At 44.2% G+C, this 144,179-nt stretch overlaps 9 protein-coding genes across 9 annotated transcripts; 2 read left to right on the top strand and 7 right to left on the bottom strand.

The window, feature by feature from the left end:
• Nucleotides 1-12,122: 12,122 nt before the first annotated feature.
• On the bottom strand, nt 12,123-14,072 carry LOC133906159 (UPF0481 protein At3g47200-like). Its single transcript, XM_062347963.1, has 2 exons — nt 13,212-14,072; nt 12,123-12,918 (listed from the first exon to the last, which is right to left on the bottom strand). The coding sequence occupies exons 1-2, from the start codon at nt 13,992-13,994 to the stop codon at nt 12,196-12,198; spliced, it is 1,506 nt and encodes a 501-aa protein (XP_062203947.1). The 5' UTR covers nt 13,995-14,072; the 3' UTR covers nt 12,123-12,195.
• Nucleotides 14,073-14,177: 105 nt separating this feature from the next.
• Nucleotides 14,178-24,693, bottom strand: LOC133906158 (DEAD-box ATP-dependent RNA helicase 28-like). The gene is made up of 19 exons (XM_062347962.1): nt 24,123-24,693; nt 23,758-23,931; nt 22,342-22,410; nt 22,149-22,255; nt 21,491-21,569; nt 20,679-20,852; nt 20,352-20,500; nt 20,072-20,167; nt 19,276-19,378; nt 18,520-18,582; nt 18,376-18,437; nt 17,815-17,911; nt 17,268-17,386; nt 17,153-17,195; nt 16,892-16,993; nt 16,115-16,210; nt 15,943-16,029; nt 14,681-14,961; nt 14,178-14,497 (listed from the first exon to the last, which is right to left on the bottom strand). Exons 1-19 carry the CDS (start codon nt 24,582-24,584, stop codon nt 14,479-14,481), a joined length of 2,382 nt encoding a protein of 793 aa, XP_062203946.1. The 5' UTR covers nt 24,585-24,693; the 3' UTR covers nt 14,178-14,478.
• A 1,165-nt stretch (nt 24,694-25,858) lies between these two features.
• LOC133906500 (uncharacterized) lies at nt 25,859-29,434 on the top strand. The gene is made up of 2 exons (XM_062348423.1): nt 25,859-26,130; nt 29,006-29,434. Exons 1-2 carry the CDS (start codon nt 26,078-26,080, stop codon nt 29,256-29,258), a joined length of 306 nt encoding a protein of 101 aa, XP_062204407.1. The 5' UTR covers nt 25,859-26,077; the 3' UTR covers nt 29,259-29,434.
• Nucleotides 29,435-47,986: 18,552 nt separating this feature from the next.
• Nucleotides 47,987-50,861, bottom strand: LOC133906010 (probable beta-D-xylosidase 2). Its single transcript, XM_062347817.1, has 4 exons — nt 50,328-50,861; nt 49,170-50,127; nt 48,701-49,045; nt 47,987-48,609 (listed from the first exon to the last, which is right to left on the bottom strand). Exons 1-4 carry the CDS (start codon nt 50,859-50,861, stop codon nt 47,987-47,989), a joined length of 2,460 nt encoding a protein of 819 aa, XP_062203801.1.
• A 6,113-nt stretch (nt 50,862-56,974) lies between these two features.
• LOC133906781 (myosin-binding protein 2-like) lies at nt 56,975-59,498 on the bottom strand. Its single transcript, XM_062348791.1, has 2 exons — nt 58,896-59,498; nt 56,975-58,006 (listed from the first exon to the last, which is right to left on the bottom strand). The coding sequence occupies exons 1-2, from the start codon at nt 59,248-59,250 to the stop codon at nt 57,198-57,200; spliced, it is 1,164 nt and encodes a 387-aa protein (XP_062204775.1). The 5' UTR covers nt 59,251-59,498; the 3' UTR covers nt 56,975-57,197.
• Nucleotides 59,499-77,787: 18,289 nt separating this feature from the next.
• On the top strand, nt 77,788-79,561 carry LOC133906377 (protein LIKE COV 1-like). The gene is made up of 6 exons (XM_062348259.1): nt 77,788-77,972; nt 78,315-78,367; nt 78,474-78,583; nt 78,694-78,861; nt 79,031-79,261; nt 79,364-79,561. Exons 1-6 carry the CDS (start codon nt 77,811-77,813, stop codon nt 79,462-79,464), a joined length of 825 nt encoding a protein of 274 aa, XP_062204243.1. The 5' UTR covers nt 77,788-77,810; the 3' UTR covers nt 79,465-79,561.
• Nucleotides 79,562-79,951: 390 nt separating this feature from the next.
• On the bottom strand, nt 79,952-87,815 carry LOC133906245 (L-galactose dehydrogenase-like). Its single transcript, XM_062348091.1, has 5 exons — nt 87,404-87,815; nt 87,074-87,302; nt 86,661-86,960; nt 81,069-81,197; nt 79,952-80,459 (listed from the first exon to the last, which is right to left on the bottom strand). The coding sequence occupies exons 1-5, from the start codon at nt 87,562-87,564 to the stop codon at nt 80,328-80,330; spliced, it is 951 nt and encodes a 316-aa protein (XP_062204075.1). The 5' UTR covers nt 87,565-87,815; the 3' UTR covers nt 79,952-80,327.
• Nucleotides 87,816-92,782: 4,967 nt separating this feature from the next.
• On the bottom strand, nt 92,783-93,260 carry LOC133905727 (uncharacterized). Its single transcript, XM_062347490.1, has one exon. The coding sequence runs from the start codon at nt 93,258-93,260 to the stop codon at nt 92,928-92,930; it is 333 nt and encodes a 110-aa protein (XP_062203474.1). The 3' UTR covers nt 92,783-92,927.
• LOC133905729 (protein NUCLEAR FUSION DEFECTIVE 4-like) lies at nt 92,783-94,745 on the bottom strand. Its single transcript, XM_062347491.1, has one exon. It carries the CDS (start codon nt 94,743-94,745, stop codon nt 93,642-93,644), a length of 1,104 nt encoding a protein of 367 aa, XP_062203475.1. The 3' UTR covers nt 92,783-93,641.
• Nucleotides 94,746-144,179: the final 49,434 nt, after the last annotated feature.

Raw genomic sequence — 144,179 nt, forward strand, 5'->3', positions numbered from 1 at the left:
ATGTTTCGCTTGATGTGAAACAAATATTGGGGCATGCCATGGAAACATGGGCTGAGAACTTGAACTGAAGGCTCATAATTCCATATGAGCCTGCAAAGTGCTGGATCGCGCAGCAGAAATATTGGCTTCATTTCGGCCCATTAGGATCACCAAGTATTTTTTTTAGACACACGTTAAGATGGCATCTTAGTTACCGTACTCCTAAAATAGCTCATGAATTTGGCCCGTATCTATGTGGAGTTATTGATAGCAAGCAAGCAAATGAACTGGACCTATTTAAGGTTGATTTTACAAATCTTCTTCTGAAACACTTAGCTCTACACAATTCCGGAAGATCTATTTCTAAAGCATTCTATTTTCACCTGGTGAGTCTGGTTGTCATGTCATTAACTAAAAATATTACAGCCTTTGTTCTTTTTCTTACTACAACTGTTTTCCGGAATACGCATATCTTTACATTAAAAGATATGGCTGTAATTTTCAGAATTGATAGATGAGTTCAGTGCGAATCGTGTATCAGGCATGATTATTCATGCCAGCAACAAGTTTTACTGGCAAATACATTGAACATTTAAAGTTTTACCGATTCACACTGTTAGCCGAGCATATCCATGCACGATCAGGTGCATGGCCTGGACGCCCAACCCAATGATCACGACATCTGAAGGATCATGTCATTAATAAAAATATTACAGTCTTTGTTCTTTTTCTTACTACAACTGTTTCCTGAAATCCGAATGAGAATTGCGTATCTTTACATTAAAAGATATATTTTCTTTCTACAGATGTAATTTTCAGAATTGACACATGGATTCAGTGCAAATCGTGTATCAGGCATGATTATTAATGCTAGCAACAAGTTTTACTGGCAAATACATTGAACACTTAAAGTTTTACGGATTCACACGCATTCCCCTCTGTATAAGTAGTGCTCGTCTCGTAGCATTTGACCATCACATATCCATTGGCTGCAAGCAAAAACCGCAGAAAAATTGTGCACCGAGAAACAAAAATGAAGAGCTACCTCTGCCATCTTCTGATCTTGTTCTTTGTACTATTTTTATTTGCCTCCCCAGGACATGCTATACGCCAAGGAACCTTCAAATCAGGTACTTTTTTTCTGAGAAATTCAGAGCATCATCTTTAGCTTTTTACAAAATTCTAGTTTCTGCAATAAGGATTTCTGAAATTTGTCACAGACAACTACAAGAACACTGCAACCAGTTCGCAGCCGTCTCCGCCCCATGGTAGACTCTCTGTTCAGATAAATGAATGGTAGCGTTCTTCGATTTCTTAATAAATTTGTGGAATAAATGTTCTTCTACTTTGTATTTTTCTTCCATTTAGGTGGTTATACAAATCGATTCCAACAGCTGATCTCAGCTGACTATGAGCCGGGTAGGACATCCCCACCCCAAATCCATCTTTCGCCACCACCGGAGGACACGGATTCGTAACGCAAATCACTAGAAAGAAACATGCATGGAGTGAATTCTGAAATCCTGTAAGGGTTACCTGGTTTCGATATAAATCGCAGCCAGCCACTGTTATATGTCTTGAGTGGTACGCCAGATATTCTGTAATCAAATATGTTTGCGTCATAAAAACGAATTAAAATGGAAATAAAAGGTTGGAATCCTTTTTTTATTGAATTTTTAAGAACGATATTGGTGACTAGAGAGGGGTAAATAGACACCTCAATAAATTCTTTGCGAAATCGATGACCTTTTTTCTATTTAGATCACCAACGCACCTCAAAACTCAAGCGAAACCAAAAATAGAGAGAAACTTTAACAAGAGAAAATCAATACAATACGACTCCATAGATGATATATGAACCATATGTTTCATTTAAGATTAATTTATATATCTTAGCACTTAAAAGATCACAACTTACAAAAAAAAATAAGAAAAGATAAACACCGAGTAACGAAACTCTCTAAGTTGATTGTATAGAGACAAGGGAATTCAAGACTCCATCACATAAACGTGTGTTGCGAGTTTATGCTTTTAGCAACAAGAAAAATGACCTCACAAGGTGCTGAAATTTCAGCCCAAAAACCAAAACAAAAATCAAATCCGAAAAGCGAAAAACTTACACAATTACCAGGAAACCAATAGAGGAAAATTAGAAGAAGGGGAATTCAAGCATATGCAAAAATATAAACTTCATTACTCAAAGTGATCAACCCTATTTTAGATGGATTACAAAGATTTATCTATCAAAACTCTCACCTATTTCATATGCTTAGCACTTATCATTCTCTTCTCTAAAACCTTAGCTCTAAGTTCTTAAATAGGTGACACAAGCAGTCTCAAGTGGCTGGTTCAAACTCTCTTATAGTCATCTCCTCTATTTATAGATATAGAAAACTTGATCCCTAAATTTTCTAGCTTTTTTCAAAATATCCCTATCTTATAGTACACTCCTACTTATCACCAAAGTTATTTTAATCTATTTTCTTCTACATTCATCACACACCTGCGATGCCTTCACAATTTAGTTTTGTCTCGATGCAAGATTCGCAATGGTTTCGATATAAATCGCAGCCAGCCACTGTTATATGTCTTGAGTGGTACGCCAGATATTCTGTAATCAAATATGTTTGCATCATAAAACGAATTAAAATGGAAAGAAAAGCATGGAGAAAAATTTGCAAATCCTGAAAAAGTTGGAATCCTTGCTTTGATTGAATTTTGTTGTCTATGGAATATATGGTTTCATCAGTGATTCCATCCAGCTATTGTTCTATTGTTGGAGTATTACAACGACTATTCCATAATCAAATTTCCGGCTTACTATATGTACCAACAAGATGGTTTCACACAACGGTTTATTTGAAGAAAGCCATTTATTTGACGTTCTCCACGAGTCCCGGTAATACTGCTCGAAACCCGTCGTGCCGTCGAGGAGCTCGTCGCCGGTGGCCCCTTAGACGCGTCGTCCATGTCGACTCGACGCTTTTCCGGCGCGGCTAGCTGTTCCACAGCTTCGTTCTCGGTGCAACCTCTGCCGAGCACGGACTGGCGCCCCGTAGGTGTCCGTGCCTCCGCGAGACCGCCGGCCGGGCGTCAAGAGCAGTACGTACGTAGCATGCAGCACAAGTGGCGTTAATGGCGATCCTAATTAGCTCGCTGGCAAGCTTGCTAAGCTGGTGGGTAGGTTCGTAGACGCGTTTGTGAAACGGTGGCGGTCTACAGCCTATGTTGGAGCAAGTAATTCTGACGTATCAAACACCGAACATGTAATTTTGGACCGAAGGCTCCGATCGGAGGTACCGGCGATAACTACCTAGCAAGCTGCACGCATGAAACCTTGGTCGTGGTGCTACGTCCTCTGATCTTCGTTGTCACCACATTCGGGAAGGATCCTGTCAAAATATAGATGGCCGACGATTTATTCTTGATCGATGAGATCAAGAATGAGTAGTAAGAAGAATAAAAAGAAAGAACGGGACTATACGAACTAGGTAAAAAGATGTAGACGATATTATTTTTGTTCGATTGATTGATCCTCTCAATATTTATACGGCGACAGATATTATATAACACCTTAATTTTTAATTTTTTAAAACTAATAATAATTTACCTTTTTTTTAGAATTAGAGTGTTGTTTTTCTTCTCAAAATTCTAAGTGGAAAACTTTTTTTTAATTAAATAATTAATGTAGGCTATATAAAAATTTGATGCTTTCATGCTAGAGTAGATGTATTAGAGTTTTTATGGAGTGAAAAATGAATTTCGAAAATCTCGAGGTGTACTGTTTGAATTTTAAAAAGATTAGAAAGTGTTTTTATAAAAGAAAAACATTTTTCTTTCCTTTAGGCCGAATTTCCTTTCCCCCTATTTTTCTTCCTTTTTGCTTTTGGCTCGTTTCCTTTCCTTTCCTAGGTCGAGCACATGCTCCCCCCTCCCTTCCACCCTGCCTCCCGCTTGAGCCAACTGAAGGCTAGGCCCCTTTCGGTCTCCACCTCGCCTCCCTTCTCCCTCTGACGTGAAAGTCCTGCACCGTCTTCCTCCTCATGCCCAAGCTGAACTCCGCATCACCCATTTCGGATACGAATGCCGCCATTTTTCCGAGTCAAATCCCAACAACCCCCGGCCTTATCCGAACTCCCACGCGTGATTCCCCGTCTATATAAGTCTGGACCCTCCCTCCTTTTGATCCATTTTCGCCAAACCCTAGCCCACTACCGCCTATCTCCATACCCGCTCGATTGAGCTCTCCGCCAGTTGAATCTGCCGCCTTGTGTCATTGTCGACTCACGTGCAAGCTTCACCGCTGAACTCACCTTCGCGTCTCGGTCACCGGAGCTCCTTCCCTAACTCGTCCCGTGCGATGCCGCCTCCTCCATTGCCACCGACCAACTTCCCGAGCCGCACCACCCAAGGTATGCCTTCAAACGAGTTCGCCGTGCCCCCTCCTTCCTTTTTTGCCGCTCGTCGTCGATTATAGCCCACCGTTACGCCATCTCGGCGAAGAACTGATGAGTCCGCCGCCTATTTTCCTCTCCCGCCGCCGTGCTCGAGCTTCCCTGCAGTCTCGATCTCCGCCGCTGGCCGGCTAATGCCCTCCCTCATCTCTCAGTCGTCCGATCCACATAGAACAAGCGAGATTAGATTGGTTTGGTACCCCTTCATCAGCCAATCACATGTTGACACGTGTCACCCTCATAATCCAAGTCAGCTTTGCCACGTCATCGCGCCACATCGTCGTCCATATCAGAAAATTTGCCTACGTGTCACGCCACGTCATCAGAAGCTTTACCTAGTCATATTTCTATTTGTTTTAATTTGGAAAAATAGCAATTTTCACTTTAGCCCTGAACTTATTTGAAATTACCCAAGAGCCCTTGTCTTTTCCATCTTAGTCCCTAAACTCTCATATTTATAAATAGGTCCCTCTCTTTTTACAAAAAGGTCTATATCCCTTCAGTTTTATTCAAAATAAGTCCTTTTCTTTTTCAGATTTAACCCTAAACTTGTTTTTAGCATAACTTTCTCATTTTAGCTCTGATTTAGACGATTTTCACGCTCTCGTGTTTGTAGCAGCGTGTACTATCTTTTAGTATTTTTTTCATAGATGTTAACTATTGTTTGGTATACTGTTCTTAGTTAGTTTTATTGTGTGCTTTTCTGGTGTGTTCTGAGAGCAGATGAGGAGCTGTTCGAGAATCTCCATGACCAAATATTTTAAGAGTCTGAGCAGCAAGTTAGAAGAGACAAATGTCCTTGAATATTTTGATCCTAATTTTTCAAATACGTTATTTATTTCAAACATGCATACTGTTAATTCTGAATCCTATTTACTTATAGAACCATAATCCAAACTCAAAAGAGTATGTTTGATACATTTAAATTTGCCAAATAAAATTACAATATTTCATTTCAATATGTAATAAATACACTAAAACCTTCTTGATCCACACCTAGTTATCTACTGATACAACCTTAACTGCAAAATAAACAGTAGTTATGAATTGCAAGTAGAAAGGTGTGAGATCACATTTTGCTGATATGATGGAACTTGCCTGAACCCTTGGATTCTGGAAATTATCCATAGCATTTGCTAACGCACATAGCACCTTCTGGGCCCAAATCCGTAGACAGCTGACCGATGGTATTGATTGCAGCCCACCGCACACGAGGATGGGGATGTTGGAATCCATTCAATATCATCGAAACAACTTGCTCCAAATTTTAAGTGGTGGCTGACCGATGACCTTCCACCCCAGCTATAGTGACGGCGATGCATCTGCAGCGGCCTGCAGCGCCTCCTCCTTGGCCACGCCGTAGAGAAATGTCGTGTGGCCACCAGGTACTGCCAGGGATGGGTAGAGGCGACGCGCCAGCGGGGGAGCTCTAAGCAATGGCGGTGGTCACACACGAAGGAGAAGGTGACGGTGGTCGCAGGAGAGACGGTGGTGGAGGTGGGGAATCGAGAGAAAGATAGGGACCGAGCTCTAGAAGGAGCTGAGCAAGGAGGCAGTGAGTTGCAGATCGAGCAGCTGTCATCTGCTCGTGCTCGGATCCGACGGTGCGAACACCACATGCCGACGTGGATGCCCTAGCTGTGTGTAAATATGACGGCATTTAGATTAGTAAGATGGCTTTGCGGTGCACGCTCGTCGCCTCGCTCGCCTCCTCCTCCTGCTCCAGACCCTTCATGGTGCTCGGCGACGCTCTCGCGGATGCACGTCCAGGGCCAACGGCCGCGCACCGCAAGCTTGCGCCGAGACGTGAGCTCTCGACAAAGAACGCAGCGGGGAGCGTCGACGGTGATGGGCACGGCGCTGACACGAACACGTTCAGGGGGACATGGTCGTCCTCCCTGCATCGGAAAGCTACGGCGAGACTTAAGCTCTCGGCAATGGCGCTGGAGAGCGCGGCAGACTTTAGTGTCGACGGGTACGGGGCCGCCGGTGACAGCCAGAGCGATGATATCATGATGCCAAGGCGTTGCAGAAGGCGTGAGCGAAAGCCAGCTCCTCGGCGCAGCCCGCCGTTCTGGTCTTTTCCACCGGAGATCATGTTGTCTGGTCCGTGCAAGTCCTGGGTCACGTTCAAGCTTCAGGGCACAATAGTTGGCTTCCCTAGACAAGTCGGATTGTAGCAAGGCCTTTCCACGTTGGATAAGGTTAATCAATCTTGATAGCCTTAAGTAATTAGCAAAGGCACCTTGGATGCGAATAGCAAGGTCTGGTGGAAGAACTCGTGCAGGACAGACAAGAAACTCTGACATTCTCTTCATGCACCCATCTCAAGGTGGGGAATATGATATTGTTGAACAGACTGCAGATCCATTTGTGGGTAAAAAATTATCATGACATGACGTTGTCTCGCCTCACCATGATCACATCTGGCAATAGTATAATACTCCACTATGTGTTGCGCACATATGACTTAACTCGTTTATCTATTCCTCTCTCTGATATTTATCCATGTGTTAATTCTCTCATCTATCTTATGATTTTTTTCACCTACCCCTCTAACACAAATCTCAACGCAAATAAATGATCCTGATAATCATTACGTCTACATGCCCTTATGATATTTTCCCTTCCAATAGTCTAAAAAACCAATGGTATCGATATTTCTTGAAGTGAAGATGTAAGGTCACTCCCAATACTTTATGTCTTAGCTTATATCTAAAGAGAAGAGAGAGACTAAAACATTGATGTTAAGAAATAAGCTTGCAATGCATAGTGTATATGGGTTGTTTCTTAGGTGACATTTAGTAATTAATTGTTGTATGTAATATGATCCTAACTTTCATTTAGTTCATATGACCACTTGTGTTGCTTTTTTATTGTAGAAGTAAAAACTAGATAACGGATACAGTAGAAGCGAGTTGATTTTTTATTGTTCCATACCAGTGCATCTCTTTCAATTAAAACTACACATTGACAAAATATATGATAATCAAAGAAATATTAATGTTTAACGTTCATAAAAATGAGATATATTGCATAAAGGAATAGACAGCATCAAAATGGTATAGTAATCAAAGATATAAGTTAAGAAGTAGCATCATTCAAAGTAATGTAATATTTTAATTTTGCCCAAAAGTTTGCCAAATATGCTCAACCAAATCCTTGAATATGAGTTGGACGATCTCGAATATTGGAATGTTTCTGTAGTACTTTCGTAAATGCAAGGATATCTTCATAAGATATTTCTAGATATTGAACGACCAATGTGCTCGGAGTCTCATTCAAGTTCAAGTCACGAGTATTGGCCACCTTTCCTTTCTCATCTTCGACAATGAATCACAATGAGGAAGTGCATTAGTGGTTTTCAATTCAGAGAAGTTGAATACATCTTGTTCTTGCAAGATGTATAACTGTACGGGTATGTGTCTTGCTATCAATTTCATTAGTATAAATTTTTTCGAGAAGGTGAAATGCACTTATTTCATTAAAACAAAAATATTAGAATTTGCCTGACTAGATTCAGAAAGCCTCTACCTCACAAAATGACAGCAAGCTGTGACTATTTCATCAGTATAATATATCAAACGTTGATTGTTTTTCTATAAATCATTGTCACTACTCTCCATCACAAATCAATAATGAATCTATCTCTATTAACATCAGACATGTTCTTGTTTTCCTATCATCAGCAAAAAAATGTGTTACCGCAAATCACTGGAAAATCTATCTCCATCACAAAAAATCTAATTCATAATTTAGTAAAGCTACACAAATGCGTTCCTACAATCTCAACAACAGTACAAGATTACACTAGAATACCAATCATCACTGAAAAATTTGGGGAAAAAGAAATAAATTGAACATAGTTACCATTGATTTGGGGATTGGCTGTTGTGGTAGAAATCTGAAGTGCTAGGTCTGTTGCTGGACACGGCAGCCCACGAATTAGTGGCGGGGGCTTAGCTAGAAGTACTCTGAGGTTGCGGCAGTGGTGGTAGCCGAGCAGGTAGCGGATGAGATGCTTCCTCGTGGTCTCGACGTTTCTTCTCCCGACCAGCCACGTGAATCAGAGAAGGACTACAAAGGCGGTGGATCTTCTCCCATCGATAGTGGCGGATCTTCTCCTAGCACTAGCAGCGGAGTTTCTCCTGGCACTGGCGGTGGATCTTCTCCTAGCGCCGGTGATAGATCTTCTTCTGGCTCTACAACAGGGGGCTCGACTCCTGTCCAAGGATGGAAGATGACATGGGAGATGATCAACATGGCTGGATGGAGCAGCGGATCAATGGGTGGGAGAGAACGGTGAAGACGAAACCGTAGCGCCCCAATGCGGCCCTGTGCGATGTCTCGGTCTTTGATTTCACAAATCGCTTGTTTCTTCAGGACGACATCAACTGGTTCTCTCTCCTCTTTAATTTGGTTGCCACATCAGGTTTTTTCCTACATGAACCCCTCTTAAATGCCTAAGACACTGGTCAGGGTGGAGCATTGGGAGAGGGCCTAAGCATCCTAAAGGCAATAATCAAGACCGCTAACCACTGCATATCGATTGAGATAGCCAATAAAAAAATGTATGCCTCCACTATCAAGTGTGGTCTGGGCCATGGCACTAGACCATCTTCAACCATATTTCCTTCATTTGGTTCCCTTTTTGATTCCTCTTCTCGTTCCTATACCTTTTATTTTCCCTCATCTCCAACAGCTTCTCTTCGAAGGAATTCGTGAAGGGAAAGGAGAGAGAATCCCAAAGTAGAGGGAATGTGAGAGAGAATCTATTCATGAAGGGAAACGTGAAGGAAAGCCGTTAAAGCGCTGAAGGGAACGAGAATCCATTTGCAAATGGAACGGGACTCATAAAGGGAACCTATTAGAGATGATCTAGCATTGACGAGGCCTTGAGGACAACAATTCTGAGGCGCATGTGTTGGACATTAGCATTGACGGGGCCCACTTGTCCAGTGCAATGTTCGATGCATGAATCAAGAGCCGACAAGGTGGGCAGGGGTATGCCAAAGACATAGAATTCCTGAACATGGTCATGGACAATGAAGAACCCAATTATCATTGGCTAGAACTATTGCATGATGGTTGACTCTTCCAAGCCAAAGCTGTGCGAGCAGCAGAAATTTGCTGTGCAATTCAGCGACATAGTTCAAGAACATCGGAGGCACCATCACCACCAAAAATACACAATCAAGTTGCATTGACATCTGAAAGATCAATGATCCTAGTATAAGGTTAGTATATTTTGATGATTAATGTCAACATGATCAATGAAACTAATAAGATTTGTTATTATGCAAAGGTTTAGTCTCATGGATGTAAAAGATAGACTTCGGGTTACAAACACCTCAAAAGAGTCAGCGTCAAGATCAAAGAAGAGCTACATGAAGATATAAGGACCTATTATTTATACAAGTGATCAGAGTGTTGAAAGTATCATGTGTCTAGATATGTTTGCTTTCTTTTGCCATACTATTAAGACGGGTTTGGGTTGAGTAGCTTGATCTAATATTTTTAGGTCAGTTACCTAGTAGTGATGCACACTAAGCTTTGCTAGTCTTAATAGACCATTTGAAGACCTAAGACATCAACGAAGAAGAAGCCATCAAAATTGGGACAAAGTTTAGGCTGAATTGGATAAGTTCATGTTGAAATGTACTTATCAGATAATCCGATGTGAACATTGGAAGCTTCACCAGATTATTCGATAAACATCGGAAGGTTACACCAAAACAAGTTTCCAGAAAGAGTCCAAGTGAAGAATTCTAGGCACAATACTCACTGGAAGCTTCACCAGATGATCTGATGATCACCGGAAGAAATTTACAGAGAAGGTTTGCTCGGCTTGGAGTTGACGAGATAGACTCATCGGATGTTCCGGTGACATGGCAGTAGGTTCCAATTGCTAGTTTCTATTGCACTCATGAATGTTCTAATGCTAAAGAAAATGTGCTCACCAGATCATCTGGTGTTCACAATTTTCTGGGTCCAAGAGGCAATGGCTAGTTTTGGGAGTTGGGGCTATAAATAGACCCCCTCCCCTCACTCAGCCATTTGTGGTAGCTAGAGCTCAAGGAGCATGTACATACACTTAAGAGGAGTTCTTGCCATAAAGTTGGTAATATTAAAGATCAAGGCATGTAGCACAAGATTAAAAACTTGATTAGTGATAGTTTAGGCTTAGTGTACATCTAGTTAGGTGATTAACCTAGAGTTAGATCAAGTGAGTGATATACACTTGTTACTCTTGGTGTTTGCAGGTATCTAGATGGCTTGTCGGCATTTGTGTCTTGTGAGACCGTCCGAGAAGGTTGTGGAGCAGTCGCAAGCTTTGTGAGCGGTTGGAGTGCACCGTGTCGAAGTGGCAAAGCGCCACCATAGTGGAGACGGTGGTTGAGCATCCGGGAGATGCCTAGTAAGAGATCCACCTACATGTGAGAAGCTCTAGCAGCTATCCGTGGAGTTAACCAACCGAGGAGCTTGGTCCTCGTAAGGGGCTCCAACGTAGACTAAGGGTGAGCAACAACTCACTGATACCACAGAGAAAAGTCGTCATGTCGATTTTATGTTCTTCCTACCCTTTACATTCCACACTTACTTCTTACACTTACTATTCTGTGTTTACCTTTTCTAGAATTGCTATATATAGTTTGTAGGATTGGTTTCTAGTGTGGAAAATTTTATTACACTAGATTAGAAACACTAGATAACCTAGAGCATATTCAAATAGAAATTAAAATAGATCTATCTTATGGTTTTAATTTTAAGTATTCTAATTCACCCCACTCTTATGGTATGATTGATCCTTACACCAGAAAGGCTTTCCCATGCTGCACCATCGTCCTCCAGGACATTAATCTTAAGATGAAGGAAGGAGGCAAGAAGAGTGGTGCGATGAGCACCTGCGAGAACATCGAGTTGATCAAAAGGAGCAACGTTTCTCCAGCACCATGCAAGGCTGCAGTCACCAAATATGACTGGGTTGCCCAAGAGTAAGGATGAAAACGAACAGGAATGATCGAAAAAACCTTCTAACTATTTTCATTTTCACATTTTTTTTCAAAAACGGGAAAGTCGAAAATAGGTATGAACTTGGAAATATCAGGATATCGAAAACGAACCAATTCAAACGGAAACACACTGGTATCGATCGGGAACCAATAATTCAAATCGGGAACACCGACCCGTAGAACCAAGAGTTCAAGCATTGACGTGACATATAATTAATTCACACCAACAAAAGTAATATATACCATACATAAATAGACAATGTGATAATATAAGTCTCAACTGAAAAACAATCATTATATCATAACTCAAGTACTCGATACAACACATAATCACATAAAGATTAAGATTGGAAGCGGCGTAGGCGCAAGAGCTTAGATGTCATCGACTGGTCGGCATCTGACTGAGACTGGACCATTAAGGTTTGGGTGAAGTTTGGAATAAAGATGATGTTTGGACTGGCCGGCTAGGCTTGGCCTGTGGGTCAAGAGTAGAGATTAGTTTTGAATAAACTTGTCTTTGCTTCGTTCGTATGTATAATCCGTTGTAAAAATGAAATTGTCATTCCTCTAAAAATTGTCTGGTGACGCATTTGTTTACTGTAATCTTGTTATTGCCAATCAAATGTAAGATAGAATGTACAAGCTGTATTGCAAATTGAAGGCACTAATGGATAGATCAAATAGAAATTCATGGATCTGAGAACTAGAGATGCATAACTCATATAACAAGAGCTGGAGTGTTAGACAGGCTAGCTATTGTCGCCGTAGTACTGAAGGACGGTGTAGACGGTCTGCATGACGGTCATGGCGAGGAGGAAGACGGCAGCGGCGACAGAGAGGAACGACCAAGGGCTCCGGAAGTATGTGTTCACCAGGTTGGCGCGCCACCGGTTCCAGCGCTTCCGGCAGTAGGCGTTCACCTCCCGGTGCACGTCGTCCAGCGCGCTCTGCTGGTCCAGCACCACGTCCCTCGACAGCCCATTGAACAGCTTCGCCACCGCCTTGTCGCTGCCCACCGTGTTCTGCACGATCCTCCGGAACGTCAGCAGCGCCACGTCCCGCGCCGAGTCCACCATGTTGTCCATGAAGAAGACGTAGGCCGTGACGTCGTTGCCCGCGCCGGCGTGCAGCCTCTCGAACGCCATCAGGTTGAGGAGCATGTACTCGGTGGTGTCGTCGACGGCGATGGGCGGGAGGTAGAGCGTGCCGTTGCGGAAGCGGATGTCCAAGAGGTTGCTCGTCTGGCTGCGCTTGAACCGAACGCCCGCCTCGTAGAGCTCCTCCGCCGACCGGATGTTGTCGTCCGGCGGGGCCGACGACTCCGGCGGTGTCCGCGGGCCTGGCGTCGGGCCGTAGAGGAGGCTGCGACGGAGGACGTCCAGCGGGTGGAGCGCCAGCCCGACACCGGTCGCCAGCGGCCACGCCGTCGGGGACAGGAACCTCAGCACCATCCGGTTGATCAACTCCTCGTTCTGCGCGACAACAATGTGATTAGTGCACTTGCTTTGAATGCTTTCACTTTTGGCACATGCATGACAAAACTAAATCACAAAATAGAATAGAGGCAAAGAGCAAAAGATCCCAAAGGTCCTTAAGGCTTAAAGCATGCATGCATGTATAAAGAACCATTTGACTGCACTTTGGAGGTTCGTACGGATCTTCAACCTAGCTAATCGAAAGTTTCTAGAACAAATCTGGCCAGGCTTGTCGATCATGAATGCATGAACGGTGAATCAAGATTGTTATGCACTCGCTGCGTACGTACCCCGTCCTTGCCGCTCTCGACGGCGACGAGGCGGTCGAGGACGAGCAGCGGCAGCTGGTTCTCGAGCATGAGCATGTCGCGTCGGATGTAGGGCACCGTGTACAGCAGGCCGTGGGCGCTGAAGACGGGGTCGTCGGGCGTGTAGTCATTCACCTCCCACCCGGACGCCGTCCGCATCACCTCCAGCAGGAAGCACCCGTCCGTCACCATCATCTCCAGGAACCTCTCCCCGCCGCGCCACTCGCCGCCGAGCCCCTGGTAAGCGCCCTCCAGCCGCTCGGCCACGTCCGTGTCCCCGACCGCGGCCGCGAACTCCGCCAGCGGCCTGCGCGCGCGGCGGAGGAAGTGCACGAGCGACCGTCGCTTGTGCGCGTCCATGGGACGCAGGTGGGGCTCACCGTGGTGGAACGGGCCCAGGGACACCACCTGCGGCTGGTACGCCTTCCGGTTCAGGTCCTTGACGCATGCTGGCACGCGGTAGATGGAGTGGCGACGCCACCGCGCGGACTCCTCCGCCGACGCACCGCCGTCCGCCACCGCCTTCTCGACGTCCGCCACCCACGCGCTCTCCTCGATGCTCCGGTGGGATGCCATTCGAGAGTTCATTTGTTCTGCATGAGCTGCACTGTGACGATGTATATGTAGAACAACAGCATTTGTTCTCATGGTTGCACTGCTTGGCGATGATGGTGGCAAATGGCAGTTGGCTGCAGGCAAAGTGAGTAATTGCAGGCTTGCAGCTGACGCAATGCAGCAAATGAAGTGACGCAGATGGGGATGCATGCAGGTTTTGGCAAAGGAGAGGAGATCCCGGGAGCAGCAAAAGATACGCAGAGACGAATAAAGCAAAAGGCGCGTATAGGACCGTACACCACGAGGAAAGCTGGAATGGTGAATTTGCCTTCTAGCCAAGGAACCTCCAGCTGCATGCACACTGGAAAAGCTTGCAATGCAACAGGCGACAGCGACTGCAAAGTTGCAATACTACACGTAGGAGCAGGAACATACAGAAGAAGCTGAATAGTTGATAGACTATTACAAGAGGAAATCACACCCCAACAGAGTCGGGCAAGTCGGATCTAAGTAAGAGATTGTTGACAGTCCATGATAAGTGTGGAAAATTTTCGGAGGTCACTAAATATTTGAAATGTGATCATGTGTCAATACATGATATGAGAATAATTTTACAGCTAACAAACGCAGGGTAAAAGGCACGACAGCTGGTAATGTAATATGTCGTCACTGTTGGCAAAAGATGGCGTGTCTACTACTTTCGGCGCTTGTACCTGCCAAAAGAAAAATAGAGCCCTCATTTAGAAATGCAGGATCGCCTAGTAGTTTGCATCACTGGAGAAAGAAAAAAAAGCTACGCTGCTTTATATAATCGGAAGCGCTAAATCAGGTAATTTTATACCATTTTCTTTTTCAATTCAATGGCAATGCAAGTCAACTAAAACATCATTACATACCTTGATTTGCTCTTAAAAGCATTCTTTGATTTCTTGCGTGCAAAACTGTTATTTTTCTTCAAGGGCTGCCCCTGTTTCGATTCACTCATATCATTCTGGAACAGTTCGTGCATCTCCTCCTGCCTAGTCGGGGCCTTTTCAGAATGTTGTCTCACCTTCTTATCAATCTTCCCTTTGCCCGCACCAGAACCCCTTTTACTGGCCTTCATTGATTTTGCCCTACGGTAAGCCACATCTACTAGAGACTGACCTGTCTTTGCTTTCTTCCCTTCTTCATTCTTCTGTAGGAGAATCTCCAAGTTAGTACTGAATACGGCTCAGTTACTACTATGTTACATATGTAGGAAGTCAACCATAAGTACCAGCACAAAAAAATTCGCATGAATCTAGAGCATATAAAATGAAGCCCTCTAAGAAATCTAATTTCAAGTTCTGAGATAACCAAGATGTGCTTCCTGGTGATAAATCTACCTCTACAATGTGCCTACCAAAGTAAAGTTTCTGAACAGAATTTCCATTCTGATTAAGATACCTATTTCTTATAGAACCAACTTTTGTACACAGATGACACTACAAGACCTCAGTCTTCTGATTATCGATAATGTAGTATTAGGTTTATGCAAAAGCACAAATTGAACAGAAATGCCAATCCATATTCACATTATATCATTCAAATCCATGCAACTCAAAAAAGGATTTTAATATTCTTATTTTAAATTATAGTTCAAGACATTCACATTATACCATTGAAATCGTTGCAACTCAAAAAAGGTTATGAGTTCCCTTAAGTTCAAATCAAACGCAATCCAACAGAAATATTTGAGTTACCAAAAGGCAAATGAAAGGTCATTACTTTAATCAATCAGGACAAGCGTTGCTACCTTGACATATTTCTTTTGCAGCAATCTAAGTTAAAATTATCCATGGCATGCCAACCAAAATTAAAGGATACCAAGAAAAAACTAAAATCACCATAAACAAATAATACTCCATTATTTATGAAAACGGGAATTAGTACAGATTGAAATAACTAGACTCCGAAACAGAGTACCACAGCACAGCAGCTGCACTGGCTCTAAATACTACTGCCTTCTTCACTTAGTTTTTGTGTCTATATATACAAAAGATATTCATAGCATGACCTCTATCTAGTTAACTCTTCAGTTAGTTTCACCTCATTCATCACTTGCAGTGGATTCCCACAGGCTGGAAATAACTCTCATGAACTACAGAGACAAAATAACTGAAAGAACTCAACCTACCTTTGTTTCTTCATCATCTTCGTCCTCATCCTCTAACATCTCCCGTTGTGCCTCTAATCTTCGGCGTTTCTTCCTAGGTAGATTTTTCTGTGTAACAGATAAGCAAAAAACATCAAAAAAAAATTCTCTTGCCTATTAACAAATCACTCAAATATCACTTTCATAAGCACACCTCATGCTCTCTTCTCTTTTTCTCCTTCAGCCGAAGGTCTTCAGCTAGCTGAGCACTAATAACTCCAGAGCTATTCTTACCTTGGTCCAAGGATTCCTTGATAAAAGAATAAAGTCAGAAATTCATATTACTGATGGTACTAATATGTATTAAGATTGGCCAGACATGTTTAAATTAACGATGAAGAAAGAATGTCAGCTCCAATTAGGGAAATGATTTGGTCCTAAGAAAATATTAAACATAGATGAGGGATACTTTTAAGGTAAATGTTTCTGCAAAAATTTATTTGGTCTTGGTCTATTGGCACATCATGAGCATGGGAACACTGTACGTGATAAATGTGTGCACAGTGAATTATCTGAGGGCACTTCATCATCCTTGACAGCAGGCGAGACATGACATCACTTTCCAAAATGGTTTGCTTTTTGCACTATTTATCCTTTTTTTGCATGTATTCTTTTTGTGGTCGAATCAAATGGATAATTATCTTTTTTTTAGACAAAATCAACACTCAGAGATGGGCACATGTATAAAACTAAACCATTCTTTAGTTCCCAACTCTCTGCAAGAAGCATAACAGCTATTGCCATCCATATAGGAATAACCAGTTAACCAAAAGTATTATGGACATCAAATATCATGCATATAATACATATACACAAGAATAACACGTGCTGTTTAAGATACTGTAAATGCAATTGGCGTCAGATAAATGCATTACACCTCGCCAAAAAAGGGATAAATATATAGCACATAAAAAATTTAGGATGAACTTACTTTAGTAGCCTTTGCCAAAAGCATCTTTTCCCTTGCAGTAGCAAACCAGGTTCGCTTTGGACGTGAATATATCTCTTCCTTATGAGCTATCATATTTTCTGCCTGATAGATTCAAATATGTAATGGCAAAGAAAGGTGTAAATATATATAGCCATCCAGAATGTTTAAACTGATTTCTGATAAACCAATTGGCATTTTAAGGCAACAAAAAAAAGACTTTGTTATTTGTTGAGAATAAAATGGGACTTTTAGAAGATTAACCTTTGTGACTTCCATTTCAGCTTTCCGTATAGCTCTTTCCTCCCTAAAATTCGAAGGATGTAAATTATTCACATAGTTCGAACAAAAGTCTACCACGAAACGGCTAGAAGCTAACCTTTCTTCTTGAATGATTGTAGAAATTTGATTTTCCAATTCTTCAATAAGTCTTGCACACTCAACCACAGGTTTCTCTGCAACAATGCGGCTTTTCAGCTGCGACCCAGCTTTCTTCGCCTGAAAGGTATTTCAGATAAAACCATGAATAAAAAATAGCATGTCTCAAGCTCTGCAGTCAGAATCGTTGCATACATTAGTAGATGTGTTCAATTCTAGTTATCAAATTAGCAAAGAAATTTCTAAAAGCGATGTGATTCACAGACCCAGCATTCCTGTGGCCCCCATGGTACATTTCCACATATCATAACAAGTACCTATCAATTGCATCATCATGAAAACACCAATATATAAAGATCCCCATTCATTATTTTTTCATTAAATTTAGGATCAAGGAAATTAGAAGTCAACTATAAACTGTGGCTCTCAAGCAAAGGCTGGAAAGTTGCACTTCTAGTAATAAGATGGTTACTTAAACGATATTATTAATAGAATTTCAATATTTCCGTAAACACAATTATGCCAAAGAATTAGAACAATTTACTTACAATTGCTTTCAGAAGGGATCTATCATCATCGGTGACAAATGTCACAGCATATCCTTCTCTGCCTGCACGCGCTGTGCGGCCAACACGATGAAGATAGCTGCAAAAACATAAACAATATACTTGGAATTTGAATGAGAAATCTTCTTCCACCATATTGCAAGATCCCGGATTAAAATGAATGAGCAACTCTCTCTTATTAATCATGAGTACAGCATTCAGTAATATATGTAAAATAACTTCCATCAGTATAAAAAAACATAAATTAATGAAATGATTGTAAATTTTGCTTATTGAAATTCTGATAATTGAATTTAACAGATTTGCCGCTGGAATTTTCAATGATATTTATTGGCAATGCACGACATAGGGAAGTTCCAGCACTGAACTCTAATAACTGCAAATAAAGGATGCGGTGTCTGTCAGAGAAGAATGAATTGCAGAGCTACAGCCGTACAACTACTCAATAATCATATTGACATCCTAACTTTGTTCTAGTATGTGAAGCTTCCAGCAGCAGAACGAGTTTGATTGCAAAACTGTCTTCGCATATTTAGTGCTTACTTTTTTACATCACGTGGGCAAGCAAAATTTATTACAGTCCGAACACCAACAATATCAATCCCCTACAAGTAAAATAGAATGAAGATGTGAGATTAATATTCAAAATCTGGAAAAACAAAATAACAGATACACAAAGTCACTTACACGAGCAGCAACATCAGTTGCAATCAGAAAGTCCACTTCTTGCTTTTTGAAAAGTTCCAAAGCCTATCGAACAATGAAATTTTCTATCAAATTGGTGAAGATGTATAACAATTAATTCACTGAACAGAAAAGGTCGGACTTACAGAATGCAATTTAAATACTAATAAACTACCAAAGAATTTGGGCACATATGCATTGTTGCATTTAACATGTAATCTAGATCTTCCAAATTCAACCATTTGTAGCTTAGATTTTCCTATCTGTTTAGGACCATTAGAAGTGAAGATGAAGTGTTGTAATCCCAAAATGTTTGGTCAGAACAAGATGGACAGCAATCAATTTTAGCAATTGTTTGTTGGGGAAACAGAGTATTAACGTTTTACAGTCAGCATCTTATACCTATCAGTGTGGTGTGAGGGAGTCGAGTCAGTTGTGGAGCGCTTTTCCACTACCTAGTTGCCTACATGAAGCCAACAAAGCTAGCTGAACACCAAATTCTGAGCTAGGTTTTAAGCTTATGCTCCCACCAAACAGTATGCTTATCATTTACACTATTTGATAAGCTGAGATGTGAAACCAATTAAATAAGATAGTAAATGGCATGTAAGCTGTTGTCTAGCATCAGAGATTTTATACGCGACCAAGAAGCTGGAGCACTACAACAGTGCTGCTTGCAGCTTTCAGTGAACACCCAGGAGGTAATTTTATAGCAAACAGTTAACATCATACACAAAGGAAAAAGGAAGGGAAACCTACCTCAAGCCTCTGGGCCTGTGTAAGGTTGCCATGAAGTTCAGCAGCTTTCATGCCAGAGAGACCAAATATTATTTTTAACCTGTGTGCAGATTGCTTTGTTCCACTGCAAGGGGTCAAGACACGAAATATCAATACGATAACAAAAGTAGTAAAATATATGATCAAATATCACTAAACATCTATCCGAACAATCGAAGTGTAATACTCCCTCCGTTTCATTATGTTTGTCCATAGCCCACCGGGCGCAGTAACCAAGGAAGCAATAGTTCCAAGAAAAAGTCAATGTAAAATGACCATCCATATCCCTATTAAATGACATGATACAACCATTTTTTTCTCTTTCAAAGCATTTAATTAGGGGTAGAGTATAAAACTGGAAATATTGCAATAACTATACTCTCGATTTCCTCAATGGACAAACATTTTGAAATGTTTTCTCCCAAGGCCATGGACAAACATAGTGAAACCGAGGGAGTATACAATTACGAGTAGCACAAACACCATAGCACAAAGGTGTCTGAACTAACGTGTTGTGTACAAATTATTCGGGAAAAAACAGAATTGTGATTACATGCACATCCACCAAATCTCTTGGTTAACTTTGAGAACATTGCAAGAATAAATATACTGTGTTCCCAGATCATCTTTTCAACCACTACACTAGGCACTAGTTCATCTTTATCATATCCCTGGTTAGCACAATAAGGAGTAAGCCAGTTATACTCCATTGGACTACCTGTAAAGGGGCCCTCAAACTGCAGAAATATAAAAAATGACAAGTATCCAGAATACAAACCTAAAAATGATTACATTTTGCTTGAAAGTCTTCAAACACAGTGCAAGTAGAACAGCTTCTTGATTTGCTTCACGTGCTCGCCGTACTCTAACAACCCTGTATAAAATTGGGAGTATAAATGATACTATAATACAATTTATATAGATCTGACAATAAAATACAAACATCGAGCAGATGAAGACGCTGAGACTCGCAAGAAGTAAGCCATAAATCAAATGACAATTCTGTTTGGTGCTACTGTAAAATAAAGGGGACGATGACGAGAGAAGAATGAGCCTACTCTTCAGTCAATGTTGCAGGCCGCTTCAGAGAAGGATCGGCTTCAAGACGGACTGGCTTGTTTAATGAAAGCGTTACAAGTTCGTCAATTTCTTCCGTCATCGTAGCAGAGAAAAGCATTGTCTGCCTTCTTTTAGGACACATGCGAATCTGCATTGATTATTAAATAAAAGTGCATTAGACACAGGAGTATTTTGGAACATTGCAGTTATTCAAATCAAAAGCAAAAATTAGGACTCGTTGTCCAATTTCCAGTATTTTTTTCAACGACGAATATTACCACATAAGTGAAAAACAAGAAATTAGCAGACAAGAGTTCTGCGGTTACCAATTCTTGAATTTCAGCACTGAAACCAAGTTCTAGCAAACGATCAGCCTCATCAAGGATCACAACAGCTAGATCTTCAAGCCCAACAGAAAGAGAATTACGTAAATGATCAATTATGCGCCCAGGAGTCGCTACAACGATGTCAGGCATTGACCTTAAAGCTACCTCTTGTACCTGTGTAGCATTCATCAGCAAGATAGTGACATAAAAATGTTGGGCAACTTTTCACCATAAACCAGTGGATGACAATGATAGAAGCATGCAAACAGTGACGAACATTACCACAAAGGTGCACAATAGTAGTTTTTAAATTCAAGAAATGATGTTTATATCAATAGAAAAGATGACAGGTTCAGTACATTAGAAAAAAGTGTTGAAAAAGACAGATCGGACATCAAACTAGTCAGTTCCCTATGAAGTAGTTGTATTTCAATGACATGTCACACTATAAAGGAATCATAGTTTGCATGATGGCAAAAAAAAAGGGCAACAACAGATCTCTATCATTTTTCCTTGTTCTCTTAGTCCAACGTGACCCTGCCCTATTACCATAGTAGTAGGTCAGGTCAGATCTCTATCATGTGTACACACAGAACCAGTCAATGTATAACAGGCAAACAAATAGAATATAGATGGAAACCCAGCTAGCTAACAAGTTAACATGCAGTATTGCTAAGTTGAACTGAAGCATGTACTTCCTAATCCTTACAACAAAAGGTTGTGTTCTGCACAAGAATATCTACCACAAAGGGGACAAACTAAATCTTGGAAAAACATCAACTACCTGAAAAACAAAATGCAAACAAGAATACCTTAGTTGAAAGTCCTCCAACAATGAGACAACATCGGATATCAGTAAACTGAGCTAACTTCTCGATCATACTATGAACCCTGCATACATAGGGGTATGAATTGTAAGCAGTAATTGGCATTCGACTTATCAACAATTTAACACTGATATTGATGAGTACTAAAATGAGTACTTGTTAGGAATTTAGAATTAATCAAATTTTCTGTACGCCCTGTGGAAATTTGAACTAGAGCAGGGGAATCTAAGTTTGAATCTAAGTTTCAAGAGAAAAGAATTGAAAGGGTAAAACTTAAGAGATGATCAAAGTACAACCAAAAAATATCCAGCATTGATATCCCTAAATTACAGCTCAGGAAATACAGATTAAAACACATAACAGAACATAGGTAATTAGTTTATAAACAACAACAACATTTAGTCCCAAACAAGTTGGCGTAGACTAGCGATGAAACCCAACAAGATACAACAAAAAAAGAGAATAAAAAAAAGAAAACAAAATGGTATTTGTTGATAAACAATTAAAGAAAATAAATGGACCTTGCAACTGTAGTTTCAACACATCACCAGAACAATAAGGTAATTAGTTGATAAACACCATTGTTATTTCAAGCATGTATGATGAAATAACGATACAAAAATTGCACGTATATAGAACTTACTGAGCAGCCAACTCTCTTGTTGGAGTAAGAATAAGCACCCTAATTGCAGGTACGCGTTTCGGGCGGAAAAGTAGACGTTCCAGCACAGGCAAAGAGAAAGCAGCTGTCTAAGATAAAGAGATTAGTCAAAACTATACAAATATATACTACCTCAAAATGCTCCAAAAGGAATATTTGTGTTCATTAGAGATACCTTCCCAGATCCTGTAATAGCACTACCACATATGTCCCGTCCAGTTAATGCCAAAGGTATGCAAGCAGCCTGAAATATGGAGGGAATTGATCAAACAAGTGTAGATAACTATTGTATTTTACTAAGTGCTGATAAAAGTGTTTCTTAACCAGAAACGGAGAATATTTTGTTTACCAATCATGCATGAAGCAAAAAATAATCTATAGAGACTCTAAACAAAAAATAAAATTTCGCTAAGTTTGTCCCAAACTGCCAACGCACACAAACAAATTAGCAGTTACAGACCTACTCTTAGCTTAGCAACCAAGCACGATCCTATCATTTAATATATCCCATTACAGTGTTACACTTCTCAGTGAAGTTGTCAATACAGGTACAGCTAGTCTGTAAATAATTTGTGATCATTTAAGGCACTCAAGATAGTTATATCACCTAACCATCAAGACAAAGCTTAGAGCGTTTAACAAACAAACAATACAATATGAAGATGCTTGAACTCATAGACTACATCCTAGATTTCTTTAGAGTTTAAACAACTTTGATAATCCATTATAGAAGTTCAAAGGACTGCTATATCAGTTATTCTAATCTAAGCTGGTAAGGCAAAATGAACATTGAACAGAAACTGCTATTGTTTGGAGTAGTTATTCAGCGAATTCCTAGCACCAGCCGGTAGGGGAGTGCAAAACCAGTTGTATTCCATACTGAATTTCCATATTTATTCGCCTTTTCCCACCAAAATGACCTTTCTATTGAGGTTTTCAAATAGTTAAATTTACCATTCATGTATTCTCAAGAAATTTAGATATACGCACCTACAGTTTGAATCTTATGCAGCAAAAAGTTTACTTACAAACTTCCATGGTATGTTTGGCAATAATTGTAAGGGGAAATGGGCATTGTGGTGGGTGGGCATGGGAAAGTGCATTTTAGTCCAAATCCCAATACCATATTTCACTGAAAGTCCGAAACTGTGGAAAACTATAGGGAATTGATTTGCATTTCACAATACATGCTAACGTAAATCATAGGGATGAGATGTATTCATCTACCATTAGAAAGCATTCCCTTCTGATTGCCTCCTCTCCATGGGTTTGGTGGGAATTGACACTCAGATTTTCATGGCCCGTCCCATCTAAATTCTCATGCCTACTAAGGCACTAAAAAAGCAAGAGAAACCTCCACCCCCTATATTTCCATTCTCTCCCACCAACTACCCTAACCAAACAGGATGCCAGCGTAAGGGATATGGACAAAGCATCTTTCAAGAATTTTACCAAGTTCTTTATATGTGAATTTTGCGTTTGGAGAACAACCATACAGGCTTTTCAGATTAAGAGAATCTGAAATTCTCAAGGAAGGGGGTGATGCCATTATTTATTATTCATGATCTAATAAAGAGATGCCAGTGCAAACCTGAATTGGAGTTGGCTTTCGGTAGCCAAGTGCTTCGCAAGCTCGAACTAGTGGGCGAGACAAGTTCAGCTCAAGGAACGAATTTGCATGGAACGATGCTCCCTCCGACGAAGCAAAAAAATTAGAAGGATCCAAAGTGCCACTAGTGCCATTCTGCTCGGCGTTATCACCTTCCTGTCATTACCAGTTGGGAAGTATTTAACGACTCTAAAAAGAGCACAAATGAAATGGACATTGACAACAATTATGATTAACTCCTAAATTGCACTGACGGTTTGACGTCCTAATGAATTGCATAGAACACCATCAGCAGCCGAACTTTACTGAACAGAACGAGGTAGGGAATGAAACTGCGCGAAGCTCACCTCTTGGGCATCCTCCTCTTCATCCCCATCCTCTTCTCCCTGCTCACCTGCTTCCTCCTCCACGTCACCCTCGTCCTCCGCCTCTGCCTCGCCCTCGCCCACCACCTCCTCCTCATCGCCGCTCCCCTCTACCCCCTCCTCCTCCCCGTCTTCGCTCTCCTCCAGCTCGTCTTCCTCGTCCCCGCTCTCTCCCTCCACCTCCGCATCGCTATCATCCTCGTTGTCGTCCCCGCTGCCGCTCTCGTCGGCCTCGGAGTTGTCGGAGAGGACGGGCTTGCGTCGGCCCTGTCGCGCCTGCGAGATCTTCTCGTCGATGGAGGTGGTGCGGCTGCGCGCGTGCTCCGCCGCCACGGACTCCGCGTAGGACGAGAATTCCCACGGCGACTGCGCCGGCCGGCCCCGAGCGGGGGCGGCCGCCGCGTCGTCGGAGCCGTCCGAATCGAACCGGAAGCTGGGGTCCATCTCGGGCGGGGGGAGCGAGGGGGGAGAGAGGTGGTTGTGTGCGTCTGCCCTTTCCGGCCGTCGGAGGGAGGTGATGGGAGAGCAAGCGAGGGTTTAGTCGAGGCCTCGAGGGTTTCGAGCAAGGGTGCGGCCGGACAAGGAGGCCATGGGATATGGGCTTTGACTGGGCCGTTGGATGTGGTTAGCTGCAGATGGGCTCCAGTTCGAGCAGGCCCAAACGGGCCTTACCGATGACTACTGAGGCCAACATGGAGCCCGCGCAGCCAGGCAACGTTAGGGCTGTCTGGCCGAGCTCCAGCGAGGCTTGGTCGGCAACTCATGTACAACTCAATCTGAATTGCGGATCAAGTTTGGAGACCAGCTCGAGTTTAGAGATGATCAAATGGGTTGTGTTTATTAGATCGGTTTGAGATTTAGTATTATAGGTATGATTCAGACATTACTCGAGATTATAAGCTGTGTCTAGACCGAGTGCGCGACACGGTAGACCAGTACGGCACGATCTGGCCTGGCCCTGACTATTTTGTATTTTCTTTATATTTTTTCAATTTTGCAGCTAGTTTTTTTTTATCTATTTTTTATATATTTTTAAAATTTTATAGTTATTTTTTATTTTTTCAATCGTGCCTGTCGTGCTCATCAGATCGACCATACTGCAAGGCCAAAATCATTCCTGAGCCGACCCAGCATGATGCATGATGGACCGCGCCGTGAGCTGAGACATGACACAAATCGTTACACTAACTGAATCTATCAAACCATGTCTGACCGAATCTGAGTCAACCTGACTGGTCCATTTAGCTATTTTCACTCGAGCTAGGCTCTAATGAAGCATAACTCGTTCGAGTTCAGTTTAAGTAGGTTAGTTAACGATCAAAATTCATTAAAAAATTCTTATTTTTAAGTAATAAGTAGATAAATTATTGAATAAAGTTAGAGGCTCGCGAGTTCAAGCTCGGCTTTTAGGTCCTATTTGTTTCAGCTTCGGATTCTGGCTTTCAGCTTTTATAATCTGAAGCTAAAACAAACAGGCAGTTTTTGGTTATAGCTTTTTAAAATCTGCTGATTGGACTGTGAGAATAGCTGGTTTTCCTTAGCTTTTGATAGATTGTGAAAGTCCATTTTACTAAACTGTTCATTAAATTTTTTTAATCTACTATCTAAAAGCTTTTCATAATCCAGCTTTTCACAATCTAATTTTTATAAGTTACTTTTTAAAATCTCTAACTGAAACAAACAGATCCTTAGGCTTCACATGTGGCTTGATAGGCAGCACTCCGTCTCACCTGAAACCATTTCCTCTAAAAAAAAACAAAAAAGAAGAAAACCTCAACCCCATTCCGATCCCGTCGCCGCAGGCGGCAGCCGCGTCTTCCTGCTCTTCCGCCGTCGTCGCCTCCTGCCGTTGCCGCCGCAGCCATACCTTTAGGAGAGCCCGCCCCCTCGTTTTCTTGGGTTACCCCGAGTTCTCAGCGGGCGTGGACGTTGCAGCGATGGAGCGGGTCGGCGGCGGCGAGAAGCAGCTGGAGGATTGCACCGTATCCAAGTCAGTGAGACCCCTCTCTCTTTATTTCTCCGCGTGTAGATCCCTCCCTCTCGGGGCCTGGACTCGCGAAACTAGGAACCCCTGTTGGTGACAGGTGACTGCCTCCTCCGCCTGGTAGTAGTTGTACCCTCGAGATTTCAAATTTCATTGTGCTTATAATCGACTGTCTTGCACTTTTGCTTATTAGGATGCTAATCGGTATGGAGACGGTGACTTTGATTCGGGGCCATTATGTGCTACCGCCATATTTGGCTCCTGTTAGAAATGTTTGATATGCTTTTAGAACTTTCTTGTATTGATGGATTCGCTCTTTTGCACTGTGCCGTATGACTGGAAACCGTGCCGGCAACTTTGAGGCCTTGCCTCTGGAAAGATAGATTTTAGCGTGACCGCTAAAATTGCAGCAAATTTTCCTGGTGGACCTTGATCTCATTGTGCGCAAGCTATTCCGTGCTGAAAAGTGCCTTGTGAGGGAACACAGTGGACTAACTAAAATTTGAATTATAGTATTGCAAGATCCTGCTTTTTTTAGAAATATGGGCAGGGTGAAATCCTGTGTTGCGATTCTCGATTGGAAATGCGAGCTGTTAGAAATCACAGCATTACAAAGGTCAACATATTTTCGATCACACCTACATTACTTCCAGCATCACCATTAGAACCTCATGAGTCATGACACAAACTCAATGTTGCTAGCATGCTGACTTAGTAACAAAAGTTTTAAAAGATGTCTATTACCCTATTACAAGACCCCATTTTATCAAAAGCAATTTAAAAGGTTTTGCTCTGAGTATGTTAGATAAAAGCAATTGTAAATGTCTTGCAATAAAGAAAGGCTGCAGAAGGGTAAAATGCTTGCTCCTGAAAGAGAAGCTTTCTTCACAATGAAATTGAGGCTGATATGAGAATGGGAATGTGCACCAGTCAGGTCGTAAAGATGATCTCAAGAACAAATGTTTAATTTACGGTACTATTGAGTTGCAATGGCTTATATTTTGAAAGAAAAATAGCTCGGATTCTTGGGCAGACCACTAGCACACTATAGTTAGATTACAAAAGCAGTACAAATGTTACTTTATTCCCCTAATCTGAATTTGGCGAACTCTTTAACTTTTCAACATACATACAGGTGTGACGTACTGCTGATACATTCATGATAGTTAACATAGTAAAAGTCTGCTAAAACGTTTACTCACAGTGTGAGATGATCATTTTTATGCTGGTTTCCTTGCTTCAATTTGTGTACAATTTTATTCAGCTTGAGCACATATGATCTCAGCTTGATTTGGGGAACTAGCTTTAGTTAAGGTTGCGCAAATTCAGCAAATCATTGGTAAGACATGTCTATCTCAAGTTCAGCCTGAAACTGCAACATATTTAAGTTCAGTATTATGTTTTCTTCCTCTGTGTTCACTGTGTGGAGATCTTGTTGTCGCATAGCTATCTATCAATGAATTGACAAGCTTACTGCTGCAAGCATAATGAACAAGTGACAAGGTAAACTTATCGTGAAACTATATTAACTGTTGTCCCTTCTTGTGCTCCTGATGGGGTAGACTCATACACATTCACTGAGTGAATAATTAGAATATTAGATTTACCGTCCCCATAATAAAAATTAAATAGGAATTGAGCCTAGCTTAGTTGGTTGAGAGTGTGGATGTACGCCTAGACCACCCAAGTTTGAGTCCTCTTTGACGCGAATTTGAGTGCCTATTTCTTCTTATTTACAATGTCACCTAGTTTCTCCTAGGTTGGTCAAGTTTTTTAATAAAAATTAAATAAAATAACTTGTTTGGCGTTTTTAAGGTTTCAGACTATACCTGGCATTATGCTGTGGTCTTATAAGCTGTAAGACATGAAATCTATGCCCAGCAGCAAAGGCTGTGGAGGTATTATAGGACCAACTGATGAGTACCTTGAGTTTTGATCCCACACTGAACTAAACTTAGTTGCTACCAAGTCTCTAAAAAAACTTGACCACGGGGAGAAGACATCCCCGTGGCTTTTTCTTAAAAGAGGAGAGTACCCAACCATTTAGGGAGGTACTGACACGACTTGCGAGCAGCTAGGTTCAAGCCCAGGTTGGCGGCCTCTCAACTGGAAGCTGCCAAGTCCCTAAGACAAAGAACATTAAGCAAACCAAGCAAGCACATTGTAACTGGTCAATCTGTACAAGCTCATCATTGTGATCTCCAGAAGAAAGAGGATCCAAGAAGTATATCATTGGATCTTCCCTTCAGTTGGCATTTGAATTTGTCTTTAAGGAGATCATATTGTAGTCTATAGATGCACATAACTGCTATTTTAGAACGAGTGAACAACTTTTTTGAATGCAAAATGCATGTGACTGTAAAAGAGAGAACAAACATAGTTCTGTTAGCTAGACATGCGCAGCTGGTTTCAGATGTGTACAGAGAATATTAACACAGATTTTTTTTTCCGTTTGAATTTTAGTGCGATTTATTTTTAATGCCTTGGGTAATTAGACCTATTATTCTAATTTGTTTGTTCCTGCCTCTAAACTCTGTTTATCCAGTATAATATGAAATTCTCGCATTCTATCTGCTTATACTGTTGTATAGTCCCGTCTTCTACACCTCAGCTCTGTGTATGCCTCATAACATTGTCAACTTAGAAATGATGCTAGATTTCACTGAGGAATTTTTGTCAATAGAAACTGCTAAATGAATCGTGAGTAAGCATTAGGAACACCGTATCATGAATTGCTTCACTTTCATATTCTATTTTGTGACAAAGCACCAACATAGAAGAAGCAATTTAGGCTTGGCTACGGGAAAAAAAACTTTACATTCCTTTAGAGAGTATAACTTGGAATAATGGTGTGCTGATACAAGTTTTTGTATCCATGCAGTGCTCTAGGAACTTGGTTCTTCTCAGTTGCTGGTGCTCTCATTGCTATTCCTGTGGGCATAAAGAAGAAATCATTAGCTCCGCTGGTCTTCTTTGGCACCACAGGAACCATGCTTGACATCATCATAGGCATTAGCCAGTGTGAGCGGGAGCATGCTGAGCGGCAGATGAAGCTTTTGGAAGCGCAGAACCTTTCGGCGAATGCTCCAACTGGGAGTGAAAGCTCCGAATCATTTGGCAATGCAGACAAGTGAGATATGTAATCGGTTTTCCTAACTTGTGGCATCGCCTATCATGATTGGAAATCTTGCTCGTATGCCAATTTGACGCCTCTGAAAATTCCTAAATATGGTATCCTTCGTATTCCGAATAATGTATAATTGTGTATTGAACAATGATCTGTCATCAGTGCGAGCCTACTGTTAGTCAAGGCACTAGTGCGTTGCTTTTTGTTGGGTGCCATAGAAGATTTAAATCTTCACCGATACGGCATCTACTGGAACATGTCATGGTCACAAGACAAGCACTGTGACGGCATGACATGTCGTAAACTACTATGTATATGCAGTCATATGAAGTACCAATGGTGAACATCTTCCTATCCGCCCCGTATAAGATTTTGGATCCGTTTTCTTTTGAAACCTTTCCTATTGTGAATCGAGCGAATTATGACCAGGTTCGTCTTGGTCCTCAACCAAGCAAACACGGCTTACGATCAGGGTTCTAAAATTAGTTGAAAATCGGTTGATATTTGCAAAAACCGGCTAATTCGGTCCGCACTGAATTCAGGAGTGGATCGGTTTAGAATTTAAATTCAAAAAACTCAAATCAGATTTGAAAAAGAAAATAAAAAATCTATAAAAGACGAGAAACAATTCTAAGATTATCTGTGAAAAACAATTTCAAAAAATATGTCGTTTGTATCAGAAAATATGTGCTCAAACATTGGTAGATTGAAAAAAGGCAAAAAAAAAAAAAAGAGATCAAAACGGGTCGAATACACAGTGCAAACATGTCGTTTTAGCCTAGTTCTATGGGATAAGGGCAGGAGATCCTTATCATCTTCCCTCGCGTCGGGCAACAGCTAAATCCGCAGGACCTCTACGAGCTCGGCTAGAACCACCGTGAAGCCGAGGGAATCCGGCGGTGGAAGCACAAAATTTGGTCCGAACAAGGCAGTTACCAACCACATTGCAACAGTTTTCGCGATTTGCTAGGGCAAAAGTGAGCGCATTGCGACGAAATTCGACGTGTTAGCGCCTAAATCCGAGCGATTTTTTTGCATAATACGGTTGGTATGCGCGCTTGGGAGCTTGGTAGGGTGGTTAGTTGGCGAATCAGTCGAGTTCGACATATTTGTTAATTTGATATGCTAATTATGTAATGTATGGATATATTCGATGAAGCAATTATATGGTCATTGTGGTATTGCTATTAATATCTATTTGTTTCCTTAGAAATATTCAAAATATAGTAAAGGTCATGTCAAAAAAATTTCCTGATTTCTTACAAATTTTTTCCCTAATGTATGATATATGCATGGAGTAGATGATATGATTAAATAAAATATAGCAAATCTCATGCCATATTTGTTTTTTTTTTCTGATTTTTTATTTTTCTTGAACTTCAATGAAATTCGAAAAAATGCGCTCAGTAAAGCGGTCAATTCGATCGGTTTTTGACAAAATCGTTCCAAATGCAGTCAATTCGGAAAATATGGTAAATTCGGTTGATTTTTTATACAATTCGATTGGTTTTCGGTTCAAATCGAGCGGTTACCAAATATCAATTCGACCGGATTTTTCCACTTATTCATGAATTTGATCAAGCAAATTTTAAATAAATTCTCATCAAATTTTGAACGAAATTTCCGATATTCGTGGAATTCGGAAATTCGCTGGGTAGTGAATTCCGGTGATTGGTCGAATTTATAAACCCCTGCTTACGATAGGCATGTCATAAACAACAATTAGATCGGTAATTATCTCACTTATCTCTCTACCAAACTGTTGCAACATCTCAAGTCTCAGAAAGACACTGCTATGCATTTGTTTGCGTAACTATGTAGATTGGTGGCACAATGTCCTTCAGCGCCTTTCCATGAAACCATGTGTCAGTAACTCCACACTTTGCCTCTTCCACCATTCCAAATTACACGTTCTAGTTTGATGCCTGAAAATTTGCTGCTGTTAATGGGTCAGTTGGTCGCGGCAGTCCGTTCCATTTAAACAAAGCCATCTCATCCACAGTGCCCAACAAACTTCACCTCGGTCTAAACGGAGAGGCCAGCTACCAGAGCAGAATCCCGAAACAAAAGGCAACAAAGTGTTGAGAAACTGTTGTTAGTCTAACAAATTTCTCAAGAAAATAATTACAAAAGAAAATACCAGAGCAGAGGAATTTTTTTTATTCTTTATTTATCTGTATGTTATAATGATAGGTTGTATCTTATATATATAATGCTAAAAATCTTAAGAGATATAATTAGATCTTTCAAAGATCAAGATGACCCATATTCGGTTATAAAACTTCGGGTTTCTTAACACTCTCATTTAAGCACTTCTCGCGAAATACATGTCTCATCAAAACTCCTTAAAAATCTAGTGAAAAAAATTAGAAGAATGAGTACCTAGCTCACGACATGTTCATACGAATTGTCTCATTAAAACTTAACATAAAAAAAATTTCAAAAAAATTCATCTAAGGGAAATATTTCATATAATCTTCATAATTAACTTTGGACACTTAATCTTCTTGACTAAGATTTAATTCTTTATATCGGTATTATGTGAAAATTCTCCTCCTAAAATGTGCAATTCTCTAAGCCTCATCATCCCAATACCATGAACATATCTTTCAAAACTAGATACAGGGAGAGACTTAATGAATAAATTTGTAAGACTTTTACATGATTTGATATGCATTACCTTTATTTCATTTATCTTATGCAATTCATGAACATAAAAGAACTTAGGGTTGATATGCTTCGTTAAGTTATTTTTACATATCCTAATTGCACTTGTGCAACATATGCAGCATTATCTTTATAGATAATAGTAGGGGTATTAGTAGTGTTCAAATCACATGACTGCTGGATATGATTGATCACTCTTCTAAGTCATGCGCATTCCTATGCGGCTTCATATAAAGTTATTATTTTTGAGTGGTTCATCAAAGTAGATACAAGACTTTATTTTGACGATTTTCAGAAAATTGCAGTTCCACTACATAGGAAAACATAGTCAGTTTATGATTTTGCTATATGCAAGTCTGACAGATACCTAACATTTGCATATCCAACCAGACTTAGGTCCTGATTCTTTTGGTAGAACAGACCCAGATCTTTGCTATCTTGCAAGTAGGGCAGAATATCTTTCAAGCCCTTCCAATGCTTTTTAGTGGGTTCTACACTGTATCTGCTAGTAGGTTTACTACAAACGATATATTTGGTCTAGTGCAATTAGCAAGATACATCGGCACACCTATTACACTTAAATATGAGAATTCCGATCCCAATACTTCTATCTCCTCTTCTCTAGTTTTATAGGGCTCTTGATCTGCTTGCAAATATCTTCCGACCATGGGAGTTTTAGCGGGAAATGATTTTTCACAACCAAACCGCTCTAACACCTTCTAAATATAGTTTGACTGATGTACAAAAATTTCATCTACCATATGCTCTAGCTGTAGGTCCAACCAAAACTTGGTTTTACCCAAATCTTTCATTTGAAATTCAGACTTCAAGTATGAACTTGCTTCCTCTATTTCTTCTTCTGTACAGATGATATTCATATCATCTACACATACAAATATTATGCAAAATCCATTCTGTCACCTTCTTATGAATACGTAGGGACAATCCATGCAATTCGTGTAGCCTTGTTTTTCAAGAAATTCACTTGAACGATTGTACCACATTCTACCTTATTGTTTTAACACATATAGCGACTTCTTCAATTGTACACTATAAAGTTGTCTATTTCCTCTATTCTAATTCAGCAATAGTATTCCCTCAAGTACCTTCATGTAAATATCCAAATCTAGGCTCTCATAAACATATGCAGTCACAACATCCATCAATTTCATTTTTAACTTCAGATTGATTAACATTGAGATTAGATATCTAAAGGTCATGCAAACCATCACCGGGGAATAGATTTCTTCATAATAAATGTTTGGTCGTTGAGTGAAACCTTATGTCACTAGTCGTGCTTTGTATCTCACAATTTTATTCCTTTAATTCCTCTTACGAACAAAAATCCACTTGTATCCTACTGATTTGATGTAGGGAGGTGTGCTGCATACTGGCCCAAAAACTTCTCTTTTGTTCAGGAATAACAGTTCAGCTATTATTTTGCCTTCTGTTAGTCTTTCCAATCTGATCTCATTCTATATTCAGTGAATAATGCAGGCTCATAGTCATGATCTATAACTGTAGCAATTTTATTTGTGAAGTATGTGTCAACTATTGTGGTTGCTCTATTTCAGGATTCCCTTGAATTCATATAGTTTATTGATATTTCATCATGGACATCATTTTCAGTGCTTCTACATCTTACTCTTCATAATTTCTTAATGTTGGAGCAAGTTCTTTTAGTTTACCAATATCGATTTCAACGTGCCATTTTTGTTGGTTTCTTCCTATGTGGGAAGATTTAAATCCGATATGTCTACTTCCTGAGGTTTCATACCATCGTCAGGTCTCAATAGGCTCCCCTTATTTTTTCATTGGGTTATTTTTGTGATTGGCTATGGTAAGTTCTCATTTCCCACTTTCGTCAGATGTCTCCAGCTATTTGGGACTTGAGGAACTGAATTTCTTATACTTTTATTATTTTTTGAAGCTTCTAGGACAAGATGAGGGTACCTTCTTTTGGTACTTTCACCCTCTCTGGTGCATTACGTGTAGGTATATGTGACTTAGTCACGCTCTTTGAATCACAAAAATGGTCAGGCAGATCATTTGCTAATTTCTACAAATCTATAATTTTCTATACTTCATCATTTGCTTCACTAGTACGAGGATCATGTGCCACAATTCCTTCAGTCTGCCATATAATCTCCTGACATTTTTCATCCAATGGTATATTTTTTTCCCCTAATGATGGAAAATTATTTTCATCAAAAATGCAGTCAGCGAAGCAAGCCGTATGCAGATTTCCCGTTGTTGGTTCTAAATATCGGATTATGAATGCAGTCTCATAACCGACATATATTCTAACTTTTCGCAAATATCCCAAAATAGTTCACTGTGGCAACGGTATTAGCACAAAAACTATACATCCAAATTTGCGTAAATGAGAAATCTTCAGAATTACCCCTTGCACTAGTTGCATAGGTGAATGGATGTTATAGGAGGAGGGTTTATAATTAATAAGAGTTGTCGTATGTAAGACTACATGTCCCCAACATGTAGCAAACAAATTACAGTGTTGCAATAAAGGTTTAGTAATAAACTTTATTCTTTTTATCAGTGTTTTGGCTAGTCCATTCTGAGTGTGGATGTATGGTATAGAATGTTCAACTTTAATTCTCATACCAGTGTAATAATCATCGAACGCTTTAGAAGTAAATTCTCCAGTGTTGTCCATTCTAATGGATTTCACGCAATGATCTGGAAAATTATTCCTAATTTGTATGATCTACGAGATCAACTTTGCAAGGGCGTGATTGCGAGTAGATAATAGACATACACGTGACCACTTCAATGATGCGTCTATTAATACCATAAAGTACCAAAATGGGCCAGAGAGAGATTGAATTGGACTATAAATATCCCCTGGATTCGGTCCAGGAATGCAGAGATTTGATCTTGTGCCTTCAAGATAAACAGTCTTTTTATTAATTTTCTGGTAGCACATGCAGGGCATACAAAATCTTCATGATTCGGGAAATTCTTCACATTTATGCCATGACCTTGTGAGTTTGTAATTATGTTTCTCATCATTCTAAGACTAGGGTGACCTAATCTATCATGGCATAGGAAGAATAATTCTGCACTACGAAACACACTCTTCAATGTAGTGAACACTTCAGGTGCTTTTAATACGAGTGTAGTACAAGCCACCAATCATGGATGAAAGTTTTTCTAGTATTCTCACTTCACTATCACGTTTAGTGATGTGTAGGTACTCCCTACCATCTTTTTCACCTATTTCTACATGAAACTGTTAGCGCGAATATCTTTAAATTTAAGAGATTTTTTGTAGATTCAGGGTAAAACAATACTTCTTCAATGTGCAATGTAGTTCCCATAGGTAGTTATGATTGTAGCTCTTCCAGAATCTACAATGAATAAATCACTACTAGTGACAGTTATCACCTTTCTAGAGCTATTTCTAATAGACTAAAAATACACATTTTCTCTTAAGATGGTGTTTATGGTTCCACTATCCATAATACACACTTCCTCCATACGATCGCCACACATATTCTATAAATAAAACATTCAATCATTCACATGCAAGGAAGTAGCAACAAGACTAAAATGCTTTATTAACTATCAAAAAATATTATTTGTAGCTAAGATTACTCTTCTAGAGCTTACATTTATTCATTCAATCTTCCTAAATTCAGCAACTAAGTAAATAGCTAATTACTCTAATTCTAGATAGAGTATGTGAAATATCCGACCACTTCATCTTCAATAGCTTTCTTTTTCGCTTCATCCCTCATGGTATCTTCTATGGCAGTGGATGAGTGCAAAGTAGAGGCCTTCGCATCCTTCACTGGGAGGTCTTTTACTGCCAATGCGAGAGCGTCATCAATTTTCATGTGAGATGCATCCCTTCCAGCTATGTCTGCTTTGTCCTCTTTCATCCCCACTGCAAAGGTGAGATGTACTTTTGGCTGCTCCTTCTTCTTCTTTCGATATGCTTCCACAACATGCTTTGATGCTTTGCAGATTCGAGACCAATGGCCCTGAACACCGCACTTATAGCATGTTTGGTTCTGCTCATCACATGGCTTGACATCTTTCTTTGTCTTGCCATTATCATCATCAGGATTGATTTTATCTACCACCACTTTACTTCCTCCCTTCCTCTGCTTCTTATTGCGATTCTTGTGTGCTTTGAAAGAGCTGCGATTGAGTTCAAGACCATTGTTCTTCCCTTGCGGTTGATATAAGAATTCTTGTTTATGACTTCGTCATGAACTTTATGAAGGTGCAACACGTCAATCAATTTAGAATACTTCTTGTATTTCTATTGACGGTGATTACTTGCGGACTCTGCCGTATTAAGGTGGAAAGTGGAGAGAGTCTTCTCAATTTTCTCCTCTTCTGTGATCTCTTTTCTACAAAGGCACAGGAGTGTGCAAATGCGGTGCAACACGAAGTTGTACTCCCTGACATGCTTGAAGTCACAACAATGGAGTCGGCCCCATTTTTGCTTTGCGAGAAGCTTGATGATGTACTTAAGGAGCTCAAAATGCTCCTATAGTGCGCCCTATAGTGCCTTACCGTTGGTCATTGCCATGTACTCATCCTTCAAAGTGGGAGAGAGATGGTGACGAAGAAAATAAAGTGCCTGATCATTCTCATCCTCCATTGGAACCATTGTGCTACTTATTCCCAAGCCAATTGCAGTGTGGAGCCTTTTCGCTCCAAGTACAATTTGGACATCCAACGCCCAAGTGAGATAGTTGCGGTCAGCAACACTCAGCTCAGCGAACTCCATGTTCATGATGTCAGTCATCTACATATTTAATAATGCAAGTATTACTACTAGTAACGTTGTATCATGTTGCTAAATTGGATTACTGCAAATTTTTTGATATTTTCTATGCTATTATTCGAATTTTACTGAATTTAAAAGCATAACAGACAATTTAAACAATAAAACAATAATTAACAACATAGAAACAATAATAACATAATTAAGTACAATATAATTGCAAAAACAGATATAAAATTCGAATTCTAGGGTACTTCTATGCAAAAACAGAGTCTGGATAATTTTTAGAACATCTAGGGGCCTAAATGCAAAATTTCAAGGATTGCACTCAAATAAAAGAAAATCTAGGGAGCTAAATGCAAAATCAGATTTTTCTTTTACTTTTCTTTTTTTTTTACCGGATTTTCCTTCTATCGGGCCGACCTACATACCCTTTTGGGTTGACCCGGTCCATCCATCCCACCCGCCTAACCTAAAAGCGAGGTGGCTAGGGTTTCCAAACCCTAGCAACCATTCGGACCGTCGCCGGTCGGCGCGAGGTGCGGCACACGGTCTGACCGCATACAGGTAAAGCATGGTGGCGGGGGCGCAGGAGGTGAGCCCACGGTTGTGGCTTCCAGCCAGGCGGCTACAGGTGCAGGGCAAAGCCACCAGCCCGTGGCGGCGCTACTTCGAGCGGCGTAGATGGGGCAGAAGGCCGGCGGCCTAGCAATTCAATGCGGCGAAGTGAGGGTGCCAGTGTGTCATATGTGGCTACGGGTGGCCGGCTTCAAGCGACGATGGCTGGCGCGGCAAGGTGAAGGAGGAGGCGGCCTACAGAGTGGCTCCATTGATCGGGAGGTGCGGTGTGTTCAAGGCGCCCGATATGACAATATGGAAGCACACAACGGCGTCGCTTCAAGCAGGCGGCGAGGCGGAGCTACAAGGCCACTAGCTTCATGCCAGTTGCATACCCCCTCCTTTTTTTAATCTGTGTGAGAACCATCAAAACAGTATTCTAATTAATCATCAGGAGGATCATTATTCATAATCCAACCTCGACGATTAACCAGAATCCTGTTCTGGTAGTCCCGGTACGTGTTTTGTGCCCAAGGATCGGAACACATACCTCCAACATAGTACATCACAACATAGATTAATAAAGAGCAACTAATAAACATTTATATTACAAAAATTAAGCATGCAACTGATTCCAACAATTTATAACAAAAGTGAGCTAGGAGGAGACAAAAACCCCTCAACTCTTAACTATCTAAAGATCTACGCAGCGGAAAGAATAAACTAGACAACAAAAGAGAGTGGAGCCACATTCCCTTAGACTCCACTCCAAAAGCTCGAGCTTCGGAGTATGATGTACTACTCCTGCCCACCACCCTGATCGGCACGCACAAAATAGCTGAACACTGCCCCTTCCTCAGCAGCCGGAGTACCTACATCAACTTAAGGACAACACCCTGAGTACGAAGGTACTCGCAAGACTTACACAATATGTGTATATAATATCCCGACTCCAAGGATTATGCATCGAGCTGTTAGCAAGAATATAAACATACGGTTAAGTTAATTAAAGCGGTAAGCAACCTAGACATATGTGTGAGCAACTAACTTAACCAACATATATGAAATTACCCTGCAACTACCAACTGATCATATGAAATTGTAACCACAAAAGTATCAATGCATAACAAGTGCCATCTCGACCACCTCCCACATATCTGAACCACAAACCACATATCCGAACCATCATCCACAAGCAAGAACTCTACGACCGGTTGCAAATGAAACAATAGCATGCTCATGACCGAGAGCGCGGCAGTTCAAACTGTTTATACATCCTGCAGGGGGATACTCCTGAACCCACACGACTCGGGGACCATGCAGCTTCTGCCACCCGCTAAAGTGCACATAAGGGAGTACCCGTGTCAACCTTTCCCAACCAGCCCCAACCGTGTGCGGCATGCATTATTTGTCGTGGCGGTACTAGAACTACTCCCGGAGTAAACTAGTACCACTTACAAGCCCGCCCGCTCACACCGTCAATGTTCAGGCCCCACAAAGCCACAGCTGCAAAGGTATTCGGCTCGCCTTACCATTCGATCGGCATGTGGTGAGTAAGGTAAATGCTAAACCTAACTACCCTGACGATCGGCCTTAAATGATGCAAGCGTCCTACGATGTCCAGGTTCCCTTCCTGAACTGCCCCCGGACTTTCTTTGAGGGCAGATGACACCCCTAAAACCGCCCACATCTCGTCTCATACTCACCACTCAACCAACCATAACCACCTCAACCATGTATTTGTGCGACAAAAGTAAATCATGTGCTCGCGAACAACGGAAAACGCCGTCGTTCGACTTCTACCGAAAGACGTAAGCATGGCTAAGCATATAAGTCGAACTTGTACCTAGACATAACATCATCTCAAAGCTACAAGGAACGTGGATGAACAAGTCATCAAGGTAGAAGAATGCAATTGGCGTAGTTTATACCCATTTGTTCCCGACATAGACTCCCTATACATGCAAACCTATACAAAAGCATAATTTATCAATATTTAGACTTCATTCAATTCAACTGACAGGGTGCAATATGTTAGATGCTTGCCTTGCTGTTCAGGTGGCTGCCCAAAGTTTCCCTCGCTCTTCTGGATCACCGGCTCGATGTTCTCTAAAAAGAATAACGCGTGCAATGCCATGAGTATGAATAAAGTGCAACAATGCATACCACAATGCTTAACAACATACTAGAAGTATAAGATATGCGGATCAATGCAATACTAAACGATCTAAATGAAAACCAGAAAATAACAGCCATCCAGAGTATCCAGACTGATTCGGAGTATCCGGGCTCGGACCCTCTGGGTGACCCTCTGGAAGAGATGCTCGGTTACTGCTTTTTATTTGACTGGCTCGGAGTATCCAGGTTCCGGAGTATCTGGGCCATCCTCCAGGACAGGCTCTCGGTTAGCATTATTTTAACTTGACTCGAAACCTTCGGGTTGGTCTGGATTATTCGGGATACCACGGACACTCCGAGTGAGGTTTCGAATGAAGCTCTCAGCTACACGATCACATAACTACCTGGAGTCTCCGGGTTTGTCCGGATAATCCGAACGATATAGACTTGGTTTCTTCACGATTTTTCCACTTAGGTGTTTTGACTCATTTTACAAATCTGTGCTACACAAGCGTGTACATGCCCTATCCAAATGATCCTAAATAAAATGCGCACCCTGAACCCTAACCAATTTTGAACACAATTCATCGGACAAATTCTGCTGAACCCGGAGTATCCAAGTCAGCCAGAAAATTATTCTTGAGTGGATTTTTGGTTGATTCGAGTTGAGATCTTTTTCAAGCATAAAGGGAACATGTTAGGGATAGTCTAAAGGTAATAGAACTTGCTCATCAACTACCAACATGATTCTAGATCTCAGATTCGACCAAAACTCTATTTTTGCTCCAAAAAGCTCAAGAATGCCAAGAACTTCAAGAACTACTCGATTCTTCTACAAAAACAAAAATGAATTGGATAGATGAGTAGATCATGAGATAGAGAATGCAATGGTACCACATGCATACCTTGAATCCTCCACTTGAGCTCGGATTTTGGAGGAAAAGAGAGAGTGCTTGAGTGGGAGAGGGAGAGAGGAAGGGTGCTGCTGCTGCTGCTGGGGGGAACGTGGGGAGTGAGTAGAGGAGAGAGAGAGGGCAGGTGGGCTGCCCCTTTTGAGTGGAGGAGGTGTGGGACTGGGTGGGTCCCACATGTTAGAGAGAAAGAGGTCCATTTTAGCTGCGAATATAATTATTTTCTCTCCCGAATTTCTTTCTCTCATCCAATTGATTTCAAACGAAGTGTTCTAGTGCGCCAAAATAATTTACCTTGAAATTAATTATGACGCTAATGATGTATGATTAAGCTTAATCACGAGATTAAAGAATTTGGGACGTGACAAACCTCCCTCTCCCCTTTAAGAAGAATCTCGCCCCGAGATTCGGTACGAGTCAGGGAAAGGACGATAAGTCTAGGAACCACGCTGTGGATACCACACTGTGGGAAACTATCACACGGTGAGTGATGGAACCCAATTGAGCACATCCTGCACCTTGCTTGGGTCAACTACAACATCGTTCTCTGACAGCACATGACCTAGAAAAGCTACCTCTCTGAGCCAGAACTCGCATTTGCTGAACTTGGTATAAAGCTGATGATCTCTGAGTCGGCCAAGAACAATATGGAGGTGCTCAACATGCTTTTCATCAGTCTTGGAGTATATAAGAATGTCATCGATGAAAACCACGATGAACTTATCAAATTCCTCCATAAACACCGTGTTCATCAAGTACATGAAGAATGCTGGCACATTCGTCAATCCAAAGGACATGACGGTGAATTCATATAGCCCGTAGCGGGTCGAGAAAGCCGTCTTTGGGATATCCTCCGGTCGGACCTTAATCTGATGATAGCCCAGTCTCAAGTCTATCTTCGAGAAGACCCGGGCACCGGTTAGCTGATTGAACAAGATGTCAATCCTAGGGAGAGGATACTTGTTCTTCACTGTGACTTCATTCAGCGGGCGGTAATCAACAAACATCCGCAGAGTGTCATCCTTCTTCTTCACAAAGAGTGCCGAACATCCCCAGGGTGAGGAGCTCGGACGAATAAATCCCTTGGATAGCAATTCCTGAAGCTGCTTCTTCAGCTTAACTAGCTCAACTGATGACATCTTGTAAGATTTCTTGGAAATTGGAGCCAATTGAGAACTCAACTGTTCGGTCAGGCGGCATTCCTGGCAATTCATCCGGAAAGACATCTGGGAATTCCCACACCACAGGAATACTCAACAGGTCTATGGTGGGGACAACCTTTAAAGCAAAGAGACAAGAACCGACACCCTCAAGTTTCAACTGATTCCTAGTGCCGGACGGACCATTTCGGGTGATGGTTCACCGAGCACAATCCATGACAACTTCATTTTTGGTGAGCCAGTTCATCTCCAAAATGACATATGTCCCCTTTGAGTCCATCACCAGCAAGTTTGCACCAAAATGCGTCACATTGACAATGACCGATGCCCTGGGCACACACTGACTTACTAGAATCTTGGCCCCGAGTGCATCGATGACATACGGTGAAGTGGTGGCACTGACTTTCAGCCCGTGCCGCCAGGTATATCTCGTAGCTATGAAGGAGTGAGAGGCCCCGGAATCAAACAGAATCAATGCAGGAATGATGACAGAATTGAAACTCATACTCAACGTACCCATCAGGATGGTATCACCCTCCTGAACCTCGTCGGCGTTAGTGTGGAGTGCTCGGCCATGCTTGGGGACGTGGGTCGCCTGAGAGGACTATGGCGCAGACTAAGCCAGTAGTGACCTGGAAGCAGTCACCACGGCTCCCGGCCGCGGGTACGGGCAATCCCACGCATAGTGGCCGACACGATCGCAGTTGTAGCATGGGCTGTCGGGACCACCTGTCACGCTCACTTGAGAGCCGACGGGTCTTGCAGGCTGCCCCTGTGGAGCGGAGAAAGCCGAACATTGCACCAACCACATCGGTCGTGGAGTAGTCGGTGCCGACACGTGAGATGGTGGAGGTTGACTCTCCGTGCGGGCATGTTGAGAACTCCCGCCCATGGAAGGCGACGAACCCCTCTTGCGCTTCTTCTCCTCTTGGTGGTTCTTCAACTTGAATTCCACCGTGAGCGAGGTGCTCACAAGTTTGTTGAAATCAGCGAACTCGTGCGCCGACAACCGGTCTTGCATCTTCGAATTGAGGCTGTTAACGAAGCGGTATTGCTTTCGCTCGTAGGTGCTCACTTCATCTTGAGCATATTGTGCAAGGTGGTTGAACATCTGCACGTACTCCATCACTGATCTACCTCCTTGCTTGAGGTCCATGAATTCCCTTCTTTTGATCTCCACAAGGCCCTTAGGAATATGAGAATCCCGGAATGCCTGGCGGAACTCCGCTCAAGACACCCGATGATTGGTGGGGTGTATGGCCAAGTAGTTGGACCACCACGTGCCCGCCGAACCTTGAAGCTGATGAGTGGCGAAGAGCGTCCTCTCGTAGTCCTCGCATCGAAGGAGTGCGAGCTTCTGCCCAATGGTGCGAAGCCAATGGTCGGCGTCGAGTGGGTCCTCAGCATGCGTGAAGGTAGGCGACTGAGTCCTTAGAAAATCCGAGAAGTCATCTCGGTGCCCAGCTGCACCTCCATGAGGAGTCGTGTTGCGCACGAGGGCCTCAAGGAGCACCTGATTCGTCTAGTGGTTCTGCTCAATTTGCATGAGCACTTCCGCCATGCTCGACGGTGGAGGCGGCGGAAGGTTATTCTCATTAGAACCCTCGGAAAGATCTCCCAAACTGTCATGGGTTCTCATCCTGTCGTGATGATGAGAAGAAGGTGAGGCGAAGGTTAATTACCGACATAGGTAAAAAATCAAACTCCAACTAATGTTACTCGCTATGGTGGATATTGCTTATTTGGATCCGTATAATATATACTGATGAAAATGCATGTCCAAAGGTATGATGCAAAATGAGCAATGAAACATGAAAGTATACTCGCTTCTGATCTACACGTATCTTTCTCAAATGCATCTCACCCCAATAAGCCTCACAACTACAAACGTTATTCTTAGGGGTATAATATAGCAGGTTCATACATATCGATCATTCAAATGCACGAAGAAAATTTTAGTGAGTTGCTTAGTGAAGTTAACTACTTACTAAACAATGTTCTAATTGTGTTTAGGGTACTTAATTAAACCATGCTCTGATACCAACACTGTGAGTAACTGTCTAAACAGTATTCTAATTAATCATCAGGAGGATTATTATTCATAATCCAACCTTGACGACTAACCAGAATCCCTTTCTGATAGTCCCGACACGTGTTTTATGCCCAAGGATCGGAACACATACCTTCAACATAGTACATCACAACATAGCTTAATAAAGAGCAAGTAATAAACATTTATATTAAAAAATTAAGCATGCAACTGATTCTAATAATTTATAACAAAAGCGAGCTAGGAGGAGACAAAAACCCCTCAACTCCTAACTATCTAAAGATCTACGCAGCGGAAAGAATAAACTAGACAACAAAAGAGAGTGGAGCCACATGCCCTTAGACTCCACCACAAAAGCTCGAGCTTCGGAGTAGGATGCACTACTCCTGCCCGCCACCCTGATCGGCAGGCACAAAATAGCCGAACACCACCCCTTCCTCAGCAGCCGGAGTACCTGCATCAACTTAAGGGCAACACTCTAAGTACGAAGGTACTCGCAAGACTTACACAATATGGGTATATAATATTCTGACTCCAAGAATTATACATTGAGCTGTTAGCAAGAATATAAACATGCGGTTATGTTGATTAAAGCGATAAGCAATCTAGACATATGTTGAGCAACTAACTTAACCAACATATATGAAATTACCCTGGAACTACCAACTAATCATATGAAGCTATAATAATATCAATGTATAACAAGTGCCATCTCGACCACCTTCCACATATTCAAACCACAAACCACATATCCGAACCATCATCCACAAGCAAGAACTCTACGATCGGGTGCAAATAAAACAATAGTATGCTCATGACCGAGAGCGCGGCAGTTCGAACTGTTTATACACCCTGCAGGGGATACTCCTAGACCCACACGACTCGGGAATCATGCGGCTTGTGCCACCCGCTAAAGTGCACACAAGGGGTACCCGTGTCAACCTTCCCCAACCAGCCCCAACTGTGTGCGGCATATACCGCTCGGCTTGGCGGTACTAGAACTACTCCCAGAGCAAACTAATACCACTTACAAGCCTGCCCGCTCACACCGTTGATGTTCAGGCCCCACAAAGCCACAGCTGCGAAGGTATTTGGCTCGCCTTACCATTAGATTGGCATGTGGTGAGTAAGGTAAGTGCTAAAGCCAGCTGCCCCGATAATCAGCTTTAAACGATACAAGCGGCCTACGGTGTACGGGTTCCCTTCCCGAATTTCCCTGGACTTTCCTAGAGTGCAGATAACACCCCTAACACTGCCCACATCTCGTCTCATACTCACCACTCAACCAACCATAACCACCTCAACAAAGGTATTTGTGTGACAAAAGTAAATCCTATGCTCGCGAACAACGAAAAACGCCGGCGTTCGACTTCTACCAAAAGACGTAAGCATGGCTAAGTATATAAGTCGAACTTGTACCTAGACATAACATCATCTCAAAGCTACAAGGAATGTAGATGAACAAGTCATCAAGGTAGAAGAATGCAATTGGCGTAGTTTATACCCATTTGTTCCCGACATCGACTCCCTATACATGCAAACCTATACATAAGCATAATTTATCAATATTTAGACTTCATTCAATTCAACTGACAGGGTGCAATATGTTAGATGCTTGCCTTGCTGTTTAGGTGGCTGCCCAAAGTTTCCCTCGCTCTTCTGGATCACCAGCTCGACGTTCTCTAAAAAGAATAACACATGCAACGCCATGAGTATGAATAAAGTGCAACAATACATACCACAATGCTTAACAACATGCTAGAAGTATAAGATATGTGAATCAATGCAATACTAAACGATCTAAACAAAAACCAGAAAATAACAGCCATCCGGAGTATCCGGACTGGTTCGAAGCATCCGGGCTCGGAGCCTCCGGAAGAGATGCTCGGTTACTGCTTTTTATTTGGCTGGCCCGGAGTATCCGGGTGAATCCGGAGTATCTAGGCCATCCTCCAGGACATGCTCTCGGTTAGCATTATTTTAACTTAACTCGGAACCTCTGGGTCGGTTCGGATTATTCGGATACCCCGGACACTCCGAGTGAGGTTCCGAATGAAGCTCTCAGCTACACGATCACATAACTACCCAGAGTCTCCTGGTTTGTCCGGATAATCCGAGCGATACCGACTTGGTTTCTTCACGATTTTTTCACTTAGGTGTTTTGACTCATTTTACAAATCTGTGCTACACAAGCGTACCCTAAACCCTAACCAATTTTTAACACAATTCATCGGACAAATTCTGTTGAACCCGTAGTATCCGGGTGAGTCCAGAGTATCCGAGTCAGTCAGAAAACTGTTGTTGAGTGGATTTTTGGTTGATTCGAGTTGCGATCTTTTCCAAGCCTAAAGGGAATATGTTAGTGATAGTATGTTAGTGATAGTCTAAGGGTACTAGAACTTGTTCATCAACTACCAAAACGACTCTAGAGCTCAGATTCGACCAAAACTCCATTTTTTGCTCCAAAAAGCTCAAGAATGCCAAGAACTTCAAGAACTACTCGATTCTTCCACGAAAACGAAAATGAATTGGATAGATGAGTAGCTCATGAGCTAGAGAATGCAATGGTAACACATGCATACCTTAAATCCTCCACTTGAGCTCGGATTTTGGAGGAAAAGAGAGAGTGCTTGAGTGTGAGAGGGAGAGAGGAAGGGTGTTGCTGCTGCAGCAGCTTGGGTGGGGGAAACGTGGGGAGTGAGTAGAGGAGAGAGAGAGGGCAGGTGGGCTGCCCCTTTTGAGTGGAGGAGGTGTGGGGCCGGGTGGGTCCCACATGTTAGAGAGAAAGAGGTCCGTTTTAATTGTGAATATAATTCTTTTCTCTCCTGAATTTCTTTCTCTCATCCAATTGATTTCAAACGAAGTGCTCTAGTGCGTCAAAATATTTTACCTCAAAATTAATTATGATGCTAATGATGTATGATTAAGCTTAATCACACGATTAAGGAATTTTATTGGTTTCCTTATAACATAATCTACATGATAAAAGTATTTATACTCATAAAAAGTTGAATATTTTCTTTGAGAAAATGTATTTACTAAACCAAGTTAAATGCATAGTTTACTCTTTGCTAATCCAAAAATCATGAAACCAATTTTGTTAGTCTTCTTACATGATCTTTTGTCTTTTAAAAATACATGAACTCTTTAAATAGTTATTCTTACATGCAGGATATTGTAAATATGTTGCAACTAGATTAATTCATAACTAACCCATCGTACCTCCAAAATTAGTGAAACCACTTTTATTAGTCTCCTTATACTATACTTTATGTAGGAAATAATGGTAGACATGAAAAAGTTAATTACAATGATGTTTCTTAACATATTTAATTCATGCTTGTGAACTTTGTAAAAATCATGGAGAAATTAATAAAACTCTAAATGAAATGAAACTAATTTTAAAGATCCTCTTAAGATACGTCCTTAAAAAAATATGTGTTAACAACTTTTCCTTAATATAAGTTAATAAATGAGCTACGTGCTTCAACTTTTTTCTTTTTTTTTTTTTCAAATTTCCTCTCTATAGAATATGATGCAAACAATATTATTTTTGAAAAAGTTTTTCACATAAGGTCTTAGAATTGTCTCTAATTTTTTAGTATTTTTTTTAATTTAAATTTGATTACCAAATGATTTCTATTAACGGTACGGAGCGGTAAGCTCGGTTACCGCAATTTTCAAGCGTTAACGACGCATTTGTGAACCCTGCTCGCTTCACCATGTTCATGTGTTGGATATTGTTTAGCGTACGAGGTGATGCTACTATTCATACATATGCACTATTATTCATGCATACACAATGCTACTACGATGTAGTACATACAATACTCGCTACTATTCATATGAGAACAATACTGTTCATGTGATTCATATATATTTTGACACAAAATAAACAGTAACAACGAGTATATGTACCAAATTGATCGTACATTTCAATTCTTGCGAGCGAGACAATCTAATTCCATATTTTATCTTTGGCAGAGCTTTGTGCTGATCATGTGTTGAGAAACCGCTGCTACCGAATGTAGTCCAGCGATCCCTCGAGAGAACAATTACAAAAAAGGGACATAAGAGTAGGGAAAAGACTGTCTATTCTTTAGTCATTTATGTGTTATAATGAGAGCTTCTGCCTCGTATATATAGTGCTAAAAACCTTTAAGAAATAGAATCGGTTCTTTCATGATGTTGAGATAGGCCTATATTTAGTTGTAAAATTTCAGATTTTCTAACACAGAGCAGCAGCTAATTTTTGCATCCATCACGAAGTGCAACCAAGAACATATAACTACACTGGCTAAACTTTACTGCCTTTTCCTCCCAAAAAAATTGGTACTAAATTTATTCGGTTCTTGTAACAGATACGTGAGAACAAGCCGTCCCCTTTGAACTGAACATCATGACACTAACACGGGCTCCATAATTCAGCACGATGCTGAATGCCGAGAGGAAGCAAAATAAATGAACAAGACGACCCTAAATCATCCATCACTGAGATAGAACCAGAAACTAGACGGAAAACTCGATCTTGACGGGGAAAGACACCGACGAGTCGCCGTTCTGGACGAGCACGGTGCTGACCCCGGACGGCACGACGGTGTACGCCGTCCGCTCCACGATGCCGAACGCCCGGCACACGTTCAGCGTGAACCGCGCGGTGGCGGTGCTCCACGCCGGCACGAACACCCGCCGGAACGCGGCCACCTGCTTGATGGGCGCGTCAGCCACCTCGGGCGGCGGTACGGTGTACACCAGCACGGCGTGGGCGCCGTCCCTGCCGCCGCCGTTGATCACGCTGACGTTGAAGCTCACGGTCTCGGTGCAGGCGTGGCCGTCGACGTTGATCGCGGGGCAGGCTGGGGCGGCCAAGGATGCGCTGGGGTTGTAGCTGAGCTCCTTGCAGTGGCGGCCGGCGGTCAGCATTTTGATGGTGGTGCCGTTGCAGCAGGTCTCGTAGAGGAACTTGGTGTAGCTGAGGCCGTGGCCGAAGGGGTACAACACCTCCGGGCCGTCGTAGAACTTGTACGTCCTGCCGGGGTACCCGTGCTTCGGCACCGGGCGGAAATCCATGGACGTCATGGGGATCTGGTAGATGTATTTGTTCTTGTACCATGTCAGTGGCAGCCTTCCTCCTGGTTAGAGCAGTAGCATTTCATACATCAACATGTGTACTGTATTTTACAAAATAATTTTGATAAGAACAGAAAGGGAATGCGGATTTACCAGGATTGCATCTCCCAAAGATGACATCGGCAATGGCGTTGCCACCTTCACCACCAGGGTACCCGGCCCAGAGGATGGCACCGATCTTCGGGTTGTTCTGCGCAAAGGACACATCGAGGCCGCCTCCTGACAAGAGCACCAGGACGATCGGGTTTGGTGAGGCTGCGGCGACACGGAGGATCTCCTCTGTTTGGTTCTTGGGCAGGAGAATATCCTCTCTGTCGTTGCCCTCCATCTCAATGTGTAGGTTTATGCCACCGAAGTAGATGCTAATGTTGGCGTGGTGTGAGATCTTCACATCCTGGCTTATACCTTCGCGTGGCGTCACGTACCGGCACGGTGGGCCTGTAGTAATATCAGTAACATTTTTTAGCAGTTTAAATCCGGTACTGAAGCATAGTTTTCTATAAGGTTTCATGATATTGTCATATGGTGAAGAGTAGCGCTACAAGTTTTATCAAGTCCTTGCCTGTGTAACCCCCGTCCATGACACTCTCTGGTGCCTCGACGTGCGGGCCGTGCACAGCGATGGCACCAATCTTCTTCGGGTCCAACGGCAACATGCTGTTCTCGTTCTTGAGGAGCACCATCCCCTGCCTGGCGCCGTCGAGGGCGAGGCTCTTGTGCTCGTCGGTGCATATGTCCGTCTCGTTGAGGGATGCGTACTGCGGGATGTCGTCGAAGTATCCGACCCTCATGAGCGTCATGAACTGATTCTTGAGCGCGTTGTCGATGTCAGACTCGCGCATCTTCCCCTCGGCCACGGCGGTCATGCCGTACATGCTGAGGTAATCGCCGATCATCTTGCCGTCCTTCACCTTCCAGGCCTGGCCACAGTCGAGGTCGAGCCCAGCCTTGAGCGCGGCGGCGCCGGCCTCCGCGCCGGTGTAGTTGAGCCACTTGATGTCATCGGCGATGACCTGGACGGCGTCACAGTCGGAGACGATGTAGCCATGGAGCTGCCAGTCACCGCGGATGGTCTGGGAGAGGAGGCGCGCGTCAGTGCAGGCGGGGACACCGTTGACGAGGTTGAAGGAGCACATAACGCTGCTGGCGTCGCCCTCGCGGACGCACATCTCGAAGGGGCGGAGGAAGGTCTCGACCATATCACGCTCGGTGACGCGCGCGTCGTAGTCGAAGCGGGTGTGGTTGAGCCAGTTGTCGAGGTCGTAGGCGGCATAGTGCTTGCAGCAGGTGGACGTCTTGATCGGCCGGGAGAAGGGGTCGCCATCGCCGTCGTGGCCAGGGACGTCCTGCATGCCGCGCACGAAGTTGACGGCGTAGCGGCCGACGACGTAGGGGTCCTCGCCGGGCGTCTCGAGGGCACGCCCCCACCGCGGGTCGCGCACCACGTTGATGTTGGGGCTCCAGTACGTCAGCCCGCCCTTGCCGAGGTTGTACATCGCCCGGGCCTCCGTCGACACTGCCTGCATGCATGCGCGCATCCAATAATCAGCAGATTATTTTTGCAGTTTAACAATCTACTAGTAATGCTGCGGATGACATTCCAATCAAATATAGCTTTCGATTAGAGTGGAAATCGAAGTATAAAATATTGCAAATGCATGAACACAATATGTGCCATGAACATGCATGCGCGTAGAACATGATGTGATCGAGTATGTACCTGACCGATGGACTTCCATAGGGTCTCGTTGAAGGAGGCGGCGCTGTTGATCACGTTGGCGAAGACGGTGGCGTTGTTGACGGCGACGCGGCCGGAGTGGTTCTTGGCGCCGACGTCGTCGAAGAGGGTGGCCGGGCCGGTGCTGGCGACGCCGTGCAGCGCCTCGGCCCACCACCGATAGGGCGGCAGGCCGACGCGTGGCGCGCCACGGGAGAGGTCGCCGAGGTTGCCGACCTTCTCCTCCACGGTCATCCAGCCGACGAGGTCGCGCACCCGCTCCGCGTAGGGCAGCGACGCGTTGCAATAGGGGAACGCCGCCATATCCAGGCCCAGACCCGCGAACCGCGTCGCGTCGCACACCTTGGTGTACACCTTGCCGCCGCCGGCCGAGTCGACGGTGGTGTTCGGCGTGGAGGCGCCGCCTGGGAGGCTGCTGGCAGGGAGGCGGGTGTTCCGCGAGGAGGCAGAGATGAGCGGGACGGCGCCGCAGAGCAGTGAGGCGGCGACGAGGAGGAGAAGACGGGAGGACGCCATTGTAGCGTGGTGTGTTAGTTTGGTGAGGCGATCGATGGGTTAGCGTGCATGGATCGAGCGGAGTATATATAGCGAGTGTGAGCTCACGGCGCCATCGCAACAGAGTTTCGAAATTTGAAACTCGGTTGGGCTTCAGCTTCACGCGGGATAAGACGGCAACGAAATGGTGCTTCCTGTGCATGCATGGATAAGGCGATAAGAACGTATAGGCTGTTTTCAGATGAGAGCAGGCTTAGCTGTTGCAAATGCACATGCATGAATCGTACGTGTAGATGCATAGGGCCATCGAAACCGGAAGCGCGCGACCATATTTTTGTTGTTTGAGAATCTTACGCCTGTGCACCATATTGTTTGTTGCACGGCGTCTCGATCTCAGTGGAGCTGGAAAACGTACGAAATGGTAGAGAAACAATGGAGCTCGACCGATAGGCCAGCAGTTGGCAACCTCGATCAACTCGTCACGGTGATCTGGACCAGGTGAGGTCGTACCAATACGGGCACATCTAAGCGTAAGGCCGGTCGACGTGTGCGGCTGCGGGCCTGCGGTGGGGCCAATATCTTTAGCGCCTCGTTCCAGCTATGCGCATTTGCATGTCGTATCTTTTTCCATGCTAATTGGAGAGAGAGTGCTACCTACAAGGCTACAACGTCACAGGCGCTGCCATTAGAGATGCAAGTGACTATCTAATTAGATTACTATTTTTATTTATTTTTTCTATTTAAATAGGTGAAAGTATATCTTTAGGGTGTGTTTGGCTGAGAGAAACATAATGTTTCTCAGCCGATGATGCATAATCCCTATCAAACAACTTTGGGCGTCGGCAATTTCTCGGAGAATCACCAGAAACTGAGCCTAGAAAAAAACTAAAACCAAAAAACCGTACCGAACCAAACTCGAACCACCAAAATTATCGGTTTTTCGGTTTTTGATGGCCAGTTCGGTTTCTGTTTCAATGCTATTTGGTGTTCGGATCTCGGTTCGGTTTTTTATGTGCCTAAAATCGAAGAACCCAAAGACCGACTTAGCGACTCGTCGACTCCTGTTTGTCTAGTTGGCTGTCTACTTGCCTCCCCAGGGCCCCGACTCGGTGACTCCCCCAACGACCCAAGGCCCAAGCAAGCAGCCCACCCGAGTCCCCTGAGTCCCTAACCCCCGACCCTAAGGCCTTGACTCCCCAACTCCCCAAAATGGTGAGATAGTCAGACGGTGAGACACCTACAAAGCACAGCAACCTAACCCTAGCTGCCACCGCCAGCTGACCACGGCGTCGATCTGCCACCGCCAAGGTACCCACCCGCCTCTGCCTATCCCTAATGCCTAGTCGCCTACCGCCGGAGTGCTAGCCGTCGCCCACCGCTGTAGTGACTGACACTGCCCGCCCAGCCCTTGTGCCAAGCCACTGGACGCCGACCACCGACATGCTGTCAAACTACTGGACACCGCCCGCCGAGCAGAGAGCAAACGAGCACGGGCTGTCAAGCTAGCCTACGCCCGAGCCCCGAGCACGAGCAGACTAGGCGAGCTTTTTTCCGGTGGGGGCTGCAACGACGGCGACAACCGAGCACTCCTCCAACGTATATTCTTTCAATCTTTCCTCTGCTGAATATAATTGTGATGTGTCAGACTTAAATTGTAATATATTTGTTTGTGTGACTCTTAAATCTTAATATGTCCATGTATCAGTCTGTTTGGAGTGTTTGTATGGCATGATCTATTGGTCTGTTCAAGTGCTCATTATCTGAAATCTTGATCGGTTTGTGTGATATGAATCTGTTTGTGTGATCTGATCTGTTTGTGATGAAGCCATCATATGTGATTACTGTTCTAATGAGTTATTGACTATTGTTCAATGTTGATTTGAATATGTGATATTATCTCAAGTAGTCAAGTGTCACTAATCAATGTGAATATGAGAAATTGTGAATAAGTAATATTATCTCAACTTCGTTCTGCATACTTTAGTAGTTTAGTGTCCAGCTTGAAGTTCTCAAGTTCATTTCATCATTTGAACATTTGACATATCACACTGATTCTGAGTTCTGAGTCTGAGTCTGAGTCTGAGTTCATCTACTGCCTTCTGAAGTTCTTAGTTTTGATTGTTCGCCTGCTAATTTGTTGCTGCCTTGCTGGTTTGGATCTCTCCTTGGTTCTGTATTTTGAGTGTTTCTTAGCATGTTGGTCCGTTGGAAAGTTGGAGTGATGGGAACTGTACTGATCAAGTGATCTTCATTTGCATAGTCGCATTCCATCATGCTGGATGATATCCAACGATCAGCGCCTAACCCCAGCGTAGTATTGGTTTTTGCTGCTGCTTGATGTGTCTGCTGGATGCCTTCAGTTCAGATGAAATGGTGAAAACCGAAACCGAAACAGAAATTGGCGGTTTTTCAAATTTTTACAGGAACTTCGGTTTGCATTATTAAAAAACCAAAATATTCCAACACCGAAAAAACCAAACCGTACAAACCGGAAAAACCGAATGCCCACACCTACCAGAAACATTTCTCGACCTGTAAGCTAGTTGGGTGAATCGGCTGCAGAGTGATTTCTCTAAGAAACGGTCGGCTGGGAATCGACCTCCCCGTCGAGTTCTGTCGTTATTACGCACCTGTGACACTGCTGATTTGTCCATCAGACGCCGGGACGAGGAACCGTGGAGCTCGTGCTGCTGCTCAGTGGTGTGCGGCTGCAGCAATGGAAGAAGAGAGCGGCGCCGGACCGCAGTATATAGGGGCCCTGTGCAAAATTGAAATTACGCTCTCAGAAAAAAAGACATCTTTTCTCGAATACAATTGTATGTGTACCGTTAAAAACAGAATTAATGTTATATGTGGTCAATATTTATAAATAAAAGAGGAATATTTGAGAAATTCATAAAAATATAATAATGTTCAATCTAGAAGAGTTGTGATTTATGAAGAGTCTATTTATATTCTATATGCTATACCATAGTATTCAATTTGAACCGGTGATTAAATTTCAGTTACACCTAAAGACTAAAACATGCTTAGTACTAGTCGTATAGTTCTATCTAATCTTCACACAAAAATTCATGAGACTTAGCTGTTTGCAATGAGATAAATGGCCAAGTTAATAAATTGATGACCTAATTAATAATCTAAAATTTTAAAAATTAATTTTAGTAAGGTAGGATTAATGGTCACGTAAGACCCCTTGCAGGGTGGAGGCCCTGTGCAGTCGCCCACCCTGCCCTTGCTAATCGACGGCCCTGAAGAGAGAGACAGGAGAACGACCCGAGGAAAAAGAAAGTTAATGTTTGGTATTGCGTGTACTTAGTATGTTTATTTTCTTATTTGTATTCTCGAATTTTTTTTGGTGGTTCAAGAGTAGTCTAATTTTTTTATAAAAATTACGCTAAATACTAGAGATGGTTAGAAACATATGGTCCAATTTTAGTAATTTTACCACCTACCATGTGTCTTAAGAAATTCATGTAACTTGACAACTTCTAATTATTCTTTGAATTTTTAGGCCTCAATTTAATTCCTAGAATATGAAAAAAAATCACATTATATTTTCATAATACTCAGGGTGTTACAATAGCATATTAGCATAAGGGCAAAGTGGTCATTTACAATACCATTATCTCTTTGAGGAAAATAATTCATCTAGCTAGACAAACAGTTTTCAAAGGTAATTCTGATTCATAAAGAAATATTTTCAGAAAAAATCTAAAACTGAAACTCTTTTGAGAAAATTTAGATCCCTACTAAACGCATCTTTAATTCAACCGAGTGAGTTATGAATCCACCCAATAACAAAAGAAAAAAAAACTTGCATCTCTTGCTGTCATGGAACAACGTAGCTGTCTAATGAGCTATGATCGGTCGTCAGTGCGAGCCGCTGTTAGTCAAGACGATGTTGTGCTACTTTATGTAATTATGTTCATGTTCTGAGTTAGATTTTTAGATGTTCACTGATACGAGGATAGTAGCTACCAGACATATCATGGCCACAATGACTTCTGTAATGTAACATCTAGATGGATGGTCCAAAAGGCCTTGAATTTATCAAAACCTGTAGCTTCTGTATCCCGCAATATCTAATACAGATTGTTAGTATCATTCTCTTTCAACATGACATCACCGTCAGGCAACATATCATTGTAGGCAATGCCAATATCTTTCTCAATATCCTAGCATTCGCCGTGTTCACTGTGTTTGGTACAATATGTATATCATTCTTTATAATCCCTTTCAATCAAGTGTTCTCTGATGTGTGCTTAGTCCAATCACATCTTCTTATTGTCGCAGCCAATGTATGGACAATACAAATATTGATGTATCTTAGTCTCTATATCCTTGGCAAATCTCATAAATTCTTTCATGTCATTGATGTATTCTTGTGTGTGTTTAGGGACTTCATACATCCATCTTCAGTCCCTATAATCAGTATAATAAAAATTAATATTATTTAACTAAAGTAATTAACAAAAAATGTAAAAATAGTGAGCTCAGTTAAATTGGACACCCATCTCGGTTAAACCGAGGTCACCCAAATTAATCAGGTATTGCTAGATTCATTTAAAATTGTACAGAACCAAATTTCATCTAAAAAAGGCACCTAAATTCATCATCAAACTAATATATACATATATACTGCTCGGTCTGAACAACAGCTGCCTAGATGCGTGCATGGATGATGTACCATATATGGATGGTTAGTACAATTGGTTCATGTAAAGAACCGACGGTACAAACGGCCTAACTAGATTCGGTTCATAGAGTGAACCGTTTATAACATATTTCAGGAGATTCGTATTCGAAATCGATAATATTACTCTAATTATTATAATCAGTTTACAACATAATCCAACTGTAATGTATACAGTTGATTCATACTATAAACTAAATTATTACGGTCAGTTTTTGGTTCTATGACTAATTTCAATCGATCTGAGCTATGAAATTAACTATAATAGTAATTAAAGTCGGTTCCAAAAATACAACTATAATCCACCTCGTGGAAATTTCTTTTATGTATTAGTGAGGGCCATCGGCAATGGGCACGACAGAGAAGCGGAGGATTTCCAGAAGCCGGGGTTCACGCATCGCATGGTTGCAGAAAATGGTAAGGTCTCCAAGAACGCGCTAGACAACATCGATGCCCACAGAGCCACTAGCGATTTCCATGCCGATTTCAATGACAACGACACAAAGGCATTCCAAAAGGCGTGGTCAAAAGCTCGCTCGTGAGCACAGCCAGCTGTTCTGCTAGTTCCGGCTGGGAAGAAGTACCTCGTCAAGGAGATTAGACTGCTTGGCCCGTGCAAGTCACAGATCACATTCAAGCTTCAGGGCATAAGCCAAGTTGAACTAGACCAAGCAGGATATCCCACATTGGATAAGATTCAACAATGTCAGTAGCCTTACAATAACCAGCAAGGGCGCGTTGGACAGGAATGGCAAGATGTGGTTGTAATACCCTAAGTGAAAAAAGAAAAAAAAAACAACCGACCGACCGAACGTCCGATGCCTAAAAGGGGTCGATGCCCACGCCTCTAGCCCGAACCGCAAGAAAGGCCTAGCTCCGCCACCTTGCCATTTTCCGTTTGAGCCCAAAAAGAAACAATCATGAAATCCCTAAATTTTTCCTATTTTTTTAAAAATCCGATTTTTTCAGATGCTAATGGACTAAATATGCTTAAGGGGCAAAAAAATGGCTCATCAGCCTACCGTGTCACAGGCTGATATGACATAGCCTAGCCTTACATGGGCTGTCCTTGGACCGAATGCTCAACACATGGGTCGTCCCTGCCCTGCCCGCTTGGTTAACGAGCCGAACCGGGTCATGCCGTGTGGAGTCACCCATTAGGCCAGCTCCGACTCAACACAAAGAAATGGGTTTGTTTCGCTGGTCCGTCATCATCTGGGACAGATAACCGTGTTTCCTTCACGGTCCGGTTAAGACAACTAAGCTAAAATACAACTACAAGCAAAACTAGCTGTTAGACCTTCATCCGATGGTCAATATCATCAACTGAGAATTCATCTGTTTTTTGACACATGAAGTTTAGCATCTCCCTTGTCTGTTTTTTCTATATGTTCCGTCCAGACGTTGCAAATACGAAACTGTATTTAGAACCCTGACATTAACTTCAAAATTCAAATTTCTTATCCTTCACACCTTGACTGACAAACGATTTACAGATATGAATATATATATATATACACAAATTTACATACACATCACACTTTCAAGCTTTGTATGCGATAAAACGGAAAGAAAGAAAAGATGCAATATACACAAGAAAAATCTGTCTACTTCTGCATTGTCTGTTTCTTTCCCTATGGTGGCAGTGATGTCGGGACGAATTAAGCGGTTTCGGTAACTGTTTCATGCAAAGATTCAGCAACAACGGCGGTGGTAGCATCAACAGTCCCGCTGGATTCAGTGACAGCGACCTCCTCCTCCTCTGCTTCCTCGGCGACCACCGCGATGGCCGACACCTTGTAATCATCCCTCTGACGGCGACCGCCAGTATTGCCGGCTTCAGTGTAGAGCTTTAGGAGGTTGGCCAGGTCCGGGGAAGAGGAGTAGACCGATCCCGGCAAGAAGTCCACCAGAGATTGGTAGTTGTTGCCGCCGCCCCCGTTCGCCTCCCCGCCGGCGTCCGTGGCAGCGGACTCGGACTCGTTGAGCTGCGCCCTGACTCTGCACGCCTCGAGCTGCCGCTGTAGTCCGTGCTTCTCCGTCTCGCTCTCGTGGACGAGCTGCATGGCGAGCCGCGCCGCTTCCCGGTCGAGTTCGCTCTGCTCCTCCAGCTGCCGCTGGTACTCCTCCGCCTCCGCCGTCGCTCGCCGCTCGGCGTGGAGCTGCGCGCGCAGCGCGTCGAGCTCCCGCCTGTGGGCTCGGAGCGCGGAGACCAGCTGTCCGACGGTGAGGCTCTCGTCGCCGTCGACGGCCAGCAGCTCCGGTGTCGTCGCGTGGTGTAGGGAATCGTCGTCGTCCCGTTGGTGCGCGACGATTGGGGCGACCTCGAAGATGGACATGAGCTGTTCATCGCCGTCGGTGCTGCTTGTTCTTGCGACGATGCTGCCGTCGGTGGCGCGAGGTCCCTCGCCACCTTGGTCCTGCTCGCATATCTCGCTGCCGATGGAGACGACGCGGTGAGTCTCCATGCCTGCGGTGAACACATTAGGTCAAAACAGGCAATCTTCTCGAGGATGACAACGATTTGATCAAATTTTATCAAAACGATAAGAAACTTCATGCACGATCTTTTCGGTTAACCATGTGCTAGAGTGGTATAATCGTTTACATGTCCATACAGATTATGGTTGTGAGACCCTTATCGACAATCTTGCTTTGAAACATCGTGCCATTGAGCCCGCACAGTCTCCAAAACTAAACTTTGTGCCACGATCTCAACTAATTCTACTACATTGGTCAACTGGCTACATGAGCCCGTGACAGGGACCATTCGACATATGCCACTCATTGGCGCAAAAACCGGTTTTGCGAATTCCAGGCACATCATGTTCTACTTATGTTGAAATTGCCATTTTAGCTCAAGGACAGCACTGAAATGACAATGCAACCACCTTTTGCTGTGATGGAAATCGGCGATTGCTAGATTGAGTTCCCCCGTAAGCACGCCGAAGAGTGAAAATCTATTCCAATCCAACGCATCCGCATCTTTCCAATTTGGCATAATCGCATTTCACTTATTTCTTTTTTGAGACAAACCTGCGCTGCGCAATGTGTTATTAAGGTTCTCCTGCCGGTTCCTATCAAAAAACAAATAAGTGAAATGAAGGTTGTGGTTGCACCAACCAAAACTAGTTAGGATGCACCATCCTGCAAAGTGATGGATCGACCAACCCCAGGCGAAAAGTTCCGCTCTAGTACTTTGATTGCAACAGCATCAACCAAGCATATCAAATGGAGCTCTCAATCCAATCTTTTTCATGACAATCATTTGCTAGTTCTAATTCTGAATTGATCCTGATAAAGAAAGTTCGGAGATCAATTGGTAGCAGCAGAGGAGAAGAAGCAATCCAGAGAATTACCTGAAACCTTGTCCGGATCATCCGCCTTCAATCCGATTGTCCGGATCTCCGAGACGGCACCCCCGTCGCCGCGATCAGGAGCAATGCGCGCCTCCGTCTCCGCAGGCGCCGCGGCGACGAGGTGGGCGTCGCAGAGGAGGAGGCGCAGGGCGTCCCGTTCCTGGCCGCCGCCAGAGGCAGGGGAGGAGCAGAGCAGGCGGTGGACGCGGGCGCAGAGGATGCAGGGCGGACCGAGGCGGAGGCGCGCGGCGGCGGCGGCGATGAGACAGAAGGCGGCGCCGTTGGCGAGCAGCAGCGAGGCGAGCGCCCACTGCAGCGCCGCGCGCGCCGCGACGGCGAAGAGCTCGCGGATCATGGCGCACCCGTGGCCACCACCTGCTCCTGTCCTGTCCGGGGAGAAGCAACCGCAACGAAAGAAAGCATGCGAAGCTTTGGGGATCGTTGGTGGGGAAGGTGCGGGTGGCTTGTTGGAACCGAGAAAGGGAGCGAAGGATCGAGCTGGAGGAGGACGAAGAATTCGGGGTAGGTGAAGCAGAGGAGGAGGACAGCAGTTGTCAACTTTGCTAATGGTGCGCCACTAAAACGTAACAAAAGGGGGAAAAATATAAGGAAGTGATTGGAGTAGTGGCTTTTGAAAAAGGGGATTGGAGAGTTGGACACCTCATGGGCCAGGGGCATGAAAGTTATATATTTTTCCTTCATTTATTTTCTATTTTTTCTAAGCACAAGTAGAACAGGTATCATATTTACGTTCATATATATCTACGTTGCTATATCATAGCACATGTTTAAATAAGATTAGAAGCATAATCGCTGAACACACATATGCATGACTATTCCTCTTAAAATTTATTTTAAAAAAATATAAACACTGTCAAGTCTATCCAATTCAGATCGGCAGATTTCACCGTAAGAACTCTAACCAAGCTCATGTGACACGGTATTTATTTTCTATTTAACGGTGTGCCGACAGTGATGTGCTACGTAGTACGGCGGCTGTAGTATTCTAATCTAGTAACCGTAGAAGGTACCATACATAACCGTGGTTTGCCGATAGACTACGGATGGAATCATGGAAAAGCAGTCAAGAGGTAAAAGCTGATGTAGTTCATCGAGTTTGTGAGACAGTATGATGATGATAAGTGTACGTAACTGAACACTTGGAAGAGAAGAGGAATCCGAGGATCGGTTTGTGGTGGGCATGTAGTTGCCTCGATTCTATGATGAAGAAAAAAAGCATCAATCTCTCCAGATCAGCATGATAGCCCTACCATGTACATTATCATGGCGTCCTAGGATGTACAACGTGACTAGTAAGAATATAGAGGCCTGCTTCGGTTGCTACTACGCTTAGCCGCACGCCCACACACACTGAATATTGTGGAAAGCTACACGTCTTCTGGTGATCAAACCATTTGCCACGGCTTAGGCAAATAATGGTGAGAAAATAAGTATATGACACATGAGACGTAGGAGTATTAGTGCATGACATGCCATTTGTCAGCACTTAGCAGCATTGCTTGTAGTGAAGGGATAAGCTCGTAAACATAGCTGTTTTCAGTTGCAAAGTGGATGAAAGGCAAAAGCGATCGTTCCGCATACATGGGTCAATTCATGTTTGTACAACAACGCATCGAGAAAACAGGATGACTATTGTGAACGGGAACGTGTCAGGTGAAAACGACATAACTATTACAAACTTTTTAAAATTCATTGAGAATATACGTAGAAGTTATCAAAACTTCTGAAAAAAAATATCGACTATAGGAGAGGTTTTGTCCTGGTGCCCGCAAATTTTTGTGAACAAATTCAATGCTTTTTATGAGATCACAAAGTTACAAATTGAAAGTTTAATAGTGTGAACAGTAATTTCACCATTTTGTGGTGAGCCACCTGTAGTTTGTATTTTTTTTATCTCTTAATGCGGGATTGAATTTGTTTATTGGAATTTTGTATGGAATTCTTTATGAATGAAGAACATAACCTCAACTTGAGCTGGAAAATAGTTTTCAGAATATTTGAAACATGTACGTATGATTTCATTGAGTTTGAAAATTTTCAATAGTTAGGCCAGTTTCACCTTTTACACACTGATTTGTATAACGTGAACCACCGTAATAACAATGACACTGTGAATAAGAAAAATCATAATACGAAGAAGCCACCGTGATTCAGATCAAGGGAATATTGCAGGCATCTTTCGGACCCTCGTAAACAAATCCCTATGTTCTTCGTCTTCTTTACGTTAACCTCATGTCATCTATGAGGTTGATGGATATTAGAAATTAATTTATATCAATTTGTCAAGAGATCGAAATGTTTAAAAATTCTCAAAGTTAGTGCTTTACCGACTGAACTTGATTGTGTGTGCTGAACGGACATCAACTTAAATTTCCTTTCCCTTTTTCCTAGAGGTTGTGTTTGGATCTAGCACATGTTTATTGGCTTGGGATTTGATTGTTCCATCCATGTTAATTAGGTATAACTCTAGCTGCTTAGACAATATAGCTGCTTTAAGATATAAACTCAACTTCCTCTTGTTATTAATTAGTTTGACACAGTGGGAAACTGTAATGGGCTCCCTGTTCATAAGCTAGTGGCATGATTTTTCCCATTGGACTAATATCCAACCACCTTCATTATCTCGACCACTATTATCCTCTTCTATCATGCCTTTGATGACCCATCACCAAACAAACACACTACCGCATCCCCGCTCCTCCTCCTCCATCTTGGGTTTGGCAATAGATATTTGGTATCCATCATCGACCGCCATTCCCATGGCCATGTTTAGTGGTTACAGGACTTGCCGCACTGTCATCTGCTTCGCTGAACTTACGATATCTATAGTCAAGTTGCGTTGAATTTGAAAACCTAAACCCCGTTAAATAAAAAACCTAACCTACCACTACAGACCATACATCCGCACCACGAATTGCAACTTTTGTCTAGCAAACCTAAAATTGTCATTAGAGAGTCACAATACTGTCATACATTTTGGTTGCATGCCTATATATATATAAGTAAATGAAGTCTTGATATTTTTGGAGGTTTGAGAAGGAGGTAATACTAGAACTCTAGAAGTCAATCACCAAGAGCAACTCCAGAAGTCGTCCCAGGGAGCACACCTGAGAGAACCCCCTCCCCCTCCGGCAATACCCTCCATGTCGAGCCCCTCCCGAGAACTCAGGGACAATGCTCGTTATGAAGCTCACAACAGGATAGGAGGACTGGAGAACCCTCGCCTAGGCCTCACCAGGCTCACGATGTCCGAACTCGTCTGGACTGAGGGGATGATTATAGTCGGAGAAATCTTGTGGTTACCGGTTGTTAGGGTTTTCACTCACTAGCTCTGATCCGTGTGCTGACCGCGTAGATTTCAACTTGGTTCAGTAGAGAAATATAATAGAACTGCTAAACCCTTGGAGTTTCTCTTGATTTACTCCACAACCATCCTAGCCAATGGAGAGGATGAACATGTCATGACTAATTACTTCCCTACAGCTCTGGAAGGGTCAACCCGCTCATGGCTAACCAACTTGCCTCCCCCCCCCCCCCCGAGTTGATTGACTCGTGGGAGCCACTTTGTGATGTCGTTTGCACCAATTTCCAGGGAACTTACAAATATCCAAGGAAGGAAGATGACCTTCACCGCCTCCACCAAGGGTCCAAAGGGTCACTTCGGGAATCCATCAAAAAATTCAGTATCATGAGGAACATCATCCCAGAGATTACCGATCTCTCGATCATTCATGCCTTCAGACAAGGCATAAAAAATATGAGATTAATCAAAGACATGGCGATGCGATCTCCCCAAGACGTTCGAGAACTATTTGAACTAGCTGGCCATTGCACAATGACTAAGGAAGCTATCACGTGGAACCAACCAATCAACAAGGGAGACAAGTGACCTCTACTGGGCAAAGATGCCGAAGGCTCCAAGCCGGTTGAGAAGCGCAAGTCGGGCAAGAAGCAAGACAAAGCCGGAAACAAGAAGAAGATTAGGGAGCGTAATTTCATGATCACCTCCAAGAAGACCTCTGACAATGGAAAGAAGTCAGGGTCGGAGGTGGCTCAAAGAGGAAGTGGTGCACGTTCCATGAGTCAAACACGCATGACACCGAGTTCGCCGAACTTAGCTCAAGCAGCTTGAGGAGTAGAAGCAGAAGTTGCATCGCTCAGATAGGGCTTCTGTCTCCAAAAGGGCAGAAAGTGACAAAGACAACCTCCCATTTCAAAGAAGATCCCATGAAGTCAAGCACATATTTGGAGGGTTGGCCAGTTACGAATCCAAATGGCATGCCAATAACGTAGATAGGGCTAGCCTACGAGCCAGCTCAGCTCGGTCCAGCTCGTTAAGATAATGAGATGGCTCGGCTTGGCTCATTAGCGAAACAAGCAAAAATGCCAGCTCAGCTCGGCTCGTTAAAAGCTCGAGCTAGCTCATTTGGCTCGCGAGTAGCAACTTCAGCGACATGCGGGATCTGCCGCCCTTGTTTGGCGACCTGGCCGGCCTCCGCGAGCTCAACCTTAGCAACAACCATAGCTACACACTGCAAGACTGCTTCGGTCGGCTTAGCAGGAAGGAGCGGCTCCGCTTGGATTAGAACTGTGAGGAACCGTCCAACTAGTATTCTAATTAATCATTAAGTCAATCATTTTCATAATCATGATTGCAATGATTAACCAGAATATCATTCTGGTTGTCGCGGCATGTGTTTTATGTCCAAGATCAGAGCACACGCCTTTCTAACATATCTTATCACAACAAAGCTTAATAAAGAGTGAGTAATAAAATTATATTACAAGTATTTAAGTATTAATAATTTTTGACAATTTATAAAAAAAATAGAGAGTTAAGGGGACAATAAAATAGATCACCCCCAGCCAAAAGAGAAACTACGCAGTGGAAGACAAAATCTATTAACAATAAAAATAGATGGAGCCATATGCCCTTAGGTTCCACCCAAAATAACGTCACACAAGTAGTTTGCACTACTCATCCCCGTCACCTACCTCGGCAGGCGTGAAGTAGCAAAAAACTACCTCCTTCACACCGGTAGCACCTGAAAGAGCAACGTGAGTATGAAGGTACTCGCAAGACTTAATCCATATTAGGTACATATAAATAACCCAACTCCAAGTATCATTCATTTGGATGAATTAGCAAGGATCGACCATAAGGTTAAGTAAAGTTCATATGCAAAAAATAACTTTGACACAAATATGTGAGCATATATTCTTAACCATATGCACCTTTCTACCCTATAATTCTCAACATGAATCTATATGTAACTGGAACTATCATAAACATATCCGTAACAGAATCATCACAACCACATCCCAACATACAATACCACATTATCTCACATCCGTGACTCTACGACTGATGCAAATGGACAGAAACATGCTCATAACCAAGAGCGCGAAAATTTGAATTGTTCTTACACCTTGCAGGGGTACATCTTTACCGGCATGACTCAAGGACCATTCGGCTAGTGTGACCACACATGCCCACACAAGGGGTACTCGTGTCAACCTTTCTCATACCCAGAACTACCCACTTGCATATGCCCCTATGGCACCGGGGTTACCGTGAGCGTGTCCCTGATACCTATGGCTCCCCGCCACCTTGTTTCTCTTTTTCTTTTTCTCTTACACATCATAGGGCCTCAATGCAAGAGTCAACATGGCGTATGATAACCAGCTTATCTTACCATTAGATTGACATGTGGTTAGTACGGAAAGTGCTAGAGTCCACTGCAACAACGGTCCATGCTTAAACGATGCAAATGGTCTATGACATCCAGATTCCTCTTTTGACCAACCCCTAGCACTGCCCACATCTCGCCTCATCTTCCCAACTCATCCATCCCAATGTCATTATCATTGTGAACCATAAGTAAGCCCTAAGCTCGCAAGCAATGGTTGAACCATCACTCGACTTCTACCGAGGACCTATGCATTACTAAGTATTTTAGTTAACCTTTGAAGTTAGACATTAATATTATCATACCTAGGTTACAAAGATAAGGATCAATAAGAATACCAAGGTTAAGGTAATACATCAAAATAGGTTCTACCCATATCATCCGACTCTGGAACGCTAATCATGCAAACATACATAAAGCATAATTTATCATATTAGACATAATCGATCCAAAATAGTGAGTTGAGTATGCTTAGATGCTTGCCTTACTACTCTGGTGCTTGCTTGACGCTACCTGCACAACACTCACAGAACTACGATGGTCTGGTGTCACCTTAGACCACTTAGACCGTCGGTGCGACACTCTCTAAATGAATCAAGAATGCATCGCATAAACAAGTGAAAGATGGAAAAGTGTGCATATGATGCATGCTCGAACAATAATAAAGCACCGTGTTTCGAAAACATATGCAAAGGAATGCTAAACAATCCGGGTTAGAAAAGATTTGAACCTTGGATAAGACAACCTAAGTCCATAAAGCTTGGAGCTACCGACGGTCAGACCGATGTTATAGTAGCTGTCTGACCGGTGGCGTGCAGAGAGTTTAGGGCCTTGGCGATCAGACCGATGGTATGGTGGCGGTCAGACAGGCAACTAGCGGTCAGACCAGTCCTAATGGTGGTTTGACTCTTGACTATTGGGTTTTGCTGTGGTTTTGAACTAATTTACCAGCAGTCAGACCGCGAGAATCTACCAACGCCACTTTGCAAGGCCGTTGGTGAAGGCTCCGGCGAAACCTTCGACTACAAAGGGTACCAAAGTACTTCACAAGACTAGGAGAATGTTTTCTATGATTGTTTGGACAACATGCACGGTCCAAACACATGAAACCCTGTGGATGAGATCTAGATCTAGATTTAACTTGGGTTTCTCGGTTCATATCAAAACGATGAGTGACTAAAGCTAGGAAACGACAAAAAATGGCGTGAGAAGGTTTACCTTAGTGTAAGGGAACTTCCTATCGGATTGGTTAGCCTCGGGGAACCTCCGATTTGTGGATCAAGCCTCGAGGTGGTCGCTAAGCTTGAGATGAAGAAGCCCAAGAAAAGCATCTCCGACGATGGACAAGAAGGGAAAGAACTTAGGGAAGCCTCTAGGAAGCTCGAGGAAGTCCCACTATCGATCTCCGATCGTCGGGGTGGTCCTCTCCTTCTCTCTCTAAGGTTTGGGTGAGGGAGAGGGAGTGAGAGAAAAGAGAAAAGAGAGAGCGAGAGATAGTGATCGACTCACTTAAGTCGAGCCCCTGAGCTCTGGCGGTCAGACCGCGGAAGCTCCTGGTCGGACCGCAGAAAGCCCACGTGGATGCCCCTGGTGGTCAGACTGGTGGGGATCTCAGTCAGATCGAGAAAATGGTCTTTTCCCTTTTTCTTCATTTTTCTATTCTTCTTCTTCTCCAAAGTATTTAGGGCTTTCCTAAAGAGCTCTAGACCATATCCTAAGTACTTTTGGAACACGTTTGAAACTTAATTTAATAAATAAACACATAGAAACAATTTCCATGATGATTATACATGCTTAACCTCCCCCCTAACTAGAATCTCGTCTCGAGATTCAGCAAACTCAAGGAGAAAGGGACGGTGATGAAGTGGGAAGGAATTTTTTATAAATGGAAAAGAATTTTGTCGAAATCCATCAATGGACTGATAAGATAGCTATCAGACCTCCTATGCATTGGCGGTTAGACCGCAACTAGTCCCGATCAGACCGCAACACGGTTGGACCGTGAGTACGTCGGTTAGACTGAAATCTATAAAGAGAGTTTTTGGTTCCCACGGTTAGACCTCCCAAGGCTCGCAGTTTGACCGTGCGGGAGCAGAGAGCAAAATGGCCTCTAGACACCTCTGGTGGTCAGACCGGTAGAGGCGCAGTTGGACCACTAGGAGTATGTTCTCCCGGTTGAAATGATTTCTAAGTGCACTCCTTTGGAAATGATATAGTAAAATCAGGGTAAAAAGGAGCCAAAGCATGAGTCCATAACAGCTCTGTGTTAGCAAATAGAAATCTTATGTGATACAACACCAAGCAGGTACAAGATGTCAACTAAGCAGCAAAGGCCCTGAAATTGGCTCCAATGTCCATCAATATAAACTAAAAGTTTAGAATAATTCATGTCATGACCATATAGCAGCTTGATCCTTGCTCAACTACCAGAATAAGGTAGCAATTTCTGCTTTGTTTTTCTCTTTTCCTTTGGGGATGGGTTACATGAGGCACATAATACATCATTTGGGTTGCAAAAAGAGTTAAAGAAAAGCTTCCAGACAGATGAATTTTAGCGATAGGTTTTTATTTGCACTACGATATATGTGTTCACATTGTGCTAGAGGAATCTCCAGAAAATAGGGTGAGCACAAAGTAGAAGACTTTCCATCGGGCAATCAATCTCACGTACAATCACCAGTGCTAAAGCACAAAAATAGCCAAGTACCACAATTGGAAAAACAGAGTGCTATATACACTAGACAAGCATGCCACCATACCATTCCATATATATAGTGCTCCTGACAAGATAACTAGACAAGCAATTTCCCAAAATAAGGCCCTGTTTGTTTTCTGCTTCTGCTGCTGGCAGAAGCCAGAAGCCAGAAGCCTGCTTCTGAGGAAAATAAACTAAAGCTGAGAAGCTCGCTGAGAGACGCTTTTCTGAGAAGCTATGTGTTGAGAAGCCAAAAATTTATTGTAGAAGCCAATAGCCTATTTCTAAAAGCAGCTTTTCAGACAAGCCAAAAGCACAACTTTTCAGAAAAGCTCAAAAGCAGAAGCTCAAACAAACATGCCCTAAGAGCACCAGAAACCTACGTATTCTGATTGTTCGAAACTCCAAACAACATAATGATTACTGGCATAAAATTCAGCATGGTAGCTAACGATATTGACATCAAGCGCCTAATTAAACCGCTAGAACTAAAAAACTCCAGGAACAACCACTGGACCAAACCAGGATGGACTTAAGGTTTGATAAGATTCGCTTGAGCCCAAAAAATTCTAGGAAAATAAACTGCAGCTAAACACTACCGAAATTGGTCTTGCAGGCTAAATAAGAAGAACCTAATCAAACTACGGATGGAAGGAATCCACTAGTAGGGCTGCATATAGAACATGAACCTGCAACTAATTGAATTCTTCCCAGTGGCAGCAAAGAACGGGCCACCTCTTGCAACACATGGAATCGATTACGAGCAAGCTTGGGTTACTCACCATCACCATCAGAAGAAGGAATCCATCCCGAGTCTTGGCGGATATCCACTCCCACACCGGTCTAGTGCCAACAGAGGGCAGGGGCAGGGGACTGGAGGAGAGTGACGCCAACGCCTCCGGTGGCAACCCCGAGCCTTGTGGCGACTAGCAGTATGCGCGGTGGCGTGAGCAAGACTGGGGCAGCCTTTTTGCGCGTGCGACAGTTGAGGTATGACGCTGTGATGGGGATCAGTAGCAGAAGGTGTGGACGCTAGTGGAGATCTCCGTCTAGAAGGCGTGGATGAGGGAGTTGAGGTTGGCGAGCACGTGCAACCTGAGCTTTAGCGCTGGAGAGAGAGGAGATGAGAGGAGGAGAGTTCGAGAGAGGGAGGAGACAAAGGGGATCAGAGTGAGAGAGAGAGGATGAGGAGAGAGGGGCGCACAACGCAGAGGAGATAGGAGAGAGCAGACGTGAGGCTTGCAAGCTAAAAGTTTATTGAAGTGGATTTTCGGGCCCGAACTCATATTAGTGTCGGTTCATATTTACGAACCGACACTGAAGTATTAGTGCCGATTGGCAACTAAAATCGGGACTGATAATGAGTATCAATGCTGGTTCAACCTGGCTTGATTGTTGATCGAGCTCAGAATGTTACGAACCGGCACCAATACTTCATCAGTGCCGGTTTGTGCCTAACCGACATTGATGGGGCAGCATGGATGACCTATTCCGTTGTAGTGCCAACACCTCAACTTATATAGACATCGTTAATGGGCTATCACGTTGGAAGACCATTAGGATTCTAATCCCTCACAGATCATTATTTGTAAAGCCCACATACAGATTCAATTTGAATGAGTGATTACCTCTAGGTTATATCACTAATAGGTAATGTGAAACTGAAAAGTTTTTTCAAAGATAACACCTTTCTCCTTTTCATCTTCGCTACAAAAATGTTGGGCAGTGAGATTTTACCGCAACATCTAAAGAAGGTTGTGCCATTATCAAGAATTATTTACTTTTCTAGTTGAATGCTAGTTGAAACATAAATTTTAGAATGACAATAAAGTTATGCTTCATATAATGTCGCATGTTTCCCTTATCTAAGATGGAGAATGTGGCTGCTGCAATGCACTTGTCAACTTAAGGAATTGATGAAGAACTTTTGCATGCAGTTGATGCAATTCTTGAGCCTGTGAAGAACTTGACCTTAAGGCTAGCAATGGGTTGGAGCGGGTAGGGTGCATGTGGATTTTAGACCTGGAAGAGTCATGGGTTAGGGATCCGATAAGTGTTCAGGTCGGACGTGGGGGTAGTTTTTCGCCTGTGAGTGCCCGATAACGGGTGCATAACACCAGCCCAGCCGCCGATGCCGGCTAACCCTAGCCTGTTCCCATGGTCCCGCCTACTGCCCCTCGTGCCCACCATTGCCGGTCTTGATGCCGCTCCCGCTGCTGCTCGCTCCCACCGTGCCACGCCACCGAGCCGCCACCCGCGCTGTCGGGTCCCCGTTGGGTTCATGGCCAGGGGCACAAAAACTTTGACAAGATAATACCCATGCGTTGCAACGAGAGCCAAAAACTTTGATGAGATAATATTGTTAATTGTGTGAACCACGCACATGTTCACATCGTTTGTTGCAATAAACTTTAAGCAAGAATTGTGCTAAGATATGTAACAAAGGAAGAACAATGAAGGAGATATGAGGCAATGAATGAACACTTACCATGCAAACCTACACCAACGCAGTCAAATAAAACCAAAAATCAGTGGTGGACACAACATGAGGGGCAAAGCAAAAGGAAGAAAGGATGGAACTTTAGGTATATCATATATGTGGGACACTCAAAATTTGAATTATGTGAATAATGCCTAAAACAAAGGAATACCTAATATCAACTAATCATGTCAGTTACTGATTAACCACTTAAAGTTTTGGCTTAGTATGATCTAAAAAGTGCATCAATATTTTTTCACAGAATCAAGTTATTAATCAGTGAATAGCTTCCACGAATCAAATTGAAAATATATTCATTCAACCAAAAAAGTACATATTTTGAACACGAACTGAAATACCACTACACACCCACCAAATTCCAAATTAAAAAAAATGAATTTGCACTCATTTTCTTTGTACGGAAATGACAAAAAAGGTCCCTAAATCCTACTTTATATGGAGCATCCCTTGAGCTCCATTAAAGTGGCAGCACCTCCACATACTTCAACAAACCTTTGCTCTCACTCGTCCATGTCAAATACTTTAGCGATATACTATTGGTACTTGCACCTATGGATACTTCAATCAAGGAGTAAAGAGTACAGATTGAATTTACCAGCCATAAAAAACTTGACATCATAATTATGAAATTATACATGTGTTGTAGTAGGAAACAATATGAAATTAGAGGACACAACGGTGATAGGATCAGAAAACGAAAAGCTTGCAAGTCAAATAACAGGGAAAAGCACATGAAAATAATTGAATAGTACACTTATACGTCTGTGAACAATCTGACAAATAGCAAAAACATATGGCAAGGAAAAATAGTGTGAAAGACCGATCAATACAACTATACAAGATCAAGGCATTCAATCTGATTTATAGGAATTATAGGCATATTATTTTCTGAGTTAATAATTATACATATCATATTTAATGCTAAATTACGTTATACGCAACTGGCTTGTATATATGATCATGATGTAGGAATCGGTGACGTCCTAGGGGGTGAATTAGGACACTTAAAACTATTTTGGCTCCAAAAAATAACATAAGATAAACCTATATCAATTTCTATCTAAATATGCTCTAGGTTTATCTAGTGTATCTACTCTACTGATCAAGGCGCTTGCAACCTATCTAAGAAGGTAAATTGCAAGTAAGTAATGTGGAAACGTAAATAAGGTAGAGAGAGCAAACTCGGTATAAGAATTTTTTTCCCCGTGGTATCGATGGCATGAATATCACTCCTAGTTCACGTTAGAACTCCACAAAGGATATGCTCCTGGTCGGCACCCGGTCACGGCCTTGGAGCCACCGAGTCACAAAGACAAGGCCTCCACCCGGATGAGCCATCAAGCCACCAAGGCAAGGTCTCACCACTAGCCTCTCTACCGGTTCCTCACCGCTGTGATCACTTCGGAGCTTGAGCCATAAAGGCAAGGGTCTCCGCATCCCAGCACAATCGCCTTGCCACCGCTTCACACCAAGTTGGAGGGTCAACAAGCTTGTCAATGAGTCACTAAGACTCCAAGGTGCCAGCGTACCAAGAGGTACATTGTTGGACCACACTTTGATCCACTCTCTAGGCAGCAATCACTTAGCAACTCACTCTCTAGGCCTATAAGCACTAATAACTCACTAATCTTGTGCTTAATCACTTTGGATGATCACTTTAAGCACTTTGGTGGCTTGAATATCTTCTCAGGTGTATATGAACTTCTCTGGGCTCCATGACACTCAAATGACTGAGTGGAGGGGTATTTATAGCCTCAAACTCACGCATTAGCCATTAACCCAACGGCTCTAAAAAGCTGTTAATACCGGATGATCCGGTGAGTACACTCTCACAAACTAGCCGCTGGAACACCACTCAAATCTCTATGAACACCGGATACTACGGTGTATACTCCATCTTTATCACCAGACTTTCTGGTGAGTATACCTTAGCCATCCGAACCAATATCTTCTCTGTGTAAATTGCTCTGGTGTATTCTCCGGTGCACATCACTTCATCACCAGACCATTCGGTGCTTTATCCTCTGCCAGCCGAGCCAATGCAACCATCTCTGAAAAATATGCTCCGGTGTAGATATTTTCAGAGCACCGAACCTTCCGGTGAGGTCACTGCATTCTCTCCCTTTGTCAACAATGCTATAGTGCATTCCTTCGGTGAGTTCAAATCAATCACCAGACTATCCGGTGGGGTCTTCTTCTTCATTATCTTTGCACTGTTCATTGCCCAGTGCACTTCTCTTCATCACCGGACCTTCTAGCGTGTTGACCTTCGATCTTCAACAGCTGCAATCTTCTCTGGTGAAAATGCTCTGGTGTGTATCCTCCTCTGAGCACCGGATCATCCGATGTGGTCAAATGCTTTTAGACACAATGCTCCGATGTGTTCAACCATGTGAACACCGGACCATCCGGTGAAGTTATTTTTCCTGTGACTTCTCCAATTCAACCAAACTTTTTCTCGGCTTCTGTGGCTTCTTCATGTATTGCATCCATGAGACTTACTAACATATATTCTTGACAAACATGTTAGTCCCATTGACTATGTTATCATTAATCACCAAAATCACAACATGGTCTAATAAGACCATTTTCGCTACAATCTCCCCTTTTTTGATGATTGATGACAATACAATCAAAGCAAGTGGCAAATAACAAATAATTCCAAATGTAAAGATCATAAATGAGCATAAAGTCTTACCACATTGCTTGGATGCATATTCTTACCACTTAGTCCCCTTATGTTGTGGCTCCCCCTTTCTCCATTGCCACTATCTCCCTTGATTTTATCTAAGCAAGAGATTCTCCCCCTTTGTTAATCTTCATGTATCTTGCACTTGCTACAATCTCCACACATTGTTCATTTTGCATTCCTTATTTTAGTCGTCAAACTTCTCCCCCTTTGTTAACAATCTTCCAAAAAGGACTATATGCACAAGTTGAACTTAAGGGGAAAGCCATTAGAGCACATGGAAGAGAGCTTCACAAATCATAATCCAATTAAAAAGATACCAATTGTAGGAATCACACTACAAAAGAATGATACCAATTGAAAGCTATAAAAGCACATGGATCATAATTCATGAACTCACACAATATAGTTTAAACTCCCCTTATATGTGTGCATACATATGATGAGAAAGAAGCATATGCACAACTAGATAACATATCAAGATAGAAAGTTTAAGCTATATTATGCATGGAGGTAGCTTAAATGAACAAAGATTTGATAATGATACCAATTGAAACGTTTGAGCATTGCATACCTCTGGAGATATATTGATTGCTCCATGAGACTACAAGAGATGCAACTTGAAACACATGTTAGTCTCAAAATCATAACCTATACGATATACTCCCCTTGAATGTGTGCATACAAGTGTTGAATACTTGTGAGATATACGCACTTGTTATTGATAACAATGGAGACTTATCCTATAGATTGGATCATGGCACATAAAAGATATCAAATGTAAAATTAGTGCCATAGAAGAAACCTACAACTAATAAACCATGTAGGTTGGTCATGGATAAGAGAGAAATACAAGCAACCTAACATATGAAAACCTACACTAGGCATTACAATAAATTGAAATAAGCACATGTAATCCTAGACAAGACAAATGAGTTAGAAGCAAAACAAAATGCATGAACAAGAATCTAGCTACACTCACTTCATCACCGGACCATCCGGTGCGTTATCCTCTACCAGCCGAGCCAATGTAACACTCTCTGGAAAATATGCTCCGGTGTACATATCTTCAGATTACCGGACCTTCCAGTGAGGTCATTGCATTCTCTCCCTTTATCAACAATGCTCCGGTGCATTCCTCCGGTGAGTTCAAATCAATCACCGGACTATCCGGTGGGGTCTTCTTCTTCTTCGTCTTTGCACTGTTCATTCAATGAACAATTACTAAAAGCATCCAGGTAGAACAGTGCACAAGCAGATTGTTCTTCTCTAGTCTAGGTTCCTTTTCTCCATTAGGATATATGGTGCAATCTAGCCATCTAACTCAGGATTGTAGCTATAGTATTTAAAACAATTAAAATGGTAGCAACCTGGCCATCAACAACTCAAGGACTAACATTAGTGTGCAGCCACTTTCTCAGACCATCATAAACCTAAAATATCATGCAAGTAGTAAACATAAAAAAATAGCATAATCAAGTATCATTGATATCAATCTGTCAAGCAAGAACTATCTGATTATATAGAGAAGAATATATACCATTGTCTAATAGAAGCAATAGCATGTGAAAAAATATAAGAACTATCAGATATTTGAGCATGAGAAAAAAATCACCAAACAAACAATGAACATAGAAACCTTACCATATCATTTTAGCCCCCAGATTCTATATGTTGCTCTACCGGTAGCAATATGCCAACCCAAATTCCAAATTTCAGGAAAAACAACAGCAGTTCAGATATAGGAATGCACCGATGCAGCCACAACTCAAATCTGATAAAGAGAAAATGTGGCAATAAATGCTTAGTGAACAGGCTGAGTACTTCGAAGGACAAAAAGATATCAAGCAGATGAAAAAAAAGTGCAAAAAACGATGAGTAGTAATAGCAGAACAATTTATGAGGTACAATGGCAAAAACACCACTTGAAGTACAATGGTAAACCCTTATGTACAACATATCAATATTTTTCATTTGTTTTTCCCTACCAAACATCATAGTAGATAGATCATGTGCATAATGCAGTTCAAATCTAGCCTCCTATGTAATCTACCAAAATATCAAAATTTCAAAAAAACAAAAATAGTGAAAGACTGCCAATCCTATACCAAGAAAAGGTATGGTTTCCAATGCACATGCAGCACATTAGCTTAAATCTACAAACGACTATACCATTTATTAAGTGCAGTAAATAGCTTTGCATGAAAAGGGAGAGAAATACCCATGAACACCACTTGCGGCACACAAATGAGCATGCCCCAACTGCACAAAGGAAAGCAGCAAGAGAGAGCTTCACAAAACTGAGTTATATGTACTGGAAAGGAAAGGACGAGAACCTCATTGTCGGTGAAATTGGATCGGGGGGTCCCCGAGTCCCGAGGCCAGGACAGCGCAGTATCACGTGGCGCCATCCCTCGGGGGTTGCCTTCCCGAGAGGTTCCTGAGGGCTCGAGGAAGACCAGTTCCGGGATGAGGTGCTCGGGGCCACGAGCAGTTGGCCCACGAGTACACACAGGTTCCCGAGGGCCTGAGCAAGACCAGTTCCGGGATGGGGTGCTCGAGGTCACAAGCAGTTAGCCCCTGAGTACCCACAGTTCCCCGAGGATCCGAGAAGACCATATCTGGGAGAGGGCGCTCGGGGCCACGAGCAGTTGGCCCCCGAGTACTCGGAGTTCCCCGAGGACCCGAGAAGACAAGTTCCGGGAGAGGGTGCTCGGGGCCAGGAACGGTGGTCCCCGAGTACCCACAGTTCCCTGAGGATCCGAGAAGAGCCAGTTTCGGGAGGGGGTGCTCGGGGCCACGGACAGGTGGCTCCAGAGTACCTGAAGTTCCCCGAGGACCCGAGAAGAGCCAGTTCCGGGAGGGGGTGCTCGGGGCCACGGACAGGTGGCTCCCGAGTACCCACAGTTCCCCGAGGACCCGAGAAGACTAGTTCTGGGAGGGGGTTCTAGGGGCCAAGGACAGTTGGTCCCCGAGGACCCGAGAAGAGACATATCTAGGAGAGGGCACTCGGGGCCATGAACAGTGGTCCCCGAGTACCCAGAGCTCCCCGAGAATCTGAGAAGCCCCTTGCCGGTAGACCCCACAAGGGCTCAACGGTAAGGTGTCAATCGGTGGGAGGCAGGTGTCAATTGGTGGGAGGCAGGTGTCAATCGGTGGGAGGCCCGATGCTGCATTTAAGAGGGAGCGTGTCCTGTCATTTCCAACCACTCCCCCACGCTTGTCGTACTGAGTACATCAGTCCCTGCCACCGCCTGGTAGGAAGGCGTGGGGATATTTAATACGACGGGTCCCATCGTACGTCACCCTGCGGGGCAGTTCGGTGGCTGGCTGGTGGTCCCCCCCTGCACCTGCTAAAGCTGGGATGTGAAGGCCGATGGGACAACCCAAGGGGCGCATTTTCAACCCCTATAACATCAAACTGTGGACCCATGATGGTTGTTTCCCATTTATGATTTATGGGAACTTGTGCCCTTGTTCTGGGCACGCCCTGAAAAGCCTCCCCCCGGTTGTATAAGAGAGGGGAGCACTTCGTAGAAAGGGGACGGGATGGAGAAGGAGGTCGATAGGCTCCGGATAGATGAGCTTAGAGGAGAATCAAGCTAAGTGAAGGTGGACACACTCAGAGAGTCTGGCACTTGAAGACCCGGGCTCAAGATAGATAGAACACCAACACCTTGTAACATAGATCAGCTCGAGAGAGCTGGAGATCCAGAGAAAGGCATTCCAAGAGCCTTGATAATACATCACACACACAGGAGTAGGGTATTACGCCTCTGTGCGGCCTGAACCTGTATAAATCCTTTGTGCATCCAGTTCCACCAACCGACGATCATCCATCCCGCCTAGATTCCATACATTCGCATTAATCCCACGCACGAGGCGGATCCAGAATCAGCCCCTGGCCGAATCTCAAAAGGGGGTCCCTCAGGATCCCCGCTCGCGGTGTTCATACACCGACACTCATGGATGAAGATTTCATAGCACTATTATGATCAAATGCCTCATGACTTTTGACATATTTATCAAAGCAACTTCAATTTGTGTCTCACCAATCAGAGACAATGATTTGTATCAAAACAGAAATCAACATAACCGTGCAACGAAAATTTCTAGAAATTGAAAAGAACTGGGATGCCGAGTTGAGAACCTTCTTTGTATGATTAGGAGCAGCAGCCTAGAAAGGAGGGCAACCACCGTCTGCTTTCACGGCTGGGTCGTGCTGACACCACTCATGGATGGGTGATGCAGGCCATCAAAATGCACATCTAAACAAACTCTCTCATAGCCTCGCTACTCACACTAAATTGGAACCCTAATCAGCGAACAAAATTGAAAAATTGACTACAAAATCAACAAATCAGAAGTTGAATCACATAGATCGGAGCACAAGCATCAAAATCATCATTGATTCATGCACCTTCGAAATTCTGGCCTCGTTGGCTGAGTTGATGACGAAGTCGACTTCGAGGTTCAACGGATAGCCTCGCCAGAGGTAGATCTTCAAGTTGATGTCATGGTCGACGGGGAACTCGGACGTGTCGTAGCCCCCGGCCCCGACTACCGCATCGTCACCAGTGAGCGGGTCAAAGAAGGAGAGGAAGGACGTGATGGGTGTCTCTGATCCGGTAGCGGTGGGGGAGTGAGCAGAGATGCACAAGTCGGGGTTGTTCCAACACGTGGACCTGGTTGAGCATCACGTTCGGCTCCACCCTGCCAACGGTTGGCACCAAAGCCGCCGCAAAAGCCATCGGGGAGGCAGAGGCTGACGCGACCGCTGGCGAGCGGTGCTGCATGGCAATGACCGGATCAAAGACGCTCTGGTGGCTGCGGGACGCTTTGGAGGTGGGGCACTCGGGTGGCGGTGGCTTGGCATCGAGGCATACGAGAGGGATTAGGGCTTAGGCGGCGTCCAACACATGAGAGGAATTAGGTCTTGGGCGTCCAAGTGCACGTTGGAAGGAAAAAAAATCAGACATAGACAGATTCAAGGAAAAAATCGGACATACATCGTGGGAGGAAAAAAAATCAGGGGTAAACCGATCGAAAAGCAGGACAGAACAAAGCTCAATATATGGATTAGAGATTTTTTTAAAGTAGGAGAGAAGATTCCAGTAGACTAAGGGGTGAGGAATTCTTGCGTACAGAGACAAGTGAAGGGGTGGGTCCACGGGCCCAGCCACACAGGCCTCGATCGAGGTCCCACCAGCTCCGCGGCCGATCCGGTGTTTCCGTTGGCACTTCCCGCGCAAATTGGTGCGGCTGCGGGCAGCGCAGGTGGAGCGCACACACGTCACGTACTGCTGGGTCAGAGAGCGCGATGGCCGGGAGGGAGAGGGACCGGGAGCTGCTCCTTGCGGTGGTGGCCGGCGAGCCTGCCGTTCACGACGACGACTCCGAGCCGACCACCCCGGTGAACGTCGGCTCGCCGCCGACCTCGGCGCGCGCGCAGCACCTCCACCACCACCCCACAGGCATCGAGGTGATTGATCCGCTTTTTCTATTCGTGGTGACACGAGCATCTGGCAGTGCGAGAGCACGCAGATCTGAATCATAGGATTTTAGGGCGGCTGGAGACGCATCAGCTCCATCTGGAACATAGAAATTTTGCAGAAATCAATACAATGCCCGCAAGAATCATGCAAAATTCCTATCTTCTGAACGGGCTAATGTTTCCGGTCATCCAAATTCGGTCCATGGCTATGTATTTCGTAGATTTTGTTGCACCATTTTGCGTTGTTTCGCTGCTGCAAACACACGAACACACGATTACAGACAGATGATGACTCCAATATAATGTTGTTGATTGCTTCTCATTGTGCAGGCATTTTCAAGAGTGATACGGAGCTGGGCATGGAAGAAGTTTATGTCTGGATGGTGCGCACCTTGTACCAATACTGTAGTTTGCTCTCTCTCCTCCTCATATCGTTTGGCCAGTGACCATTCGCAGATAACTGAACCAGTGCTCTGCACTCTGCTGCAGCGTCATCCTGCTTCCGATCGCCATCACCTTCTACACGACATGGTGGTTCATCCGCTTCGTCGACGGCTTCTTCTCGCCGATCTACATCCATCTCGGGATTGATCTCTTTGGTAGCTCACAACATGCCGTTGATTCAGTCTGAAGAAAATGTTCTGTGAAGATAAGTTATGACAGCTTCGGTTTCTCAGCAATTGATGATGACCACTTTCATCTCGGGCAGGTCTCGGGTTTGTCACCTCAATCACCTTCATCTTCCTCGTCGGCGTGTTCATGTCGTCGTGGCTGGGCACCTCCCTTCTCGGTCTTGGTGAGTTCTTCATCAAAAAGATGCCGCTGGTGCGCCACATCTACTCGGCTTCCAAGCAGATCAGCGCTGCGATATCGCCAGGTTCAAAGCTCATTCTGAACAGAATTTTACAAAACAATATTTGGCAGATTTTTTCGCCGTAAATTCATACTCGTAGATACTCCCTCCGGTTACAAAGAAGTGAGTTTTGGGTTGCGCGTCGATGTCTAAAACTTCACTAATTTACACTTTCTCGTGTCGATCATTTCAGACCAGAGCTCGCGGGCCTTCAAGGAGGTGGTAATCATACGGCATCCCAGGATCGGCGAGTATGCGCTGGGCTTCATCACGTCGACGGTGGCGCTGCGCGGCGCGGGCGGACGCGGTGACCAGGAGCTCGCCTGCGTCTACGTGCCGACCAACCACCTCTATCTCGGCGACATCTTTCTCATGAGCCGCTCCGACGTGATCATACCGGACCTGTCCGTCCGGGAGGCCATCGGTAATTAACAACAGCCTCATCGCCTTTCTACTTGTGCTTAGAGCAGATGAAGAGCCGGAGGTATTTCGATTTTGTACGATCTGAATGCAGAGCTTGTTGCAGAAATTGTGCTCTCCGGTGGCATGTCTGTGCCGAAGATCATATCGGCGGTGGACGGGGTCGTCGGCCTCGGCCACCATGGCCGTGCAGTGAATGGCCCCTAAGTCATTCTTACAAGCAGCCGTGGGATCCAAGGATTCTGATCTTCACAGCTTCGTTCTTGTTTTCAAGGTTCTGAATGTTTAGATGGCAGATTTAGGGTTTATTGGTAGAGCTCTAGCTCTAAGAATTTTTGGAGCTGATCATCTCTATTTTAGAAATTTTTGGAGCTGATTATTTCTAACTTTAGAAAATTTTGGAGCTAGAGCTATGAGTAAATTGAGAATCTTTGTTTTTATTTTAGATTGAAAACAAATATTTAAATCATTTTATTTTATCCTATAAATTCTAGAACCTGTATAAATCTCGAAGTTGTAACTCTACTGAACAGGGTCTTAGATAACATGTTCCCGTTTTGATGATATATAGGGTATCTTTAATCTGGCAAGCAAGTTGTTGCTGTGCAAATTCCTTCCTACGAGCTTTGAAATGGACCGATGAAATATTTTACCGACAGTGAAACAACATAAATTAACATTGATACTCAGGACAAAAGGTTAATGAGAGCAATAATTCATATATGGCTCAGGATTCAGCAATGTTTTGCACTGTCAAATTATTGGTGTGCAATTTACTTGTTTGACAACTGAATTATTCATACAAGCATCAATCCATCCCTGACGTATGGGAAAGGTTTATTTAGTGGTCACCATTGATCTTTTATTGTTCATGTTGTCTACGATCGACATGTCTAAATTACTAGAGGACCCGCCCATTAAATCTTAACAATCCCCTTCATTTGCTTGCCATCAATAATTATACGGGATTGCAATCAGCAGGCAAAGCTGTAGATGCCCACAATTGACCCAATCAACAAGCCGAGATACAATCATCACAAGAGCTTCAATCGGGCAGCTGCTATCGGACATCAGGCCTGCTGGATACCACTAGGCCAAGTCAAGTTCTTCACAGGCTCAAGAATTGCTTCAACTTCACGCAAAAGTTCTTCATCAATGCCTGAAGTTGACAATTCCATTGCAGCAGCCACATTCTCCTCCACCTTGTATAGGGGAACCACAAGACATGTTATGGGAAACCACTTCATTGCCATCCTAAACTTATGTTCCAAACAAGCAAACTGAACAGTTCTCGATTGGACAAAACATTCTTTAGATATGATTGCGGAAATCTAACTGCACGTGTTTTTGTGAAGAGAAAGGGACAAGAGGGTTATCTTTGAACTAATTTTTCAATTTCACATCATCAAGGTTGCAAAACTCTGCGGTAATAAACATTCCATTTTGCATACATAGATACCAGCCTCGAAAAAGAAACAACTATTGCATGACACCTCAACAAAGATAGAACGACACCAGAACCTAAAGACATGTTGGTATATTTTGTGCCACTTATCTGAAAAGAAGTTTTGTGACCACTCAGAACTGACAAGAAATTACCCAAAAGGCTGTTATCATAAGGAGAGTGCTCCTAATCAGCCAAACGTAGAAGAAATGGCAACAGAAACGGGATATTTAACATGCACCTGCTCATCTCTAAACTAAGCAGAATAGGCTCTGGTGGTTCAGAATTGACAAAATGACGATGATATTTTAGTGGTCAAAATGACTATGCTGCATAAAAGGCAAAAATCCAATAAAGAATTGTATACCTGTTCTGACGAGCTCATTCCGACAAGAACTGTGGAAATTTCATTATTCATCAAACTGTACTGCATTGCTAGCTTCGTAATGCTCTTTCCCTTCTTTCTACAGTGATCTACTGCTGCCCTGCATGCTGACTGATAACAGGCTATATTAAACTTGTCAATTGAATTTGTAACATAGATTGGAATAGTAGGTATAAGCAATAAATAAAAACAAAAAAATCTTCAGCAAGATAATTTGGTATGCTTGACATAGAAGTGAGAAGCAAGGAGAGATGAACATTTGGTGCCATGTCAAATAGAATACTCAATTTGCAAACAAACAGTTTATCCTTGAGATTTCAGTGGTGAAGTTATATATATCCGAGTCAAGTGAAGTACTGGCAATTGTTTTAGCCCCTCTTTGTTAGTTTCTGTGGTTTCGGAGTGATAGAAGTACAGTTATTGGTATGATAGTTTAGTGTAGGTAGTTTAAGAGTAAATTATCGTGGTGGTTAATCAATTACACTGTTCGCATAAAGATTACTAATGCAGTAAGAATTACACAGATATGCTGTATTGAATTGATGAGTTGATGACATCTTCACAATTACACTGTTTGCATAAAGATTACTAATGCAGTAAGAATTACACAGATAGTATTGAATTGATGAGTTGATGACATCTTCAGCATTTTGAAAATCATGTTGGGACTTAAGTACCACCGGATCTGGTCCACAGCATCAGCATTAGTGATTGTGCCAAGCAAGGAGCCTGCCCTGCCAGACCCATTATCAGGTTTAATCCTTTGTCTATCTATCATATTGCTTTCAAAAGAGTTTAGTTGTTTAAAGATAGACCAATTAGATTGCATTTTTAAGAGACTGAATAAGAAACGATTAGTTAGTTGCAGGTCCTGTCAAAATCAATCAACAAGAAAGCAATCTATTCTCTTATCCTGTTCTCTGTTTTCCCCATATTTGGTTGTGCATAGATAGCGGTGGAAGGAAGCCGGCCAAAGAATGGCTTTTCACCTCCCACAGTTAATGGTTGCGATATCTATCCTGGGATCGTAAGAAGCTTTGTATGGTGATAATGTAGCCCCATGTTTGGAAAGTTCTGAACTAGCAAGGAAACATGGGCACAGGTCGGCAGAATCTGCATGGCGATTGGCTGTCCACCTGTCCAGCTAGCAGGAAAGAAAGATGGTGCAACTCAACTGAAGGCTCATCTTATTTAAACAAATGGTGATACTGTTGCTTGCTCAGGCTTACTGTAAGAGGATACGGAAGCTATGAAAAGGGACTACACAATACCGAAGTAACAAAAAGGGTTATCTGCAAAGGACTGTCAATGAAGGGTAGATAAATCTGCCAAACAACACAATATATCACATTACAATGGAATGGACATTTTCCTGATTGGCGACAAAAAACAAATGGATTAGGCATATAGGGGACCCAAAAAAGGAGCACAATTTAAGGCAAAGGACATATATTGATGTAACATCCAAATTTTTGCCTGAACAAATAAAAAATTATATTGTGGCTTTTCAAGATTGTTGGAAATTTTCAGGGTAACTTTAAAAATCCTATTTCCAGAATCAAAAGTAATAAGTTTTCAGTAAGACAAAAGTATTCAAAGTGTGAATAATAGTTTATTGCGAACCGAGCAATACCTTGGTTGGTAGAGCCTTCTGTTGAGAGGCTGCCCACCCAGGCTCGAACCCAGATGCTCGCAAGTCGTGTGAGTACCTCCCTAAAGGGTTCGGTATTCTCCTCTCTTAAGGCAAAGCTGGGGAGACGTCTTCTCCTCATGATCGATTTTTTTTATTAATAGTAGTTTATTAAAAAAAATAACTACTTCCTATTTTTTCTTTGCATTTTTGCAATTTATAAGTATTTTCCTGAAATCAATTCCATGCCCTAGATTATTTGAAAAAAAATCAAATTAAAATCATCTTCCTCTCCTTAGGACACACTTTCGTCCCAAGCCCACTTCTTCCTTCTAGGCCCATTTCGCTCTACACTACAACCCCTCCATCCAAGGACCCCTCCCTCCCCACTTTCCACCTTCTCTTTGTGGATGCACCCCGGCTGAAACCTCCTAACCGCAAGCCTTGCACTTTTATTTATTATTTGATAAGTCTACCTTATTTTAAACCTAAACCTTAAAAACGCTAACACCCTAAAAGCAAACCTATTTATCTTGCTAATCGTTGTAAATAAATGTATTCCGCCACTTGTTGTTGTGAATTTCTTCCTTGTGATTTGTCGAGACCCTGAAGTTCAACAAGATATTTCTTTCCAATCATTGAAAAATAAATGGATATGAATTTTAGCTTGTTGTTTTCTAGGTAGAATTTAGGCATCTATTGGGTTCAGATGACCGTTTGTGATACAGAGGTAGGAAATATAGAACTAGGAAAAACACTGAACACTATACAGATAATTAAGTGATTGAACAAGTGGAAGGTAATTCCAAATATAGGGTTTGACAGTAGACCAAGGTGATGAGAGCTCATTTCTCAACATCATTTTGAAGGTGTAGATCGTTAAATATTGCACCTTGAAGCAAATATATTATTCTTATGATGACAAATTCCATCACTTTTGTTGTTCATACTCAGGATAAGTGGAGATACATATTAAGAGCTTGGAAGAAGGTGCTATTTTCATACTACATTTTCAGTGCATATTGTGTCAGCATTGTAGATTTCATTCTCACATTTTTGCAAGTAAACCCAAGAAAAGTAAAAATATTGTTGCATCAAGAACAACCATTGATTGAACGGAACAGGAGCTAGCAGTTAAATACCCTTCTCTAAAAGGGCACATGACACACCAAGGAACAATAGCACAATCATAGTTCATTATTGCTCATGGGGTAAGCCTGTGCCTTTGTTTTGGATAAAAGGTATTTATCTGCTAACTCTCTTATCCATTCAATCAATTTAAGTTCCAGATGCAGCAGCATTACTACTTTTGCTGGTGTTACATAAATGTAATAAAATAAAATATGCAATGCTGACAGAATAATAACAGGAAATATAATAGAGAATAGCACCTTCTTGTAAGCTCTCAACAAGTTTATCCACCTACCCCGAACATAAAAAACATAATCTCGACATATCCTGAGCAAAGCATTTGCAATATAAATTTTGCCATCTAAGAATTATATATTTGCTTCAAGGTGTCATGTTCACAAATCTACTATACCTTTAGATGAACTGTCATTGGAATTGATGCTGATTAGTGAGCTCTTTTCATTTTGGTCCGCTGTCCAATCAAATATTAGGCACAACTTCCACAGGTTCACTTTTACTTTCTCTTGTGTGCGTCTAGTAGTCATTGTTTTTGCTAGTTCTAAATCTCCTACCTCTCTGCGGAAAAGCCTTTTGTAAAATAGATGGCTGAATTCTACTTGGTCAAACAAATCTACACTTCATATCCATTTCATTTATTTGGGCAAACCAGCACGTGTAAGCTCAACAGCACTGCCATATCTCCAACAAACGTTACATGTGTTACAATATACTAGGCAGCACCGATACGGATATGTGTATCGGTATCGGACTGATACGGATACGAGGATACGTCATTTTCTCAGGAAACCCAATACGCGGATACGTTTTACTATGTTTAAAAAAAAAACAGTAATAAATTACTCCATGTTCTACACCAAGTCTCCAACTTGTATCCGGCTAGGTGTGGCCACTAGCTAATACCTAATCACTACTACAGAAAATGGCTTCACTGCCGGCTCCAAAATTATGAATTGCCGGTTCGTAATAGTTAAGCTATCACTGCCGGTCGTTGGCTTTAGCCGACACTGATGATGGACCTGGGAATCACTGTCAGGTCAAGGTATCAGCCGGCAGTGATAACACTTATCACTACCGGTTCATAAGCTATATTGACTGATTCTTCCTGCACGGCTTACGAATCGGTAGTGATGCCCCTATCACTACTGACCCATTAGGAACCGACAGTAATGAGCCGGCATATAAAACTAGTTTTGTAGTAGTGAATAGATTGGCACACGGCGGCCGCATGGGCTTCACCATCATCCTCATGCCGTTGCGGTTGGGCAAGCCAGCGAGGGAGGCTGCTTCAACGACAGCCACAACCCCAAACAACGTCTCGCAACCACCGCCCCCACAGTGTTGCCTGCCTGTCGCCGTCTGCACATGGTCAGAAGAATGGGGATGGGAAGAAAGAAGGAGGAAAAGGGGGAGCAGGGAGGAGAGGAACTCACCGCTGGCAGGTGGTGGAGGGCGTCGCAACTGGTGCTATGGGCGTGGTGGTGACGGGCGAGATGGAGGCGTGTAAGATGCGGCTAGGAGATACAATGTCATTAGGTTATGCGGCTAGGAGATGCGACTGGGCTAGACTGGACTGGGTTATATCCCACAAGTATCCAAAGAGTATCAGAATATTCAATATTTATTTTTATTCTGATAGTCGGTGGATACATATCCGTTGAGTATCCAGCGTGTATTGAAAGTATCGGTGTTTCAGAGACAATGTATCCTTGCCTACTAACTGGACAACACTTGAGTTTCCATCCGGCTCTATTCCAACTTGTGCCACTGTTTCATTCAAGTCAGGAAGTTTCTCAACCTAAAAGAATGGTTATTACCCAGTGACACACAGTTCATAAAGGTCAGTGTCACCAACTCATAATCAATTTTAATGAAAAAATACTCAACTTATTTTTGCAACAACTACACCAACTCATAATCAATTTTAATGAAAAAATACTCAACTTATTTTTGCAACACCTATTACATTAGTAACGTTAGGGTGAACAATATTTTTAGCAACTATAGTCATGTACACCTAAACTACCTATGCTAAACTATGACACCGAACAATACTTTTAATTAATCCTAATCCATACATAAGTACATAGCCAAAATTAACTAAGCAATGCCCCAGGGGCAACATATATACATAAACATGAAGCACTTGAATATATAGATCACTTCAGCATTGGACATTCCTGATCAAATTCACAGCTTAGCTTGTCAGTGCCACAACAACTTTTTACTAAAATTTCCAATGATAATAATCAACTTCTAGTTTAATTTTTTGGGCACCATATATTACATTATGCTAAATTCCTACTTTCTAATTAACATTGCTAAGCTCAAAAGTGAACTATTAGACATCTAGTTTGTGCACATGACTAGTCTTTGCTAAATTTATAACTCACTAACAGAAATCAGCTGCCAAACTCATGATAGCTGATGTTTTGGTCCATGGTATTTGAGTCCTATTTTGTAAGAGATCTACTTATCTTCCTTATTTACCCCCTTGTTTCCATCTCAACAACTGAAACCACTACACATCACCTCCTGTCTATATATTGCACAGTTTAGGAATAAGGTACATCTTTGGCACAATGCTTCTTGTGACATGACATGAAAAAAATGATGGATTTGGATAGAAGGGTACATTCTTTTATTTTAGAAATAACAAATGTTTCTTCTATCTACACTTGTAGTGTTATACAATTTGCATCTGGTTATCTTCTACTAGCATATAATATGTAAAGAAATAGTTTGTTTTACGACCAACAGGTACAAAACAAATGTGAGTCACATTAAGGAGATACCTTAAGCTCCGCCGTCGCAGGGTGCCATTCTGGCGGCCCGTTGTCTGTAAGAAGACCCATGGCAAGTGGTGAGGCGCTAATGACCCCAACACCCTTGCCCTTCAAGTAGGGGAGCAGATCCACCAGGGAGGTGTCATTGATCCCGTAGTGGCAGTAGGACAAAATCACATCCACCGAGGCCAGTGGCACCCGATCGAGCACGTAATTATAGATGTTCAGGGGCAGCCCGGTGATTCCGATGAACCGTGCTTTCCCGCTTTCCTTGATCTTCTGGAGCGCTGGGATTGTCTCATTCACAATCTGCAGACCCGGCAACAAGAACAAGTGACAGAGTCAAAGGATGCTGGGGTACGCATGGTACAGGAGCCATGGCAATCCGTCGAACAAGTGGTGGGCGTGGGAGGTAGGTGTACCTGGTTGAGGTTAGTAAACTCGATGTCGTGGCAGTGGAGTATGTCGACGTAGTCGAGCCCGAGGCGAGCCAGGCTCTCGTCGACGCTACGGGTCACGCGGGCGGCGCTGAAGTCGAAGCCTTCCTTGTAGCGGCCGCACTTGGTGGCGACGACGATGCGGTCCCGCGGGACGGCCGCGTGGCGGAGGCAGTCGCCGAGGACCGACTCCGAGACCGTACCGCCGTAGTACCTGCACAGAGAGGGAGGCGACCGGTCGCGCCGCGGTCAGTCACGGATCCGCGGGCGCGGAGGGGAGGACGAGCGGGCGGAGGAAAGGAGCGGCGTTTGTACGGGGAGGTGTCGAAGAAGTTGACGCCGAGGTCGAGCGCGCGGCGGACGGCGGCGCGGGCGACGTCGCGCGGGACGTCGCCGAAGACGTGGCCGAGCGGGGAGGCGCCGAAGCCGACAGCGCTGACGCGGAGGTCCGTGCCCCCCAGCTCGCGGAGCTCCATCGCTTGGCTTGCTGCGCCGACGCCGCGTGGAGGAGGAGAGGCGGGTGGGTTGGTTAGTTGGTGGCCGCGCGCGACATGGAGTAGGGCGCGTGTCGTTGTCGAGCGTTTAATCGGCGGAGGCGAATCGAGTCTGAGCGGGACGGTGGAGTGGATAATGGTGACGTGGGTTCGGCGGCCGGCGCGCGGCGGCGTCACTCCCCCGTCCCCGCGGATGGCCTTTTCCGTCAGAGCGGTACACCAAGGCTGAAAAGCCCAACACCTCGTTAGAGTGGGTTCACTAAGACTTGAGACAATTTTGGTCGCGGATTTGATCCTCTTTTAAACCTATTGACATTTTAATATTTTACAGGTTAAAATAATCTTGCCTCATTGCATCTCTATTCATGTCTATCTAGGGAAGAAAAAACGTTTCTTAAAATGTGTTTTTTCCCATCCCTCACACTTGCTCTATATATTCTCGCGATTCATTGTCCCCGATGTCGACCGTCGCCGCTTCCATCACGCCTCGCCTTCGCAATGCCTCACCTCTTCTTTCGTAGCCACGTGGGGGTCGCCACCGGTGGCCTTGCAACCTCGTCTCTCTCCGGTGGCCGTATCTTCACTCTAGTGACATATCTTATCTCTAGCGACTCATCTCCACTTTATCATGTTATCTCGGTGCTGGGGCTACCTATAACGGTGCGACCTATTCTTCCCCCTTTCTATTTTTCTAGGGTTCCATTGGTTGTTTTCAAAGGAGAGGATGAGCCGTTTATGTGATACGGCTAAATTCATCAATTCGTTGTAGATCCAAAAGAGTAGTGGATTTTGACCAATTTAATTTGCTCCGACTTTCAGTGCCGCCACAGCCATTCTTGATTGATTCCTCCCAATTTTGCCTCTTGAATCTGGTTGTAATGCCATATGAGTTATGTACAATTGTGCGAAATTGAGTTGCGGCAAATGAACTTCTGGGTGATAATTGGCAAGTGTGACAACCATAGAAATGTGTTCCTATGCACGTGTACCTTTTGAAACTGAAGTGTGATGGTAGCGTTTTGTACGAGTGATGGCTGGACGCTACACAAGTCAAATGAAACCTTGCAAATTTTGCTTCTTGCACTAGTGTTACCTGCAGGTTTGAAATTCCATTTTGTTCTCGCAACGAGTTCATCCAGCATCCTCACAAAGTTTCAGAATTATTTGTTTTTTCTGAATTATTTGAATCTTTTTGAATGGCCGGGATATTTATTCGTCGCCTCTGCTTCGGCTCAGCGGCTTCCGGTAACCGTTCAAACTCTTCGTCTTCCATATATAAGTTTGTCCTGTCTATAAATCTTTGTCATTCTAGTTCATTGCCATCCCTGTCTGACACCTTCTAGTATGGGCCAGGAATTGACATAGGACCAAATTAAATCCCACAGTCATGTTGCTTCGTGTTTATTCCTTCCCTTTCTTTTCTTTCTTCCCCCCCCCCCCCCCCCAAAAAAAACTGCACTCGACTGAACTTTCTTATCGCTGAATTATCATCCATTTGCCATGCATTTAGCAAATGCCTTTTCTTAACCTAAAAATACTTGCACATTGTAACATTGTATGCTATGTTTATTATCAATTTGCATCGATATGGTATGGTCAAATCTGTAGATTAATGTCCCCAAATATTTGATGAGGCAAAAGCTTCAGCTTTGGTGTGCGCCAAAATAAACAATCACCATATTTTAGGTTCTGCAACATAGTATGAATTTAGCCAACAAACATTTATCTTAGAAATTGATTTATGTCTGCCAATAATAGACCTCACTCAAAATAATATATGCTCCCCATGTTAGAACAATTAAATAATTATGACATTTAGATAGATAGATATGCAATCAACAAGAGAACAATTCAGCAGTGACAACCCTATGGATGCAACAAAACAGCTGCCACTGTGGTAGACATGACGATGCTGCTCTGCTCTGCTCAGTACAAACTTGAACTATGTAAATCCTAAAAATTACGAGAGCAATCCCTCTCATCCATACACCTCATTCCTTGTTTGTTACAAGGTCCTAACTAACTGAGGTTGGCCAATCTGTTTCAATCGATATAATAAATTCAAAATAGCTCTAGATTCCAGCAACAGATGAATAATTGCAAATTTTAACCAATTAATGGTTACTTCATTTCTGAACCAGCGGTACAGTGATACTATATCTAAGTTTTCCTATCTATAAATGTTAGATAATGGACTCTAGGGATGAGATTATGTAATCTAGGAAGGAGAAAATTAGGAAATTCATGTATATGGAAGAAGAAGAAGATGATGAACTATTTTTTTTAATCGTTCCTACCATGCTTTAATGTCTTAATGATGAAAAAAGGGTAGTACATACTTCAGAACATACTGGTGCTAAAAAGATGAAGGAAATTCTTGAGGGACATAAGAGCTGGTATAAGACTGAGTTCTGTATGGAGCCAGAGATATTTAAGACGACATCAAAGTATCTTAGGCAAGGGGGTCTACTCTGTGACACACACGGCGTACCATTGAGGAGCAGCTGGGAATGTTCATGATCTCGCACAATTCTAGCACTGAACTACTGAAAAAAAAAATTCAACATAGTGGTGAAGCAATCTACACGCACAGAAATGTTGTTTTTGATATAATTCCTACTCTCACCTACAAATTCGTGAAGCTTCCTAGTTCCAACCAAACTCACCCCAAGATTGAATCGAACCTTTGAATTTGGCCATTTTTTAAGGCCATGATGGAAGTGTTCTTCGAGATCAGATTGCTATGCAGATGTGGGAACAATATATTCAAAATCAAGCAGAAGTTGTACTGATGCATAAGTAGTAGCTAGTCAACTTGTATTGTGTGAAACTTGTTGTTGCAGAATTTGTATTAGCTAAACCTAATTGGTGTGATGCACTGCTTTATCTAATACCTACTATCATGTAGTTGTATTTCTGGAGTCTTATGTATTTGTAGTTCTGATATATTTTGCTTCACTCTTTTACATTTAGTTCATTTTAATGTTCTTTTTTTTACGTAGCCATGACTAAAGTAGAAGGTTCAAGAACTTCATGGAACTTCAGTTATGAGAAAGGTATTGCTGATGTACATCATGAGCACAATCGTGAAAAGTTCAGGGGCCAAAGTGGCTAGGTAACTGAAGGGTGGAAAAACATTATCAAAATGTTTAATGAGAAGTTTCCATCAGATGGATGTACAAAATAGTAGATACAAGAAAATGAAAAGGAACTCAAAGGAAACTACTTGCAACTAGGGTAGTACTTGAAACCTGATACCACTTCATGTTATTATGTTACTACTGGAAAATTTGGTTGGCACTTGGGTGATTTAGTCATTTGGTTGAACGGTGAACCGATCAGAAATTTTGTTCTAAAATTCTGTCATGTTTTGTTGGAAAAAGGAATCCAACACTATTTTACGTATGTACAAGCATGTAACTTTTCTTATGACAGCCCTGATACATCATGAACTTTTCTATATGGTATATTTATTCGATTTACATAGATAAGTGATCACTCTTGTTCCTTATACATCTAAAAGCCAATTAGAGATCCTTTGAACTCTAAGCATTTGTTTACTTTATGAAACAAGAAGTATTGCTAATGGACATTTGAATTTCACATAAACTGAGCCAACTAAACAGCCTCCATCTTCAAGAACTGAACATGCCATCCCTATTGATCATGAATGGTCACATGGACCACGATGAAGCAGAACCTACAACTTCTACTTGGCCTGGATATAAAGTAGATGGCTCTAGGAAAAAGATGAATCAAAGTCAGGTTACCAGAGTTCTACAAGACTACCTGGATTTCAGGAAGAAGCAAACTAAATTTTTTGTTGATAAACTCGATGAAACAACAAAGCCAAATGACAACTATTCCATCAAGAACTGTCTTCTGCATTTTGCCTCTGCTTTCGCTTGCCAGATTGGCGCCATGTTGTGGTGCCACGATGCTCCCATGAACTGTATCCTGTAAGCACTTTGAGTGGAGTATTCTCTATCATTGTTCCAACGCCATTGAATTGTATCGGTCAGCAGTGGTGTGATGGTTTGACCTTGTATGTCTTCCCAAAGCTGGATGAGCTGGTCGAGCTCCTCCTGTGTTGCTAACTGTCCAAGACTTTTTATCTAGTTATGGTTTGGTAGTGCTTTGCTAACCATGCAGTTCTTTCTTCTGGTTTTAGCATAGAGCGCTGGTGCGATGTTTTTGGGTGCTTGCCTAGCTAGAGTTCCAAAATGATGTTTTTTCCCTATTGCCAATTGTAATAATTGATGATACATTGAAGAGGTCATGGTCTCCCTGGTCACACGGTATAGCTTGGCACTTCCAATATCTATTTTCGTCTTTCCATCTAAACCATAGCCATCTTAGACGTATTGCTCATGCGAATTTCTAGAGATCAGAAATACCCAAACCTCTGAGCTCCTTGGGGTGACACACTGTCCTCCTATTGATAAGACAATGTCCTCCGCTTACATTTTCTAGTTCTTCACCCTTCCAAAGAAAACCTCGCCATATGCGATCAATCTTTTTGGTCAACTATTTCTGTAATTGGAACACTGTTAGGTGGTATGTTGGTTGGGTGAATAAGACTGATTTTACCAGTGTTTCACAGCTCGCTGGCGTTAGGAATTTTCCTTTCCACCCTGGCAACTTGTTGCCAAGCTTGTCTAATAGAGGTTGGACATCAACACGTCGGAGCTTTCTAGTGTGAAGGGGTAGTCCCAAATATTTGCAAGGGAAAGCACTAACTTTGCCTAGAAAATCTATCAGTGCTTGATCCAAATCCATCTCTTGACACCGGATTGGGAAGATCTCTGTTTTGTGTAAGTTTGTGACCAGGCCAGAGCATTTTCCAAAAACCTTAAGGATCTTATGAATTTCCAAAAACCTTAAGGATCTCATGAATAACATGTAGCTCTATTTGAATTGGGTTTGCGAAGATTGCTGCATCATCCGCATACAGCGAGCACCAGAGGCTTGCTGATCTTGGTAAGACCGGCTTTAAAATGTTATGCTGGACCGCAAGGGAAAGAATTCGTTGTAGTGGATCAATTGCCAGAATGAACAGTATGGGCGACAATGAATCCTCTTGTCTTAGTCCTCGGGTATGATTGAACGGCGCCCTGGAATCCCACTGTTCTCACTTTCTCACTAACATGATTTAGGAACTATATAGAATGGAGGAACTTCACACGATCTCAACAGAAAATAGTTCAAAAGTCGAGTAGGATTCTGATAAATTACTGCGTTTTCGAACGGAACCTTAGTACATGATTTTTTATAACTACCAAAGTTTTGTTCTATACAAACCGTTTCAAATTTCCAGCGTCTCCAAACACTGTTTAACATTCAAGTTAGTGTAAGTCCTCATTAACGGTCTCTTTCTTGTTTTTGCTCTTCTCCTCCTCTTCCGCCAGCGCTGCACATGCTTCCGTTCCCATCACCGTCTTGACCCCGCCGTTGCTCCCGTCCGCAACTGTCGCCGGCGCCATCTTGAACTTGGCGTAAATGTCCCCCTTGTAGAATCCCCTCGTCCTCCAGACCAGCACCAGCGAGACCAGCGCGCCGGCGAACGTGACAGCCGTGATGATGAGGAAGGCATGCTTGAAGCAGAGCACCCCCTTGCAGATCTTGTCCCCGGCCACGGCCACGCCGCCGTGCTGCTTGGCGGCCTCGGCGTCGTACATGCGCCCGGCGACGCGCACGTTCAGCACGTAGGCGCCGAGGGGGCTGGCCGCGGAGCCGAAGTTGAAGAGCGTGGAGTAGTACTTGAGCCCGAACACATCGGAGATGATGGAGAAGAGCAGCGGCCACTGCGCGCCGAAGCAGAAGCCGACGATCACCGATGCGGCGTACAGCGACTGTGGCACGCCGAAAGCGATGAGGAGGTGGCCGACGCAGGAGAGGAGGAGCACGGCTGTCAGCGCCAGTGGCCGCGGGAACCTGTACCGGGCGAGGAGGATCTCCGAGATGTAGCCGGCGCCGACGCGGCCGGCGTAGTTCCAGATGCTGATCAGCGAGACGAAGGTGTTGATGCTCTTTGCCGGGTACCCTAGCGACTGGCCGATCTACGCCATGTTGTCGATCGCCGTCAGCGTGCCGCCGATGCCGAACACGGATATGATGAATAGCACCAGCATCTCCACGCTGACCAGTGCCTGCATGATGGAGTAGTCCTCCCCCAGCGCCGGTGGCTTGAACATGTTGGTGATACAGCCCAAGCCACCGCGGCCACCGCACAAGGGCGGTGACGACTCGTCGGCCTTCTCAGCCGTTGTTGTGGGTTCTTCGACGGTCATGGCTGGTGGCTGCTGCAGCGACTTCTGGAGCCGGGAGGCGGCCTTGTACTCCGTCCTGACGACTACGCCGAGGGGAAGGAAGAGGATGATGAGCATCGCCGTCGCGCCGACGACGTATGCGGCGTGGGAGAACTGCACCTGCTTCTGTACGACGATCATGACGAGGAGGTAGGAGGCGAGGGCGATGGACATGTAGAGGAAGCAGAAGAAGGGCTGGTCGTGGTCGGTGTCCTCGCCGTCGCGGCGGCGAGCATAGGGCAGGACGCGGATGGTATGCACGAAGAAGATGTAGACGGCGGCGGGGAGCCAGGCGATGAGTAGGACGAGCGACTTGGCGTTGTCGCCGTATATGGCGAGGTACAGCTGCGTGTAGATGGCGCTGCTGAGGCCAACGAAGCCCTTGAGGAGGCCGATGACGATGCCACGGCTCTCCGGGAAGTTCTTGACGCAGGAGACGAGCGCGCCGGTGTTGGAGAAGGTGAGCGCGTTGGCGCCGACGCAGATGTAGAGGCACATGAGCCACACGGGCGGCGCTGCGGTCCGCGCCGTGAGCGCGAGGTAGATCATGAGGTACCCCACCAGGTTCATGCCGGCGCCGATGAGGAGCACGGCCCAAGTCGGAGCCACCTGCTGCACCAGACCGGACACGATGCCAACGTTGGTGCCGAGGTCCTTGAAGAAGGAGAGCGTGTTGAGCGTCTGCTGGTTGTACCCCAGCGTGTGCCGTAGCTCCTTGGAGTAGAGCGCGAAGCTGTACGTCGAACCCGAAGCCGCCATCACCACCATAGACGCGAACACCACGAACCACCGGCCCCGCACCACCCGCGCCACGAACGCCGGCATGCACATCGCCACCTCGCCACCACCGGCCATGTCTCCGGCACCCCTTGCGTTCTCACTTTCTGCAGCAGTGGCCGGACACAGGTGCAGAACCTAGTGTGAGAGCTACTTATAAGGACGTGTTCACTACTAGCCTTTGACTTGACTGTACAGTGCCCATGCCTTCACGGGACAGCTTAGCTGACAGCTACGAGAGATAACGCAAATAGACCATTAGATGGAAATTTAATTGCAAAAATATCCCAGCTGTACAGCTGATCTGTTGCTGGGACAGTACTACATGGTATAGTAGTGGACTTATGGGTCGCATTGGGGAGATTTGGTTCCCTGCAAGTGCCATTCTTATATTTATTATTAATCTCTATTATATAAAGTACAGTTGGTTCGTATATCATCCTCTCTTTCTCCTTTCACCCTATCTAATAAATAACCCAAAAAACCAAAAATAAATCCCGCAAAACTAATAATCAAGGAAAACCGAACTGTACTCCTTACCCCCGACCATCCGTTCTGGTCACCTTCCTGCCCATCTCACCCCCACCCTATCGCCTCCCGATCCCCAAACCCTTCGTTGCCAATGGAGAATTTGGCAGGCAGCAACGTCCGCGTCGCCCACATGGGCTCATGCCCTACTTGCGCCTCGCCTATGCGCCATTCTTTGGTCTCTCTGCCATGCCACCTGCAGCACCGTCTACAGTGACCAATTCATTCTCATCCATGCCAGAGCCAACCTTGCGCTCGTCGACCTCCCCTCTGTGGCTACGTCGTCACGTACTACCGGATCCTCAAGGCAACGCTGTTCGGGACTGCCACGCCCGAGCAACGACTCCTCTTCCCCGACCTCAAGTGGCTCTTGGCATCACAAATGAGCTCTCGATGATCCAATTGCAGCCTACTTTTCTTCGATGAGACACTACAACAGAAATAGTCATCTGAGTCGGGTCATCAGTGTCGGCTAGGATAGAACTAGCACTGATAGAGTATCAGTACCAGTTCATGCCTTCCCACGCTCGATCATAGATTGAGAAGGGTTGAACTGATACTGATACTCAGTATCAGTGTCGATTCTTAGAACAAATTGGCACTGATTCCTCAGTGCCGGTAGGTAACTATGAGCCGACACTGACACTCACTGATACTGAGTATCAATACTGATTCGTATTACGAGCCGGCACCGATACTTGATCCCTATATATATGAGGACTTAGCCGCAGCCTCTCAATCCCTTGCGTGCCTGCTGATTCCACTGCCTCCTCGATGCCGCTATCCTCAGAGCCCTACTGTCTCTCCAATGCCACCTTCCTCATCCCCGTCCTCATCGCCATCCCCAAAGCCCCGTCGTCCTCATCCCTGGAGCCCCGTCGTCCCCGTCCTTGTCTCCGTCACCGATGCCGCCTCCCCATCATCCCTGACGTCGTTGAGCGATGTCGCTACTTTCTCCCTCCCTGTGCGCCACCGCTCTTCGCAGCCAATGCACGCACAGCCGTAGCCACACTACCACACCATGGCTACGCTATGCAGCCTGCCGCGAGTCAGGATTCTTGCGGCCTGTGCCACCGTCGAGTCCAAAACGCCCCCCCCCCCCGGACAACGCTCTGGGCCCACTCTGCCCCTCCTAGGTTAATGCCACTGCTAAGGGCCTCCTGTAGCCCGTGCTCTAGGGCCGGTCTTCAGAGAAGTAAAATTTGTTAGTTTACATATGCCTTACTCTTTGTAGATGCCACATGGATCTAGCAGATATCGTGGACGCATCTGAAGTAGCGTCTACATCCTCCCGGCATATTCCTCTATGAACTCAACGCTCTGCCCTCCCGGCGTCCTCAAGGATGATCAAAATGGTATACCTCATATCTATTTTGGTTGGACAATTGATAGTTGAAAAAACTATAGTTGTTAAAGATATACATGTATTTATGTTGGTGATTCCTCCTCTAGTTTGGTAAAATAGAATTATTGCTCATATAGAGGGTTGTACACAACCTGTTATCACTACCACTATAGGTGATGGTGGTACAAGGACAATATCAATTAGTTTCTGTGTCAGCAAATGAAGAATCTATTAATATTGTTGTCTCTTGGATCCAGTCACCTAAGTCCATGTGGCTGAAAAAATACGATGGCAGTAGTTTTGCAAGAGATTGAGGATTAAGTTGGGTAAATTTTACTTGACTATAACTATTTCAAATTGAAAGCGCTTGAAAAAAAATATGGAGGATGTGGCTTCAATGACTATCAGTCTATTGCAGTTACATGCACTTAACACGGTTGGTGCCACGAATTTTATTTTATAGTATTATTTTATATATTATAAATTTTTCTCTTCATATTCATGCTCTTTGCATGTAGGATGTCTACTGGAATAATATGATGCATTTGGATGTTAGTTTGGATTCACTGTTACGTTATGTTATGGAGTGGCTGAGTTTCACAATGATTGATACGATAGTCAAGAGAGTTCATGAAGGTAGGTATCAGGCTTATGTGGAGTTTGGTGGAGGAGGTTTCGCTTTTTATGGAATTGTGATGGATCTACCCTTTCTTGCTCGAGATAGTGTGCTCGTTTATGCACTACGCCATTTGGATGAGATATAAGGAGTTGATATCATAGATTTTAACTATGAAGACTATATAATTTGGTGTACCTCGTAGAATCAGGGATGAATGCATTTGTAATGTGTTTAAGTTATGATGTGAATTATAATAATGTTTATGTGTGGATGTTGATGAACTCATGATTATGTGTGGATGTGGATTAACTATTTATGATCTATGTATATATATTTTCCTGTCATGAATGCCTACAAATATTTGAATACCAATTTAAAATTGGATTTTGAATGTTGTATTATTGAATTCATAATTTATTTATGCCTACAAAAGTATCAGTGCCCACTTTTCACACTAGTCGACACTGATACTTAGATTATTAGTGCTGGTTCGTTTTTATGGACTAGCACTGATAGTCTGAGCATCAATGCCAGTTCTTTATTATGGACTGGCACTGATACTCATTACCAGTGTTAGTTCATAAACTGACACAGATAGTCCGTGACTATTAGTTCTGAGTAATTAGTGCCGGTTCAAAAACCATCACTGATGGCATTTTTGAGCTAGCATTGATGACTATTTCTGTAATAATGAGATCTCTTGATGCCTTCACTGCTCCTTCTACCGTTGACACACTCCCTGCCACTTTGATCAATCCTGAAGGCAGGTGGTCGAGTTCAACGCAAAAAAATGAAAACATATTTACTGTCTTCTCTTTGTGTCGCTTGCATCTGATAGATTTTTTTTGCAACTACCTTCCGGCATGGAAGCAAATTCTATAGGATCTGGTTCTACAAAAGACCCTATATTCTATGATGACACGTGTCCACTCTCTTTCCTCTTCAGTGTAGCCATTAGATCACGAAATGAATAGCATGGATGGAGTCTCACGAGAGTCTTTCTGGACAGAGTCCTGTAAAATTTGCTTCCTTCCTGCATTGCCCTTGCCTACACCTCCAGCCAGCACCTCCCTCGCGGAGGTATTGTCTCCTCCCCTGCAACATGTCTGGTTTCAATTAGTTGGTTTTGATATGTTTGTAACATCTTAATTATACTACATGTTGGTTGTGATATTGTAGTAGTAGAAACCAAATTGCTTGGATATATGAACAGGTGTACAACCCAAAATTCAATGTTTTCATAAGGGATAGTTACCGGAGACAAAATTAACATGATATTAGATTTTTGTTATTTGTTCGACATGTGATGATGTCCCATGAACACTTTTATATAGCTGCTGTTTGTATTATTCTCATTTCTTATCCTACATTTCTCATTCTCGGTTTTGATTTTGGGAATTTTTGAGCTTCCCATATTATGTAGTAAGGTCAGCAGGTGAATTTTTGTTAAGTTTTTCAGAACAGAGATGCTGAGCTTTATACTATTCCTCTCCTTGTAGGGAATAATGGAGATGAGCAAAAGGTGTTGCCATACAATACAGGGTGAAAATTTGATTCTTTATTCGTTACTTGATTACTTAGGAGTGGGCCGGTGCCTAATTTTTCTTGGTTAAGTGATGGCTGGCTATTTAGGATTGTATCAGTATGTGAGGTGCGCCTCTAAGCATTGATCTTTGAATTCGCCACCTTTTATTAGATCCCTGCAGGTTAGTGCTTCTGCAAAAGAAGATTGTCATGTGTTAGCAAAGTGAGAGGATATCTTAGTTTACTTGACAAATTTATATTTTGACTAACTTCGTTTGAAACATGACCAATTCATAGCTGCTTATCATTTCTTTGGAGTACTTTCTTTTTAGGAATTATGCCTTTCCATATATAGAAGATATAGCTCTACTTTTATTATTTTTGTAGCCTTTTGGAATGGTATCATATTCAGATTTTCTGATTTTCTGATCTTGAGAGCAACTGTGGTTCACTCTGCGCCAGGCCTTGGAAAATCCCGATGTCATTTTTTATGAGTGAATTACATAAAACTACAAGTATTATATCATTTGTAACACAAAACTACAAGTATTATGACTAGTAACATAAAACTACAAGTATTGTGCATCAGTTTTACACAAAACTCGATTTTATTTGGATTCACCAAAAAAGTAGTCTTATATTTCTCAAAAAACCTAGAACTTTTTATACATATTTCATAATTTATGTGCAACATATTTTAATTAGATTCACCAAAAAATCATGTGCATAATTTAAACTAAAATTCTCCAAAACAGTTATCTTTATAAAACCTAACAATTGCTAGGGCCTCAAATAAATTTTTACAAATCTGGTAAAATTCACTAATATTCTTATTATATGATTTAGTATTATCTAAAATTATTTTCATCCCCATGTTATATGGTAGAAAAATGATTTCCTTTATACTGCTCTATTTATATACATACAAAGGAATTTACTTTTTTACCATATAAGCTAGGGCTAAAAATAATTTGATAAATTAGTCTATCATATAAGAAGAATATTAATGATTTTTTTTCTAGATTTTGAGGTTTATTCGAGGCTCTAACAATTATTAGGAATTATAAAAGTAGCATATTTTGAGAATTTTAGTTTAAATTATATACATACTTTTTAGGGACTCTAATTAAAATAGGTTTCACATGGATTATGAAATACGTAAAAATGTTATAGGATTTTTGGAGAAACATAAGATCATTTTCTGAATGAATTCAATTAAAATCGGATTTTATGTAAAATTGATGTATAATACTTGTAATTTTGTGTTACTAATCACAATGTTTATAGTTATGTTATAAATACATAATACTTATAGTTTTGTACAGTTCACTCTTTTTTTTTTCACATGCGAAGGGTACAAATCTGCCATATATCCAAGCAGACCCTGATTTTTGAATTTTGAACCACCTGGATTTCCCGGAGGAGATTTTCTGGGCAACAACGGTGCCGTGTGTCGCTGGCTGGCGGCCATCACCGCCGGCGGTCGGTGCTCTCCCTTCTGGATCGACGGCATCTTGCATGATGGATCGGGTGAAGTAAGCCGAGTGGTGGTTCGCGCGTGGTGGAGGTTCGTCTGATGCCGCCGGCCCCTCGTCGCCTCTTCAACCGCCGGTCAGCTGATGGGTTCTAGGAGAAATCACTGGTTGACATTGGCGGGCACCCAGGGATCAGGCGCGACACCTGGCTCGTCGGTGCCATGGAACCCTGACGCGGACGGAGATCTCGGGTCTCTGAAGAGGCTTTTGGAAAATTCCTCAGGGTGTCGAGAGGCCCTGTCCTCTGCATTCCAACTCCAATTCTAGCCAGCGAAGATCATATACCCAGGTCCTTATGGCTGCTCGTTTTGGCCCAAATGAGTTCCAGTTCGGCAAAGCTTCGAGGGCTGGCGAAGGCGCTGGTATGGTGGGGTCCAGCCAAGCCTGGGCTGCGGGAATCACACAGGCAGTAATGGCGACAAAGCAAAGGAGGGTGGGACGAGGCTGCCTAGCTTCTTCTCTTCCAGTGATGCCAGCTCCCGCGGAGGCTTTGGTGCGCAATCTGGCCCTGGGGGGCTGCACAGCGGCTCCTTTTCCTTCGGCGCTGCTGACTCAAGACGGCAGCTGGTAGAGGGGAGCAGATCCATCGGCTGGAAAACAAGGCGGGGGCAGTAGCTCCGTGGCTCGGCCGTCGTCGTCGCAGAACAAGCCTCTTCATACCCCGCAAGATAATGCTGAAAGCAAGTCCAAGGTATCCAAACCACCATAGTGTTTCCATTGCAAAACTAAAAGACGCATTCAGGATGATTGTATGGAGGTACTTTACTGCATAATTTGCGACAAGAAAAACTGCAAGACATCAAAGTGCTCCATACTCAAGGTTTCCAAACCGAATGCTTAGTTGTTTAGTTTTGGTGCGAGTAAATTGGGGTTCCTGCAGCTGCCATAGGTCAGTGGCAAAGGAGTAGTAACTGATCTTATTCCGAAGGCACTGATCAAAATCTTGGAAGAAAAGCCATCGACTGAGGTTGTATAAAATGAGCTACAATGTCTCACTCGAATAGACTGGAAATAGGAGGCAATACCACAGGGAGACGGTAATTATCTTGTGGCCTTCTCGTCAGGAGAAGAGCTTCATAAGATGATCGACATCGAGTTCCGACTCAAAGCCCATAATGTTACCTTGGCTATCAGTGAATGTGGATGCCGTTAGATGATCCCAAGCCACTGTTTCAATTGGTAAGATGTGGGTTCACGTCGCCGGGTGCCGTCTGTGCTTTGCTATTACTTAGGTATTTGGACCATCGACTTGATCCTCGGCGCACCGCAAGAAGTTGACATGTTGTGCTTGAGGAGGAGAGGAATAGTGTGTCTCCAAGTTGTGATGTTGGATGCAAATTTGCTCCCCCCTTAAGTCGGATGTTATCTTCATCATTGATGGTTATGACCTAACTTTCTATTGTCAACAATCTGATTTCTAGGTGGTGGATGATCCGCTCCATCTGCAGGGCGGAGAGCCGGATTTCGACGATGATAATCTCTGGGAGGAAGAAAATACAGGGCAGCAGGACCACTGACCAAAAAACCAAAAAATTCTTCATCTAACACTAACGCAAAGCTTTCAGACAAAGCTACTGAATCAATGCACGTTGACGTGGAGGTTTTGAAGTGGAACCATGTCGCGACACCGTCCGTTGGTGATGGCCAGGGCGGATACACCTCATCGCGGTCATGCCATTCTACCCGAAGAAGAGCCCTGATGGCATGTGCAAGAATGGTGCCGTGTGCTTGGGCTCAGGGCTTATGGGGACGTTAGAAGCAAATTCTATAGGATCATGTTCTACAAAAGACTCTATCTCCTGTGATGATACATGTGCACATTCTCTCCTCTTTAACCCAACTATTAGATCACGGAATAGATGATATAAATAAAATCCCACGAGTATCTTTTGGACAGAGTATTAGAGCGTCTACTAGCTCCGAACAGTGGGCTGGGAAAGTCAACACCAATACAAAAATCTGCATGCAAGTCATCGGGGACTGGTAGCATTCCTGAAAAGGGTGATGCCCAGATAGTGGCACCCGGAAAAGGGCGCCATCAACTCCATGGATTCGGACATGGCGGTGAGCGACGACGATCCGTTGTATACGGTGATGGCCCGAGGGGCTTGATCCTTTGGCTTCTTCTCCGTCCGTCCAAGTGGCATTGCCAACCGAGAGAGATGCTGATGACTCAGACCAACGCAAGATGCAGAATCACGCGCTGACTAAATACTGGGCCGATGAGCTTCTTCATACGTTTTCTGGAGAAGAGAGGCAACACGTGAGCTCTGCAGGTCCGGTGGTGATTGGTACGCCGCTGCCCAGAGCCGACACATCTTTGGGAGGCTCTGTTGGGTACTCGGCAAAATCATCCAGGGATGGGCAGGGGCGCAGACAGAGGGGCGGCCAGGGGCCAGTCCGCTATGCTTATGTGTTCCACAATATATGTATACATGTATGTATATATATGTATATGTATATGTCTATATATATAATTAGTAGTATACAAAAATTAAATAACTAAAGAGCTAATTGGTATATAAACTCATTTTATCTATAATATATGTTTCGAGTATTATGTCTTTTTTGAAATATATTTAAGGTATTAGATGTTATTGAGTATAATTTACTATACATGGTTATTGTGAATGCATCTAAACAAAATGTTTTTTTTTCTTGCCAAACTTTATCAATTTTAAAGCGTTTGTCCTTAATGGTCATAATTTATATTACATTGTTCTACTCTTTATTGACCTGATCTCTAGTTATTTTCAATTATAAATGTTTTTTTAGCAATTTTTATGATAGACTAATATCGAACTAGAAAAAGCTATATCAAGACATTGAATCGATTTCTATCATTATATATTATAGAAAAGATGTACATTTGTGCATGAATAAGAAAAAAGATGTTTTAAGCTGATCATAGAATATGGATTCATTGTAACATCCGCATTTTATTTTTCTAAAATATAAAAAATATATTAACCAATATTAAGATACAATTATATATATTTTTATAAATATCAATTTAATAGCTTTCAAAACTGATTCAAATTTGTCTCTCCTCAGCGGCCTATCATCCAATCCTGGCTCCCCCTGATGGGCAGAGGCTTCATTTGGCGGATGGTGGGTCAGATACTCCGCTGGTTTCTTTGCAAGGTGAGACATCTACGAAAGACGCAGCAGACAATACTAGGGGAGATGGTATTACCACACCGGCCTTGACTCATCCAGCCAATCAAGCTCGGTAGCAGAGGACCAGGAAAGTTAAGCCATTGGTTTTAAGGCTGACCTTCGTCGCAGTGAATGAACAACAGTTCCTGGCGCTGGTGGAGTGGCGACTACGAACGAGGACTCGTAGCTCGGGCAATGCGTCTCACAGCCGTAAGGAACCTAGATGGGACGGGTTTAGGCAAAAATAAATTCTATAGGATCCTATCCAGAAAGATTCTCGTGAGATCTCATCTATATTATTAATCTTGTGATTTAATGACTGGACTGAAGAGGAGAGAGTGAGTGAACACGTGTCATCAAAAGGAGAGGGTTTTTCGTAGGATCGAATCCTATAAAATTTTCTTCCGGTCCAAGCAACCCGACAGGAACCAACAATAAGGTACGGGAGGGTCCTGATATGGTCACCGGTAGATATGCGTCATCGACATTGCATTACACCGCATCCGCATCGCCAATAGGTATGTCAACGGATTCCTCTTTTTATATTTGTTCTTCCTCTAATGATAGCATCAGGACAAACATTTCTAATCTTAGCTTAACAATGGGTAGTAATGAGGAAAGAAATGTTACAATCCATTAAGGTGCTTAAGGACATGAAAATTGGCAAAATGAGAGAGACATCCAGAATCTCTAAACAAAAGAAGAGTAATATAGAAAATCTAGAAACAGATGAACATAGTGCGGATGAGTCGGAATCATATGCTTTTGATCCACTCTTATCCCACTTAATCAAAGATTTAACCGATGTGGATAGGGGTGATGTTGATCTTGGTAGCATGCCATGCGACCTTCGGGATACACCTTGAAAGACAAAACCCCGTACCACAATATTAAAAAACAAGGAACCTAGAAATTCAAGAAAGTAAAGTCAGCAAATAAAACTAATAATATCAAATGAAAGGTGTATTCTAGAAGAGAAGAGGCCTTAATGACTTGGCTAAACCCCGGTACATAAATAAATGTGTTCATAACAATAGACTGGATTTTATTACTCTTCTAGAGATGTGGAAAAGTGAGGCCGACACTGGTTTGCTCGATTGTCTTTCTGGTTGGACTTCTCTTAGCATTGCTTACCCCCTTGTGGTAGGTTTGGCCGCATCATGCTTGGGGTGAATTTGGCCACTTTTGAGATTATCTATATTTCGGATGGGGATTTTACAGTAAAATTCTATCTCAAAAACAAAGCGAACTCATTCAAGTGGACCCTATTGCAGCAACCCCTACCGTAATAATCCTCATCCCTCGCTGATTTAGGGGGGCTTTAACATTTTAAGGTTTAGGCGGGAAAAAAGTAATGATAGATTCTCAAACCAATGGCCATCTTTGTTCAATGTTGTAATTGACAGGTCTGATCTAAGGGTAATAGATATAACTGGCCGTCAATACACATGGTCAAATAACCATAAAACCCCCACCTTTGAGAAACTGGATCGGGTGCTAATGTCCACAGAATGGGAACAAAAATATCCAATGGTCACTGTCCAAGCTCCGCAAAGGACGAAGGTTTTGTATCACACCCCAATTCTCCTTAGCACCAGAGACTCGATACCTCAAGGCGGTCACAGACCCTTTAAACTAGAACTAGGATAACTAGCTCATGAAGGATTTGTGTATCGAGTAAAGGAGGTATGGAATCAAACAAATAAAGGACATGCACCAATTCAAAAATGGACAAACAAACTTAGTGCACTTAGACGGCACCTTAGAGGTTGGGCTACCCACACCAATGGAACATATAAGCAACAAAAAGAAAGAGCTTCTAGAGACCATAGATGCCCTTGACAAGGATTCAGAGTCAAGAGACTTATCTGAATCTAAGCTCCTTCTAAAAAACCAAGCCAACAAAATGGTACCAACCAGCAAAAGTCAATCAAATCATTCACAAAGATAATAACACTTGTTATTTCCTGATGATGGCTAATGGAAGGCATAGAAAGCAAAGAATCTTCTGCTTGGAGCAGGAAGAAGGAAAGATAAAGGGAGAAACCCAACTAAGGAGTTACATAACAAAATACTACAAAGACTTATTTGGTCCACCTGAGATGAACCAGCTCGCTATGAGCGAATCCTCGATAGAGGATATATCATAGGTAATACATACCGAAAATGAAATCCTTACATCCCCTTTCGTTGAAAAGGAGGTTCGGGATACTATGTTCCACATAACAAAGCCCCCAACCCTATTGGTTTTACGGCGGAGTTTCATCAGACGTTCTGGGACATTATCAAGCATGATTTGATGACATTGTTCCATGAGTTGCATTCTTGAGTTCTTCCGCTATACAGCCTAAACCTCAGAGAAATCATTCACCTACCAAAAACTAAGGAGGAAAGTCTCATTCAACAATATAGGCCAATTTTCCTATTGAATGTTAGTTTCAAAATTTTCACAAAAGTGGCATTAGTTTCAAAATTTTCACAAAAGTGGCAACCAATCGCATAAAGCATAGCGGATAGAATAATCTGGCCAACCCAAACAACTTTTATACGTGGTCATAATATACTAGAAGGGGTAGTCATTCTTTATGAAACTATACACGAATTCCATCGAAAGAAGTTAAATGGGATTCTACTAAAAATGGCCTTCTCTCTTACAGTGCCTCTGGATGAAAGGTTTCTCACCGAAATGGTGTTATTGGGTGGAATAATTGATATCTGGAGATAGTGTAACTATGAAAGTTAATGACTCGATCAGATGATACTTCCAAATGAAAAAGGATTATGTCAAGGAGATCCCTTATCACCGATTTTATTTAACATTGTCGCGGACATGTTAGCAACACTGATCGCGAGAGCAAAAAGTGTTGGTCAGATTAAGGGAATAGTGCCTCACTTTGTCGAAAAGGGTCTACCTATTCTTCATGTGTTGATGATGCAATCCTCTTCATGGAACATGATCTGGAAAAGGCCAGAAAATTTGAAGCTCTTGCTATGTGCATTCGAGTAGTAATCTGGTCTAAAGATGAACTTCCATAAGAGTGAATTGTTCTGCTTTGGCGATATGAAACACAATAGTAATTAGTACAAAAATGTGTTTTGGATGTACGAGGGGAGATCTTCATGTGTGCTATCTAGGTATTCCAATTCACTACCGTAAACTTCAAAACTCGGACTGGAAAGGAGTGGATGAGAGGTTTGAAAAGAGGCTAAGTAGTTGGATGGGAAAGTATTTATCATTAGGAGGTAGATTTGTCCTTCTTAACTCAGTCCTCAATAACCTGCCGACATATATGGTGTCCTTCTTCCTAATTCCTCAAGGGTTTCTTAAAAGACCGGATATTCTAGATTTTACTGGCAAAGTGATAGCCAAAAAAATATATCATCTATATAAATGGAGTGTCCTATACCAACCTAAGGATAGGGGGGTTTAAGGATACAGGACCCCGATGCTCAAAACAACGCACTTCTATTTAAATGGTTATTTATAATAATGTCTGAAGATGAGGTATGGTAAAATCTTATTCAAAATAAATATTTGGGTTCCAAACCGCTATCGTAGGTCAACTGGAAAGCTGGTGATTCTCATTTATGGGTAGGATTGATGAAGTGGCAACTCGTCTATATATAACATTGCTCGGAACAAACAAGATGCAGCCACCCACATCCTAGAATCCTTCCCACCAAATATTGCTTCCCGCCGGGACCTTAGTAGACCTAAATTGATAGCGTAGAATGATTTGCTTTCTCGCCTTATCAACATCAATCTAACACAAGAACCAAATGAATTTCGTTGGAAATTGAACAAAAAAGGAAAGTTCACAGTGCAGTCTCTTTACCGGGCACTTAAAAATAATGAAGAACCAAGAAGTAATAAGAAAATATGGAAGATAAAAATATTGTTAATGATAAAAAATTCCTATGGTACCTTCACAAAGGGGTTCTTCTAACAAAAGATAACCTAATTAAAAGACAATGGTAAGGTAGTCACAAGTGTTGCTTTGTCACAAGAACGTGACGATTAAGCATCTCTTTTTTCTATTGCTGTTTTGCGAGATTTTCATGGTTTATCATTCAAGTGGCTTCCAACCTATACTCACCGATAAGTGTTCCAAAAATATTTGGCAACTAGCTTGGTGGGATTAGTAAGCAATGAAAAGCCAAAATAATGGTAGCAACATCAGTGTTTTATTGGTCGTTGTGGCTATGAAAAAATGATGACTCTCCTATGCAAGTTATCTATACTTGTATGTGGTTGCTCCGCTCATGGACAGTATTGTAGCGGCATGAGGAGCAACATATGGTGGCAGCAACATGTACTCTCTTGGACCGAACGGTCAAGGAGATTTCTACCTGGTTTGGATGGACGTCTAGACTTCGGATTGTTTCTTCACCTTAGACTATGATCAGGATAACTTTTGTTTCCTTTTGTTTTTTCTTGGCTATTTCCATCCGTGCTATGCAGAAGCCTAAAATATGCTCTTATTTGCTTGTATTACCTTGATGTAACGATAAGAGTCAATAAAACTTCCTTTATCAAAAAAAGGTGAGATTTTTTGGTCTTTACAGCAAACTTTTTGTGTTGCTTTTAGATGCTGGATGCGCCCTGGACACAGGATGATTTCTACCTAAACCTCTTGGATTGGTTCTCACATAATGTGCTTGCTGTCGGATTGGGAAATTGCATCTACTTGTGGAATGCAAGCAAAGACAAGGTGAGCACAACCATCATTGTTCTTGCTAGATTTCTTCTCTGTAAATTGGAGACGGATTGTGAACGGATTTATCATTGTGTAGGTCACCAAGCTATTCAACTTGGGACAATGATGTTTGTTCTGTGGGGTGGCACTAACCCTATTAGTACAATGCAATGCAAGCATCATCGATTACGGATTAGGAAATTGGTAGCTATGAAATTAACAGTAAGGATTGGATAGTATTTGAATGAGTTCTGCTAAATAAACCATCTGATGATGATGAAAAGACAATGGTTTTTCTTTTGTCTGTTACTCTATGTTGATCTGATTCTGACTAAGTATTGCTTATTGTATTGCCCACTGCTTTTTTCCTTTTTATGGTTAACAACTGTTCAGCAAAACTGATATATGTGACTCATGTGACATATTCCTGAAGCCCGCTTCATATTTCTTTTCCTGGAGAATTATGGTGTGAGAAAACTGGAAGCATTTTTTGTTTATCTCCGACTTGCTCTTGCAGTTTGGGTTGCTTGTTTTAATGCAACCAGTGTCCTTTTGATAATTAAATACACATTAGAACAATGCAAAGTACAATTAAACACCTTAATAATTGATACCAGCTTACATATATGTGCACCAAGAACTTTTTGATTAATGGATTGTTTCATATGAAAACTAACATATGTTGGGTGCAAAACTTTTAGAAACCGTTGCAATGCGCGGAGAACTTACTAGTTAGCATTTAACTGGTAGAAATTCCCAGCTCGAGCGTGGCAACCAAAGATGACTAGAACTACTTTATTGGCAATTAACTATATGCTGTACATTCCTATCTACTCTCTCTGACAGTCGGATTGCAAATGGAAGTTGTTTAGTTACAAGATTTGCAATGTGGCACTTTGACTAGTGATCTCTATCAAAATATGTTATTCAAATAAAATACATTATATATGTGAAAGTTATTTTAATTGTAGGGTTGATTACAGTCTAATATGACAATCAGAGTGGGGTGAATGATTGTGGAAACCATATTTAAAGATTAATTCATCCAAATCAAAAACAGACTTAAACGCAATACTCCATTCAAGACAAATTGCACACGCTCTAATAAAAACAATGTAGAGTAAGATCTAGTGGTTCGATTACCCTAACAATATGTTAGTAGAAACTAGATTCAAATCCGAAACTATTCAGATAAGAATCAAGTCAATTGGATATGTTGATTAAGAATTATGTCTAGTCAAATTGATTGTACCACACAGAATCAAGTAGATTGAAATCTAGTCGACAACGAACAAAAGCTACTCGAAATTTTCTCAGATCAAACAATAGATATTCTAGCAAGATTTTGGATAAATTAAACCAAGATGAAACTCGATAAAAACATAAAATTAATCAAAAACCAAAACCAATCACGTAGAATATAGAACAGAGAGAAAATTCCGAATCAGCAACCTATCAACTGACGAAACTTGAATTTCATTGCATAGATGAGTTTACAAGATGCCTCTCCAAAGCATCCAACAAGGATTTTCACAAAATCCCAAAATAGCCCTCTCTAGGGTGTCTCTATTTTTCTCTCTACGGTGTTGCCTACCCAATACAATTGATATCTCTATTTATTGGATAGCCACACGCACAAGCATAATCGAATCGAACTATAACTCCAAGTCGTATTCAACCTAGCCTCTATCCTTCTCTAATCACAAGAGGACAAACAACTTCTGCTAAATAAACTAATTAGCCAACAATTCTCATATAATCATGCACGCAACATCTCACTTGTATACATGTATGCACGTAACCCCTTCGGAGTCTGTCTCTGACACTAACTCTTGTCTCAAGTCCAGCCACCACACGACTCCCTCATGCCTGCTCTGACTTGAACACGAATTAGTCTTCATGTCCTCTCATGATCAGATCACTTCCTGCATCCATTGTAAAAACTTATCTCTATATGCATTGTTCTCTCAGCTCAAACGTCCTGCATGACATCCTCAATCACCATGTCCTCAGTTTCTCCTGAACCTAGTCACCGAACCTCAGTTCCTCCCTAAATTTAGTTCACTGATTCGTCGACCACGTTCACTTTCGAGCAACACCTACACATGAATCAAACAACAAACGAGTACGATCATAAGTCCTTCCCTACTTGACTCAAGATCAATTCACGCAACACTACTCACACTACTATATTGCATAATCTCTATGCTAACACCAGCGTATAAGCATATCTAAGCAACTTATGAACATTATCCTGATGTCATTATGCTAAATCACTTTGCCCTGCCAATTTCATCATTCAAACTAATTTTTCATCACATGATCTCACAATCTCCCACTTGATGAAAACGTTGGCAACCCTCATATGAACATTGGCAACCTCTTAACAAGAATGATTTGATTTTAAAATCAAACGCAAAGTGAAATCAAAAGAGATTGACAAAAAACTAAAAATTTAAACCAAAAATTTCGGACACAGAAAATCTCCCACTCCCCCCCCTTTTAGAAAAAAGGGGAAATAATTCTCATGAAATGAGCAACTCCCTCACCCTTTGGCAATGATTTCATTAAAAATTCAAAAGAGGGAATCAAATATTTTTGTTGTTTCATCATAATGAGTATCATATATCAGCCACATATATAACAGATACTTGATCAAGCCACACTATCAGGAATATCTACACCAACCAGTCTACACATGTAAAAATATAGTGTGAGCACAACTTATCACGCTTATTTGCAAGGCATGATCTCCATATGCATTATTCTATCAGCTATGAAAAACATGGATACCAAAATTATATCATTGTTTTGATTAAAAAATATAGCGAGATGCCAATTGTGCTGTCAAGAACTTCTCATATTCTTTTGCAAGAAATTATATGCATCATCAGCCTTATTCTATCCAACCATGCCAAGACTATATCAAAAAGATAATAAGAAGCTTAAGACAATGATTACATTCATACACGACTTCTTCCAAGTTCATATCAAAGTGCAATGATAAGCAGTCTCATAAAGATGAAGTACGACAGTGCATACTTCCTTGATCTTTTACTTATCAACTATTATCAACACTTTTTCACTTCTATGAGTCTTTCACATATAGCATTTTTTTATCAAATATCAAAGCAATCAAGAGAGTTCAATCATAACAAGATTTAATTCAAGTTGTCATTCGATTTAGAAATTCATGACAAAAATTACATCGTACATATATAGATATGAATTTGCAAAAACTCTCATGTAGCATCAGTATTAGCCTTAAAAGTCACATATGTATCAGATATGATGCTCACCATATTTTATTGTTTTCTTATTTTTAAACTTCGACAAGCTCCAAGATATAAGAACTCCCACTCAAAATAATACCATATGATGAATAACACCAAGTTCTCCCCAAAGAAAAGCAAAACGAGAAGAATCCAAAGATTTTATGAAAATATTTGCCAATTGATGTTCAATATCCAAATGGAGAAGTTCCGTGTCCCTATTTTCCACATTGTCTCTAAGAAAATGAAATATGATATTAATGTGTTTAATCTAAAAATGTTGCATCAGGTTTTTAAAATATTTATAGCACTAGTGTTATCATAGAAAAGTGGAACACTCTCTAAATTAATCTCATAATTTTTAAGTGTAGCAACTATCTAAAGAGTTTATGAACAGCAACTAGCAACAGCTACATATTCAGATTCAGCAGTAGATTGTGCAAGAGAGGTCTGTTTCCTAGATGATCATGCGACAAGAGAATTACCCAAGAAGTTACATATACCAGATGTACTTTTTCTATCAATTCTATAACATCTAAAATCAGCATAAAAAAACTCTTAAGCTAACACAAGAAGAAGCAGAAAGTAATATGCTAAAGTCTTGAGTAGCATGAACATAACTGAAAATCCGTTTGATACCTTATCGATGTGAAGCATGTGGGGAAGCTTGAAATCGTGTACACAAGCATATAGCAAATTATATGTCTGGCCTTGAAATGGTGACATACAAAAGTTGTCCAAAATTCATCAGTTAATGTATGTGAAACATCTTTGAATTCAAAAGAAGCAATAAAAGCTAAATGAGCATGAGAATTAGAATCAATAATCCTAGACCGTGTAACTCGTTCATGCAAATCTCCAATCATCTTATAGGATCGAAAATGACGACTAGAAGGGGGTGAATAGGTGCCTCAATAAATTTCATGTGAAAATTGATGGCCTTCAACTATTCGAACACCCAATGCACCTCTACAAGAGAATCACAATAGAACGCAATACAAATATGTAGTGAAAAAAAAACTATACATACCCAGAAATTCTGAAAACTCCGGAGACAGATCAAAAACTAAACTAGAAGATTCAACAAAAAGTGGGTCATGGTTGGAATGGAATGCTAGGTTCCACAACAAACCAATCCATGAATCATCCCCACACAAAGATTGAATCTTGAGAAAAGATCACTCAAGGAACATGAGATGAACACCAGGTAAAGAAGATCTCCAAGATGATGGTCTAAAGGCAAGGGAATTTAAGACCCTATTATATATGCATGTGTATGTGAATTTTAGCATCAAGAAGAACAACCTCCCAAGGTGTTAAAATTTCAGCCAAAAAGAAAAACGAAAATCAACACCAAAGAAGAAATACTTGCACACAAGGCAAGGGAAAAAAGAGAGGGAAACTAAAATGAGGGGAATTCAAGCATATGAAATAAAATAAACTTCATTAAATAGGTCAACCCTATTTTAGGTGGATTACAAAGATTTTCCTCTAAAAAACTCTCACCTATTACATAGGCTAAGCACTCATCCTCATCGCCTCTAAAATACTAGCACAATGCTCTCATATGGGTGGCACAAGGGGCTTAAATGGCTTGTTCTTTCTCTCCCACAGCCCTACCCATCTATTTATAGGCCTAAGAAACTTGACTCCTAATTTTTCTAACTTTTTTTTCAAAATACCCCTCTTTGTAGTACACTTCTACCTACCACCAAGGACATTTTAGTCTATTTTCTTCTCCATTCATCGGATGGCCGTGACACCTTTAGAACTTAGCTTCTCTTCGACACAGGCTTCGCGATGGTGTCACGTACTTCTTCAGTCCTCTCATTCTTCTCAAAGTGTGACTAACCGCCACTTGCTTCCTCTTGAAGCAAGCACTCTGATGATGACGCGTGTCCTTCGTCTTGTGATCTTGACCACCGATAAGTCTCTTCAGCTCCCAATCCATCGGGCCACCTTGTCACTTGCACTGGTATCCCCTTCGCTTGACTTTATTAACATAACATCTTCATCCTCCATTTCATGCTTTGCTTGACCTTCATATGTACAACAAGGATCACCCTTGACTCCGCCTGACCCTCCTTGATCGTCCGGCACCAAGCACCCGCTTCGCCCCGATCACCCACCGTCGATCGCCAAGTTGCCTCTGTCACCTGCACACATTAAAACAAGCAAAAACATTTCTCCACACTCCAAAATATCTCTAGGTTAGCATAGAATCAAAAACTTCAACTCAGATCACATCCTGCAAAAAACGTGAACACCGGATGTTCTGGTGTGTTCTGCTCCTGAATACTGGACCATCCGGTGAGTGTAACACTATAAGTTCCAAGAAAATTTGGTTCTCTGGAAGAAAAGGCCCAATGAAAGCTTCTGGTGATCTCATGTCCATCACCAGATAATCTGGTGTGTGCCAATTCATCGAACCACCCTTCTGCAAGCTCTTTGCAACAAAAGGTCTAGTGCATTCTACGGTGTTCACAATCTCAGCACCAGACTATTCGGCGTAAATAATCACATCTGGTGCCAAAAAAATCTTCTCTCTGCAGAAAATACTCTGGTGCTCTCAAAGTCCATCACTGACAATCTGGTGTTTGCTTTCATTTCTGCTTCAGTACTTAAAATGTTCTGGTGATACCCTCCGTTGTAGCCACCACACTCACTGTATCTTCCGGTGCATCGATCCTCAAATTCGCCTGAAAAATTACTCTCTGCAAGAAATAGTCTGATGAGTGTTACACTACTCACATCGGAACATGCGATGTTCACACCAGAACTTCCGATGTGTATAATTTTTCTACGTATAGAGAAGCATTCGCCAATTCCAAACACTGCCAACTCGAGTTAGACAAGAAAAGAACAAGCATCCACAAGCACATGCTAACCAAGTCCAAGACACATCAACTATTGTCAATGCCTCATCACATGCAAACCAAGGTACTTCTTCACTTGGTTTCCCAATCTTCCCCTTAATAAGTGCATTGACAACCCTCAAAGCACAAAGATTTTGGTAGAAGAAGTGAAGCACGTCCAAGTGACTAAAAACTCGAGAAGGAGTAAACACAAATCACTTGGCATAAGACAGATTGCAAAAAGCTGAAGATAGGCAAAGACAAGCCAAAACCACAAAAGATCAAGAAAAGCTCAAAAACTTAAAAACAAATGCTCCCACTTGATGAATGCACATTTTTCATTTTTCTTTGAGATTTGTTGCAAAATTTCTCATTTCTCCTCCTTTGTACCATATTATCTTCTTTGTGCATATGCTCTCCCCCTTTGGCAATGCAAATATCAAAGACAAAACATTATGCAATGCATGAACATGCAATCCTGATGAGCTTTCACAAGTACACCACAAAGCATTTGTAAGTGTTAGAAATATCAAAAGGGCTTCGGAAAGGAGAGGATGGAGCTCACAATTGCACAAAGGCTCAAAAAGAGACTGTGACACAAGAACATTAAACTTTACAAGCTAAACCCTAAGAGTTGATTGGCGCCTTTAATTTTACATAGCCGAATCATGTGCAAGGTGACCACCACATAAGCACCCACTCATTCCAAGTCAATACAAGCATTAAGAACTAGCCAACTTCAATCTCAAACTAGGCAAACAAGCATTCATGACTATAGGCTTTGCAAACGCTCACATATGAAACCAAGACTTAGAATGATCAAGTGACTAAAAAGAATTAAACAGTTAGGCACAATTCTTTGAATTTTATCCTCAAATTGCCTCTTATCCAAGCAAAGTGTCACAAACACCTTGACGCTTCAAGACAACTGTATTGGGTCACATTTTAGCATAAGAGACTTGATTTTTCATGATTATTTGATTCGCACAAGTTATCAAGATGGTCACAAGATCAAGTTAAGTAGTACCTTTGCAACACAAGGAACACATGCTCCCCAAGGTTCTATCATGCGCTAAACATTTAACAAAGACAGAAAATATAGTGCAACCCAATCCACTGTCGTGAACCAAGCAGACCTAGAGTAAGATATTCATCAGACTAGTCTTAACACAAGCATTGACTAAGCCAAAACAATTACGAACATGGTGATCAAGAATGTAGCATTTCATAGCCTACATGATTCATAAAATTGCCAAATTTCATATGAAGGAAAGCAAGCTTGCTTGAAATGTATCATGTCAAAGCATCAAGAAGAGTCTAAGATTAAAAGATTGCTCCACACAACTACTCAACTTACTCCAAATTCAAGTCTAGCAATTAAAAATGCTAAAGACATACAAGTCAAAGCTCAACTACTATGATTATCTTACATAATGAAATGTAGTAAAAATGCAACAAAAGTAAGATAGAGTATGTACAAAGGACAACTCTTCCTCACACAATGCCATAGGGATGGCACACAGCAAGCTCTCTTCTCAAATAGGTAAATCTTGTAGCATCTAGAGGCTTGGTCAACATGAATGCATTCAAACAATTATAACCTAATTTCAAATTTGAATTTGAATTTAGAGAATAGGATTTTTCCTATTCTAATTATTTAATCTATAATCTAATCTTGGAAAATTTTAGAAATTTGAGAAATCTAAAAATCAGGGGGTGACGGGTACTCATTCTCAGTCAAAAGCTTTTGAACTTGCCCTCTAACCTAGCTGAGTTTATCCTGAAAGATGATGCAGGTGGAACAATTTGGTTACACATCCTTAGAACTCTCAGCACTCTCCAATCTAGACTCTAGCTCCTTCAGACGATTGTCTTTCAGTTCAACATCCTTTGCAAGCAAAGAGCAATTCTTACAAGCACCTAAGAGAGTAGACCTAGACTCCTCCTTAAGGAGCTTCTTCTCAGCACTCTCAAGCCTACTAGCGACTTGAGCATGCGCATTATAAAGCTTGGTAGGTTCAGCCATGACAATCAGGTAACTCTCACACTCCTTAACATCGGGTCTAGACCTAAGCAATGAAAGTTCAGTAGAGATAGACTCATATTTAGGTCTAAAATCCTTCAACTCACGCACAACTTTCTTAAGTAACATATCCTGGCTAACAAGAGCATGATTCAAGGTATCGACTTGGATGGAAAGCTGGTCGTAGGAAGTCAATACCTCGCAAGGATCCAGCTCGGAGTCGCTATCGTCATTGTTGACGTCTGCCATGAAGCAGAGGCCAGTGAAGTCCTAGGCCTTCTTCTTGTTCTTTGCTTGTAGTTCATTCTCCTCCGAGCTCTTCTCATCGTTGGAAGAAGTGTCGATGTCACTGAGAGCTGCCACCAATGCCCTAGAAACCATCTTGGCTGCCTTCTTAGCTATCTTGTCATGGTTCTTCTTGAAGAAGGGCTTCTTGTTCTTCTTCTTATGCTTGTTGTAGTCATGGTCGTCGTCCTCTCTCTTCTTGAGCTTAGGGCAGTCCGCCTTGAAGTGAGTAGTGTCACCACACTCAAAGAAGGCACGAGAACCACCCCTCCTCTGCTCTCAGTGATTACTGTAGAAGCGGGTGAACTTCTTCACGATCAGCCAAGGCCCTCATGATCCAAAGCGTTCACCTGCTCCTCTGTGACAGAAACCAAGGAAGACAAAGCAAATCCACTCGAGGAAGTGTTAGCACAAGAAAAGCCATCTGCAAATTGATTGCCACCACCAGGTAAGAAACCAACCATGTTCTAAGAGAGGGAATTTCTGAGACCGATCCGAGCCGCCTTCGCTATCTCAATGGATTTGAGCTTGTTGAAGAGCTCATCACATGTCAACATGTCGTAACTTGGAGACTCTTCAATGCTCGAGATCTTCACTTTCCATTTGCTATGGTCAAGAGCATAGAGAAGTTTGATCACTCTCTCATGGTCAAAATAGGGTAAAACATCATTGATCAAAGATTGCTAACAATTCCATCAAAGGGAGCAAACATCACATCTAAAGACTCTTCGAGGTCTTGCACAAACATTTGGTATTCTTAGTTGTATGTGCTTTGACGTCTGGCCTTAATCTGATTAGTGCCTTCATGAAAGACAATCGGAGTATTCTAGATCTCCCGTGGCAGTACAGAGGTGTTGGACCCTATCAAACTCTTTCCAACTTAGGCTAGTGAACAAAATATTTCTGGCCCTGTTATTGGCCTCATACTATTCGATTTGAACCTGAGTCGTGCGAGCAGCATGGATCTCGTAGTTGGAATCAATTACTTCCCATATTGCACTTCCTTGGATTAGAAGATAAGCCTTCATGCGCACCTTTCAGTAAAAAAATCACGGCCATCAAACATCAGAATCTTCCCACTTCTCTCTATGTCACCTACAGATCACAAAGCTGGTTAAGGTCAATAAGTGATCAAACCAGCACTGATACCAATTGTAGGATCGAGAATGGTGACTAGAGAGGGTGAACAGGCGCCTCAATAAATTTCTTGTGAAAATTGATGGCCTTATCCTATTCGAACACCCAACTTACCTCTACAAGAGAATCACAACAGAACACAACACAAATATGCAGCGAAAAAATACGCATACATAGAAATTCTGGAAATTCCAGAGAAATATCAAAAACCAAACTAGAAGATTCAACAAAAAGTGGGTCTCATGGTTGGAATCGAACACTACATTTCACAACAAACCAATCCATAACTCATACTCACACAAAGGTTGAATCTTGAGAAAAGATCACTCAAGGAACATGAGATGAACACCGGGTGAAGAAAACTCCAAGATGCTGATCTAAAGGCAAGGAAATTCAAGATCCTATCATATATGTATGTGTATCTGAATTTTATGCCTTTAGCATCAAGAAGAACAACCTCTCAAGGTGTTAAAATTTCAGCTCAAAAAGAAAAACGAAAATCAACACCGAAGAAGAAAAAGTTGCACACAAGGCAAGGGAAACAAGAGAGGGAAACTAGAAGGAGGGGAATTCAAGCATATGAAATAAAATAAACTTCATTAAATAGTTCAGCACTATTTTACATGGATTACAAAGATTTTCCTCTAAAAAACTCTCACTTATTACATAGGCTAAGCACTCATCCTCCTCTCCTCTAAAACCCTAACACAATGCTCTTATATGGGTGGCACAAGGGGCTCAAACGTCTGGTTCTTCCTCTCCCTTAGCCCTACCCCTCTATTTATAGGCCTAGGAAACTTGACTGCTAAGTTTTCTAACTTTTTTTCCAAAATACCCCTCTCTTATAGTACACTTCTACCTACCACAAAGAGCACTTTAGTCCATTTTCTTCTCCATTCATTGGATGACCGCGATGCCTTTACGACTTAGCTTTGCCTCGGTGCAAGCTTCACGATGGTGCCACGTACTCCTTCAGTCCTCTCACGATTTTGAGTCCAAACCATGAAACCCTAGCACGCTTCTCAAAGTGTGACTAACCGCCACTTGCTTCCTTTTGAAGCAAGCGCTCTGATGATGATGTATGTCCTCCGTCTTGCGACCTTGACCGTCGGCAAGTCTCTCCCATTACCGATCACCTAGAGCCGCCTTGTCACTTGCACCGGCATCCCCTTCACTTCACTTTGTCAACATGTCTTCTTCATCCTCTATTTCATGTTTTGCATGACCTTCATGTGTATAGCTAGGATCAAACTTGACTCTGCCCGACCCTCCTTGATTGTCCGACACTAAGCACCCCCTTAGCCTCGATCACCCGCTGTCAACCTCCAAGTTGCCTCCATCACCTGCACACCTTGAAACAAGCAAACACATTTCTCCACACTACAAAACATCTCCTGGTTAGTACAAAATTAAAAACTTTAACTCAGAGCACATCCTGCAAAAAACGTGAACACCAGATGTTTCGGTGTGTTCTGCTCCTGAACACCGAACCATCCAGTGAGTGTAAGACTATCTGTTCTAGGAAAATTTTGCTCTATGCAAGAAAAGGTCCGATGAAAGCTTATGGCCATCTCATGTCCATCACTGGATAATCCGGTGTGTGCCAATCCACCGAACCACCCTTCTAAAACCTCTCCACAACAAAAGGTCAGGTGCATTCTCCGATGTTCACAATCTCAGCACCAGGCTCTCCGGTGTACATAATCAAACTTGGCGCCAAAAAAATCTCCTCTCTGTAGAAAATACTTTGGCGCCCTCAAAGTCCATCACCGGACAATCCGGTGTTTGCTTTCATTTCTGCTTCAGCACTGAAAATGCTCCGGTGAAACCCTCTTGTGTAGCCACCATCTCACTGGACCTTCCGGTGCATCGATCTCCAATTTCGCCCAAAAAATTGCTCTCTGCAAGAAATAGTTTAACGAGTACACACTGCCCACATCGGAACTTCCGGTGAACACTAGAACATCTGATGTTCACACCGGAACTTTCGGTATGTGTAATTTTTCTAAGTACAGAGAAGAATAAGACACCAATTCCAAACACCACCAACTCGTGTTAGACAAGAACAAGAACAAGAACAAGCATCCACAAACACATACTAACCAAATTCAAGACACATCAACTATTGTTAATGTCTCATCATATGCAAACCAAGACACTTCTCCACTTGGTTTCTCACATCTGATCAGGTGGATGACTCTACTGAATGTGCAAAGGAGCATTGATCCCAGAAGCAATCTCTTTTTCTACTCCAACATGCACAGATGATGTAGTAGCTTGAGGATGTCCAACTATAGCCGAAGTAATCGAATGTGCCATGGGATCTATAGCTGATTGCATCATAGGAATTAACATCTCATCCTCCCCACCCTCATCATCATCCACAAATATGCTCTCAGACTCCCCCTAAACATGTATACCTATACCTGCATCACTTGATCTAGTTCCAGGACTAGCCTCATCGAAAGTAACCTCACAGGTTTCAATAATTTTTTTAGTCTCCAAAACAAGCACATGATAGCCACGAGTATGAGCAGGATATCCAAGAAAAATACTATCAGTTGATTTGGACTCAAACATATACAAATTTCCAGATTTCAGCACAAAGCACTTACAGCCAAATATGAGATACACTAGGCCTATGTCCAAACCGTAGCTCATATGAAGTTTTACCCAATTTATATTTCAAGAAAACAAGGTTTGAAATATAATAAGCAGTAGATATAGCTTCAGCCAAAAAACTTCTAGAAGTAAAAAATTCATCTAACATGGTCCTAGCCATCTTAACCAAAGTTTTATTCTTTTATTCAACTACACTATTTTGTTGAGGTATTCTAGGTGATAAAAATTGATGTTCAATCCATTTTTCAGTAAAAAAAAAGTGATCAAAAGAAGAATTCTTAAATTTAGTTACATTATCACTTCTAATCACTCTCAAGGATTCTGGGAGATCAACAGACAACCTAAGTACTAAAGTTCTAAAATAACCAAAAGCTTCATCCTTAGATGCCATAAAGTAAACCCAAGAATATCTAGAGTAGTCATCAACAATAATAAGCATGTACCATTTACCTCCAAAAGATTAAACTCTAGAAGATCCAACAGTATCAAGGTGTAAAAGTTGACCTGACGCATTTGTCATAACCATGGTAATAGGTAGATGTGAACCTGAATGCATTTTACCATGTCTACAAGAAGAGTAAACTAACTCGCTATCACCCTTAAGCTTAGGAAAGCCACGAATAAGATCTAAACCACTAACTCGAGTGAGATGATCTAGACCAACATGACCAAGTATACAATGCCAAAAGAATAAATCTTTAGAATCATTTGCAACAAGACATTTAAGCTTAGAAAAAGTCGATGCATCAAAATCAGCTTTAAAAATACTTCCAAAGCATGAAATTCTAAAAACCAGATCACATGTAGATCTAAAACTTTACATTCATTTTTCTTAAAGCACACCTCGAGATCTTCATCAATCATTTGCGAGACAAAAAGCAAGTTAATTTTTAAGTTCTCAACTAGAGAAACATCCTTGAACATAAACTGTCATTTACTTGCACTGTACCTTTTGCAATAACTCATGTAGAAAAAGTATCTCCAAAAGTAACACTTTCAGCACAAGATGCACATACAATATGTAGTAGTTATAGATTTGCCTGTATTGATGTAGGTGACTACTCCTCTAGTTTGGTTAAACAGAATGATTGCTGACATAAAGGGTTGTACACAACATGTTGTGACTATGACTATAGGTGATAGTGGTATAAGGAAGATATTGTTAGTGTATTGAGTAAAGGGGTACCCTTGCAAACGGGCCCCATAAGGGATATAACAGCCAGAGGCGTATATTCCTAAAAAAGGTCGATCGCGTGACCAAGGTACGGTTCCTATGATCAGTACAAGGCATACGCGACCAGGGTACGGTACCCGTGATGGGCCTCACTGGTCGCCGGGCCAGATCTGATACAACCTGTGTAATTGTATTTAATGACATCCACTCAAGTGTTTTCCCTCCCCAGGTGCCAACTCTAGTGGATGAAGTCATGGATGGCATAGAGGGTCATTGTCCAGTCTCGTAGCATTAAATGCTATGGAGTGGGACTTTTCTAGGTCAACATGGCACCGCATGATGGATGGGACATTATCAGCAGGCCGATCAAGCAAGTGGTCAGGGATAGCATAGAGGGTCATTGTCTCATGCCATAGCATTAATTGCTATAGAGTGGGACTTTTGCAGACCAACACAACGGCGCATGATGATGGGATATACTGAGCCCTCCGAGCAAGTGGACACGTCTAGTCCTCCATAATGATGGCTTGAGTTAGATATTAGGATGAATAGGGTCTTCTATTTGGACCCATATGTAAGTTCTCCTCCTCCCTATTATATAAAGGGATGAGGACCCTGTTTGTAGAGGAAGGCAGATCAAGCCTGGCAACCAGCTAGAACTATCTTTATAACCAATTGAGATCCTTCATAACACAACACACAGGACGCAGGGCTTTTATCCTCTGGGAGGCCTGAACCTGTATAACTCCATGTGTCCCTGAGTCAATCGTACGCGCGCACATCAATTCCTGAAACGCCGTTCAGGCACCCGCTGTCCAGCCCAGCATACCTCGAAATCATTATTAGGGACTAACCCTCGATATTTGGCACTCTAGGTAGGGGTTGCGTTTTTGTCGTTTCATTAACTTTTGAAAATCTTGATCAGGTTACCCATGGCCGGATCCACGGTAACTGCTAAGTCCTATTCCGAGGACCCTGGCCACCGCGAGGTATTCGTCACGGGGTACCACCCGGATGAACCCGGTGTGCTCCAGGCATGGGACATCGAGATAGAGTCCAGGAGCTCCGAGACCCAATGTGAGGTCTGCATGGCGGACCATGCAGCAGGGGGCGTTGGAGGCCCTCACGTCCCAAGCACCAGTGGTGAACCCCCGGCTATACGCCCAGAGGGAAACTAGTCCAGCGCCACATAGGCAGGTGCATCGAGATAGCTCCCGCTTCCCAGTGCCGTCCTGAGGAGCCCCTGCACATGGGGTAGTCTACGGTGGCATCATCGCCTAGGCCATCGCACCATCCAAGCGCCGGGGGCTCCCCCCTCGACTACGAGACCATGATGCTAGTGCAAAACCTACAGACCCTGTGAGTGCTCCTAAGCCACCCACCGGTACATATACCGGAGGGCTCGCCTGTGGCATCATGGTTGCGTGATCTCACCCTCCTAGCTGAGATTGCCTGATGCCAGACTGCGTCAACATGCACTGCGCCCATCGCAAAGGCCGGTGAGGGTCATGGTTGCCAAGGGTCATGGCAGGGCCCACGTTGGAATAGGTCCCATGCTCCCTTAACCATAGGGGGTACTCATGGACCACCGTGAACGGGACAGCCAACCCTACGAGCCGCGTGACTCTTTGCGCCAACGTGACCTCCGTGGAAAGATCCAGAGCCAAGTGGCCACTAGGGAGCAGGAGGACCAGGCTAGGTAGGAGCATGAAAGGGGCAAGCAGACCTACCGCCACCATCCCCTGCAGAGAGGCATCAGACGGCTCCACCCCGTTCCTAGAACCCCGAGACTGCCGTCTCTCCCCTCGGGAGAGTGCCGTCGCCCAACAACGAGTGGCTCCCTATTACATGATAGGGTGCAACACCCTATCTGCACGGTTACAAGAGGTGTGCTGGCCGTTCCGACCGGTCCTAGCTAAGAAGTATGACAGCTCGACCAATCTGGAGGAATTCCTGCAAATCTACACCACCATTGTGCAGGCTGCGGAAAGCCATGGGAAGGTCATGGCCAACTACTTCCCTATCACCTTGATCGGTTCCACCTGGTCCTGGCTGATGAACCTCACTAATGGGTCGGTTCACTCCTAGGAAGACCTGTGTGACAAGTTCATTGCCAAATTCCAGGGGACCTACGCCTGACCACGGGTCAAGGATGACCTATATTAGGTCCAGCAGTGACAAGGAGAGTCACTGCAAGACATCATATTGTGTTTCACCAAACGTCGGAACACCATTCCAATGATCACGGGAGAGTCTATGATCATAGCATTCAAGCGGGGGGTCAAAGACCAAAAAATGGTCGAGAAGTTGGCCACCCGGGTAATCTGAAGCACAACCGAGCTCTTCGAGCTCGCGAACAACTGTGTGTAGGTCGTTGAGGCCCGAGAGTGGCAAATTGATGCCAGGCCATGACCTACTTCTGACCAGCCCGCCTCTTCCAAAGGGGTCGGCTGGAAGGACAAGAAGAGCAAGCATAAGGTCGGACCTCCTGAGATCTTGGTGGTCAAGAAAAGTGGCCTAACACGTCTGCTCTTCGAGAAGAAAGACAAGAAAAAGGGTTGGGTCTACTGCATGATCCACTGTACAGACACCCATGACCTGACCGAGTGTAAGGTCATTCGAGACATCATCGACTAGGAGCTCGGGGAGCGCAAGCACAAGCACTACAAGGACGACGAGGATGAGGCCCCCGCCAACCAGTTGGCACTAGGTTACCAACAGGCCGATCACATGGTCCACCATATCTTCAAATGTGCCACGTCACATTCCTCTAACAGATACAAGTTGGTGGTCCGAGAGGTGTAGGCGACCGCATCAGACCCAAGCCTGCGCCTGAAGTGGTCAGAGGTCCCGCTCATTTTCAGCTAGGTCGACCACCCCACATGCATCAAATGCCTTAGTCGCTACCCTATCATGGTCGAACCCACTGTGTAGAACATCTGGCTAGGCTGCGTACTCATCGACAGGGGGAGCTTGATCAACCTTCTCTTCACCGATGTGCTAGACACCCTGCAGATTCGAAGAGCTTATTGAGGCCATCTCCACCCTTCTTCGCGATCACCCCGGGCTAATCAGCTAAGCCACTAGGGAAAATCAAACTTCATATTACCTTCGGCTCGCCAGACAACTTTAGAAGCTAAAGTGTCCTATTCGATTTGGCTGACTTTCGGAATATGTATAACGCAATCCTTTGACTACCAGCGATGGCCCAGTTCAAGGCCATTGCCCACTACATATACCAAGCGATCAAAATCCTTAGGCCAACAAGGGCCATCACAATTGTTGGCAATGCTAAAACAGCCTTGCACTGTGACAAGAGGAGCTTTGACATGGTCGAGTGGACTCTCAGGTCGTAGCCCATGATCGCTGAACCCAGCGGGTGATCGGTAAAGGTCCATGTTGTCACCAACCTAGATGATCGGCTCAAGGCAGTGAGCCTGGACGACACCGACCCAACCAAGTCGGTGTAGATAGGGGCTGCATTGGACCCTAAATAGGGACTCACGCTCATCACCTTCCTCCGGGCAAACACAGACGTCTTTTCATGGAGTCCATCTGATGTGCCCAGAGTCCCTAGGGATGTGATCGAGCACAAGTTGTCTTTGTGCAACCAAACACATGACCAGTAAAGCAAAAAATGTGTTGATTCGCATCCAAACGAAAGGAAGCACTTCGTTAGGAGATCAACAAGCTCCTGGAAGCAAGCTTCATCTGGGAGGTGCATACCCAGAATGGCTGGCTAACCCAGTCATGGTCCGAAAGCACAATGGCAAGTGGAGAATGTGGGTCGACTTCACCGACCTTAAGAAGGTGTGCCAAAAAGACCTTCTCTCTCTTCCCTAAATCGACCAGCTAGTTGACTCAATAGCCAGTAGTGATCTGTCATGTTTCTTAGATGCTTGATCGGGGTACCATCAGATTAGTATGTTTAGGGAAGAGGAAAAAATGGCTTTTGTTACACCCTTTGGGGTCTTTTGTTATGTAAAAATAACCTTTGGCTTAAAAAGCACCGGTGCTACTCTGCGGTTTATTCAACTTGTTCTGCAACCATAGCGCAAAAGAAATATTGTGGCATAGGTGGATGATGTGGTCGTGAAAAGCAGGACCAAGACAGACATGGTCGTAGACCTTCAAGAAACATTCGACAATCTCTCGAAGTACCGCATGAAGCTGAACTCGGAGAAGTGTACGTTCGGGGTTCCCAGGGAAGGTTCTCAGATTCCTCATGTCTCATGGAGAGATAGAGGTGAACCCTGATAAAATCAGGGCCATCGACCAGATAAGATCCCCGACCAAGTTAAAGGAGGTTCAGAAACTAACAGGATGCATTGCTGCTTTGAGCAGGTTCATCTCAAGGATAGGGGAGAAGGGATTGCCACTCTTCAAACTCCTGAAGAAAAATGACCACTTCCAGTGGACATCAGAGGCAGAGGCGGCATTCCAAAAGCTCAAAAGGTACCTCTCCTCCCCTCCCGTACTGACCGCGCCTCAACCCGATGAGGATCTTTTGCTCTATGTTGCCTCAACACCACAGGTCGCAAGCATGATCCTGGTCATCGAACGGGAAGGTCTTAAGTGACCAGTGTATTACATCAGTGAGGTCCTATATGACGCGAAGGCTTGGTACCCACAGGCTCAAAAACTGCTATATGCCATCCTAATAGCCTCTCGCAAGCTCAGACACTACTTTCAGGCTCATAGAATTAAGGTGATTTTATCATTCCCAATTAGGAAAATTCTCCATAATAGAGATGCTACAGGAAAAACAGCAAAGTGGGTAGTAGAGCTCGGGGGATTTGATTTCCAGTTCATCCCTCGAACGTCTATCAAGTTCGAGACGCTGGCCAATTTTGTAGCCGAGTGGTCGTCCTTTGAGCCTGAGCAGGTGTAGCGACTAGAGGTAGATGAACACTAAACAATGCACTTTGATGGATCATTCACACTAAAGCAAGCCAGGGCTGGAGTGGTTCTAACCTCACCCTACCGGCGACATCCTGAGGTACGTAGTTTAATTATATTTTCTAGTTACTAATAACACTACTGAATATGATGGTCTCTTATTCGGAATACAAGTAGCCTCCACACTTGGGTTAAACAACTATGGGCAATAGGGGACTCGCTACTAGTCGTGAACCAGGTGCAAAAGGAGTTTCAGTGCTCTGACCCGATAATGGTTGCATACCTCGCCGAAGTGAGAATACTAGAGCAACACTTTGTCAGCTTTGAGGTCAAGCACGTCTCTCGCAAGGACAATTTCCTAGCCGATGAGCTGGCCCATCTAGCTTCTTCTCATGAACCTTCACTGGTCGGAATCTTTGAAGAAAGACTCTTACGTCCATCCACTACGGTCTTGGGCCTAGGAGAAGGGAATGCTCCGCTTGAAAATGAACCACCCATGGTAACACCATTGGAGGCAATGCCTCCTTCGGTGTCGTCGACGTCGAGTGGCCATCATATGGTCACCCTACTTGATTCGGGTATGACCTGGATGGATCAGATCTTGGACTACCTTCAGAATCAAGCAGTCCTTGACGATGATACGTTAGCAGAAAAGGTGCATTGGAAAAGACTATCCATATCCAATGTACCCTTTCTTTTTTTCTTATTTCCTTCACCTAATTATCATACATTTTATTTATCGTACCAACTGGTCAATTACTCGGGGTGTTCTATCATTGTTGTGGGTCCTTCACTCACAGTAAGCTCGCAGATACTCCCTGGTAGAGGGACGCCTCTACCGTCAAGGAAGAAACAATCTTTTACTGAAATGCATCACTCGGGAAGAAGGGAGCACAATGCTCTCTGATATCCACGAAGGCATATGTGATAGCCACGCTTCATACCGCACCCTGCTCGGAAAAGTATTATGGCAATGATTCTATTGGCCCACTACCCTCTACGATGCTTGCGAGCTGGTGAAACAGTGCGAGTCCTGTTAGTACCATGACTGAAATACCAACCTACCAACCCAGATACTGCAAATTATACCACTCTCTTGGCCTTTCGCTGTCTGGGGTCTCGATATTGTGGGACCGTTCCCAAAAAACCTAAGCGGTTTTGAGTTTCTATTCATGGCAATCAACAAATTCACTAAGTGGATCGAGGCCGAGCCCATCAGGAAGATCACCACCACAGCAGCAATTAAGTTCATATGAGGGCTGGTAGTACGATTTGTCAGTCCAAACCATATAATCATGGACAACAGAACTCAGTTTACCAGTAGTGCTTTCCGAGACTACTACGAAGAGATCGGGACCAAGGTTTGCTCTGCGTATGTGGCTCAGCCCAGAGCAACGGACATGTCAAAGGGCGAAAGGGATGATACTACAAGGGATCAAAACTTAGGTCTTTGACCAGCTTAAAAACTATTTGAGACGCTGGGTGGACGAACTCCCCACAGTACTTTGGTCGTTGCGAATGACCCCTAGCCGGGTCACAGCCGAAACCCCTTTTTTCCTAGTTTTTGGCACAGAAGCAATGCTCCCCTATGAAATCACCCTTCAATCGCCCTGAGTCAAAAATTACTTGGATAACGACCAAGTGGCATGACGGGAGGATGACATAAACCTGATCGATGAGTTCCGCGATTATGCTCTAATTCGAGCCACCCATTATCAACATAGCCTCAGACGCTATCTAGACCGAAAGGTGCAAGAGCGAACACTGGTTGTAGGCGACCTCGTCCTTAGGCAAATCCAGAATAAGGCCAGTTGGAATAAACTCTCCCCCAAATGGGAGGGACCCTACAAAGTGGTCGCCATCACCCGACCTAGCGTGGTCAAGCTAGCCATGGTGGACGGCCATGAATTACACAACTCCTGAAACATCGTCTTGTTGCGTAGGTTTTATGTGTAGGGTTGCTCGAAGATGGGTTTATCTTTCTATTTTGTAGGACCTTCTGGACGAGCATGGAATACAACTTGTAAGTTCTTAAATTAAAAAAAAACCCAAACTCTGTTTTGCAGGACTTCACAATCAAGCCACAGGCTCCCAACATATTGATTCTCTGACCATAGCATGTGACCACGCTCGACGGCCAATACGAAACTTATTGACCAAGATGCCAAATGACCAGGAGGTTGGAGAGAACGACCACAAGGCTACAAGTCCTCGCTAGGGCCGAGCGCTACTCGCCCCCAACGGACTTGTTGAGCCATGTCTTCTCCTGCGCACCAAGAACCTGACTAAGGTGCGGAATAGAACAAGAACAGGCGTCCACCCCCCCCCCCCACTTTTTCATTCATATAAAGGTTAGGTAACAGGCAGACTAGTTACATCCGATCGGACTAACTATCCTATTACATGCCTACCTTGTCCTCCTTGACTCAAGCGGCTAGCGCACAGTTGACAGAAAGGGTCCATTGAACTCTCACCTCTATTTTCCCTTGAATGAGTCAAGGAACCTCTTATACTCCTCCTTAGAGCAGCAGCTCACCACTCCAGGGATCGGACGACGATCGGCATAATATCCAGGGAAGGTGGCCAATGCAAAGACCCTGCTGGGGCTACCGATCGGCACCGGCACACCCTGTAGACCTCCCTTCTGCTTCATCTCTGACTATTCCTCTTCATCGATCTCCTTCTCTAGAAGGTCCCAATTGACCCCCTCCTTGTCACCAGAGATAACGATGACCTCGATCGAGGGATCTGCCCGAGCGGGAGATCAAGATGAACCGGCAAGGGACATACTTCTTTGGAAGGATGTGAGCTTGATGGTCGCCGGCTTCAACCTCGCAAGTATACTCGTGACAACTACTACCTCCGAAAGCACCATGGCGAGTAGATCCTGAGCCGGAGGTGACTCTTCCCCCGCCGAGCCATCCAAGATCATGAATCTACCCGGCGATGAAGGAGGGGAGTATGCCATGGCCTCAAGGCCTGCCGACACTACAGAGCAGAACGCGGGATGGGATGTAGGCAATGAACTCTAGGTACTAAAGGCTTGAGGGTGAGAAGGAAGGCGAGGGGATGGTTCGAGAGGCCATCAAGCACTCCTCTTGTAAACCACAGTGGCACCCCAACCGGCGCGGCCTTCAAACCGCTCAATACCTGAGGGGGCGCATAGAAGGAACCAAGAGTCGTTCAGGTCCAATGGCAATCGATCTCTCTCTCTCTCTCTCTCTCTCTCTCTCTCTCTCTCTCTCTCTCTCGCATACCCTCTTTTTTTTTTCCTCTCGGGACATTTAAACCTCCCCACGTGACGCAAAGTTCAGAGTTGCACTCTAAGGACTAACAGCGTCAATGATCACTCCCTAGGTAGACTACGTCTGTCTGAGGCCCAAGTGGTGTGACTAGGTGGGACCACGGTCACAAGGAAGCTTGGATTCTACTGTAGGTGTATTGAGTAAAGAGGTACCCCGGCAAATGGGCTCCGTGAGAGATATAATAGCCAGAGGCGTATATTTCCTAAAATAGTTTAGTTGTGTGACAGGGTATGGTTCCTACAACCAGTACAAAGGATGCATGACCAGTCTACCTACGCCATCGCATAAACCCGCGACCGGCCTCACTGGTCGTAGGGTCGGATCTGACACAACATGTGAAATCACATTTATTGACATCCACACAAGTGTTTTCCTTTCCCATGAGCCAACTCTAGTGGACGAAGTCATGGATGGTGTAGAGGGGCATTTTCCTATCTCGTAACATTAAATGCTATGGAGTGGGACTTTTGCAAGTCGATACGGCACCGCACGACGGATGGGACGTTGTCAATAGGCCGATCAAGCAAGTGGTCGGGGACGACACAGAGGGGCATTGTCCCATCCCGTAGCATTAAATACTGTGGAGTGGGACTTTGCAGACCAATACAATGGCGCACGGTGATGGGATATACTAGCTCCGAGCAAGTTGACACGCTTGGTCCTCCGTAATGGGTTAGATATTAGGATGAGAAAGGTCTTCTATTTGGACCCATATGTAAGTTCTTCTCATCCCTACTATATAAAGGGATGATGACCCCGTTTGTAGAGGAAGGCAGATCAAGTTTGGCCACCAGCTAGAACTATCTCTGTAACCAATTGAAATCCTCCATAACACAATACATAGGACGTAGAGCTATTATCCTCTGGGAGGCCTGAACCTGTATAACTCCCTATGTCCCTTTGTCCATCGTACGTGCACACATCAATTCCTGAAACGCCGTTCATGCACCCGATGTCCAGCATATCCCAAAATCATTGTTGAGGACTAACCCTCAACAGATATCAATTAGTTTTTGGATGTCGGTAAGCAAAGAAGAATCTATCAATATTGTTGCCTCTGGCATCCAATCACCTAAGAGCTATGTGGCTGAAAAAAGCACAGTGGTAGTGGTTTTGCAAGAGGTGGAGGATCAAGTTGGGTACATTTTACCTGACTACAGCTATTTCAAATTGAAAGCGCTTGAGTAGAATGTGGAGGATGTAGCTTCAATGACTACTTGTCTGTCGCAGTTACATGCACTTGACATGGTTGGTGACATGAATTTTAGCCTATAGTATTATTTCATATATTATAAAATTTTCTTTTCATGTTCATGCTCTTTGCGTGTAGGATTTTTTGCTTTCTGATGTTAGCTTGGGTTCACTCTTACACTATGTCATGGAGCGGCTTGGGTACACAATGATTGGCCCGAAAGTGAAAAGGATTCATGAAGGTCGGAATCAAGCTTATGTGGATTTGATTCAAGTATCGGCAATTTTTCTATTTATGGAATGTTGTTGGATCTGCCTTTTCTTGCTCGAGATACTGCGCTTGTTATGCACTACGCCATTTGGATGAGATATATGGAGTTGATATTGTAGATGTGAACTATGAAGACAATATGATTCCTCCTATACCATAGAATCAGGGATGCAAACATTTGCAATGTGTTTAGCTTTATGATGTGAACTGTGATAATATTTATGTGTGGATGTTGATGAACTCATTATTATGTATGAATGTTGATGAACTCATTATTATGTGTGGATGTGGATTAACTATTTGTGATGCATGTGTTTATGTATATATCTTCCTATAATGAATGCCTACATATACATGAATACAAATTTGAAATTGGATTTTGAATGTTGTATTATTGAATTCACAATTTATTTGTACCTACAAAAGTATCACTGCCAGCTTGTCCCACTAGCTGGCACTGATACTCAGACTATCAATGTCAATTCTTTGTTGTGGACAAGTATTGATACTCATTATCAGTATCCGGTTCACAAACCGGCACTGATAGTCATGTACTATCAGTGCTGAGTAATCAGTGCCGGTTCAAAAACCACCACTGATAGCGTTTTTGAGCCGACACTGATGAATCTTTCTATAGTAATGTGTGAGAATGGGCTAGTCGATCGAGCTGTGTTGTAAAGTGACCAAGGAGTGGGATAAGCGAGTGAGCGGAGCATGATGCCACAATATTATGGCTTGGATCTTTTATGGCGGATCTCGGGGCATAAACCCCCTTTTTTCTACATTTTTAGTAACAAGGACTGAGTTGGCTATTATGGCAAGTACACTTGTACACATTAGCTGTCTCATAGGTCATTTCATGTAATGTTACATAGGATTTTAGGTGATATAGGGGAGAGAGAGGGAGGTAAAAGAAAGAGGTCATTGTTTCGTAAAGCAACATGTCTCATAAACTAAAATTTAGGACTATGAGACTATCCCACACTATTTAACGAGTTTTCATTGCCATACAACTCATAATACTCAATTGTTCCATGCACAAATTAGGGGGTTGTGGAATTACTATGAAACGGCTAAAAAGACAAACCATTATAGGGGTTGTCTGTTAAATCATCTTAATATTACGTGTCAATACATGAGGCAGTCTATAAGACAACACTAATATACTTTCCCTTAGGCGCAGAATAGACTTGCGCTGCGCCACTGTGACCACAGAGCTAGTTTCTTCCCACGCGCGCCCCATTACAACTTCAAAAATTGTCGGTTACAACCCGCTAAGCAAATCATTTACAACCACGTAGAGATCCATCCCACCCACCACAGCTGCTTGCGGGAGATTTTTTATTGATTCGAATAGTAAAAATGCAATATCTCTAGAACCACATATCCAATTTTTAATCCGTTTGAAGCATATTGTTGGAAAAATGTGCTTAATAAAATAAGATCTATGAAGGCTATATTTTGATAAAATTTTAGGATCGTTATACAGTTATAACATGGTAGACATCTAGTTACGATTTGTGCTATATTGCAGTACAACTTAGGATCATAACTGACCTATCTTGTGGATCGTAACTATACTATTTTTGGGATAGTAACTAGGGGTGTGTGCAGAGATGAACAAGTTACAATCACATGACAAAAAAGACATAATTACGAACAGAGAAGGTATCGAGTTACTACCAGAGAAGGTACTGAGTTACGGCCATATGTAATTGTAATAACTGGCCTATCTTGTGGATTACAACTATACTTCTTTTAGGATCATAACTGGAGGTGTACGTAGAGGTGAACAAGTTACGATCACATGACAAAAAGTACATAATTATGACTAGAGAAAGTTATCGAGTTACGACCATACATATTTGTAGCAATTGACCTATATTGTGGATTGCAATTATACTGCTTTTGGGATAGTAACTGGAGGTGTGCGCAGAGGTGAAAAAGTTACTGCTTGTGCGCAGAGGTGAACAAGCAGTATAGTTGCGACCATGCATATTAGTGGTAACTGTCATATCTTGTGGATCACAATTATATTGTTTTTAGGGTCATAATTAGGGAGTGGCGCAACAGTGAACTGTATTGTGCCTAGACACATAATAGATATACAATATATGTAAGAACCAATTTTGACGTAGAAAAAGCAATAGCCAAATGTACGTATTGGAGATGATATCACTATGTCAACATCCATAGCAAATGACCGTGGGACCAATGAAGGGATCTTAATGTTCTTTGGGTTTCTCTAGTGTTCCTACTCTACCGTAACAAAGTTTTGCACCCTAGAAACTAATCTTACAAATTAAACATAGCAATTCTAGGAAAGATAAATGCGAAATAGTAAGTGTAAGAACGTAAATGGTAGAGAGAATGCAAACTCGGCATGTCAACTTTTTCTCATGGTATCAGTGGATTTCCATCCACCCTAGTCAACATTGGAGCCCCTCGCAAAGGCCAAGCTCCCCAGTCGGATAATTCCGTGCATAGCCATTATAGCTCCCCACTCGCAAATGAGTCTCCTACCTACTAGGCCTCTCCCCGATGCTCACCACTATCTCCACTATGGTAGTGCTTTACCACTCCGATACGGTGTACTCCAATCGCTCACAAAGCTTGTGGCCGCTTCACAACATCCTCGGAGAGTATCGCAAGAAACGAACACTTCCAAGCCATCTAGGTGTCAACAAACACCAAATGTAACAAGTATATATCACTCACTTGACCAAACTCTAGACTAATCACTTAGCTAGATGCACACTAGGCCTAAACTAGCACTAATCAAGTCCTTAATATTGCGTTAATTGCTTTGCTCTTCAATGTGCTTATTGGTGGCAAGAACACCTCTCAAGTGTATGTACATGCTCATGACCTCTAGCCCCTCAAATGGTGGCGTGGAGGGTCTATTTATACACCTAACCCCCAAAACGGAACGTCGCCTTTCGAACCTAGAAAATGAACATCGGATGATTCGATGAGCACATCTCTCCCAAGCACCAAAATATCTGGTAAGATTACAAGCCGTTGGAACCTTCTGCTACATCACTGGATGATTCCTCAATCTTGTGGTGCACACACCAAAATATCTGGTGAATGTATCTTGCCACCTTCAAACCAAAAACCCTCTCTGCATAAATGCTCCGATGTGATCCTCAATTGATCACTGGAACTCCCATTGATTCCTCCGTTGATACCTTTCAATGTTGTCACCAGAACATCTAGTGAGTAGAATCTTCAAGACCTTCTATGAAAATGCCCTCTTTATGATTCCTATGATGAAACCATCTGGTGCACATCGAAACATCTGATGAATCATCTAATGCTCACATCGGATTATACGGTGTATATGATTCGACATGGACTTTTTCCAATTCATCCCAAACTTTGTCCCGGCTTTGATGGCTTCTCTACCTTGATGTCTTGGGTCTTCAACTAGAATATTAGGACTAGCCAAGCCTAGTCTATATCACTACTAGGTAACTAACCTAAAGGCACTAGACCAAGCTACTAAACACAATATCCTCTTTGTAGTATGGCAAAAGACAAACAAATATATCTACACAAGTGATGCTCTTAATATCATGATCACTTATTAAACAATATGTTCTTATATCTTTATGCAACCCTTCTTTGACCTTGATATTTGTCGGAGGGTTAACTTCTGTCGCAGGGATCCTAGGGGACCCCCTTTTAGAGATTCGGCTGGGGGATGATTCTGAATATGTTTGTTGGAGAAATAAATGGAAGTAAATGCGATAGCAGGCGGGGTGGAATGATCTAATGCAGAACGCAGTAAATGCACTGGAGGGATTTTTAAACGGGTTCGGGCCGCACGGAGCGTAATACCCTACTCCTGTGTGGATGTTATAAATGCTCTGAGAATGTCTCTCAGGAATGCGCTGGTTACAAGAATGTCTGTCTATCCTAGAGCTTCGGGCTCTACGATCTCTGAGCGAGTCTGAGAGTTTGAGCGCCCTCTGTTCTAAGTCCTTCTGTTGGCTTCAACTTGGCTCGCTCTAACTTCGATCTCTTCCTTTGTCCGTGCCTGCCGGTTGCTTTAAATACCCGCCGGCGGTAGCGTGCCCGGAAAGGGAGGGCATGAGTTCCAAGGTGCCATAAATGGAAAGGGCATCATCACGGCCTCTGCGCGACGCGACGGGGGGTTGAAAACACGCCACCCGCCCGGTCTTCGGTCATCATAATGGTGATGGCGACGGGCGCCGTGGAAAGGGCCCACCAGGCAGCCGCAGAGCGGCATGGCGTGCCCGTTCTGTCTTGTTCGCCTGCCACAGCAGCGCAGCAGACAGAATGCCTCGGGCCTCACGATGCTATCCCGAGGTGCGCCAAATGGCGCGGGATGGGACCTGCGCATTAAATGTCCCCACACCCCTCTGTCAGAATATGGCAGGGACCGACACCGAGCGTGGCGGGAGCAGTTGGAGGTGACATGCCACGCGCGCCCTTAAATGCGGCATCGGGCCTTTCACTGACTGACACCTCATCGCTAGACCCCTGTGGGGGCCACTGACGAAGGGCTTTTTGGGCCGTCGGGGAACCGAGTGCGTGGGGGTCATTGTTCACCTCCTCGGGCACTCTCTCCCGGAGACGCCCTCTTTTGGTACTCGGGGAACCGGGTGCTCGGGGGCCACTGTTCATGGCCCGGAGCACTCTCTCCCGGACTTGACTTTACGGGTCCTCGTGGAACCGAGTGCTCAGGGGCTGCTGCTCGCAGCCCCGAGCACTCTCTCCCGGAACTACCTTCCTTGGGTCCTCGGGGTACTCGGGTGCTCGGGGGTCACTGTTTACCTCCCCGAGCACTCTCTTCCCGGTACTCGTCTTTCCTTGTCGTCGGGGACTTGGGTGCTCGGAGGCCACTGTTCATGATCCCGAGCACTCTCTTCCCGGTCACTTGGTCTTCGCACATCAGCCGGGGAAACCGGGTTCTTCGGGACCACTGATCGTGGCCCCGAGCACCCTCTCCCGGGACTTAGTCTTTTCGTACTTCACAGAGGTGAACCCCGCGGGAAGGTGCCACGTGGCGGATTGCTGGACTGGCCTCGAGATTCGGGGACCCCTGGTTCCGGATTCACCGACAGCAGCCCCCGGACCCATTGGCAGGCGAGGGCCTAGAGACTGCGGATGGGGCCTTCGTCGTCACCGAGGACGAACCCAGTACCGATGCCACGTGGCGTGTTTTTAGGCGCTGGCCTCCCCGGCCCAGGCTTTTGGCACGGCCCAACGGGAAGCCGAATGGACGCGCGTCCAGCCGACTCCCGAGCCGCGTGATAACGAGGCGGGCGGCGCGTGATAACAAGGTAGGCAGCACGTGATAACGAGGTAGGCGGCCCGCGTGGCAACCACGCAGATCAAGGGTAGTGTGCCTGGCAACCGCTGACAACCGTGCGGCCCGAGGGAGATTCGCCTGGCGGTTGCGCCGGCCGAGGAAGTCGTCTCGCCGAGCGCACCGCGGCAGGCAACGTTTGAATTTCCTGAGGATATAAAAGGGGGAGGGGAGCGAACTGCCCCCCTCTTTACACCGTCTTTGCGATCAAGTCTTCTCCTTCTTCTTCTTCCTTGCGCTCCTGAGCTCTCGCCCTTCCCTAGGCGACCAGCACACCTTTCTCCCGCCGTCGTTCCAACTCATCCCCCGCCCTGACAAAATGCCGAGAGCGGGAGGTAGCCGCCGTGATAAGACACCCGACAGCGTGCTGCTGGAATCCCGGTTCGTCAACGAGGAGGCGGCGGAAAAGGTGCGGAAGATGATGGTGCCCGAAGGCCAGCAGGAGGCTTCGGTGGTGAGGCCGGCGAGCTTCCCGTCGGTGACGGACCAGCCGGGGCGCATCGTTCTCTTCGGCTCCTTCGTGGCGGCCGGGCTGGTGCCACTGTTCTCCACCGTCTTCCTCCAGATCCTCGACACGTTCGGGATCCAACTGGTGCACCTCAGCCCAAACTCGATCGTCGCCTTGGCGATGTTCGCCCACTTCTGCGAGATGTTCGTCGGGGTGCCGCCGTCAGTGTCGCCCTTCTGGTACTTCTTCGTGCTGTGGCCGGCTGGGAAGAAGAGGGGCTTCTCCACCGCTGATGTCACCGGCTGCTGCAACTTCCAGCTGCGGGACGGCCTGACGGAGCAGTACATTCCCCAGGTTCTGCGGAGCAAATGGGATGACTGGCGGCGCGACTAGTTCTATGTCGATGTCAGTCCCCATGACCGCCTCATGTTGCTGGAGATGGTGACGGAGCCCCAGAGGTCAATGTGGGAGGCGCCGCCGCCGACAGACAAGCGGATACAGCCGGTCCTAGACCGCATCAACTATCTGCGCTAGGCCGGCCTTACGTCGGTGATGGTGGTGGCGGACTACCTGCGCCGTCGCCTATCGCCGCTGCAGGAGCGGGTCCGCCCCTGCTGGATGTACACGGGCTCCCAGGACATCACCAGGACCCAGATCGACGCGGAGTGGGACCTGGACGATGCGGCGCTGGCGGGCCTGCTCCGGGTGGTGACCGGCGTGGAGGACCTGGCACGGGTGGTGCTTCCCCGGGAGCAGCTAGCGCTCTGCGCCGACCCGAACCGGGTGGCGCTGCAAGCGACGCTGCCCGAGTTCGACGCCCAGGGGCTGGTTGACTGGCCACGGCGCCGGAACCCTGGGACTATCCAGATTCCCGGGCAAACGAGGCGACCGGCCATGCTCCGAGGGCCTCTGGTGGGGACACCGCTAATAACAGGCCGCAGGCGAGCGGCAAGGGGGCCGTGGGTAGCCCGGCGCAGACCGGCGGCGCGAGCGCCACGGGGGGCAGGCCGCAGGCCAGCGGCGTGGGTGCCGCGGGTGGCAGGCCGCAGACAAGTAGCACGGGGCCGCTGGCGGCAGGCCGCAGACCAGCAGCGTGGGCGTCGGCGCCGCGGGCGGCAGGCCGTAGGCCGGTCGGGGGGCTGCCGCAGGCAGCAGCCATCAGGCTAGCGAGCCGTCAGCAGTGGGGCAGCAGCAGTGCTAGGGGACAAAGGAAAGCGCCCCCGGACGTTTGTGCCTACGCCGACGTCCTCGTCATCGCCGTCGCCTCTGCGGCAGCGGCCACCAGCAGGCGGCGCGAAGGAGGGAGGCCGGGGCGGCCAGTTATCCGGCGCAGGGTCCGCGATGGAGGTGGCATCTGCGGTTCTGGAATCCGGAGACCAAGGTCGGTACTCGAGCAGGTCTACAGCGAGTGCCCAAGCCGGCCCGCCCCTGGCGACGGGCACCTCGGCGGAGGCGAGGCCCCGGGCGTCGGATCCTAGAGAACAAGGTCGGCACAGGAGCGCATCTACAGTGAGTGCCAAGGTCGGCCCGCTGCCAGAGATGGACTCCACGGCGGCCCCGCAGAGCCCCCAGACGAAGAGGAGGAGGGAAGATTCCGGGCCAAAGCCGTCGGGCCTGGAATACAAGATCCTGAAATCGCGATGGCAATATCGAAGACCGAAGACTGCGTAAGTTTCTTCTTTTCCCCGAGCATACTTCGCCCGGAGTGAGATTAGGAGACTAACCTTCGTTTGCTTTCAGGCCGTCTAAGGATGCCGCCGGAGACCAGGGACGGCCGGAGGCCAGCTCCAGCCCCCGAGCCGAGCGCACCGGTCGAGCCGGAGCCGCGGAGTGCGCCGGCCGAACCAGAGCCGCAGGCGTCGCCCAGCCTCGAGCCGAGAGCAGAGGCAGCGCCCAAGCAGCCGGCGTCGACCGAGCCTACCCCGAGCCCTTTGAGTGCGGGGCGGATGGCCCCGGCGAGGGCGGTGCCTACGTGGCAGCATTTGGGGACCCCGAGCACCTCGACAGAGAGGGCTCGCAGGGGACCCAGCGCCCGACCGTCGTCCAGCCGGGCTGCAGAACCTCTCCCGGACGTGCTAGGAAGCGCCTGGGAGGTGATCGAGCGGCTGGAGGCGGCCGTGGCGGGGGAGCGGGAGCAACTTGAGGCGTACCGCGTCGCCCTTGTTGAGGAGAGGGAGCGGCTGGTCGAGGTCGGACTGCACCAAGCTCCAGCGTCGGGAGGAGGACGTCGCGATCCGCGAGACCGACATTGGCATCACGGCGACAGCTCTGGATGCCCGGGAGGAGCAGCTGACTCACCGGGAGGCGGAGTCTACCAAGACGTCGGCGGCCTTAACTGCTCGGGAGGAGCAGGCCACCAAATGGGAGTCAGAGCTGACTGCTCGGGAGCAGGCTCTCGCTGCCCTCGTCGAGCAGGTGAGGAAGCAAGCCAAAGTCTCGGCGCCCGGCGTCGTCCCGACCAGCACGGCCGAGGGACTGAGCTTTGAAGAGCGGCTGCAGATCTTGAAGGATGAGCTCGAGACCATTAACACCGAGCGGACCAATGTCAAGCTGATGATGGGAGACATCCTTCAGTAGGCACGGAGGTCCGTGAGGGTGGCCGGGCTCGGGCGAGTCCACGTGGGTGAGAAGGGGATGGAGCGAGCGACCATCAGCCACATTGCCCTCGGCTTCGCGGAGATTAGCCAGCGACTCAAGGCGCTTCCCCAGGCCGTGAAGGAGTTAGCCGCCCGGGAAGGGCGTGGTCTGGCCCAAGCGGTGGCTGAGCACGTCCTGGCCTGCTACCGAAGCCGGGACCCGAACTTCTCGCTAGAGCCAGCTCGGGAAGGGGTGGTCGAGGCCGAGTAGGAGACCGCCCGAAAGGCTGTCCGGGGTGTCGCCGCCGAGGTTGCAGCTTGTTTTATGCGGGAGCCGCCACCGCCGCCGGATGCTGGCAGTAGCGGCGAGGAGTCCTCGCCACCTCCTGAGCCCGCCGACTCAGACTCAGATTAGGCTTTTGTAGTTTCTGTTTCTTTGACTTGATGTAAATATGGGAGTGATCCCTCAGAATAGCTGTCCATTTTTTAATATAATGGAAGCCTTTCTTTGGGGTCGCAACTCCAGTGTTCTCTTTAATGCTTGATGAAATCTTTGTTCTTTTCACTTGATGTCCCGAGGAGTACTCAGTCAGACTGAGCCCGACCTTTCCCTCCCTGAGAACGAAGTCGCCCCGACCACTCATTGCCCGAGTAGTGAGGCCTCTTCGCGCATTCAGCCACCGAGCCCTTATGAGTCCGCAGCGGCTAAGTCAAGAGACAAAGGCACGAACTTCCTTGCTCGGGAGATAGGTCGATCTAGCACGGAACATGCCACGACCAGCGAACGCCTTCCTATTTTGCGACCACGCAAACATGTAGACTGGAGACACATGCGGACGAAAATGCGACCAAGAGTCCCCACGGTTTGATGGTGCCTGGGCTAGAACGGATCGGACCGAGCACCGACAGCCCGCCCCTAGGGTCTAGTCTCCCGACCGCTCTTTGCTCGAGCGGTGGGATTACCTGAGAACCCTAGAGGCTCGGTAGTGCCCGAGGCCTTTTAAGCGAACCGAACACCACGACCACCATGAAGGACTTCAGTCAAACATAGTCGTTCATACGGTACACCTTTCTACCGTTCGTTCTGTCGTTCCAGGAAAAGTGGACACGTGGGCAGGGTTTTGTGCATGAGGAGACTGTCTCGCCGAACAGATTAGAATACGAGGGCCCCGAGGATAACTCGGGAACAATAGATTGCTGAATGTAAATTTGTATGACTTTAACCACTCACCGGACAGCTGTCAGCTTTTCGACCGACCGATCCAGGAGAGGTATGCGCTCCGAGCTCGGGGTGCCCGGGAACTTGGTTCCTTCGGTCGGAGCGCCCGAGCACTGGGAAGCATGAGGGGGAGCCCGGGGCCAGGCGATCCTGACCACTCATGCCCGAGCGGTAGGACCACCTGAGGATCCCTAGGACCGAGCAGTGACCTGGGCATTGAGGCCCTCGCGGTCGAGCTGCTTTTATTCTCGGTTGTTGACCTGTGACTTAAGAACATAGAAAGATTCTTTGTTTGGTGTGCTCTGTTAGTACGGTACTCATTATAGATTGCTCTCATTTTCGACCCGAGACCTCTCGAATACCTGGACCAGCGGACCATACAGGCAGAGGCATAACCCAGAGGTCCTATGGCTTGGTGGCGCCCGGGCATGAGTAACCAGACCGAGCACCGATAGCCCGCCCGGGCCTAGGCTCCGGACTACTCTTTGCTCGAGCAATAGAATTACGCGAGAACCCTAGGGGCTCGGTGATGCCTGGGGCACTGCCACGACACCGAACACCACAGCCTACCAAGACAGACATAGGTCAGCGGCAACTGCCCGCGCGCATACCGATCGGGATTCTTTTATCAACAGGGAAAATGAGAGAGCAAGTTTTTCTCGCACAATCAAGCATCTCACCAGACAGATTAAACATATGGATTCCAGAAAAAATAAAATTTGACATAAGAACTGGACATTGATAACGTATATATTAACAATTTTTTACAAGACTGGGTAACTTACCCGGTTAGTGGTAGCCCCCAGCCAACTTGGGCGGGGGGGGGGGGTGGGAGCCCCCGGCCTGGTTGGCTCGAGCACATACATGCCATCTACGGAAAGAACTTGCGCAGATGCTCGATGTTCCACGCATTGGGGAGCGGCTGCCCGTCCTCTGCAGCCAGCCGAAAAGAGCCTTCTCACGGGACACCGATCACGGTAAAGGGACCTTCCCACATAGGGGACAATTTATTCCTTCCTTCGCGCGATTGGACGCGTCGGAGAACTAGATCCCCCACCTCGAAAGACCGGGCCCGGATGTGACGCTGATGATAGCGTCGCAGGCTTTGCTGGTAGCGGACTGCTTGGACGGCGGCACACCGCCGGTGCTCTTCCAAGTAGTCGACGTCGTCGCGCCTTCGCTGTTCCTGTTCGACTTCAGAGTAGGCATGCACCCGAGGGGAGCCAAGAGTGAGCTCGGAGGGGAGGACCACCTCAGCGCCGTACACAAGGAAGAAAGGAGTCTCCCCAGTAGCACGACTTGGCGTGGTCTGATTGGCCCATAGCACAGCAGGCAGCTCATCTATCCACCATTTCCCGTGCTTTGCGAGCACGTTGTAGGTCCGAGTTTTGAGCCCCTTCAATATCTCAGCATTGGCACGCTTGACCTGACCATTGCTCCGAGGATGAGCGACAGAGACGAAGCAGAGCTTGATGCCGAGGTCCTCGTAGTAGTCCCCGAACAAGGCACTTGTGAACTGAGTGCCGTTGTCGGTGATGATCTGATTCGGGACGCCGAAGCGACTGGTGATACCGTGGATGAACTGAAGCGCCGTGTTCTTGGTCACCTTGACAACTGGAACCGCCTCCGGCCACTTGGTAAACTTATCGATAGCGACGTAGAGGTACTCATAGCCCCCGATTGCTCGGGGCAATGGACCCAGAATGTCCAGCCCCCAGACCGCAAAGGGCCATGATAGGGGGATGGTTTGAAGAGCCTGAGCTGGCTGGTGAATCTGCTTTGCGTGAAACTGGCACACCCTGTAGCGCTGAACCAACTCGGAAGCATCCTGGAGAACTGTAGGCTAGTAGAAGCCTTGCCGGAAGGCATTCCCGACCAGTGTGCGGAACGATGCATGGCCACCGCACTCATCCTCGTGGATCTCAGTGAGGAGCTCGCTACCTTCTGCCCGAGTGATGCATTTGAGGAGGATACCGCCTGCGCCGCACCGGTAGAGACCCCCGTCTACTATGGCATAGCGCTTGGATTGCCGAGCAATTCTTTCGGTAGAGGCATCATCCCCGGGGAGGAACTTTTCTTTCAAGTACCCTCGGATCTCGTCCATCCACGAGGCATCATGAGAACTGCCAGCATGCACAGTGCACTCGCTGGGCGGCGGCACCCTGTCGGGGCTTCCCACTGAGGGCACCACCGGGGTCCCCTGAACTAGGCTCGAGGTTTCCCCATCGTCCTGTTCGGCAGGCAGGACGGAAGGCCGTGTGAGACTTTCTTCAAAGACTCCGGCAGGGACGCGCGCACGGGAAGAGGCCAGGCGAGAAAGGTCATCGGCTAGAGCGTTGTCGCGGTGAGAGATGTACCGCAGCTCCAGGCTGTTAAAATGTCTCTCCAGCTTCCTGACTTCCGCCACGTACGCCACCATTTGAGGATCCGTGTACTGGTATTCTTTCGACACCTGGTTGATCACCAGCTGGGAGTCTCCCTTGACCAGGAGGCGACGAATCTCGAGGCCCACCACGGCACGGAGGCCAGCGATGAGGCCCTCATATTCCATCATGTTGTTTGTTGCTCGGAACTGTAGCTGCACGACGTACAAGAGTTCTTCACCCGTTGGGGAGGTGAGAACCACTTTGGCCCCCGCGCCTTTCAGCGTGAGGGAACCGTCGAAGTGCGTAATCCAGTACCCGGGTGCATCAGCCAGGGATAGGCGGAGATTTCTTCTTGGTCGATCTCGGGGACGGGCGTCCACTTTGCCACGAAGTCAGAGAGCGCCTGGCTTTTTATTGCCTGGCGGCTGACAAAGTGCAGATCGAACTCCGCCAGCTCCACCGACCACTTGACGATGCGCCCGGTGCCTTCTCGGTTCCAGAGGATGGGCCCCAGGGGGTACGTGGTAACCACTGAGACCTTGTGCGCCTGGAAGTAGTGGCGCAGCTTCCGGGAAGCAACGAGCACGGTGTAGAGCAGCTTCTGGGCTTGGGGGTACCTTGTCTTAGCGTCTCGGAGGACTTCACTGACGAAGTACACCGGTCGCTGTACACGGTGGGCCCGGATTGCGGCTTCACCCAAGGGCCTGTCACAGCCCCCGAGCTCAGCGCCGCGGTCGGGGCTGGCCGAGTGCTCGGGCTCGACTCCTTGGTCGGGAGGAGCCAAGTGCTCGGGCTCGACCCCCTGCTCGGGGGGAACCGCGAGGACTAGGGAGTGCCCGGGGGCGGCCGGGAGCTGGGATCCAGCACCTTGCCCCGAGCACTCATCACGCTCCACCACTAGTACCATGTTCACGACCTGGGGAGTGGCTGAGATGTAGAGCAGAAGTGGCTCGCCCTAGAAGGGGGCCACCAGTACGGGCGACGAGGTGAGATTTTTCTTCAAGTCGCGGAAGGCCTGCTCGGCCTCCGGCATCCAGTCGAAGTGACCGGTCTTCTTCAAGAGCTTGAAGAGGGGGAGTCCTCGCTCCCCGAGTTTGGAGATGAAGCGCCTGAGGGCCGCCATG

Source organism: Phragmites australis, chromosome 23, assembly GCF_958298935.1.
Source record: "Phragmites australis chromosome 23, lpPhrAust1.1, whole genome shotgun sequence".
NCBI lineage: Eukaryota > Viridiplantae > Streptophyta > Magnoliopsida > Poales > Poaceae > Phragmites > Phragmites australis.

Excerpts from the sequence above, each read along its gene's own strand:
- LOC133906159 (XM_062347963.1), bottom strand. The coding sequence starts at position 13,994 with ATGCATCCCCATCTGCGTCACTTCATTTGCTGCATTGCGTCAGCTGCA. Across the intron at positions 12,919-13,211 it reads TCGAGAGCGGCAAGGACGGG|AACGAGGAGTTGATCAACCG; the intron begins GTACGTACGCAG and ends GTTGTCGCGCAG.
- LOC133906158 (XM_062347962.1), bottom strand. The coding sequence starts at position 24,584 with ATGGACCCCAGCTTCCGGTTCGATTCGGACGGCTCCGACGACGCGGCG. Across the intron at positions 17,387-17,814 it reads GATCCCTTCTGAAAGCAATT|GCGAAGAAAGCTGGGTCGCA; the intron begins GTAAGTAAATTG and ends AATACCTTTCAG. Across the intron at positions 16,994-17,152 it reads CTGAAATGGAAGTCACAAAG|GCAGAAAATATGATAGCTCA; the intron begins GTTAATCTTCTA and ends TGAATCTATCAG.
- LOC133906500 (XM_062348423.1), top strand. The coding sequence starts at position 26,078 with ATGGAGCGGGTCGGCGGCGGCGAGAAGCAGCTGGAGGATTGCACCGTA. Across the intron at positions 26,131-29,005 it reads GAGGATTGCACCGTATCCAA|TGCTCTAGGAACTTGGTTCT; the intron begins GTCAGTGAGACC and ends GTATCCATGCAG.
- LOC133906010 (XM_062347817.1), bottom strand. The coding sequence starts at position 50,861 with ATGGCGTCCTCCCGTCTTCTCCTCCTCGTCGCCGCCTCACTGCTCTGC. Across the intron at positions 50,128-50,327 it reads TATGGAAGTCCATCGGTCAG|GCAGTGTCGACGGAGGCCCG; the intron begins GTACATACTCGA and ends GCATGCATGCAG. Across the intron at positions 49,046-49,169 it reads CATGGACGGGGGTTACACAG|GCCCACCGTGCCGGTACGTG; the intron begins GCAAGGACTTGA and ends ATATTACTACAG.
- LOC133906781 (XM_062348791.1), bottom strand. The coding sequence starts at position 59,250 with ATGATCCGCGAGCTCTTCGCCGTCGCGGCGCGCGCGGCGCTGCAGTGG. Across the intron at positions 58,007-58,895 it reads TGATCCGGACAAGGTTTCAG|GCATGGAGACTCACCGCGTC; the intron begins GTAATTCTCTGG and ends TGTTCACCGCAG.
- LOC133906377 (XM_062348259.1), top strand. The coding sequence starts at position 77,811 with ATGGCCGGGAGGGAGAGGGACCGGGAGCTGCTCCTTGCGGTGGTGGCC. Across the intron at positions 78,368-78,473 it reads AAGAAGTTTATGTCTGGATG|CGTCATCCTGCTTCCGATCG; the intron begins GTGCGCACCTTG and ends ACTCTGCTGCAG. Across the intron at positions 79,262-79,363 it reads GTCCGTCCGGGAGGCCATCG|AAATTGTGCTCTCCGGTGGC; the intron begins GTAATTAACAAC and ends AGCTTGTTGCAG.
- LOC133906245 (XM_062348091.1), bottom strand. The coding sequence starts at position 87,564 with ATGGAGCTCCGCGAGCTGGGGGGCACGGACCTCCGCGTCAGCGCTGTC. Across the intron at positions 86,961-87,073 it reads AGTTTACTAACCTCAACCAG|ATTGTGAATGAGACAATCCC; the intron begins GTACACCTACCT and ends CCGGGTCTGCAG. Across the intron at positions 81,198-86,660 it reads CTGCGACGGCGGAGCTTAAG|TCAGCATGCAGGGCAGCAGT; the intron begins GTATCTCCTTAA and ends GCCTGTTATCAG.
- LOC133905727 (XM_062347490.1), bottom strand. The coding sequence starts at position 93,260 with ATGTACGACGCCGAGGCCGCCAAGCAGCACGGCGGCGTGGCCGTGGCC.
- LOC133905729 (XM_062347491.1), bottom strand. The coding sequence starts at position 94,745 with ATGGCCGGTGGTGGCGAGGTGGCGATGTGCATGCCGGCGTTCGTGGCG.